Genomic DNA, 122,626 nt, shown 5'->3' on the forward strand with positions numbered 1-122,626 from the left:
CACCCAGATATGCGAGACAGATACATTTCCTTTCCTAAAAACCAATTTACCGACGAGCAAGGCGTACAACCGAACGGGCGATGGCGTTCTGTGGACTCCCTGGCAGCGTTTCAAGACGCTGTCGTGTTTCGCTCTTAGAGGCGAAGCTTAACGTCTTAACAACACATCAATGACACAAGCAGCAACACGGCGCATAAGGCTTTCGCCTCACCGCACTTTAGGTCAACAAGGTGCCCCTGAATTTTTTGTCGAGACTGGGTGTCGAACCAGCGGTGGCGCGTGCATATTAGCTTCGCTGGCCACTGCGTGAGGGAAGTGTGCCATCGCCGCAACCGATCACGCCTCGTGTTTATCTGCCACACACGCGCGCTGCGCACCGCACGTCGTCGTCTTCACCAACTTCCATCTGTGCGCAAAAAAAAATATAACCAGTCCTTAAACGCATGTCCGACGCGCGAAAGTGCGGTGACACAAATGGCGACGCCACGAGCTACACCATAGCAAAGAGAAGGCGCAAATCTCAAAATTGTGAACTGCTTTTCTCAGGTTGGCCCGGGGCCAGAAAATATTGGAAATGACCTGGACAAGTTTGGATGTTACCATCAGGCCGGGCGCTGTCAGTTAGAGTTGGAATTAGAGTTTGGTTCAAATCGGCTAAGGTGAAATTTTTGGAAATGACCCGGGGCAAAGACCTGCGCGGTGGCTAAATGATTAAGGCGTTCGTCTACTTAGCCGGAGTATACCCGGGTTCGAACCCGACCGCGCCGGCCGCGTTTCGACAGAAGCAAGGTGCCGTAGCGCAGGGCTCCAGAGTAATTTCGACCACTTGGGGATCTTTAACGTGCACTGACATCGCACAACACAGGGGCGCCTTTTGCGTTTCGCCTCCACCGAAACGCTGCCGTCGCGGTTGGGTTCGAACCCGGGTACTCCGGCTCAGTAGCTGAGCGCCCTAACAAGTGAGCCACCACGGCGGGCGTTTTTTCTTTTTGTCTTGCATTTCTGTGTTAATTTGTTAATTATTTTTTTTTTTGGGGGGGGGGGGGTGCAGTATCTGTCTCACATATATTTTTTAGACCCGCCGCGGTGGTTCAGTGGTTAGAGTGCTCGGCTACAAAGCCGAAGCACCCGGGTTCGAACCGGACCGCGGCGGCACCGTTTCGATGGAGGCGAAACGCAGAAGGCGCCCGTGTGCTGCGCGATGTCAGTGCACGTTAAGATCCCCAGGTGGTCGAAATTATTCCGGAGCCCTCCACTACGGCACCTATTCCTTTCTTATGCCAGTCCCGCCTAATCGGGGAACCCCACAAGGGGCGGTTCTATCACCTTTACTCTTTAACATTGCCCTAGCGCCACTGGCAAAGGCCCTAGCTTGCTGCTATCCCAGGGCTCCACACAGCCATATACGCAGATGATATAACCCTCTGGACAACGGGAGGATCCCTTGGAACAGCCCAGGGTATCCTGAAATCTGCCATAGACATCACCACCACCCATTTAGCAAACACAGGCCTACGTTGCTCTCCAAACAAATCGGAACTCCTGCAGCTGAAACCCCTTTCCAGTGACCCCCCGATTGAACTGCACATGTACGGGAATCCAGTGCCCATTGTGCCTCAGGTGAAGATTCTCGGCCTTCTCATTAACAACACACTCGATGCAACCGCCGCCCTTCACCTCTTGCAGAGACAGACCAAACAGGTCGCTGCACTTATCAGGCGGGTGGCAGCACGCAATCATGGGCTGTCTGAACGCGAGACCCTCAATATGACAAATGCACTAATCATTAGCAGCATTACATACCACCTCCCATACCACATACTCACTCAGCGGCAAAGACAACAGGCAGACATCCTAATACGCACGGCTGTCACCTCCGCCCTACGTCTTCCACGGACGGTTAGCACGAACCGTCTCCTGGCCACTGGTACCCACAATACAGTGATCGAATTAATAGAGGCTCAACGCACCAACCAATTAGTCCGCCTCAGTCGCACGGAAAAAGGACAATGCCTACTGCGACAGCTACGTCTCAATCCACCAATTCCCATCCGAACAAGTCCTACACCTTACATGATTTCTCTGCGCACGCAGGATCACATATATCAGAAGCCCCTACCGCGCAATATGAGTGCTAGTCTCCATCACGGTAGGCGGCAGGCACGAGCGAGCTATTATACCAAAACATACAGCAACCGCTCCGATATCCTTTATGTCGACGCAGCACAAAATTCTAAAGCAGGATATTTCACGGCAGTCGCAGCCTATGAAGACGGCACAGTGGTGGCCGCCGCCACTATCCGATCTAATTCGCCTGCAGAGGCGGAAGGAGCCGCCATCGCACTTGCTCTGGCCCACTCCACCTTTGACAAAAACATAACCGAAATTTGCACAGATTCCCAGGCCGCGTACCGCCACTACCTAAAGGGCGTGGCGACGCCGGCAACACACCATATTCTTACCGCGGCCACCTCTCTCGACCGAACGGTTACTCTGTCGTGGGTCCCTGGGCAAGCCTCGATCCCCGGTAATGAGCGCGTTCATGCGCTGGCCCGAGAACTCTCCTCCCGGACCCCGGATGATCAGGCACCCAACCCTGCGAAAGAGGCTACATCGGTCCTGTCTGCATATCATGAAAGCACAACATTCTACAAACTCAGCCGCATGACACTGCCACCACCCCACAGTACCTTGTCGCCCTTATCCAGCGCCACGTGGCGACAATTACAGACAGGCTGCTTTATTTCACCCCACCGCCTCTCATGCTTTCACCCCACCTTTCCTCTTGATTGTAACACCTGTGGCGTGCCCAGGTCCACACTTTTCCACTACCTTTGGGAATGTTCTTCCCCAAAGGCAGTACCCCCCATCCCCAATCCCACTCATTCTTCCTGGGAGGCTGCTTTACGGACCGCTCAGCCCGCCGGCCTAAATGGCTGGTGGATCGGGCTTTACGTGAAGCACAAGCCCGTGGACTCCTGGACCAGTCGGGGACCACCCTGGAAGATTTTTTTTTGTGTGTGTAATAAAGTTTTTTCCATCCATCCATCTTTTATCCTTTCCGTTAGGGCAGAGTTCAGGTGTCCACCGAGATATGCGAGACAGTTACTGCGCCATTTCCTTACCCAGAAAACCAATTTACCAAATGCAAAAGGCGCCCGTGTGCTGTGCAATGTCAGTGCACATTAAAGATCTCCAGGTGGTCGAAATTATTAATCCGAGTCCTCCACCACGGCACCTCTTCCTTCCTTTTTTTCCTTAACTCCCTCCTTTATCCCTTCGCTTACGGCGCGGTCTCCACCGAGATATGTGAGAGCGTTACTGCCTAATTTCCTTTCGTCAAAACCAAATTTCAATTTACCCGGGAGAAATTTGGAAGTCGTGATCGTGTCGGGCACGTTCAGTCATGGTTGGACACCTTTTTTTGTTCAAATCAACCAAGGTGAAATTTCGGGGGTGGTTCGGACCAAATTCTTGCCGCTTGGCATTACAGTTGCTACCGAAGAGCGGTGTACACGCAAGATGCTCAAGCAAGTTTTTTGCTCGACTCTGACGATTGCGCGAGATTGATTGTAAAACATTTTATTCGCCGGGAAGAGCTTGGCAAGAGGTCGCGTTAAGTGGTCGAGAGTACATAGCCCTCGACGACTTTGTCAGCCCACTCCACCGCCAAAACTTGCGTTCTGGGGTCAGAGCTAGCCAGCACGGTCTCCCACCGCTCGAGAGAAGGAGCTGTAACTAGATCACCCGGAGGTGGCTCTATTGTGCAGTCCCACAGGATGTGATCGTAGGTAGCACGTTGGCCACAGTGTTTGCAGTTTGGATTGTAAAGATCTGGATAAATGTGCGCGAGGAGTGATGGGGTGCGTATCGATCTCGTCTGTAGACGACGCCACGTAACCTCTTGTTCTTTAGTAAGTCTTTTGTCTGGAGGGGGGAAAATTCTGCTCTCTAATTTAAAATGATTGGTGAGATCATGATATGTGATCATTGAGTCCTTCGTGAAATTCAGGGACCCAGACTCATCCACTGCCCGGTCGACAAATCCTCGGGGTTTATTGTGGGCTGCCTCGTTCCCCGGATTCCCCAAATGGGCTTGGACCCATATCAGTTAGGAATTATTTGGTGGGAATTTGGATGCGCTAAGGATTCTAAGGGAGGTGTTTGTAATTCGCCTTTTTGCGAAATTACGATGGCCATTTTGGAGTCGCTGAGGATGATGCTCCCTTGGGTATGTGCTAGGGCGAGGGCTATAGCCGCCTCTTCTGCCGTTTCAGAGGATTTCGTTTTGAATGTTGCCAGGACGATGAGGTCACCATTCTCGTTCACAACCACAATTGCAAAGGCATTGGTATTTTTGTATTCTGCCGCATCTACATAAAGTGTTGCAGCGCACTCTCTGTATTTCTTATGTAAGGCTTTGGCTCGTGCTTGTCTTCTACCCTCATGGTGTAAGGGGTGCATGTTTTTGGGGAGTGGCTTGATTAGTAGGGCCGTCCTATAGTCGCGGGGTAAGTCTACTTTAGCATCGTTATTCGTAGGTTGAAAGTTAATTCCGAGCCTGGTAAGAATACTCCTGCCAGTTCTGGAATTGGCTAATCGCGCTGTTTGAGCCATTAAATGGGCTTCTTTCAGTTCATTGTAGGTGTTATGTATTCCTAACCTCATAAGCCTTTCGGTTGAGGCATTTAGTGGGAGTCCTAACGCAGCCTTATAGGCCTGCCGTATCATGCTATCCAATTTGTCCTTTTCTGCTTTCGAAAATTTGAGATAAGGGGTGGCATAGAGTATCCTGCTTAGCGCAAAGGCCTGCACTAGTCGGCAAAAATCTCTTTCCCTCACCCCTTGTCTGCGGTTAGCTATGCGGCGGATTAATCGCGCCGTCGCTTCTACCGTGCGTTTTAGCTTAGTGAGTGTGTCAGTATTCTTTCCATTTGTTTGTAAATACAACCCCAGTATTCTCATGGTCTGTACCTCTTTGACAGATCGTCCATTAACATAGACGTTTATTTGCGGGGGGATGTCGTGGTACGCCTACCTCTTTGTTTACGACGGATCACGAAGAGCTCAGATTTTTGCTCAGAACAAGTGAGGCCGGATTCCCATGCGCATGCCTCAATGATGTCCACTGCTGCTTGGAGTGTGTCTTCTATGTAGCCTTCGCATCCTTTGGGTACCCAAAGTGTGATGTCATCTGCATAGAACGTGTGATGTAGGTCTGGTATTTGTGCCAGTTTGGGGGGAATTTTGATGAGGGAGAGGTTAAAAAGGAAAGGGGACAGGACGGAGCCCTGTGGCGTTCCTTTACTTCCTAGTGTGATTGGGGCAGACTCTATTGTTCCGACCGTTATCACTGCTGTTCTGTTAGTGAGGAAGGATCGGATGTAGTTGTACGTCCTTTCTCCGGGGTTGATTTCTGACAAGCTTGTCAAAATGGCTTTGTGGGTGACGTTGTCGAAAGCTTTAACAAGGTCTAAACCCAATATTGCTTTCGTTCCTGTTCCCTGGTCAGCTTCAATTATGCCCTTGTTAAGCTGCAAGAGTATGTCCTGGGTAGATAGTTGGGCCCTGAATCCTAACATTGTTTCAGGTAGGAGGTTCATGTCCTCCGCATAGTTTTGGAGCCTATTGAGGATGACATGCTCCATGAGTTTGCCTAGGCATGATGTTAATTAAATTGGGCGTAGATTCTCAGTGCTGAGTTTCTTACCCGCTTTAGGTATAAAAGTGATTTTCGCGTGTTTCCACTCTGGTGGTATGTTGCCTGCATGCCAGTATTTGTTCATAAGGTCTGTAACCGCCGCGATCGACGTTGCGTCTAAGTTCCTGAGAGTCTTATTTGTTACTTTGTCTGGTCCTGCCGCAGATGTTGTCCGCAGTTTTCCAATTGCGTACCAGACCTCTGCGTCTGTGATGTCTGCGTCTAAATTTTGATTAGGAGTCCCCCGGTAGTCTGGTTGTGTGGTACCATCATCCGTGTTTAGATAACGTTCTGCTAGCTCTTTGATTAGGTCTTCAGTTGTACCCTCATATTTATGTATGAGTCTGTACAGTTGACTTTGTTGCACGGGACGTGTTTGTTCTGGGTCGAGCAGGTGTCTTAGAAGATGCCATGTCTTCTTATTTCCGAGCTGTCCATTGACGCTTTCACATATTTGGTTCCATTGTTGTGTTTGGAGAGTAAGTGTATGTTCCTCAATTCGCCTCTAGATTTCAGCGATCTTTTTGCGTAGTCGCTTGTTGTGTTTTTGCTTCTTCCAGCGTTTTTGGAGGCCTTTTTGTGCCTGCCACAGGTGTAACAGCTTTGAGTCTGCAATCTGCTCCTCCTTCTCAACTGGATTGCGCGAGAGCTTTCGCACAAAAAGCACTCTTCAAATTTCGCGGGTGGACGTGAAGCATCAGAGCTAGAAACGAAAGTTCCCTGATCAGTGGACGACTCAATCAAGCTTTGAGCTACGTGAGCTACGTGAGAGAGGTGTGCGCTGCATGCGTTGACAACGTTGGAGCATAAACACGGCACTGGTGCTGTGCGATGTCAATGCAGGTTAAAGAACACCGGGGGGTCGAAATTACTAATGCGAAAGCATTACTGGGCTTGTCGGCGGGTTTGTGTCCACAAAAGGTGTCGTGTCGGCAGCAGTTGCGGGAACTATAAAGAGATATCGTTTAAAAAGTGGTTGTAATCGAAAGGGCATCATGTGAGGATGCGGTGCAAAGAATTTGGTTCCGATTGAATCATTAGTTAATTAATTAGAGCCAAAAAAACGGCAAAAAGAGGGCTTGGTCAGGGCGGTGTGGCGCGAAATTTCAATCGCCGGAAGTGGCATACCACTAGACGCCTCCACGTGACCTACCACGTGATTGGCCCACGTGACCAGAAAAGTTAGCGGAGCCAATGCACGGCGCGAAATTTGAATGTCCGAAATGAATACCGAGGTGAAACGATGGGGGATTTGGTGTTAATACGTAATCAATAATAACTAATTATGGTAACGCCAGTAGTAAATGAAGATAAATTAAGATGCATTAGAGTGAATTAATGCGAATTAGTTATAAATTAAGGTGGATTAATGTGGGTATAATGCGACTTAATGATACATTGGAATGAATTAAAGGTGAATTGCTGTAAACCGTTTTAATTGTAAATTAAGTGTGAATTAAATGAATCAATTCACAATTAAGGAAGCAATTGCGATTTAAATATATAATTGTGGATTGATGATGTCAGAATTGTGAATTAGGTGAATGAAGTGCGAATGAAATGAAGTAATTGTGAATTAGATGCGAATTAATTATAGAGTAAGGTCCATTCAGTGTGGTTTAAAGTGAATTGTATGATTCGATTGTCAGACGCGACGTCACAATCGAGATAAAGGCAAAGAAGAGCAACTAGAGGCAAAGAGGTGCAATTAGATGCGGCGAGGAAGGGTCGTTTTCGCATTACTCCAATGCGGTTTCCGCAGTGCTCTCTAACGTTTTTCCGCCGACCTCCACTATGGTACCTCTTCTCACTCTTTCCTTTATCCCTTCTCTAACGGCGCGGTTCAGGTGTCCACCGAGATGTGTGAGACAGATACTGCGCCATATCCTTTCCTCAAAACCAAATTTTTCAGTAGGCCGTCGGCGTTCATTGGGAAAGCTAGCAATGTTCTAGACTCCATCGATTTTGAGGAAAGGAAAGGCGCATAACTGGCTTCCTGGGTCAGTGGACACCTCAGTCGCCCTTTCGGGTATGTGGCGGTGGTTTCCACCTGCAAAAAAAAAATTGGCAGTGGCTTAGCTCTGGTTAAGCCTGGATATACAAGCGAAAAGCTTCAGTTATGCTTTGTTTGACGTCATGGCTGCCGCAGTTCGCGCCCTATGTCCTGGGAGCACCACGATAACGGTGTAGGCAAGCGCGTTATATAGCCCTTCTTCCGCATGCGTAGTAACTGTTAAACACGCGGCTGTAACGAAAGGTTAAGCAGTGGCGAGGAGGCGAGCGCGCAGTAGTAGCGGCGGTGACAAGGCGGCGCACATGCGCAGTAGCGCGGGCTGCGCCAAAAGGTCAGGCGGCGGAATCGCGGCAGTGATTGCGGCGGCGGCCGCTCCGACCACCTGCGCCTCTTCTGTGACGTCACTCAGTTCTGCTCATGCGCAGCTGTGGCTAATTCTGGTCACGGAGCATACGCCAGACCCGGTGTTGACTAGCCTAGGGAAGATTTTCGCTTCAAAAATGAGCTGTGGTTCAACCCGACTGAACCTAGTAAGACGAGTGAAAGCTCTAAGGCAAGCACACGAAGGTAAGCACACGCCATCATCATCATAATCCTGACTACGCCCACTGCAGGGCAAAGACCTCTCCCATGTCTCTCCAATAACTCGGTCCTTTGCCAGTTGCGGCCACCGTATCACAGCAAACTTCTTTATCTCATCCGCCCACTTAACATTCGGCCATGCTCTGCTACGCTTGCCTTCTCTTGGAATCCACTCCGTTACCCTTAAGGGCCAGCGGTTATCTTGCCTTTGCAATGCATGCCCTGCCCGACCACATTTATTCTTCTTGATTTAGACTGTCTTTACCCCGCGTTTATCCTCTCACACACACTGCCCGCTTCCGGTCTGTTAACGTTACACCTATCATTTTTCCATACGTCGCGAATTGAGTGATACGTCCCCGACTGCCGAAAGGGAACGCTTTCGCGTGCAGGTTCGTGCAAGGAAACAAACAAATCAAACAAAACAAAAGGAAGCCGTGTTTATTTATCCCCTTCAGACACATGTGTGTGCGCGATTTTATGAATTTTTTTTCCGCTCTTGGAGTTTAAATTTCCCGCGCGAATGACGTTTGTGTAGGTTTGTACGGGCACTGGGCATAACTGGGAAAACTGTTGGTATATTAGCTCTATGACTGGGAAAGATTACCAGCGCCATCTGTCATTGCAATACAGAAATGAAGTCGTAAACAGCCACTTTCAAGCATAGAGCTAATATAACCAAGATATAATATAATCAAGATGTACGCCGCCACAATCTGAGGAGGGAGCGTCTGGCGAGAACCTTGAAGGCGAATCATAAAAAGTAAAAATCATGCAAAAAGAAGAGAGTCGGAAGAGAGTGCCAGGACGCGTGGACTGACGCACTGCAACGTTCGGATAATTGGTTACCGACGAAGTGTAGCGTTGTATGCTCCCTGCATTTTCGTGCGGACTTCAAGGCTGCGACAGGCCATCTTCGTCGACTGACAGAGTGTGCTGGGTCATCGCTTTCGCTTACTTCAGTAAGCATGCGTGTATATCATTATAAATTAACAGCAGGAGTTTTTAGAGATTATCTGACTGTCTGCATAACTGCATGACGGCATCTTTGCGTGCTTAGTCACCCTAATATTTCAGTGAGAGTGAATGCTCCTATAACGTGCACGACTGCAATAGCACTTTCGGAACTATTGCAACAGAACTTGACACCAGCCTGGAAAAGGTCTGCCGACCACCGTTCGTGGCTATATATATATATATGTCATGACAAAGTAAAGCTCATCGCACACTACTAGCTGTCATGCCAAGCTTAAAATCTATACAGCATTATCGATCTGCTCTGTCATTGCACGAATATGCTAGTTCCCATATACTGGTTTACAATGAAAGGACATGGTAATATCTGAGTGAAACCAGTTACATCTATCATAATCATTTTGCTAAACTGAACTTGATTGGTTGGTTTGGTTTGGTAACTGAGATAGTTACTATACTGCAATTTCCTCCTAACCAGTTTTCAATTTTTTGCAGGCTCCCGCGCGATCGTTTGCGGCACTCAAAGATCCTTTGCTCTTAAAGCGACTCAGGCTATGAGAGACGCCGTGTAGCGAAGGGCCCAGGAAATTTCGACCACCTGGGGTTCTTTAACCTGCACTGATATCGCACAGTACGCGGGCCTCTAGAATTTGGCCTCCATCGAAATTCGACCACCGCGGCCGGGATATCGAATACGCGGGTCAGCCATGGGGTCAGCAGCCGAGCACCTGAGCCACCGCGGCGAGCAACCTTTGTCAAAAGTTTGGAGCCCAGGGGGTTTGCTTCTGAAGCACACTGTCTGGTTCGTAATGCATCTCCAGCGCTCTAAATTTCCTGAAGGTAAGAAGATTTCTGGTCCTGCCTCCTCCGATGGGTAGGACAACCACGAATGTTATAGGAGTCCCACTGCGAGGCTTAGAAGCAAACCCCCTGGGCTCTAAACTTTTGACAAAGACTGTACATCTCCCTCCTCTGCCTGCATGCCTGTCGGCAACTGCACTGCATCATATGAAAACCTCCAAGCTCTCAAACGTTCTTTCCTGTGCTGCTGTGAAACCCTCCTTTAGCGTTGTTTCCGCAGAGCGCCGATCGTCGCTTTGGATAATTTCGAAGGCCAATGGGCCAATAAAGCGTCCGGGTTCAGAAAACCGCCCGGTTCAGAAATTTCTATAACCGCAGTGAACTAACTGTTGAGCTGCTCTCAAGTCGAACTACGGTTTTGGGCCTCACTGCATGCCCATGCCTCTACATTTTTGCTGGACAACACAGCCGCCAAGAATATGTTATGCCTCTGATTAAAAAGCGACCCTTGAGTCAGACTCCCGCTACACTATTTCAACAGCAGCTAACTGAAAACTCCCGACACTAAATGGGAAACTTCTGAACCAAAAAAAGTTATTTTTGATATCAAGTTAGTCATTCACAAAGTGATGTACTTCTTTCAGTTTCTAAAAGCAAGATGCTTGAAGGCAACATAACCAGTCTTGTTTCTATGATCCAGAACTTGACTGCTTTTTGACGAGCAGTGCCAAGTACTCAGTTACCATGTCATTCAGTAGCTAAATTCGAATAACCTCCTCTATCGAGGGATCCCAACACGCAGCTAATACTTAATGCTGCTATCTGTCTTAAAGGGACTATGAAATAAATTTATTGAGATTACGTAAAGATAGGCAATCCATCACTCGTCACCCCAGCGCAAGAATTTTTGAGCTAGCATGAATAACAACGAAGTTATAGACGATTAAAAATCACGTTCCTCCTCTCTCCCCTCAACTCGTACGCGCGGGGCACCATAAAAAAATAAAGAAAACAGCTCCGGGACTGGGCTCCGCCCATGAATACGTCATTCGCTGACGTTCGGTTTACGACTTCCAGTTGTCGCACTCCCGAGGAGCAGCGTGCGTCGGCAGCGTCTCTCCGGTCTCTGCGCTTTCTTGGCTCCCGAACTCGCGACAGAAAGAGGCGGCAGAGGTAAATTGAAACCATACGCGCGAAGGCAATGCCTAGCTGGGTCGCGTTTGCCCGAGGGGTCGCGCGGCGGCTCGATCAGACGATTTTCACCGCTACCAGAAGTGTGCCCGTGACGTCGTAGCTGCCGCGGCTCGAGCGAATGACGGCGTGTGGTGGCCTGCCGACGTCATGGGACTAGTGACGTCTGTTTTCCCGATTTTGGTTCCAAAATGGCTCCCTACGAAGACACCAAACGGCGCGCGAATTTTAAAAAACACGATTTTTAAAAATTCATAATTGCCGGCTCAGTTCCGAAGACTCATACTTGGTGTCAATGCTTCTGAGCATCACTTCTAACATTTACAAGCGGCTTTTAATTCTTTGCATGGTCCCTTTAAAGGAAATAACACGTAAGTGCCATGCAAGACACAGTGGCTGGCTCATATTTAAACAATTGGTAAGTGCCAGAATATGTGTTCAGGCACCTGTCCTGTTCTTATGGCCATGGCCCTTTAATCTACAATGACAAAACACTGAATGATGTGGCCATCCCTCTGAGCAGCTGCGCTGCCCTTTTTGTGTTTCAGTCTTAGGCGTATAGAAGTCTCTCCATAACGGGGCGGGGGCAAAGTTCATGGTAGCGCCTGTTCATATCTTCTGGGTAGCAGGGAACAATATGATAAAAAATTTCCGCCCCCTTCCCCATGTCTCCCAGGAAGGCCACTATTGCACCCTTGTCTTGCCTCTACGCACGCCTGTAGTTCTAACATGACAGAAGTAGAGAAGATTCCTTTGAAATGGGTTCATAATTGTGTAGTGTTTTATTTCTCAAACAATTAACACCTTGAAAAAACGTGATATGTGCACAATGATTCAGCCCCAGAGGTGGACTTGTTCACAGCAGTCCTCGTGACGCCAATGAACGGCTTTATCAGACATATCAGCTGCCACACAGCACAGCCCATCAATCTTGTCAAATGTGCGCCTGCTCAAATGTCAGGATTTCTCCTTTGGTAGAGTGCCCTTGTTTCTCAACTACAGGCCAAAACATGCTGCTTGAGCATTAAAAGCTGTGCCTGCCCCTTATAAAGCAGTATCAAAAACACTTATAGTTTATGCTTCCCAGAAACAACCTGTCACATCCACCTAACCACTTCTCTGGAATGCCATAATAGCTGATATCAAAACAGTAGCCTAATCAAGTTTATACTCCCTCCCAGCCACATTAAAAATAAGGATCCTCGACTAATTTTGACTTCAGAAGAAAAGAAAAAATTGATTTTTATGAGCAAGACAAATAGAAATATCGAAATTCATGTCAGTTTTGCTTCCAAACAAGACTTGGGTTTTTAAGAGAAAAAAGCATTGGGGTCAACATCTCGATTATTTTCAAAGTACCAACCCAAAGATCATATGCCATTTTATCTATTAACCATCACGTCAGTCAGCAAAGTATTAAGATGAAGCTCTGAGGTCTTTGCCTGGCTAAGGTCAATTTTATTATATTCAGAATAACTACCATTACTGGGCAGGTCAGCCAACAATTATCCATCTGTAGACATTTTTTTCCCTCTCTTTTTCTTGCTTTGAACACCACTTAAAAGCTATGACACAGGGCAAAAGAGACATGATCGAAAGGCTGTGGATCCATGACACATGCACTGACACTGACACTTTTTTCATCAATTATGAAGAAATTTGCCACATGGCCTAACATCCCTTCTTTCAAAGAAAGCCCAAAAAGCAAGACAGAAAATAGCTATACATAGTGGAATGAATTATATATTCTGCACTTATGCCTTAGGAACTTGCTCTTCCCGCATTTTTGCGATACGCTCACGCAGTGGTCACATCATCTGCGGTCACTTGTTTCAGACAGGGATATGTCTACCGCAATGTAAATGCTTACTAACATAGGTAACTACAGGGTACTTTGGACATTGAACTGCTACAAATAATAGATTACATTAAGCATTTCATACATCTCGCACCTTGCTGGTTAGCAGCTTAAATTAAAGAAAAGTGAACGGGTTATACAAATGTGATGAAGCTGAAGTTCATCACATTCCTTCTGATGCATCGTATGAGACTATATAGATCGTCTTCAGCAATGCCTGTTACATCGCATTTATGCCAGGAAAGGGCATTTGTGAGCATGAGTTGAGTGCACAATAAAAATAAACATGATGATAAAAGCTTACACCCAACACATGTGGAAGCAAACTAACAGATCCTAGCCACCAACAGCAGTAGAAACAGTACCAAGATGATAAAATGCACATGATCACATGACTCGAGATACTAAACACATATATCAATGTCGAATGCGAATCAATACTTTGGGCATTCAAAACATATAACGACCTTTACAAAAAGCTCTCAGCATGAGTTTCTTTATGGCCTCAAGGCAACATTCAAGTGATTTCCTAATTTTTGCCATGTATGGACCTTCGCAGTGCCTCAGTCAAATGAAAGCTAAACGGACCTTACCATTACATGAGACAACCAAGCTATGACATATGAGCCAAGCACTTAGCAGTGTGCTAAGACAAGTGCGCACCACTCAGTTGGATTCAGCTCTGATATCACGTGATGTTTTACAACGGGGAAACAAGGTCACTTTCAATAACTTGGTAAAAATTTTGCTCTATATATTTTTCTTTTCCACATTGGCAACTTGTCAAAGTTAGTTCTTTCTATTTTTTCGCAATTATTTATTTATTCCTTAAATGCCCCTTGCTGGAGGTTTTACATGAGGCGTGGGCGGTTTCGGAGAAAAACGTGTTCAATGGCGGTCCTGAACTTCCCCAAGTGCTTGTATGGCTGTCAAATATAGCCCGACAATACCTATGACAATAAGTGAATGATGCTTTAGGTATTAGTAAAAGGTGACATCCTGCACAAACTTCCCATGAAGAAACGTCAGCGCAAGCAAAAGCAAGCTGTGCAGTTTCTTTAGTAGCAAACTGGTCTATATAAGGTAAAAACATTAACAGTTGACCCCAAAATCCTATCCACCTCTGAAAGCAGGGCTCCGAATAAATATACACATTTGGAGGAACCATTATTCACATATGTGCTCACCCCACCAACCCTGTACCTCTCCGAGATAGACAGCGGCTGTCTACACAAAAGACCTGTAGTGACAGAAAGTTGACACCGCATGCATTACTGTACAGCCAACTCTCCTGAACGTGTCCAGACCAGTAATAATGACCACAGTATATCCCACTGCTTTTCCAACAAACACACACCCATGAAATTTGACTGAGCAAACATAAGCAAATGCTGGTAAAATTTAACTTCTATATGGCCATACCCTCACTTGGGTGTTTAAGAAACAGAGAAGTGTCTCAACAGGCCACAATTTTGACAAGAATAAGGGAGAACCTGAAGCATGCTCTAGCATGATGACAAAGAACCCAGCACTAAACTAACTTCACACGTTTGGCTATCACTTGTCGGTCAGTTGAGTAGCTTACCTACTAAATGCTGGAAGTCATATCATATTTCATCAAATTCAACACAGAAGCAAGTACATCTGGGCTTTTCAATGAGTGTTTCCTGCCATAATGAAATGCACCGCACTCTCAGTGCAATCACTCATGAACAGGAAACACTGCTTAACAAAGGCAAGGCTTGTTAAGGTACTTCGCTGTGATCAAACTAGGCAGATTAGTACCCTTCCCTCAATAAACTATTTTAGTGTTCGCCAATATTCTGATGGCTATAATCTTTCTTGTGACTAACGCAATAATGACAACATAACCACTTTACAATCTGGCCTCATCACTCTCAAGAATTTATGTCATTAAAACGCAATGAAGTTGAATAACATCAAATGCACACGGCACATGTATTTCACAGTACAGCAGCCTGTCACTGAATAACATAAATGTTTCTTCACTAGTAATCAGTCTGTGCAAATGCCAAAGGTGTCACCATAACCTCAACACCAACCTGGAACATTCATGATCGTACAACAGACACTGCTCAATTTAAAATAGGTTTTTGGTGGAGTTACTTACATGACGCACCTTTCTGCGAATTGCTTTACAGAATCCTTTTACATTAAAAACCATCCACTGCTGCTCCGGATCCAAGACAGAAGAATAGCAGTTCAACTGAACATACTCAGTACACTAAGTTAGCACACTAGCAGCATGTGACATCACACAGACTGTTTTTACAGGCATGGAGGAAAGCAACCTCAGTGCAAGGGGACGACCTTTCCTCCTCTTGCTGGCTTGTGCGGCAGACAAGCAGTGGGCACAGTGTGCACTGTACTGTGCACACAAACCAGTAATTTTCTCATGTTTTCAGCACAAAAGCATAATATTTTCAATAGAACAGATAGGCTCCAGTTCAGATTTCAGCAACACTCCGCAATCAGCAACAATCCACCTACTCGGATGTGAGATAATAAAAAAACGAAAATCACTAGGTGCCCCGGCTTTAATGCTTTACTTAAGACTACCAGATATGCCACGCACAGACACGCTGCGGCTGCTTTATTCGGGCACTGCTGCAGAGTCGCGTATTAAAGAAAGGCATACCGGGCTTCATCATAATGTTTGCAATTAAAAACAATTAGCACGCTGCATGCTTTAATTTCAGATGTGCCAAAAAATTTACGTGCCACCTTTGTACAGAATATGTCCTTTCTGATGAAGTGCAAAGATATTCTGAGGAAAACTACCCATATACTCGCCGACATTTGAAACATAAAAGAAATACGTTTTGTGCTTTGCAATGCTCATTCCTCGCCATACAATATTCTGTCAAACTCTGGATTACAAATACTGATTCTGCATGTGGGCATGGCGAGTCCGAGCGGTACATGTCTTCAGCAGAGAAGTGCAAACAAGTAATATCCAAATTTGAACCTTGCAAACCAGCAGTACTTGCCAGAAGGTGATTCAGTCATATCTTTCCCACGTACAGGGTCAGTCAAAAGTTCCCAGGCCACATGGTCCGCTTTTCATCGGTATAACCTGGCACTTAAGATTCCAATAGAGCTATCGAGGTTCTCAGACGCTAGAACAATCCTTCTTCTATTCTTTGCAGATATTTTGAGCTTCGAGGGTATCTCAACAGCCCGACTATGCTGCTCAAAAGCAAACCCTGTGGCCTTGGAACTTTTGACTGACCCTGTACATCAGTAGAAGAAGCGTTAGACAGCAAAAATGCAAACCATGTTAAGAACCAGCCGAGTACAAATTACACACTGCAATGAAACATTAGGCATGAGCATATTCAAGTATGTGTGAAAGTATTTTGCATGTAGTCGAAATTGCTAATTCTTTACTCTGATAAACTGTATTAAAAAATAAATAAAGGAGAAATAAAAATATTTCCAGTGTGCTGGATTCAAAGCTGTCAAAGTACAACAATTTCAACATAGCATGACAATTTCTGCCCTTACTGCCCTCCGAACAACAGCCCACTCTCCAGCCGCACTGTTAATTTACACGGAGCACACTCTGGTTGTCCAGCGCGCGCACAGCACGCTGCGCCAGCGACAACAGTGTGAGATAAGGATTAGTTCAGCTGCGAGACCCAGGTCAGATCAACAATCTCCTTAGGAACACTGCCACCAAGGAAAGAAACACTAAGAAAAAAATATCACACAGCACAGCTAGCGACTGCTACTCCTACTGCTATGCCGCACAAGCCAGCATGGCAGTCATGACCGGACCGGTAACAAGACTGTGCTGCTTCTCCAATACGGTGGCACCCGTGAGAAAATGGCCTATATCACAGCACAGTGACAGTGCACATAAGCCTGGTACAAAATAAGCTTTGTTATACTCAATGTTCTGTTCAGTCATTTGCGCCTCAAATGAATCAAAGATTTTTGTGACTTCTGTAAAATGAGGCCACCTCACAGCAAAACACTGTCACAGTTAGCAATTTCCATGCCTAAGCCAATACTGCTTAAACTGTAGTATTCCAATCACTTAAAAGAAAGCACTGATTTTGGTTTCACTCCGTGTACCTTTACCGTTTATACGTTTTACAGATTTTTCATTCGCACAACCATTCTTTCCCCCTCCTTAGTGCGGCAAGGACACAAATGAGTGCAGGGATTTAAGGTGCGCAGGTCTACATGAAAAGTTCCTGATGCAGACAGGGACTGCAGCAGGGCCGCAAGACATCCACTGCACACTCTGTGCTAATCCACCGCAATATATTTTAAGCCTAGGAAAAGTTTGAGCTCACTGTCATCCATATAAGCAGAGCATAATTTCATGAGGGGTGCAGTTGGGAAACCAGTCACAGAGTTATTATTACGAATATGAGTAGTAACATCCCGCAAAGTTAGTAACGATCAGTGCAACAACACAGCAAGCATCACGAGCAAAGAATGACACTGCACTCAAAGTCGGAAGGAATAAGCACCTCACCACGTACAGGGTCAATCACACTTAGAGGGAACACGGCTCCGCATGGCTGCTCAAACGCGGAGCACTATTGTGACCAAGCCGGTAGCAAACCCGTGCAAAGGGGCATATAACATGAAGAACCACGTCAAGGTCCGTCTTCTTGAGCACCACTGTGCATTGATTCATGAACAGGTTTGATGCAATGACACTCCGCAGGTACGAGGCCAAGCAGAGCCGTGTTCCCTTTAAGCGTGATTGACCCTGTATATAGTGGCCTCGATACAGGTGCAGGCGAAAGATAAGGCTTTAAACAGGTGCCTCGTGTGTGTGTCTTATCTGTTATTAGAGGTTATGAGATTCAAGCCCTGTCGCGTGAGCGATCCCTTCTCGGTGCTTCCCAACCCAAAGCAGCCCAGACAAGAGCCGCACAGCACTGCCGTGGTGCAGTCGTCCAAGTTAGAGCCGACCCATCGCACGCATGTGTGACTTCTCGTGTGTCTTGCAATTGTCGGAGCGGGCAAAGCGCTTGCCGCAAAAGCGGCACTTGAACGGCTGCTGGCCCGTGTGGCTCAGGCAGTGGCGGTTCAGGTGGCTGCTCTGGGTGAAGGACCGGGGGCAGAGGCGACACTTGAACGGCCGCTCGGCAGCGTGATTCCGCAGGCGCGTGCGCAGAAGCATCCGCCACTCGGGCTCCTTGCCGCCGCTGCTGCCGGTGCTGTTCGGATCCATGGCGACGTCCGTCACAGCTCCGCCACTGACAGCGTCTGAATAGCACGGGGGAGGGTAGCTCGGCACCCTCTGTCCGTGCCAAGGGCTCATTCGATGGCCGCCGGTAGCCTCGGTGAGGGCCGATGGCGGCCACTGACTGCCGCAACCTGCAAAGCACCAAACGCCACTGGAGAAGAAGCCTTATGGTAAAGCACAATTCTGGTCTAGAGGCTGTGAAGTGTTGCTCTCAGGTGGCTTTGTCTTTCTGTCACCTTCCAGTTCAACTTTTGCCAGGACACAAGTAAATCTGAATTTCTGCACTCAAGCATTTAAACAAGCAAACAATATGTCTCAGCAAAAGCACTATTCTACACCACTATTCAGGGCAAGCCTAATAAAATTCTGACATGTCTAGGAATATTTGTAATTGTTTTCCTGTTGTACTGGGTATCAAGTAGATACTGCTTGCTTAGAAATGCTTGAGTTGCTGGTCCCTTTTTAAAGAACCAACCTCTCCTTTGTTTTTTCTTTTTGCTTCTGAGAATATATCTCTCTCTCTCTTGCTCAGTAAAAAAGAAATTGAGGTTAATTTTTATCTGCCACAACTGCACTTCAGCTGTAAGGCAGTGTAATGGAAGGTTCCAAACAAATTTCACCTACCCTAGGTTTCGTTTAATATGCACTAGAGTCTCAGTACCTGGTCATTTTTCATGAATTCTAGGCGGGCCAACAGAAAACATTAAGTTTACAGAGCACAAGCCACAAAACGCGTGCTTAATTAAATCCATTTTAGGAAATAAGAACAGCCCCAAAAATCATTTCAGTTCATTTGCCAAATTTTTCAATGGAATTCCACAGTGAAGAACGCAGTGCACAAGGAATCTTAGGTTGCAAATTACCAGACAGAAATTTCCACAGAAAAACTTGTATAGTGAGACAGAGTAGTGAGAATGATTGAAAAATGACAAGTGTAACGTTAAGAGGCCAGAAGAGGGCATGGTGGGTGAGGGAACAAACGTGGGTTAATGACATCCTAGTCAAAATAAAGAGGAAGAAATGGGCTTTGGCAAGGCATGTAATGTGAAGGCAAGATAACCGCTGGTCCTTAAGGGTAACGGAGTGGATTTCAAGAGACGGCAAGTGTAGCAGGCGGCGGCAGAAAGTTAGGTGGGCGGATGAAGTTAAGAAGTTTGCGGGGATACGGCGGCTGCAACTGGCAAAGGACAGGGTTAATTGGAGAGACATGGGAGAGGCCTTTGGCCTACAGTGGGCATAGTCAGGCTGATGAAGATGAGTAACATGAGATGCCCTCATTTATGTGTTACTTTTTCTTCCATTCTTCCACTGTTTGGAGCAGCCTGAAAGGATAAGCCTGCCCTCATGACTACACATGCTGAGCGTTGAAGCACATGAAGCCTTCAGGCTTCGTCAGATACCAACACATCACCAACTCCATTTGTAATCCATTCCTAAGCCTCACCAAAGCAGCACGATTCTTTGACAGCTCCAAAATAACTATGGATGTTATTGGGTACATTCACACCCAAAAGTTTGTTACCCTGTATTTTGCTCGTTGTTTGGGAAATTCTTTGGAAATGGGTCTTTGACCCCACCTTGAGGAGAAGAAGCAACCTTGTGCCATGGTGGTCTTTGGCCAAAGATGCCGTTGCGCTATAAAAATTTGTCATCGTCGTCATCATCTCTTTTTTATGTTGGGTAAACAGATCTCTGGGTGCCTGAAGGTGGAGATCTTTCAATGAACAGATAATTATATGCTCCATCAAAACTCAGGAGTGCAGCTTCTTACTCATTACCATCCTCCTAGTGCTAATCTGAAAAACATGGACCACGACGTACTGCAAAGCATAGATGAAGTGACAGTCAAATTGGCTTTCCCAGCACATAAGACCAATTGCCATTGCTGGTTACAGCAGAGGACAGAATCAGTAAGTTGCAGAATAGTAACACCAAAGCGGAAAAGCTCATAGCATAGGGACCCCAAAGTGGAAAAACTCATAGCACAGGAACCTCAAAGTGGAAAAACTCACGAAGAATGAAATTTTTCACTGTGAAATAGACCAGTACTAAATGTTACCATTCCACAACAGTGCAGTACGAGTTAAAAGCTAGATGCAAGAGCTGCCATGACACTCAGAGTGAACACTCATAATGCTTTGCTGATGGACTGATACAAAAGGCAGCCTATAAAAGACGTGCGAGAAATTTTAAGAAGAATAATCTAGCAAGTACTTGCACAGCACTATAACTGGAAAGCTTGAACTTTGTGAGCTGTAAACCAAGGAGGCCTCTAATGCACTAGCTTTCATGTTAAGCAGCAGAGATAACTTAAGCGAGGTGCTGACGCAGTCAACTTTGCTATGTTGGCCTCTTAAGTGAACATAATTGTTATAGCAGTATTCGTGATGGGTACATCTCTCTTTGATGATGAATGATGAAAAGCACCACTGACTACTTTGCAGACTAGTATTAGTAGCTTCAGCATATGGTGCGGTGAAATGTTGGTTGTTGGCATGAAATCGAGAATCCAAACATTCGAAACACGAAACAACATGCAGATATGCTTGTATGAATTGGCACTCTTTCACACAATCACAGCAGCCTAGCCTCACAGATCCATTGACATCTACCAACTTCCTCCACATTCATAACTCTAGCAACATTTAACAAAATAATTAAGCAGAGAAACCTGACTTCAACATAAAGTCAGCGACAGACTATCACCAGAATGGACACCTTCTATATATGAGGCATCACATAAGCCAAAAGGTGACAGAGGTGACAGAAGAAACCCAGTAAATTACATAGAGAGCACAGTTCATGTAAAAATGTGTAGCAGAATAGAAATGACCACTGCATAAACTAATGCATTTGCAGCGAACAATCACGTAATGCAAATGCAGTATGTAAAAAAGTGTAGCAGAATAGAAATGACTATTGCATAAACTTGTGCATTTGCAGTGAACAATCACATATTGCAAATGCAGTGTAAAGTAAAACTCCAAGTTGTGACCTCTTGTGTGCTAAAACTTTCATTCCACCTCATACCAAAAGGCTATGTGCTTGTATTTGTGATACCTTCATGGCATCAAAGCAGTCATGACAATAAACCACAACAAATGTTCACCAGAGGAACATTTTATATAAACCAGCACAGGTGCGAGGTGAAAGCCGTACAGGTAACCGACGTGGAGTAAAACAAGTGTGTACATATACATAGGGCTCACAATTACAAAGAACAACACATCAACTAAAGTTAGCAATTAAGACCGATACTTCATTAGAACTTTTTCAATGCATAGTGGCATATAAAAACTGTCTTGCCTTGCTTAGCTGAGCTCAACATGCAATGCCCAACTACACAGGAACAGGTAACTTCATAAAAACCTTCACAGCATCACTACAGTGTAAAATTTCACACCATTAGTTTGCATGTTTAGGGCACAGCTTAGTTCCTCCACTAACACTTCACTGCAAGTTATGACCTAAACACAATATCATTTGACTGACAGCATCACAGAACAATCATATCAAAACATATTCAGCACTTTAAATCAGTAAACACACATATCCTTCTGTTGCAGAATAGTAAAAGTATCACCGGGAGAAACACAACACCTTGTATTCACGGGTAGCCATTCAAGAATGGTGCTTTCTAAGAAGTGGCATGACTTGTTCTAGTATGCTGATGCAGAACGAATGCAAAATGCCCAAACACATGGTTTTAGCAAGCCAGAATAAAACAAAGATACTTACACCAAACCTGAGCAGGAATGTGAAGTAAAAACTGGGTGCACTGGTGATAGAAAACTTGGACGACGCTTAACCTACCTTTCAAAGTACAATGCGATAGAATTAGAGATCCCACCCATGCAAGTACTCCTTTTAGATTCATAGATCACAGGGCATCCTCAAACCACTACCAGTGCAGTGGTGTAGCGGTTAAGCAGTAATGAACGCCGGCTTTTTTCGAGAACGGGACCTCTAAAACTGTCACATTAAAACAATAAAAGCATGCCTAGGATTCCATCTACCCTTCTGCCACTTAATGACGGCGCAGACTGTGCTCCTGTTTAGCATATGCTTACTGCAGCATTACAATTGTCTTTGCCTCCAGAAAGGGTGGTCTGGATGGTTAGCAAAGCAAGCTTGTAGACCATCACAACACTTTTGTCCCCTGGCACGGGCAGTTAGTAAGATAAAATGTAGTTTCAGCCCTACTACATAACAGTTAAGCCATTCAAAATCCTCACTGCAGTTTGAAGGAAGAATGAAAATTCTGCTCAGGCACAAGTTTGGGGTAAAGGCACAAACACCAAATTTTTTAGTAGCATGTTTTTTTTTTTTTGTAATGATGCGCAAGACATTAATAAACATAAATCACGAGATAGAATTAGCCGTCGCTCAGTAAACAATTTACAAATCATTTTTTTTTTCATGTTACTTAGGTTTCAGCTTCATATCCTTTTTAATGCTGCAGTGCAGCTAATCAAGCTTTTTTTATGAATTTATTTCATTTTTGGGTTTTACGCTAATGACAGGCTGTATCTGTTGCTGCAGTGATCATAAAACGGCAGGAAAATGACTTCGCAAATCATACTACGAAGTCTCACTCTATGACCCGACTAGAAAGGAACAGAGACTACATAGGGAGTAAAAATACTACAAAAGATATGAATTTACCAATTAACTAACAGTTTCATGAAAGGCATACAATCAGCACACTGTTTTCAGAACAATGCCATCAACTGATGCTACGTGCTACCCACGTGTAATGATACAATTCAACAGAACAACAGAGACTTATAAACTAAAAACACAGCGTTTAAAAAGCATATGTACATGTGAATATCATGGGAAACAGCGAGTCAACCTTTCACATAGTTGCATTTTCGACTCTTCTTTTTTTTTTTCTTTTTTTCCTAAATACAAGAATTATATGCACTGCTGCTTCAAACATTTTCTCACTTATGATTATACGAAAAACAAGCACAAAATCAGGTGAACAAGAAAGTCAATATGAGGAGTATTAGCCTTGTAGTCATTTTTCTCTGCATCTTTCCATGCTTATTTTTCATCCATTAATGAGAATGTACCTACTTGCCAAAGAATGCGCTTTGTTGGCAACCCCTAACTTGCTCTATAAGTTAATTTCACAATAAACCGCAGAACTTGCGGGAGCAGGATTGTACACAGAATAGAAATAAATACAGTTTAAACAGCGTGCTTGCACCACAAGCTCGCACCTACACACGGTCATGACTGTTACCATACACAAAATTAGACACACCATTTTCAAGAATGCAAAATTTGCCTCACAGTTGCAAAAAAAAAAAAAGAAGCATTTTAAAGCCAACCACAGCAGCATGAAGTGATGGCCATACCATGCTGACATACTTCCAACATTTGCATGTATTTTTCCAGATGCTCACACTCAGAATAAACTTAATTAAAACCCCTGATCCGTTGCATAGCTCAGTGCTTGATATTCACATTTCTTGCGAAGCACATCAACGTAAGAATGAAAACTAAACATTTCAACTGAGGTAAGATATCAGATGCCTTATTTCCCAACTTTTGGTATCGTTTGCAGTCCACTTGGTTGCGATGTCAGCCACAACAAATTCGGCCAAGTCACAGAAACCATACTCCACCAATATGTCGCACGACCACTACACCTATTCTTTCATGACATGGGATTAGTGCCAGTAAAGCTAACAGGCATGTCAAATGTGTCTTCATGCTTCGTCATTCGTCAGTGCCTCTGCCAATGCGGTCATGCAGTGTGGTTATACAACTAAGTGGCATCAGCACGTTTCTCCCACGACAAGTGCGACATTATCCCCCACTACCTACATCACCGGGAGCTGCGACCAGTGGTGGCAAACCAAATGAAACGTCAGAAAATATAGCGCCAGGATGCAGCAGGCAGCTTTTGTAAACATAACAAATGCAAATGAGGACTGGCGAATACTTTCCATTTCAAGTTCACAACTGCATGGTGTTGTTGGCTGTGGTCATTCTCGCACCAATTCTCCAATAATTACTAGTGTACAACATGAACAAAGGATTTTGGTGCTTTCCGGTGCTGCCTTCACAAGCTATTGATGTCATCCTGCAACTGGGAACAGCACTTTACACAAAAAGAAAAAACACATGTCAATATCGAAGGCGGAGATACGAGTTGTGTTATAGTGAAAGTGAATGAGAGAGACATTCAATGCACGTGTACAGTTGCTGGCATGCACTAATACACATAAAACAGATTTAGCAATAGTGGAACTCAAGCAGCAATAGACCTGAGCATGGCATAAAGTCTAATGCTTGAGACTGTGTCTACGCAAGTGAATAAAAAGAGAAAACATATCTCAAGAAATTCCCCTTGCTTCTTGTTTTACAGCTGCATAGAATAACTTGAACGCTTTGATGTTGGCCTACATGCGAGAAGCAGATGTTGAGAAGATGCCAGACCTCCCTTGAGGACTGTCTCGTTTTGCTCCTCTGGTTAATCTTGTTTACAATGCGTCCTGTACTGTCGTAATTCCTATGGCTTTCTCTAAATGAGTGCATGTAAGACTGTTCTTAATTTGATTTCTCACAGTGAAGGCAACTCTGCTGGCAACCGCTGCCTGACCACGAAAAGAAATGCCGGAAACTATCACAAGGTGCAGATGCTACTCCACTTTGCAACAAACAAAAAGATGCTATTTACTGTAACGTATGTGCAGTATATGTACATTCGGGTTTTCATTTTGCTGGAATTCAGAGGTCAAATCTAGTGCTATTCTTAGGTAGAAAATTAAGTTAAAAAAAGAAAAGAAGGGGCTCAACGTGGTTTGAGCCTAGTTATACGAGCAAAAGCTCTGTTAAAGGTGCACTGAAGAGGAATCTGAACTTGTCTTTTTGCCGCGGGAACTCGATCTACACGTTCTTAGCATTCTTAGAAACTGTGACTTATTGCCCTCTATGGCCGATTTCCCAAATTAAATCGAATTAACGGCCGGCTCCCGCCCTTTTTTTTTTAATTCTGCCTCGTACGGTGGGCGGAGTCGACCAACGCGTGAAGTGCCTTTCACCCAGTTTCGTGGCGGCTTGCCGCTCTGCCATCGGCGGAGTAATACGTAGTAGTCCGTAGTAGCAAATAGTCCGCGTATATTTTTATTTCTGCGGGCTTATTTTGCGGCTATGTTATCTGCGAATGAAACTATTTATTCATGGAAACCTAAAAAACAAAATAAAGTGAAAGCAAAGCCTCCACGGAGCTGGCTAAAAGGAACTTCACGCGTTGGTCGACTCCGCCCATCGTACGAGGCAGAATTAAAAAAAAAAGGGCGGGAGCCGGACGTTAATTCGATTTAATTAGGGAAATCGGCCATACAGGGCAATAAGTCGCAGTTTCTAAGAATGCTAGGAACTTGTAGATCGAGCTGCCGCGGCAAAAAGACAAGTTCAGAATCCTCTTCAGTGCACCTTTAAGCATGGTCTCCACTGTCTGAAATCAAACGTCAAGGTCAAAGGTCAAGTCATATGGTCATAGTCATATCATCATGTGGTCATACTGCCATAGCATGGGCCATACCACCACGCAGTCAAGTTCGGTTTGACCTTGTGAGGCATTGAAGATCATTGTCTCATCCACATCGAAATCGGAAGTTGTACTGCGAGGAATAGAGCTCTCAAGGGTTTTTCAGGGAATTGTTTCATGTTTTGATTTTTCGGACTATTAGCGCCAACAACAATAACTACCTATACGAATGCTGCTTTAGTTGTAGAGCATGAAATCCTCCTATCTTGTTTATTATTTCTATGAACAATTTATAAACGGAAGATTGCACCAGGAAAGTGTTCATCAACTCATATATTTATGCATTCACTAAAATTCTTTCACTGCTTAGATCATTACCGTCATCATCAGAAATGTACAGCAGTGTTTGAGCACAGCATCATTAACGCAGCTGGTGTTTGACAAAATGATGCTGATAAAGTGTTACTTTGTCACGTCTCCTCATGGACCGCTTGTGAAACGCAATTTTCAAAGTTACCCTAACTTAAAGGGACAGTCTACTTTCGGAGGCGAGCATAAAAATATTGCCATATTCTGGCATATCTCACCATATGGTGGCAGTAACTAAAACAAAACTCACAGTTTAGGCAGGAATTTATACTCCAAATTGGCAAAAAAAAGTCGGGTCTAAGCAGATGGTAGTGTCACACCATGTTCTCCCTTTGCGGCTGACATGGCAGACACCAGAAAAGGACTGAACACATTGGCTTTCGTGACTATGCCCCAGTGTCATGCGTTTCTGCTCATATCAACTTAAGACAGCTTATTTTTCTCTCTTTAAATAAATTACAGCTGCTTTAGTCGTTCAGCGTTGCTTCATTGTCTTCTAAAATGTTTTTGAAAAAGGAATCACTACTTGCTGCAGTGCTGTCAGCAAAAACGGTTGTTGGCATTTGTGATAGATATCACCTGTATTATTAAGTTGACAGTATTTTCAAAACCACCTTAGTGCTCTCAACTATAGTTTTAATAAAGCCTGTGCATCTGGGTTACTATTATTATTGCTATTTCACACTGCCTAGGCAACGCGGCAGTTGTCGTGTTTATACGGTCAGAGAGCGTTACCATACTGCCTATATTTCGTGCCCCATTGTCAGGGTTTGCAGATGCCATCTGCTATGAGCAAGCGAGGCTGCCTTATGAAAAAAATTTTATTTTAAATTTTTCTGCTGTGTTTCTCAGCACCACAGTCAGGCATTTGTTTATCTGGTAAACGAACTTTCGATTGGCACCAAAAAATTTTGTCAATAAAAGCCAGTAGACTGTCCCTTTAAGCCACACTGTGAATGACAAGCGTTAAAGAGTGTTTACAACCAGCAATTAACTGCAAGCACTGAATAATAAAACAGGTTCAAGATCTCCACTTCTCTTCATTTGGTATTTTTACTTGCTACTTTAACAAGCCACAATCGCTTGTCGGTGCCATTTTGGGCAGGAATCTGGTTTAACCCAAATTTTACCAAAGCTCACTGCAGTGGGAGAATGGTTAGTGTTGGTTTCTACCCAAAAACGAAGAGCCCCAGGTATGTACTAGTGCATATGAGTTCATGAAAGCTCCGAATGAACAGTATGTTTCAAAACAGTATGGACCAGCTTAGTAGCATATGCAGTAGCTACAGCTTCCAACCCTGAGCTTCTTTCAACTTTTATGGCCTTTGCCCCCACGCACGGAGCCCTCTACTCTGGAAGTTCGAACATCCACATCACTTCACCCTAACTTAGCCAACTGCTAACGCAATCGGCAAAAAGAACACGTGTGACCACAGCAATAGACGAGGTAACTGCTACCAGAGTACTCCTCCAACCCCAAGCCAGGCCAGATTAAAAGCTGCTTTCTCCTCTCCTAAGCCAGCTGTAAGCATGGCCAAAGTGAATATTCAGACAAAAACACACCTCGGCAACTGTGCTATCTCTACTCCACATTTCACGCATTATTAAGTGTGGATGATGTGTTGTCTTGCTTTCGATAAAATAAGCCTTCACGAACCACACTTCAATATAACCACTGGTGCTTATGTTTTTCAACTGGCCAATTTACTAGAGAGAATAGAATGCAGCCATTGCCTACTTTTCCAAGAATGTCACGACTCGGCTGCACTGAGACAGAACAGCTATAAGTATCGAGAATTTGCACTAGTATAGTAATAAATTAAAGTACTTTCAAATTTCACAGAGCCCTGAAAAGAGGTATGTAAAATAAGGTTTTTATGTGAATGGAGTCACACGAACACAAGAAAAGCCACCAAGTAAAATTGTGTCGTTATTACTGATGTCACTGAACAGTACTTTGTTGGTTATTCATTACCACAGGATAAAACTGCTGCACAGTCATGCCATTTAGTAACCTTCGAATGGTACTTGAAAAGAATCAATTCCAAACATTAGCACTCCACACGATTCTTTTTTTCGAGGGGTTGCAAATTCCTACTCTTGCTGCTGTGTACCAATATGTAGATAACCTTCCTGCTTCCGTCATCTTTTGTAGCCCATTTAACCATTAGTAGTCACATAGCAAGCAAAAACTACAGCGAGTTCTGAGTGTGTTTTGTATTTAATAAGGCCAAGCAAAATATGTCTGCTTAGAATGTCAATATTTACATTAGTGAACCATACGGTTGGAAGAACGCCCAAGAAATATATCAGCAGTTTCATCAAATGTGACCAAGTGTTAACACGGCAAACTAAATACAATGCTTTCTAAACCCTCTTCTGAGTTATTTGCATTCTAAATGCTATAAGCTTTATATCATGCTTATAAATTTCCCTTGCAATATAATGTATGATCAAAAAAATCTGGCAGACACACATAAGACTGCTACCACGTGGGAATATGAAAGCATTACTGTCTCTGGGTGCACTGACATCCACCTACACATGTGTGCGTATGACACCGCCCAGAACACTGCACAACGAATGGTTGCATCACAATTTTGAAACAAAAATTGCTCTTTGCGGAAAGAAATAGCGCAGTAATTGTCTCACATCTTGGTTGATAAACACCTCAACCGCGCCTCAAGGGAAGGGGTAAAGAGTCTGGGAACGCATACAAATGAAGGAGCACGTCATCGGTTCGAATCCCTGTCGCAAGGTTGACTAGCACACGTAAGATATGCAACGAAAGATCATGTGACACCACCAGAAACAAACAGTTACATGACAGTTTTGATACGAATGCTGTCGGGAAAGCTGGCACCACATTTAGGTTGGTCAGTGGGGAGTGTGTATAGATGCCGAACATGTATAGGATTGTCTGAAATGGCGATTCTCGGCTTGCTGTGTGCGGCATATGGCTTCTTGATGACGCCACACTATTTTTTTTGCCATCACTGGGATTTTCTGTACTATCTGTGAGTACACATACATACACAAATGCCACCGGCTTTTCTCGTAATAGGACTAGTAATGCTTTCGCATTAGAAACAAGCCTGTTATTTCAGCAACATTTGTTTCAGGGCTGGTTGGTTCATGTTTTCAATGTTGAATACTTTTTAGTGCAAAGCATAAAGCAGACAGGAAAGGCATTTATCGTTATGTGTTGTGCTAAAAAGTATTCAGCCTGTTATTGCTCTAATACAGGTGAACAGGCAGAAAGAAGCACTGTCGAAGCTGGAAGAGTGGCAAACAGGGTCAGATGCTGGAACCGCCAGAGATAGAAAAGGAGTGCTTTCGGATCCACATCAAGAGCTATAAACAAACTTTTGGCCCTGATCTTAAATATAAGGTCAGAGATACAAGAATGGCCAGAGAAAGGCCATTCAAACTTGCCATACTTAAGGCAAGAGGAGCAAGTTCAACTCAGCTTTGACAGAACAGCGAGGACTCTGGTTCTCATCGCCCATGCTTTCCTCCTTGTGTAATGGGCCCTAAGGTGGAATAATACTGGCACAAGAGGGACTGCACTAGCATAAGACAGACACATCATTTTCAAAGTCATCAAGCCAATGTGGGAGACACCACACAGTACATGGCCCTGAGAACAAAGCTACCATCCAGAGCGACCAATTACAATTAGAGAGTGCCATAATATGGTCAGGTAGTACATTGAGTAACTTCATTTAAGTTATCTGGAAGCAGCAAACCTTTAGAGCAAAAATAAGAGCTACTTTTCTCAACCCTGAAACACTGATATATCATCTTTCTATCAACTGTAATACCAGAGCATCAATATGCTGCCATCATATGAGACCTCCAAGCAAGAAGGGAATGCAGCTGCAGCACACTGATAATTTAAATATGGAAGAGTGGTAATTGGTCACCTTTTACTGACCTGGAGTAATTATGCCAACTTGGACATTTAATATGACCCAGTTGCTCTATTTTGCTGAAAAACTGTCTTTGAACAAAGCTTAATCAAACTTAAATTGTTTTTGAAACATTGTATCACATAAATAACACTATCTACTGCTTCGCTACCTTCGCTGTCATTGCTTGCTACCGATGGTCAGTTCATTTCAATATTGTCCAGCTGTATATGATTAATGTGTGACTTTCCTGTTTTCATTTCCTAATATTCCTGAACATAGCAGAGAAAGGGGACGGAATTTTTTGCAGCACAGAATGGACAATGCTTGGGAGGGGAATTCTCAATCCACTGGCCAGCATATCGACAAGAGGACGGACATGAACAAAGACAAATCCCTTGCCAAAACTTTGGCCAAAGGACTGAGACTTCCATCTATTCATCACTTCATGCTCTTTTTCTGATTAGGCAAACAAAGCCTCAGAAATATTAAGAACTGCAAAACAACTGTTAACAGGTAAGTACTTAACAACAAAGTGCAGTAAAAGCTTCATAAAGGTTGTATACAAAAAAAGAAAACAAAAGCAGGGACCTGCAACAACAGTAAATATGTGCACCTTTGCCATTCTTGTACTTCACTTTGTTAATTCTGTTATCCTCAAAGCTCGAGTCCATGAAATGCAATTCATAACATGCCTTTGGCAGCTGCGCAAAATAAAATGGCATCCTCACGAACCTGTATTGACAACTTTTTAAAGCACCTTGTCCAGGTACTGTAGAGGCTGCATATATCCTAAGAGCAGGAATCTTAATCTCAAGGTAGGGCAGCAACAAACCATAAAGTTGCCGCACATATGGACTGGTTCAAACAAGTGCCACTCCTCAAGCTTTCAGAATGCTGCTCTGTCCCGTCTTGTCGTCATGCCTTCGTCCCGTTTGGTTTCACTTAGACTTCCCAGTCATCAATGCACCATTCAACACAAGAATCTCTGCTTCTCACTTATGCAGGGGCAATGTGCCCGTATTTTGAGCAAGAAACGGTTCCAGATGCACCACACATCTCTTTCACCTCAAAACTTTTCCCAGACACCCCGTCTTAAAATCTGGCGTGCTTATTGGTCCAGATATTAGTGAACTCTTGTGAGGTCAGTTAAGGCAGCTGAATAATTAGGAGCTCAAAAGCGTTAAATTTTTCAGGACACCACCAACAGCTGATGTGAAGGCTCCTAGCTGGTGCCTCCATTCAATAACCACTGGAAATTGCCAGCAGTAAATTCCCAATTTTGAACTAGAGTTTCACAAAAGTACAATCAGCAACTTCAGGCAGCACCAGACCAGACAACTCACAGCCATCACCCACCATGCAAAGTAAACGTCAAAGGAAGCTAGTGCCATGAATTTGGTAGAGGCATGATTCACCTGGTGCAGAGGAGGTACTGCACAGAAGGATCATGGGGCTCTTTGTGATGTAGTGAGAAAAAGTACTTCCAGCTTTTATATTAGCGAGTAATAAGCAACTGGTTAACAGTCATGAATACAATCGCCAACACATGCTGCCTACTAGTTGGTGTAACTGGCTTTTCTAAGCCAGTTACTTTTCTAAGGATTTTCTAAGGATTTTCTAAGCTGGTTTCTGAAAAATTTGCATGCAAAGATGCAAAGAAAATTCAAAGCACCAGGTCAAGCTTCCCTACTTTTCTAAATCAAATACAATTCCTACGCCATCCCTTGCACCTCAGAGCTGATTGCTATATTTATAGTACGAATGATACACAACACATCAGATGGCGCCACATATTGACACACTATCACGCAACGCCATCATAGTTACAATGAGTCAAAACATTGCTCGAGGTTCATCAAGCTTCATGCTGGGAGCATGTCCATTCTCCGCATAGTCACAACCCAGCAGCCTGACACTGACGCAATATAGCACTGACCACAAGTGCCTATCCCTGCCTCTAGAGGACTTCAGACACATATCACCAGACACTCTCTCATTAAAAACCTGCTGCACAAACACTTCTACTCTTAAAATAGGGGAAACAAAAAACAAATGAGGGCACCAGCAATGAGTGACAACCGGTCCTGAAGACGGGGCTCTGCTGCCTAGGGACACCCTGTCCCTAGGAAGGCGGATCGTCGCTGTGCACGTGCATGTGTCGCGCGAGGCCACTGCTCTGGGTGAAGCGCATGGGGCAGCGGGTGCAGCGGTAGGGCCGCTCAGTCGAGTGACATCGCAGGTGCCCCGTCAGGTGGCTGCGGATGCGGAAGGAGCGGCCGCACAGGGAACACGGGAAGGGCTTCTCGCCCGTGTGAGTGCGCAGGTGACGCTTGAGGTCCACCTTCCAGTTGAAGGCCTTGGGGCAGACGGGGCACGGGAAGGGACGCTCGCCCGTGTGCGTCCGCTCGTGGTGCGCCAGGTAGCTGGCATTGCTTGACACATAGCCGCAGTACCGACACACCAGACGGGCTCTGCTCTCCTTGCCCTTGGAGCCTGGAGGGAAAGGAGCAAGACGGCTGGTCACGTGGAGAACAGTATCTTCCACAATTACATTTTGCTGAGAGCAATGAGCTGATAAGGTTGAGTAAAAAGAGCTCTAATTAGAGGCTGACATATGCCTATAACTGTACGACATGTGATGATCTTGCCTGCGCAGCTCTGTGCAGCTTTTGCCATTCAAAGGGCACAGTTTGGTACAGGTTTAAAGAACAGTGCGGATGTCTTCAGCCTTGTGCAAGCTTCCTATAGTTTGTTCCTGCCCTGCAAGTGCACCAAAGCTCTTCCCAATCTGTAAAATAAACTTGAGTCCCTGCTTTCTTAAAGGAAGATAAGTACCTCAAGAATGTTGTCGTTCATGGTTTCCCTCTGAAGCTTTTTAACTCTTGGGGCAGATCAAAAAAGGTTCCCTAGTGTCACTCTGGCTCTTTTAATTTTTGTAAGGCTATCAATAACAGTCACTCTTATGGCTTCACTTTTGTCTTGAACTACTTCACTGTTTGGATTGCATCATAGCTTATCAGGTGGAGCAAGGGACAACTGCACAGCTCATGCCAAATTAATCTCTTAGTTAAGGGCCTATAAATAGGGCCTATATATATTTAAGGGCCTATAAATATAGTTAAGCAACCACTCCAGTGTTGTTACCAAGGCATAGATTCTGGGAAATCTATGAATAATGTTATTTGATTGGTTCACTCGCTGCTTTTGTTTATGTCATGATTTCAGCTCAACTTTCTTAACAGAATGCAAGTGCCAAGGATGCAGTGCCATCAAGTACCTAAATTCCATCCATCCAAGTACCATCAAGTATAGTACCTAAATTAAATTTTGTGAAACCATCAGCTACTCTAACCAAAAACTGCTCAGACCGGAATGCCTGCTCTGATACCTGCACATTACGGGGGTGTATAAAGCCAAAGGCCTGATATTCATTCCATTTTACTCATATCAGGTAAAACAATACACTGCAAACAGGAAGCATTGTTACAAGTGACTTCAAGAGGAGGAATTTTTTTTTTGCGTCAATGTACTCTGCAATATAAATTTTATCTTTTTTGACGTGTAATCTTCATGACGCTCTGCCCATGAAATAGAGGGTCCTAGCTGGCACAGGGACACATTCCTAGTGGAACCTACTCGAATCAGTGCAGCCTGCTAGTTATATTGGGTTTTATGGCACATACACAGCTAAGGTTATCATGCGTCAAACACATCAGCCTGTTAGTGCTCTGAGATTTTCTTCTGTCATATGTACGTAGCTTTTTGCAATACTTCCCCTTTCAACAAACACATTTCAGCTGAACTATTATTGCCACTGAGATACACAAGCTATTACTGCACAGAGGAAACCTCAATGTAAATAAAAAGCTATAATACATGGACACTTAATGGTGCAGAATTAGAATGCGGGAAGAATCAAGTCATAAAGCCACAAAACTTCCGGGTCCTGATTCATTGATACCATCATCTGTAACTTTGCAAGAACATCTACGATCAGAAACCACAAAAATATTTCTGCAAGCATGCCAAGCCCAAAAGCTGGTCCACCCTATCTTTCAGCATCTTTGCAAAGCAGGAACACACAGTAAGAAACTAACAGTCCTCACTTTTTTCCGCTGTGTCACCAATATTAATCAATACCCGCCTTCTGACAGAATGTATGCATATTAAGTGCAGATGTTACACAAAGATGGCTTCTTCCCTTTCTTCACAGTCTGCACAAAGATCATGATAGGTTTAGGCTGTAGCTCAGAACAAGTCTGTCTTGCACAGTAGCTGAAGAACACAATATTGATGCACTGATCCCTCTGATATTAAGATGGTTTTAAAGGGATTTGGCACACTGTAAATTAAGCAACAAATGCAATTCTCAAATAGCCAAGTTTACAAACAAAAATGCACTGGTCTGACGATTCTGTATACAAGCAAAATTATCTAATCAGTATTTCTTGTTCCACACAGTTTTTATAACCCTGGGCTCCAATACTGTTACTTTTATCTTCCTGGGTTCCAATTATTTGCAATTAACACTAAAATACGATGTTTCAGTTATCTGGCTACAAGACGTTTTTGCATCAAAAAACACAAGCATCCGTATCTACTTCAGATGAAAAAAATATGCACAACAGTTGATTGCTGAACAGTACTTCAAAGGGGTTACCATTCCTCATTTTGGTAAACATGAAAAAACATGTTAGGCCTAACTTTTTAGAATATGAAGGCAGATGAAACCTTCTTGACGTCACAGAAAACTATGAAGTTTGCTTATATCATAATTCCTTGGGATAATTTTTTCATTACACCTTAACAAAGCAATAAGCCACAGCAAAGTGCAGGGTGGCTTAAAATCAAAGTTTAGCACTGTAACTTAGAAATGAGAGTAAGCACTAGGTCAGAAATAAGAATGTGTCACCCCCTAAGAAGATGCAAAATAGTGAAGGCCAAAGAGAAATCTAATGCAGCACACATCTAATCTATCTAAAGAGACTGAGACAAAAGCTTTCACTCCACCTTAGCCAAATTCGATAGTAGCACAGCATAAGGCATAAAGAAAACTCAAATGCAATATAACGTACAGCGGTGCAAATAACACACAAATGGTAAAAATTAAATGTCCGTGGAAAAGGTAGGCAAGCAAAGCAGTCAGAAAAACTTTTTGCACAATGACCAACAAAAGAATAACTATTCATGACACACAGAACTATCCCTTGTAGTGAACATCACGTTGTTCAAGTGACAGTCTGTGTAGAAGAAACAATAAAGCAAGACACTGACAAGGTTTTCATGAACAGCTATGGATCAACAAATATTTCACAAGCAACAACAGTGCGTACAACTTAACAGTGAATATCAAACATGATATACACTGTCACTGACAACCTAGTAGATAAGCATTCTTCCCAAGATCCCACACATGACTGCAAGGCCAGCAAAATACACAACAAAGAATAGTACACAGATAAAGCAACTAATAAATCAAATTCAACACTATTAACTTTGCAACACTGGCAACTGGTACCCACAAACCATGGTTCTTTGAACAGCTTAGCGGCAACAGTGAACACTCATTTCATTTTCATTTATTAATGCTGTCAACCCCAAAACAGGCTTTAACAAGCAATGCCTGATGAAAATGGAATGTCCGAGAAATAAAAGCCAATGTGCAGCTACAGTACAATGCATTCTGCAACCATCTGCATTGTTGGCTTTTGTGGCAGTTGTCTGTTCAGTGCTTCTCCAGTAGTTTCAGCTGAATGCTGATAAAAAGAATGGCTTACAGATATGTGTAAAAAAACGTATTGCTCAGTTGTGCAAAAGGATGTGCTCCAGCCATATTTTTACTCTTTTGAGGACTGCTTCACTGCCATCAATCAGCCCAGTGAGCGTGAGTTCATGGAATAATTATTGGAGAGACCAGCCACAAGACATGGCAATATTTTCAGCATTCTGCAAGCCTTTAGAGCAAAATACACCAGTCCATCCAGCGTCTATATTAGTCCCTCCAACTACTAATGCTACAAAACTCCCAAAACAAGCATCTCAAACAGTTTAATCCAATCCAAAAAATCAATGTCAAACATGCTAAAGCAACTGGCATGTGAATCCAATTAAGGGTGCCGAAGCTTTAGGTGGTGCTCTGTCAGTCTAGTTATCTAAAGAACAGACTTCACCAAAAACAGACCGAAGCTGCAAGCACACTCACTTTCCCGCCAATTCCATGCATCAGCACACTTCTACCTGAATTGTTTCATGTTTACATCATTTCCCTTATGTTTATAAATGCCGCAGGTCATAACTGGATAAACAGCTGATAGTGCAAGCTTTATTCAGTGTCTGCATGCCATTTCTCACATTCTGGTTGTACCACGTAACCACTTAACGATTTTAATTCCATAGCATCCATTAGCCCTATTTATACCTTTGCTCAGGGTTTAACAACTTGCAAGGGCAGCTGCACCAAAAGAATCCTAAATGGAAAGCAGCAAATGCATTTGCAGTACTAGTACTTCTTCATTTACAGCAGCATTCCTGTAGGAAGTCAAATAGAACAGCATGCTTAATCAACATGTCATCATCATCATCATCAGCCTGACTAGGCCCAATGCCGGGCAAAGGCCTCTCTCATGTCTCTCCAATTAGCTCTGTCCTTTGCCAGTTGCGGCCACCGTATCCCTGCAAACTTCTTAATCTCATCCGCCCACCTAACTTTCTGCCGCCCCCTGCTACATTTGCCTTCACTTGGAATCCACTCCATTACCCTTAAAAACCACCGCTTATCTTGCCTTCGCATTACATGCCCTGCCGAAGCCCATTTCTTCCTCTTGATTTCTACTAGGATACCATTAACTCGAGTTTGTTCCCTCACCCACTCTGCCCACTAAAGTGACACCTACCGCTTTTCTTTCCATAGCTCACGGCGTTGTCCTTAATTAAAGCTGAACCCTCTTTGTTAGCCTCCAAGTTTCTGCCCCATAGGCGAGTACCAGTAAGATACAGCTGTTGTATGCTTTTCTCTTTAGGGATATTGGTAAGCTGCCATTTGTGATCTGAGAGAACCGGCCATATGCGCTCCACCCGATTCTTATCCTTCTAGTCATTTCCCTTTCATGATCCGGATCAGCGGTCACTAGCTGCCCTGAATAGACATATTCTCTTACTGCTTCCAGCCCCTTGCTACCAACTGCAAACTATTCTTCCCTTGCTAGACTGTTGGACATTACTTTGGCTTTCTGCACGTTAATATTTAGACCCAGTGTTCTGCTCTGCCTGTCTGACTGATTAATCATGCTTTGCAGTTCATATCTTGAGTGACTTAGCAAGGCAATGTCATCAGCAAATCATAGATTACTTCAGTATTCTCCATTAACTTTTATCCCCAACTGTCCCAATTTCAGGCCCCGGAATACCTCCTGCAAACAGGCGGTGAATAGCATTGGCGAGATCGTGTCTCCCTGCCCGACACCCTTTCTTATTGGAATTTTTTTGCTGGCTTTATGGAGGACTGCGGCAGCTGTGCAGTTGTCATAGATATCTTCCAATATTTGCACATAGCTCTTTTCCACATCCCAATTCCACAATGCCTGCATGACAGCTCAGGTTTACACTGAGTCAAATGGTTTCGCGTAATCAATGAAGGCTATATTTTTGGGGGCTGGTTATATTCTGCGCATTCTCTATCACCTGATTGATAGCGTGAATATGGTCTGTTGTTGAGTATCCTTTACAAAAGCCAGCCTGATTATTTGGTTGATTGAAGTCTAAGGTTGTCCTGACTCTATTAGCGATTACCTAAGTAAATACCTTATAGGCAACGGACAATAAGCTGATTGGTCTGTAATTTTTCAAGTCCTTAACGTCTCCTTTCTCATGAATGAAGATAATGCTAGCATTCCTCCAAGCTCCTGGTACGCTCGAGCTCAAAAGGCATAGCGTATACAGGGTGGCTAGTCTTTCTAGCACAATCTCTCCTCCGTCCTTCAACAAATCTGCTGTTACCTGATCCTCACCAGCTGCTTTCCTCCTTTCCATTGCTCCTAAGACTTTCTTTGCTTCCTCTTTCATTACTGGCAGGATGTTCCATTTCTGTCCCATTTCTGTACGCTGCTGTCTCTCTCATTAACGCTCGGACTGCACTGGCTACTGCATAGATTTGTGTAGAACCCTTCGGCTGTTTGAACTATCTTATCAACATGTGAGCGGGTTACAAAACTGACAAACCGCTTCCCCGCATCCCGGCCTTTCACATACATCAGGCTATTTGGAATTATCTGAAACAGGATACACAGTTAATGGACAGATATGAACAACAAAGAAATATGTATTACTTTCCTGCGCCTTGTATCAGACAAAGCCTGCCTACCCAGTAAATAAATTACTTTCAAGTGCTGCTGACTGGATAAGATTACGTGAATGACCGCATCCAGTTACAAGGACTCCAGCACCCGGAAATTCAGAAAGGAAAGCAAGCAACTAGGCTTGATATCACTCTTTTAGGTGCGTGTCAACTCTTCTCTGGAGGTGAAAATTTTAGCACAATGCATCCTTTGTCACTGTGCACACACCAGTGAACAGATAGAGGGATGCAAATCTTTGCTAGCACAAACTGATGTACAAGGCACAAATGAATTACCTCTTCATATACACAGTAAACTGTGCAAAAGGCAACTTAAGCACAAGTCACATCCTTGTCCCTGTTTGATGTTCCAAAGCTAATAAGACTAAACTGAAAGGTTTGGTTTGGTTTGGTTTATTGGGGTTTAACGTCCCAAAGCAACTGAGGCTATGAGAGACGCCGCAGTGAAGGGCTCTGGAAATTTTGACCACCTGGGGTTCTTTAACGTGCACTGACATCACACAGCACACGGGCCTCTAGAATTTCGCCTTCAAGAAATTCAGCCGCCGCGGCCGGGATCGAACCCGCGTCTTTCGGGTCAGCAGCCGAGCGCCGTAACCACTGAGCCACCGCGGCGGGGTAAACTGAAAGGGGTGAAGAGTAAGTGATAACAGGCTGTCGACTGGAGCAAGGCTACATAGAAGACAACACTCCTTATTGAAAACTCGGCTTTCTGAATTCAATATTATCAGTTTAAGAGTATACGAGCAAATTTTCACTGCTGCCGCAACTGTGAACTTCAAGTTTTGCTACCAGTTTCATGTTTCTTTGCTAGGAATATATTATTAAAGTATCAAGAGACAATACTTGAAGATGATAAAAGTAATGAAAATCATGCCAGAGGTATGGCTTGAAACAACTACCTTTCAAGTTCAGAATTTTTTAAAGCAATTGTTAGCATATTCAATACTAGTCTTCCTGAAATTTAATGGTAACCCAACAGGCATGAAAATAATAAGAGTCAATATGACCATTCTTATCCAAAGCTGCGCAAGCTGTGTAAGTATCTGTTATTGAAATAAGTGGGTGCTTAATTAATGCAGACAGAGGTCTGACAAATGCACAGCTTCTAACTTCATTGACGACCCACGAAGCCAGACAAGCTTTCTTGCTCACCTGCTCCATGTGTCATTAGAGCTGGAAACTGCACCTCTCCAGTCCTTAGTCATTTCTGTCTATACGAAAGATCATAAACCAGCTAGCTCGTGAAGAAGTTTTCCTTAAGTATTTGTATTCTATGACAGAGTTAACTATTCCATGCACTGTTACAAGCAGTCCAGTCTTAATAAATTATTCTCATTATAAGCACGTAACAACTGCACACAAATAAGATTCTAGAAGCGAAGTCGGCAGCCAGAGTAAAAAAAAATTTTCTCATAAGCTCTAGGCTCATAAGCGCATCAGTCTAGGTGAGAGGGCTCAAGCCCTCCCTGTATGTTCTGTACAATAAAGCTATTCCATCCATAAGCTCACTACAGTTCCATGACAGCATGATATTGCCATCATTGCACTGTAGCGAGCTCATGACTAAGCAGTGATAGTGAGCGACAAAGTAACTACTCATTCAAGAAAGAAAAAGGATAACCTGTTTCTAGACACTTAGAGAGCCTTCCTCAACAATGACAGTTTCATGATAAGTTTGACGCACGAGGATCTGCCCTAAATCATAAAAGATGACTTTGGTAGCACAAATACTGCATGAAAATATTACAAGGCGTACAGCATCCAATTTACAACAGTAAAAAGCAAGACAAAGAACTCATCCCTCATGACAAAATTATGTCATACCATTATGGGATGTAAAAGTCACTTCACATTTTACCTTTAGGATTCTAGAACTTAAGCCACAAACATAACGGCATAAGGAGCTTATGGATTTTAAGTTAGCCCACATCATATTCAAGCAGATGGCAAAATTTCTTAAAGCAGTAAACCTGGCTCATAGGCTTTTAATATTAAGAATCAATCTTCATGTCCGCAATTATCACGAACCCTTCCTGGGTGTAGTAATAAGCAGCATAAAAACTGTCAGCACTGGAACCTGCTAATTAAAATACAGCACTCAGAGACCACTGACATATTGTATCAGCTTTTCTGAATATCACCAGTCAGTGTGTTTATGTCCCAAGTTTAACAGCATCAAGTGCATGTCGTGCAACAAACATGCTGCAACAGTTCTGCTTTTGGCTTTGCATTCCTTCTAAAAATTGTTGTCTCCTAAAACTACAAATATGTAAAGTATGTTAAAACAGAATGGCAGTATGTTACTATCCACAAGATGAAGCGAGGATATAGCTTGAAAATTACTTTTAAAAAATGCTACTCCAGCATCTCACCGTTAACTGGCATGACAGGCAATGAGTAAAAAATAACGGCAACATTGAAGAATACATTACCAAAGAATGCTCTTAAGCTACTCCTGCTAAGCACTCTAAAAATGCCCGAAAGGTAACTGAGAATTCCAGTACGTTCAGGTGCGACAGCCGGCGTGACGTCAAGCAACACCTACACTCTCTTGTTTTGTATGCGGGTAAACGATACTTGCTTTGACGTGTGAGGCAAAGGCGTGCTGTCAAGGCAGAGTGTATGCTAGGAGTATGTTGTTCTAACCCATCCAAATCACGTGCAGTTGTCAGTGCATACAAAAGTAGGGCATGATGTATGCTCCCGTAGTTAAAATAAAATTTTTGAAGTACCGGCAGAAACTAGCATCCTCGGCCTGAATTACAAGGGAAAATACGGTAGAACACCTAACAATGATCCTTTCCCATAAGTCTATTAATTCATACGAGGAAAGAGGGCCACTGTGACATGCCACATCTAAACTTTTAACAGCTAATCATATTTTCTTAGCTTTTTTTTTCTAAACCTTTCAAAAAACTAATTTTTTAAGATCTCGACAAGCAGGGTTCAACACCTAGCTCTGGCAGTGCAAATCTATAATTTATTCATTACAAAGAAAAACTGCCATTATGTATACTCCACTCAATGTTTGAACAGTTAATTGTTTTTAAGTTGTTTTTTTTGGTAATCATTAAAATCTTGGTAAAGTAGCAGTTTCCAGATTTTAATGTAGTGAACACACAGTTCACTGCACTAAAATCTCATATTAGAGCAGCATTTCTATCCTATTTTGTCCATCGTCACCCTTGTGTTTTTAATGCCCACTCATGTACATGCTTCATACAGGCTAATTAAGAAACTATATGAGATTCCTCACCTAAAGAATATCAAAAATGCCAAGTTCTGCATGCATAAAATGTTATCGCTACCTTTAACAGCAGTACTGACAATGTAAAAATAAAAACAATGCTGCAAAATATACTGTGCTGCACTGACAACACACATCATCATGCTTTCACCTTTCTCTGGTTTGGTTTAAGAATTACTACTGTCAACAGGGCGCCTTACAATGCACTCCATAATGTGCTGTCTCTCCCCTAAGTTGAGCACAAAACTCGCAGTGAAAGAAAAGCCAAATCCTAAATTTACATGTGCTTACAGCAAGACATCAGCTAAACTGCAGTGTATGTCTATAAAGGATCTGTGATAATAGATCCAGTTCCTTATTTTCTTTTGATTTTGAACCCCCTTGCGACTAATTTGTAGATACCTTATTTTGCAGTGTTGAAAAGACATCAAAGGAGTGGCCAATGAGTTTTGTTACTAGTTCCCAATTTGTGCACTTCAAACAAATAAGGTAATCCAGCGACTGTCAGCCTTAAAGCATTTAGTCAGATTACTTCTGCTAGCGACTGCAAGAAAAGGTTCGGAAACATGCTTTAGTGGCAAAGCACTGAGCAGAAATGCAAAGTTTGGAGACTGCACACAAAACTGAATCATGGTAGTGCTTTCCCTCACACCACAAGTCTTTTTTAGCATTCATTAAAACGCTTTTTAAAAGCCTGGAGCCTCTCTTTGTGGATTTTCAAGTTACCACAACAGAACTGCCTTCACCATCAGTGTCATTAATCGAAATAAACAAAAGCACCACCAAGGGATACACCACAGAGGCGATTTCTAGCTACTGCCACTATACGATGCGCAACTTTCAATTTGTTATATGTGTTATGCATGCCATGATGCGTCGGCCTGGCAGAGCTATTCAACGACCAAACTTCTCTTCGTCCTTGCTGACCTAGTGCCGTATGTAAACACGAATGTCAGAATATGTAAACAGCCTACCCTCGTGATGTGGCACACTGCAGGAGATAGTGACGCACGCAGGAAATATAGCACAGCAATCAAGATAACGCTGCATACGCTCCTGATTACCTGACGGAGTGCGTTAATCGGGGTAACGCGATCCGCACTAAGCGACGACAGCAAATACACAATCAAACGGCTCTGTGCTGCAAGGCGGAAAACTGTGATAACTGCGTCAACCTCGCGACAAAACAGGGTCAACTCTGCGGAAAATGAAATTTTGAGTTGCACAGCTTCGCACTGAACAAAAGGCTACACTGCTCGAGTGAAACGGTTAAACACAAAGCAATAGACATCAAACAAGCCATGATACTCGTCCCTTCGTCAATCCGATGTCACTGTCCCTTCGTCAATCCGATGACTGTTGCTGTTTTGTCCTTTGGCCGCCTACACCAACGACGCATGGAATGATTGCAGCTTTCACTGAACGGGCACTTCACGGTGGTGAACTTCCGTATAATCCAGCCCCGGATGCAACTCCAACGGTGGAGGCGACGGGAATGACGGAAATGAGGGTGGTTTCCGATAAGCCGTCGCTGCCAACCTGCCACCGACGTTGTGAAAAAGTGAAGTGGTTTTCCCACAAACGCGCACCACGAATTAGAAGCATCGAATCTGGCATCACTGCACATGCGGGATGGGCAACAGCGCTAGTGATAAAAAGAACGAAGGCACTGAAACTGAGTTTACTTCCGCATTTTTCTGATCGCGCAAGGGGTACATTTCTTGACCAGACAGCCGCCATGACGGAGAAGCGGTGATGTCGATTGCGGTTTACCTGGCGTAACGTATGTGAGCACTACTAAGCCAGTGTGGGCGGAACGGGCGGTTTTTCTTGTTTTGCATAGGATAAGTGAACTTAAGAGTTCTAGACGGGTAGTTGAGGAGAATAAGCCTGGTCGAGAGAAACTGCAGTATATAGTGCAGTGTATGTAGGAAACAGTCGTGAATAACAAGAAAATCTGCGCGTCTTTTGGCAACATGTTTGACAAGCACCTGAACGTACGCAGAAGGTTTCTGTTTCTGTTCAGCTTTACCGTGTGCGCATGTTTGGCGCTTGCAGCAATGTAAAACCCGATTCCTTGCTTTGAAATCGTTTCCACGTAAAGTAATAAACTTTCCTTGTCGAAGTGAAATATACGTTGCTTCTCATTCATGCGGACCGCATAAAAATATTATTCTGTGTTATCTGATTACTGCCGGCGTCCTCAGGTCCGAGAGATCGATTGGTCTGAAAAATCCCACTTTCCAGCAAGGTCATTTTGCGGGGAAGCGAGCCGCGCGCAAGCGAGAATTCCCTTCACACGCAAAGGGAATTCCTGAGAAAAAAGAAAAAATGCTACGGACGTCAGTTTGTAAGCTATAACCAACATCTCGAAGTCAGCATCATTATCGAAGGTTGTAATATACGCATTAGCTGCGGCCGGTGCCAAGTTGCAGGAGCGCTGCCGCAGCTCGCGGGCAGCGGGCCAGCTGCGTTGCCATGGCAATGACGCACCTCGACGTCACCACCACGCCATGTTATCTCCGCCAATGAGGGAAGCCTGAAGGGGAGGCACACCTTCGCGTCCGGAGTATTTTTTTCTGTTTGTTCGCTTGCTGTTTTTTCGGTGCTGCGCTGTTCGTAAACTGTCAATCTGCAGCAGTCGCTGCCGCGTAGGGCAAATCCGCTCGCTGCTCCCGACACTGCTGCGACACGGGCACAGCAAGCCAAGCCCGCAGTAGACGACAGCTGACGCTCGCTGCGTTGTGAGCGCGAGAGCCAGCCTTCGAGTCGCGCGCTTTCTGCGGGGAAACACCCAAACAAATGTGACGCCTCTCCGGATGAGGAGGAGGGTGGATCGCCGGCTCTCGTGACTTGGGCGATGGCGGTGGCAGAGCTGTCGAACGATCGGTGCGGACTGGATGCGTAACTACGCTGTTTCCTGCTGTGCTTCGAATCGACTCGACGAACAACCTGCGCGCCTACGACACCGCACTTATTTGCGAAATACAACGAGTGCGGAGGCCAAGCTAAACGTTTTCTTTTGCAAAACTGCAAATAGTGCAGAGTTTGTGCGCGGTGACTAGGAAGAGGCGAAAAAGCGAACGTAGAAAGGAAAACGGATCTGCACTTCCACCTTTCGGACGACGTTGGAGAGTAGAAAGGAAGCGGCATTTCTGAGTGTAGCGCCATGAATCTTTCGTTCTCCGGATGCGGTTTCTTGGGCATCTACCACATCGGAGTGGCCAGCGCCTTCCGCGAGTACGCACCACAGATCTGCCTGAACAAAATCGCCGGTGCGTCAGCTGGATCTCTTGCCGCAGCTGCTCTCGCCTGCGAAGTGCCTCTGGGTGAGTGTTTTTTTTTTTTCGTTTTACTTTCAATGCACATTGTATTTGCGACGTGCTCTTGTCGGCGGTTGCGCTCGATCGTTGTCGAAGCCAGCGGCATTGCGCATGGACGTTTAATTGCGGCTGACCTTGGCGCATATACCTACATGTGCGGGCGCGTACATTTCTCGGCTTTCGGGCGCATGCTGCTTGCTCCGCGAAGTTCAAGTTCACAGCGTTGTCTCGTGTAGCAGCGCGCTTCTAGTCTCGTAATGATTACGCAGATAGACTTTCCAGATCATTCTCGTCAATCGCCCTCCACGGTGATGATCCCACGATAAGTGTCCATCCAGATCTGCTTCTAATCTTGATTCTCGTATTCGTATTCTTGATACTCATATTCAAAATAGTAGTTTAGCTTTTTGCCTAGAGTAGTACCCAAAAGAAAATATTTTCTGCTCTACTGCTGCCCTCCGTGCCGTCCTTAGGTTCTTTCTACCTGTACGCAACCTTCTTTCTGTCCGTTGACTTCACCGAACGGGCTGCATGTATATGTCGGGCTTAATTTCTGCTAGGACGCCGTAGAAGCAGTTGGTCCTCCTTCGGGTGCCCAAGTGGCACTACCAGGTGCTCGAGGTCGAGTAAAAAGAGAAGCCGTGGGCGTCCTTATGGGCGGTCGGTCTGTAGCTGTGTCATGCGGGCGAGTCTGCGTGCGTTGGCGGCATTGACTGCAGTATGTGGAGCAAGGCAATGCGCGCTGGGAGGCGGCCCAGTACGCCTCCGTTGTTATAATTAGCGGAATGTCCCTGGTGTCTCGCGGGACAAGGTAGGGTCGCGTCTGACGCACCCTTCGGCTCATGGCCAAGGTCCGCGACAGCTCGAAATGGAAGTTGCACAGCGCGAGATAAAAAAAAAAACAAGGGATGGACACAAAAGTCTCCCGCGTTCTGTAGTCTCACAGAGAGGCGAGCGCACTTTTCTAGTGCGCTCGAGCGGTGTTCTGCGGAAGAAAAGTGTTTAAATTTTAAAGCATTCACAGAGTTTCAGGGATAATAATTGCGCTCGATCGCAGCTGGATTGACTTGCAAATCGTGCAGGCACAATCACGTACCCTGCTCTAAAATTTCACTTCCTTTGCTCCGCAGCACATCTATCCGGCGTTCTAGATAAGCTTGCCCACCCCTGTGCATTTATCTTGCGCCACAGTGTTTCTCTAACTAGCCCAAGCTGCTACCCTAGATCGAATCTCTAGGCGAAAATGGCTAGCAGTCGGGGTCATCTCGCGTCGAAAGGGCAGTTGGTCGGCGTGCAGCGATCCGCAGGGATATTTGATTACAACGCGGCTCGCGCGCCTCTGAAGAGATACGACTTTACCAGCGCGCCCACACCCATATCTCAGAAGAGCGTGATGTCGGGCTAGTTGGTGACGCGCTATTCAAAGAAATTAGCGCGAAAAGCCAGAGACGAAGGACAAAGGAGGACCATGTCTCCTCCGTAGTTCTTCGTTTTTCGCGCTATTTTCTTTACATAACCCAGATCTTACCGGGGCGCAATCGACGGCTCTTAGAAGAGCTCAGACAAAAACTCTTATGTGCCCTTATCGATTGGCTAAATTTACAAAATGCGAGGTTAATCCTATTTGCCAAATTTTTGGCAAAAAAACCATCGCATGATGATGACTATATTATGGGTGTGCGAGGGAAATCCTCCCCCCAGAAAGCTCCTGCCAGATCCCTCTTGGCTGACAGCTGGAAAAAGATAACAATGAGAACGAAGAAGTACTGTAGTAGTATCGCAGACTGGATCCTCGAAGTCGCCCCCCCCCCCCCCTAGTGGAGGCCACCTGGGTTGACAGACGGCTGCTACTACTCGTTTTCGGGATCGGCCGCTATGGCTATCCGTCGCAAGGTCGCACGCGCATTTGTACCGCTTTTCCTTTGCAGTCGTTGACATATGGCTGGGTCGGCGACTGATCCCGTCGTTCTGACGGCGGAGGATTGGTGGGAGGAGGAGGGAGGTGGGAGGTGGTTTTCAGTTTAATGGGAGGAGGAGACTCAGCGGCGCGTCTCGTGACATTCATCGCGCCACCCGGTCGGCCTTGCGCGAGGCGGACGAACCCGCGGCTCCACGCCAGCTGTGGCCGTCGCGGGCGTGCTCTCGACAGATATGTAAGGACGCTGCCGGCGGCTATGGGAAAGGTTGCGCGATGTGGCATGTCATTCCTGCGGCCAGGGAAGAGTGCCCTGCAGTGGGTGTAGTCAGGCTGATGATGATGATGGTAAACGGAGGACACTTGGGACTACATACGTGTTGTGACTGCGAAAGCATGCACGCAAGGTGTACGGCTGCAGTGATGGCGTAGTACTCTATAGTGCAGCCGGAATAAATTTTATTTTTCTTTCTTTCCTGATGATGTAGGCACCAAAGCGGGGGCAGGCACTGCCAGTGACGTCATGAGGTCACGTGGGGGTTTCGGTTCGTTTTTCGTGGACGGTCTCGGTCAGCGCCAGATTTTTCTGACTGATGAGCCATTTAAGGCTTTCGCATTAAATGGTGGTATCTAATCTCACTATGTCTGCCCGCAGGTTTCCACAAAATGCCGTATTGCGTCGCTTCAAGCCATTAAGAAAGTTTTTGTGTTTCGGAGTCTTCTAGCTGTTGCAGGTCGCGGCTGCAAAATATTAACCAGCGCATATCGGTTACACGGCTACAGCTATATAGTATAGTGTATGTCGATCAGACGGCTTTCCCTCTTGGCACCGAGGCCACCAGGGAAGTCAGACATATCTGCAGAGCTCTCGGTACTGGGAAGCAATGAACTCACAGGCAGCAATGAAAAAGGGCTCAACCGTCGGAGCCTAGTGGAGGATACCAAAAATCAGTCACGTTTGTTCAATAGGCTAGTGGCTAGCCGATACTAGCGAGAGAGCCGCTTACAAATGTGATAACCCTCAGTCGAATCAGAAAGGCACTTATACGGGTTGTATTTTTGTGGGACGAGACCTGCTGAGCCTTGACATCGATGCGAACGGGACATGGAAGCGAAACGCTGACCAGCTAGCAGCCAATCTGACATTCGAATTGGTACATGTGGGACTGCAGTTTCGTCGTCGTTAGAATGGAATCTTCGGTTACAGGCGCGAAACACACACAGACACAAGGAAGGCAGACGGGACTGAGACGAGACCTTCCTTGCGTCTGTGCGTGTTTCGCGCCTGTAACCAAAGATGAACAGTTACCAAGTTGGCCATCAGGATGTTCTTTTTATGTTAAAAGTAGTAGTAGTGGCTTTTATTTGCATTGAACATGGAAGGTAAAAGAATTTTTTTTTATCCCGGCATCTGCTATCGCTGCTGAAAGCACCTGAGCTGGGACAGCGGAAATAAAGGATAGCAGGCAGTGTGTAGGAGTGAAAAGAAAGGAGTGAGGGAATAGCAGAAAGGACAGGGGGAGGGGTACACTGACAATAAATCTATTTACATATATACATGATGTACATAAACGCGCAGTTTTCTTTTTATAATAAATGCGTATGAGTATTGCGAAGAAACCCGCGTCAGAAGTTTTGATCCGCGCTTAACATCCAGCAGTAGAAAGCCAAAAGCATGAGAACAAAAGAAGGTTTTGTATCATTGGCCGTTCGGTTGTCGCCACTGGGGCTCGCATTGCAGTTACACGAAAATATTAACGGGGAGCAATTGTAAACGGTAATTTTTGTCGGCACTGTGCCTTACATCTCTCGGTTAATCCTCACGCGGTCACCGCTTCAAGTCGTATAAACCCTTCCCGGAGCACTTTCAGGTCACGCGCTGAATTGGCCGCAGCTGCATGTGCAGCTGTGTCGACGTAGAACGTCTCGCGCAGCTGCCGGAGCGTACAAGTAGGCCGCCGGAAGAGTCGGCCTTTGGAGGACACCGGCGGCGCGCCATTGTAATGGACGGGCACTGTGAAGGTCGGCGCGGCCGCGTTCGCCGTATCGGCCACGGGCACACGTTTCCGCGACCGGCGGGGACTGGAGAAGCAAGGCGCACTACGAGGCCGCCGCAGTAGGGGGTTCTGCAGGATGCCCGTGTCGGCACAGTTTCCAACTCTTGATTAGTGCGTAAATGGTAGAAGTTGTGTAGTCGGTATACTGCTGGCACAACCATATCTACCGGATATATGCATACAGCCTGACCTAGATATGGCTCTTCTGGATCTAGAACCTCGTGCAGTCAAGTTACCCCTGTGTTGCCCCAGACACTAAAAACGTCGGATGAAAGCTAACTTCCAGAATTTCATCACTGCTTCTCTGTTCATTGAAGAAATGAAAAAGAAAAGCAAGAAAAAAAAACGGGAGATTTATGAAGGCACACATTATAATATAAGTCATTTCAGTTAATATCTAAGACATCTCATTGTCTGAGAGTCAAAACTGCTCGATCACCTGCCAATCACCGCAGTAATTTTAGGCTGTCTCGCCGTTAGGGTTAGCTTTTGCACGAGTTTGTCTTTCAGCGGTCATCTTGCGTTTCCGGTGTAGCTCACGCTATGGCTTTCTTTGCTGAATATGCTGCTGAAGACAGTTTGTGCACTTTTGCTAGCGCGTAGTTCTGCGAGAAGAGATGAAATGCATTCACATTCTTACACTGTGCATCACAGGCGATACGACGAGAATTGCAGGATTAATTTGGGAATCCCTAGACATTCAGGGGATGCTGGAAATGATCTGCGCAATCAGGCCGGACGTAAAGCTCTTGGCTCGGCTCCAGCGATGCACTGGTCCGGACCATCACTACGCGACGAGGGCCCTCGGTTCAAAATTACGGGGGGCACTTAAGACAGATGCGAATGCGAAGACGCGCACGGCTGCGGCGATGGCGTACTACCCTCCAGCAAAGCCGATCTGATCGCGCCGCCCAAGTGGAAGTTGATGAAGACGACGATATACCCCGAGCCCAGCGCGAAAGACTGGCAGGTTAGCGCGTGGATTGTTGCGCTGCGGTGGTGGCGTATAGTCCTCTACTGCAGTGACCAGCGAAGCTGATCTGTTCCCACCGGCTTGGGTTTGAAACCCACCTCGAAATATATTTTATTTTCCTCTCTTTCCTGATGATGTAGGCACTGCCGATGACGTCGTGAGGTCACGTGGGGCTTTCGTTCCGTTTCTCGTGGGCGGTAGATAAACGCCGGATTTTCTAATGGATGAGCCGTTTAATGCTTTCGCGTTGATAAAGCTCGCTAAGTTCGCCACACCGCCTGCCCCACATCCCTGTATCTCCGTTCAGCTCCTCCTCCCCTATCCATTGTCATCTCCTGACATACCTGATGATGAAGAGGGACATGTGAAGCACATTATTGAGCACATGATTTGTGTTCTGAAATGAGCAGGCGCGGTACGAGTGACGGGATCGAACTGTCAATTGCTCTACGCCACGTGCCATTATGGATTGGCCATGTTGAAAGGATGACATCCACTGCGTTTAGTGAAGTTCACCCCTTCCTCATGCGTTCTTATCGTGGATGAGGTCTGCTAATGCAGGGATGATTCGATTCGCTTTATGAGCTATTCGTAAAGTGTCTTCAGCGCGGCTTAGTTTTTGTCTGCATCAATTCTAAGTGATGGAGCCCGTCGATTCACCTGTAGACCTGGCCCTGTCCCGGACGAAATGTGCCCGACTTGTTTGTTATCGCTCATTCAGCGAGGCGACATTCTGGTCACGACGGAATGTCGGGGCGTCTTGCTCCTCGGGTTGCAAACGTCGTTTCCTCTATGGAGCAAACTATAAGGCGGGTCGTGGCCCCAATTATTGGGAAATCGTTATGCCGGGCGACACGCGGTCAGCGTCGTCACATGCTGCTGCGGTGGTGGTGTGTCGTGCCACGCATGAGGAATGTTTCATTGACGTCATTGAATCCCGTCACTGAGTCGCTTATTCGTTTAACGATGGATGCAAGTAATTCAGCGGCGGAAGCTCAAGTTTTCCCCTGCCGCAGGAAAGTTGCGAGAAAAGACAAAAAAGTAAATAAGAGCCAACACCTTACGACGTCCACAGTGTGTCCAGTAAAAAAAAAAAAAGAAAAGAACGCCAAATCAGCTTTATTCACCGGAAACGGCGGCCTTCAAGGGGGAATTGTTTTAAGTGTGTTGCGAAATGTCGCCCGTCGGTTTGTACTTGTCGCTTCCCAGAAAAGAGGTTTAATGTAAAGCATGACGCTTCCCCAATCTTCTTATTAATGCTGTTACTAAGTTCATATGGTTTCGGCTCCTCAGCGGACATACGTATGTACAACCGCCGCCTCAAGTATAATGAAACGCGACTACGACGAAGAAATTTCGTTCGCATGCCTTCAGGATACTGCTCGAGATTTAATTGCGCGATATGTAATTCGCGCGCACTCAATTGGACAGCATATATCTGTTCCAGGCAGCGCGCAAAGGAGGCGGTGAAATTGAGTTTTTTTTTCTTTTTTTCATCTGATATTGCGTCTTACGACTGCGGGCATATATGCATTGCGCGATCCCTGGCGATTCGCGCACACATTCCCACCTATTGCGTTTCTGCCTTCGTCGCCGCGGGTTGCTCGAGTTCGGTCCGCGGCGGTGCGCGCCGAAAATGGTGATTAATTGATTAATTGTCTCTATTATGGGCTTCACACGTGCCCGACCTGTGCATATGTTATAGTGTAAATAGAATACTTGTATACTATATACCTTTTTAATTTCTCCAGTCTGCCGGCATGTTACCCCTTTATTTCCGCAGCTCAGATGGTTCCCGTAGCGATGGCAGATGCCGGAGCTTGCAAAAATATTTTCCTTTCTTTTAATATGACTTTAAATTACTACTACTACTACTACTACTACCATTACTACTACCATTACTACTACCATTACTACTACTACTACTACTACTACTACTTTTTTTTGTTCGCGACAAACTAACAGTGCGGGCCCGCCGTATGTATCAGAGCTGGATTGAAAATATGGCGCCAGGGATTCTTGTCATCACACGGCACGCGTAAGGACGCGCGGTTTTGAATTCCGTCTCCGTCGAAATGCGGCCGAGGTCGCGAACCTGCGCTCACCCGGGCATCGCGGCAGGTTTGATCGCCGAATCGATGCCGGCGCTCGCAAGAGCAGAGGTGAACATCCTCACCAGTCGGCCTTGTCTCGCTGGAGACCCTCCAAGCCCCTCTGCCTTCCTCGCGTGAGCCTAGGTCACGCCACTCTGCATGGGCAAATACCAAGGCCACGCGGTAAGGTGAGACGGAACCAAACAGACAAGCAAACAGACAAACAAACAAGGGAGCGGGAAAGTATCCATAAATCTTTATCGGGTAGAAACCCAGGGAACCTGCCTGGTCGTTTCCGTGCCTCTGCATTGCCTTGTACTTGATCAGTTTTCGATTAGAAGAGGGGCATCGTGTCCACAAAACCTGCCGCACGCTTGTCGCTTAATTCTGTGAAGACGTGATCGTCTAGAGGCTCTCTTTTCGACTCGACGATCTCTGCCCATGGAGACAGTGGAAACGGATGGTGTTGGAGGCTGTTCATTAATTTGTCAATTTGAAAACATTTATGACCATGCCATTGCGCATCGCGCTGCGTCGAGCTGGGCAAGTGTTCTCCCAAGGTCTACATCTGCCGTAGGCCGCTCCACGGACGTTTTACGGAAGTGAATTCATTCGGATATTTGAACTATTATTAGGTAACAGCCGTCATTGGGAAGGCTTTTTTTGTTACATTTTTATGATTTTTTAAGCGGTGCCGTTTTTGAATTCTCCGGCATTAAGTTTATTTTGCTGATCGGAAGTCACTTTTTTATTACTTTCTTTTAAAACGCCAAGGACTTACGTCGTTACATAAGTCAAAATGCATTCTGTACTCCGGGCGCTATTTATTCTGGCTACTATAGGCTGCTCCGGGGAAGAAAAGAAAAAGTTGGACAGTCTGTTTCGTTGCTGTTCGTAGAACGAAAAGTTTTTTTTTTTTTTCTCCTCTATCCGCAGGTGTGCTAGTTGTCTCGAAGTCGGAATTTCCTACGAACTTCATTAACTCGTCGAAGAGAAGATTAATGTTACAAAATTTCCGGAGATTGCGTTCCACATGTGTGGTTTCGCCTAGCTGTGCGAAGCAACTTTCAGTCTGGGTGTGTATGCGGGTGGCATCCCATTCTGTGGCATGTTGTTTATTTTAAACGATGACAAGAAGTGATTGGCCTCAACAAACATTCCCGGCTTACGTCGCACGTGAGTACGACCCACACTCTTTATCGGAAGACTCCATTCAGACGCAGTTTCGATCACACCTCGACACCGCTCGTGCTTTCTAGCAGAAGGGGCATGTTGCTCTGGGTCGAACATACAAAACAACGATGTGAACTTCGTGGCAAGTTTCGTCGACTGCTCGACTCCACGAAGACGGCCTGTTCGTGTGTCGTGACACAGAGCGCACACCCTCCTCTACCGCTGTTCCAGCGAGCGGTGATGAGGAGAAAGCCGTCCCGAAGTGGAGAACAGTCGAGCGTGGAGCAGCGATAAAAACTCGCGGAAGCCGGGTAGTGTGAGTAACAATTCGCCGCTCGGGCGAATGTCGGTTATTCCCCGGCCGTCGACCTAGAGGGTTACGGCGAACGAACACGAACGAGTTGGTTCCTGGGGTTATGCGTGTCGCGAAGCGCGGCTCATCGCGGGAGTGTGATTGCCGCGGAAGCCGTCGTCGGGTGGAACGTAATCATCTGCGGCGGTACGCTGGTGGGGGAAGCTGGGTGAAAGGCGCGTCGTTTCTAAGAATAGCTACAACCGCCTGTTGCATCGCCCTCCGAAATCGGCAGTCGGGCGACAGGTGATAGCCCCGGACAGGGAGCTGTAGGAGTTCAATAAAATTTATTGCCTCTCTCCTGACTGATAATGACCTGGTACGCGGCACGACGCACAGATTCGGATAGGAGGGACTTAAAAGAATAAAGGATTGCCCCCCAACACCGACAAAAAAGAAACAAGAAAAAGAGAAAAGATAAGGAGGTACAAGAACGAGAAATGCGCTGGCTGTTAGAATACTCTAATATTTGAGTACTCTAATATATTCTAAAATATTAGAGTACTCTAATATTTGGCATACAGGAAACAGCTGAAGCGAAGAAACAGAGTGTTTTCATATGCGTGGCTAGTGGATGCTTAAAAACGCTAGAAATTGTCTTCAGAACGACGCGCAATGTGCCTCATACGCATTTCTATGAGGAGTGTAGCTCAAAAATGAACTTACCGGAGTAGAAATTGCGGTAAGGAAACCAACGTGGAAGCAGTCAGTAGAGTCTTTTAGAATATAGGAGTCGTATTAGTGTTTCGTATTGGCGGTAAACTGGTGTATGTTCATGCTATATAATACATCTCTTGTATGCTAAAGGCCTCTAATATGCCAAAATACTTCGCGTGCGTGGCTCTGTGTCGCCTGGCGAAATATTCAAAAATTTTCGCGTTCTTTGTACCTGAAAATCGCGTCCAACGATGCTCTGATAAATCCGATTGCACTCGCTTGCGCACACTTATTTTTGTGTCGTCTTACCTAATTGTGCCTTAGTCCAGCGGAGTCCATAGAATCGTGATGACGCCTACAGGAAACCGGCTACTTGAGGTCTTTTTTTTTTTCTTGTATAACTACGATGATCTTAGTATAGCGGTTCTTCGGGTCAGGTGTTCTCGGAACACCGCGGAGTAGCCTGGACTTTCCGTTTGCGTAAAAAATCATTATACATATCGAAAAACATTTACTGGAAAAGCGACGTTTCCCCGGCAGAGAGAAAAAAGGCAGCGTTAATCACTCGCGACCTTCGCGGCAATAAATAATGGGCGTCAATAAAACGAACATGGAACACGCCACTCCGTCTTACGTATGTGGCTAACCCCGGCGGGCTGGTGACTTGATCAACAAACACGCCGCTGAGCATTTCAAAATTGGGTTTTCAAAAGGCTATGGGCGCTCACTGTCGGCGAGACGTGTTACGAGATAATTGCTCTGGACTAGTATTAGTTCCTTTTTTTTTCTTTCCGATCACCGCGGTCATGGGGAAAGTCCAGCTCCGCACGAGCTATCCTTCGGAAAGCTTGGCGTCGTGCGTCTCGCTGACGTCATAGCATCGCGCCACCTCCGTGCTCCGTTCTTTGAACTGCTTCCAGCGGTTCGGCCGTCTGTTTTCTTTATTTTTTTTCACTCTCCTCTCGGCGTGCATAATCAGTCTGGCGGGGTTCGCATTCGATCGACGATATAACAGCAAGGAGTGGTGAACAGCGCGGCTAGCTCAGCTCTGCTCCCACTCATATGCATACGCTCATTACTTTGTAAAACCCGGTGTTTTTCCGTGTTGCGCGCAGCGTGGGGACAGATAAATGTGAACGGGCCAATTCGCCCGTGTACTTACCGTAAATTATACTATATATTTAACGTCACGCTTGCTTTCTCTGCAGCCCACGGTCAAATGGTCTGTTGGCGCTTATTGCGAAGGTCACTCGAGGTTGACTTGTTATATACTGCCGTCGGCCCGCCCTTATCGTGGAAGTTTCCTTGTTTTTGACCCTCGCTTTTTTTTCTGTTTGACTCATTCCCATGAGTCGTGTGATTCGAGCCCTTTGACAATTATCCGGGCGAGCGCCGTTGCTGCGCGTTCGCTAGATATGTTTACGCTTTCTCTTGTGGGATCTCACTTTGGCCTCGTTTGTGCACAGTTTTGCCGTCACCACCTATAGGAGCTGGCTCTGTCTAGGCTATACTGGCAAAGCCACACACTGTCTGGGTGGTACTGGCAAAGCATTACACTGTCTAGGTGATATTGGCAAAAGCATTGCACTGTCTAGGTGGTACTGGCAAAGCATTGCACTGTCTAGGTGATATTGGCAAAAGCACTGCACTGTCTAGGTGGTACTGGCAAAAGAATTGCACTGTCTAGGTGATATTGGCTAAAGCCGCACACTGTCTAGGTGGTACTGGCAAAGCATTGCACTGTCTAGGTGATATTGGCAAAAGCCGCACACTGTTTAGGTGGTACTGGCAAAGCATTTCACTGTCTAGGTGGTACTGGCAAAGCATTGCTCTGTCTAGGTGATAATGGCTAAAGCCGCACACTGTCTAGGTGATAATGGCTAAAGCCGCACACTGTCTAGGTGATAATGGCTAAAGCCGCACACTGTCTAGGTGATATTGGCTAAAGCCGCACACTGTCTAGGTGGTACTGGCAAAGCATTGCACTGTCTAGGTGATAATGACTAAAACCGCACACTGTCTAGGTGGTACTGGCAAAGCCACACACTGTCTAGGCGTTGTTTGCAAGAACCGCACACTGTCTAGGTGGTATACTAGCAAAGCCGCACACTGTCTAGGTGATTTTGGCTAAAGCCGCACACTGTCTAGGTGATATTGGCTAAAGCCGCACACTGTCTGGGTGGTACTGGCAAAGCATTGCACTGTCTAGGTGGTACTGGCAAAGCATTGCACTGTCTAGGTGGTACTGGCAAAGCATTGCACTGTCTAGGTGGTACTGGCAAAGCATTGCACTGTCTAGGTGATATTGCCAAAAGCCGCACACTGTTTAGGTGGTACTGGCAAAGCATTGCACTGTCTAGGTGATATTGGCTAAAGCCGCACACTGTCTAGGTGGTACTGGCAAAACATTATACTGTCTAGGTGATATTGGCTAAAGTCGCACACTGTCTAGGTGATATCGGCTAAAGCCGCACACTGTCTAGGTGATATTGGCTAAAGCCGCACACTGTCTGGGTGGTACTGGCAAAGCATTGCACTGTCTAGGTGGTACTGGCAAAGCATTGCACTGTCTAGGTGGTACTGGCAAAGCATTGCACTGTCTAGGTGGTACTGGCAAAGCATTGCACTGTCTAGGTGATATTGCCAAAAGCCGCACACTGTTTAGGTGGTACTGGCAAAGCATTGCACTGTCTAGGTGATATTGGCTAAAGCCGCACACTGTCTAGGTGGTACTGGCAAAGCATTACACTGTCTAGGTGATATTGGCTAAAGTCGCACACTGTCTAGGTGATATCGGCTAAAGCCGCACACTGTCTAGGTGATATCGGCTAAAGCCGCACACTGTCTAGGTGATGTTGGCTAAAGCTGCACACTGTCTAGGTGATATTGGCTAAAGCCGCACACTGTCTAGGTGGTACTGGCAAAGCATTGCACTGTCTAGGTGGTACTGGCAAAGCATTGCACTGTCTAGGTGATATTGGCTAAAGCCGCACACTGTCTAGGTGGTACTGGCAAAGCCACACACTGTCTAGGCGTTATTGGCAAAACCGTGCACATATGAGGCCAAAGTGACAGTGTACCGCATGAGAACTTGCGACCACCACTTCCAGCTGGTACGGCTTTGCGATCACCACGCCACCGAGACCGAGCGGCCTTGCTGGTGTTGGCAAAGACGTGCACGGATGAGGCCGAAGTAGCGGAGGCAGTGCCACCTAGACAGCGTCCGTATTCGGGGTCAAGTTTCTGCGGCGTTGCAGTAGAAGCTACGAGCGCGAAGTGACTGCTTTTACAAGCGCGCTGTTCTCATGCACTCATGAGCCAACTGCGCAATTATGGAAGCTGACGGTTTGCCTATTTGTAGCTTCTACTTTCGTGCCACGCAGAGTTGGGCCCGATTATGGACATCATCGTGGGAGGGAACAGCGCGAAACAGCGCGTGGGAGGGAACAGCCGATTATGGACGCCTGCTATAGGCGGTGTTGGCATTTTCTGTCCGTGCGCCCGCTATAACAATGCACACAACTGGTTCACCTTTAATACCCTCCCCATCGAACGCGGACCCGGACTTGGGTTGTTTAGAATAACTGTTTGTTGTCTCTCTCTCCCAGAACTACGTTGGCGCAAGGCACGTCTGTGTACAGGGCTCCGACCTTATGTGCGAGCAGCTAAATAATAGCGGTCGCGCGGCTGTCATATCCGCGGTACGCGGAAAACGAAACTTTGTTTTTCGATACGCCGGTCAAAGCTGTCACACTTGCGCGGCGGGGGCTTCGTATACCTGCAATAACCCTCGCGTGCCAGCGTTTCTTTTTTTCTTTTTTGCCTGTCTTGAAGCGAGCGAGGGCCGTAAACGGCCTTGTTTTGTCGCACGTTGTCTCCTAAATTTTGTTCACGTCCTCCCTCTTATAACTGCTGTGGGCGTCGACTGCCCAAACGTCTAGTTATTTCCTTCAACATAGGAGTGGCTACTAGGGGTGTGCGAATATCAAATTTTTCGAATACGAATCGAATACGAATACTTGGTTCTGAATATCGAATCGAATATCGAATAATCAAGGACAGATGCATTTAACCACTACAAAACATTTATTTGAGCACCCAAGAACTATCAGTGATGAAAATAGCACAAAAGGTGTGTGTGGCTGCACAAAAAGTGTCAAAGTCTCGAACATTGTTCATAGAAGAGTGGAAATATCAGAGAAGATGGGTAGTACACATCATTGATCAAGGCTAGCTTGCCATAAGCACAAAAGCGCGTTGCTGTGATGAACATAAAAGGTTGTCATGAAGGAAAACCGGCTGCCCCACATGGTCAGGCAGAATTAGTTCCCTTCTAGCTGAAACGACTTCTCCAGCCACAGAAAATGCCCTCGCAATTGGCACTGAATTGGCTCGTATTGCGAGGTATTTCGTGCACAGCTCTGACTATACCAGCTTCGCAGGTATAGCCACAAAGAAGCTCACCAGTGCAGTCATCTACTGCATGGCCCAACGCATTGCTCTGGGCGCCGCCGTGTTGTTATGTCTCTGTCGATAGGACTTGCGGACTGAAATGAACGCCGGTGCTCGCAATAGAATATTCGGCTAGATACGAATATTCGCGTCGTGTCGAATATTCGAAACAACACGAATACCTGGATTTCGAATCGAATACGAATACTAAAAATATAATATTTGAATTGTGTTCGAAAATTTCGAATATTCGCACACCCCTGTAAGCTTGAGCTCCCCGCTGCATCTCATTGAAATGTGGTCGCTCCCGTGCCAACTGCAGCCGGACTTTGCGGTTGTGCGGTTGCGGTTGGGCGGTTGTGCGAATGATAACGCATTTCAAATATATCTAGTTGCTTAAACAGCCTCTTTCGACTGGAGCTTTGGAGTAAAGAGTGAGCGAGACACTGCGCAGCATTTTGGGCAGCCTCGTATACCTTCGCAGTGTATTTCGTTGGCACGCATTATTTACAAGGAAGTCTGCTATTAAAAGCAATCCATTCACATTCATTATCTCCCATGTCTCTGCAATTAACCCTGTCCTTTGCCAGCTGCGCCCACCGTGTTCCCGCAAACTTCGTAATCTCATCCGCCCACCTAATTTTCTGCCGTCCCCTGCTACGCTTGCCTTCTCTTGGAATCCACTCCGTTACCCTTAAGGACCAGCGGTTATCTTGTGTTCACATTACATGTCCTGCCCAAACCCACTTCTTCCTCTTGATTTCGAGTAGGATGCCATTAACCCGCGTTTGTTCCCTCACCCACTCTGCCCGTTTCCGGTCTCTTAACGTTACACCTATCATTTTCCTTTCCATAGCTCGCTTTAAGCTGAACCCGTTCCGTTAGCCTCCAAGTTTCTTCCCCGTAAGGTGAGTACCGTAAGGTGAGTACCGGTAAGGTACAGCTGTTGTATACTTTTCTCTTGAGGGATATTAGTAAACTGCCATTCAAGATCTGAGAGAACCTGCCATATGCGCTCCACCCTCTCATGATCCGGATCAGCGGTCACTACCTGCCCTAAGTAGGCGTATTCCCTTGCCGCTTCCATTTCAGGGAATAATTATGAGGCCTACAACCGCCATGCAATTTTCGCTGTATAAGAGTATACAATTTAAGAACGAAGCCGCGTTTCCCCTCCAAATGACCCCCTTCCAGCCAATGGCGTCGGCCGATTCTCGTGACGCCACTAGCGTGACAATGCAGTAAGCGGCACGACAGTGCAGGTAGGGGACTATCCCCAACCAGGGAGGGAGGATCCCTCCACTTTCCCTTTTCGCCGCCGCGGTGGCTCAGTGGTTATGGTGCTTGGCTACTGACCCGAAAGACGCGGGTTCGATGCCGGCCGCGGCGGCTGGAATTTCTTTGGAGGAGAAATTCTAGAGGCCCGTGTACTGTGCGGTGTCAGTGCACGTTAAAGAACCCCAGGTGGTCGAAATTTCCAGAGCCCTCCACTACGGCGTCTCTCATAGCCTCAGTCGCTTTGGGACGTTAAACCCCATAAACCAAACCAAACCAAACTTTCCCTTTTCATCTGCCACTCCCTGCATTATTATCTCGCTAGCAGGCTCATCAGAATCAGCCGACGCCATTGGCTTGAAGGGGTCCTTCGATGGGGGAAAAGCCGCTTCTTTCTTGACTTGTATCCGACTATTGTTAAGTGGCCATCAGACTAACCTAAACAACGATCTCATCTCGCGAAAGAATGTATTCACGTGGTATGCGATTTGTTGCACCACTGTGGCTTACAACCATGCTTGGTGCCTTATTTTGAGACCACAGTCGAAATCCGTTATCAGCACAGTGTGTTGTTAAAGCTGTCTCACACAGTTTCTCTCCACCCAAGACAGCGGCCATCGAAAATCGTCGTCATCGCATCAAGACCCTTTCCGACAGGAGATTATTTGCTTCGTAATGGGATCACGATCAAAAGTGGTCTCTATACGAATTTATAGGTTTGGTCTAAACGTCCAAAAAAGAAAACGTTGCTGTCAGATCTGTTTAGAAACCATTTTTTTTTTTTAATGAAAAGTTGTTATTCGCACATGACGGTAGGACCACGGGGCAAATGCACTCCATACCCCCCCCTCCCCCTCTTGTACGCCCCACGGAAGAAAACCTCTCGAGTCACTTGACGCCAGCGACCTTACCCTTGTGGCATTTCGCTCGATTTCTCCGCGGCGGTTGTTTATACGCGTATCTGGCCCGGCCCTGGTTCCCGTTTCTCGCGCGCGCCCAGCCCAGCCCATATCTCCGCGAGAACAAGGCGCGATAAAACAGCTGCTCTCCGGCCACGCGCACCGCGATAGCGAGGGAAAAACAAACAAAAACAAAACGCGGTGCACTCTAACGCGCATTCCTCCCGCGTGCACTCATCCGCGCTTCCAAGTGGGCCGAGCTCGATTCTCGTTGCCCGCGGTCATCATCTACCGAATGCGTAATTGCATCGACCGGTCGCGCGTGTAACTGCGTGCTCGCTTTTCCTTCGGTGTGCTTTGATTGGCGTCTTGATTCGCTTATGAGTCCAACGACGAGAGATGATCCGTGGCACGTCACACACGCGCACGACATTCATTCGTATACATGAGCCTTTTGCCGTCTAAACGAGAAAGTCGGGCTAGCTGGTGCTGGGAAACTGACTGCGATGATGTCAGCTAGCGCGAACAAAACAGCGTGGACAGAGACAGAAACAGACGGGACACACGCTAGACATCAACAGAAGTTTAATCACATTCAAGAAAAGATTATCAGTTCGCCACATCACGTCTGCGCATGCGCAAGAAACTCTACTTTGTAAAGATTACGCTATCGCGTCGTACCCGTAAGGCGGAACTTCAGCGCCCCCTCCAGTTTCTTTTTTCTTCCTGCTCGAGTGCGTAACAATTTTCATTGGGGCTGAACGAATCGCGGCCGTATTGTCGAAGTTCCCTGTGTTTTATCGCTAGGCCTATTATGGAACGAAACTGGCGTCCAATGCCGAATCACTTAGACAAAAAATCTAGATAAATCATTATCGCGGTCAGCCAAGCGTGTGTGGATGTAAACAGTCAACCGAACGGACGTGCAGATTTCATGCGCGCTCGAAGACCTTGGCCCGTGTGTTGATTCGGTGGAGGGAGTGAGAGACGAAGACAACTTGACATTTTCGCGGGCCCGCCTATAGCCGCTCGGCAGCAAGCGGAAGGCGCTTGACGAAAACAACAACTGCCGGGGTTTCCCCAGCGTGGAACTACTAACATACGGGAGCGGGGACACCGCCGCCGCCACAACCTTCGCCGTTGACGTTCGCCGCGCGGCGCTCGGATCGTTAGAGCGCGCGTGGCTGACATTTGTGGCTCGTTAAACTCGACAAACGCCGGTACTGAGTGCGCAAACGTCGCAATGATGGGCGACTAATCGTTGGTAAAGTTTTCCTCTGGGTCTGAGGAAAGTGGTGTTCTTTTTTTTTCCCCGACCCAAATAGTGCGCGTAGCAGCCGTTCTGGCGCTCTTGCGCTCATTGCGCGCATTCATGCACTGACTGTTATTGCCTGTTTTCTCGTGTGACGCAGTTCTCGTGTGTTGTGCGTCCGCGAGTAGGGTAAAAAAAAAAGTATGAATAAATTAAGGGGCCTCCGGAGTGTCTGCGTCGCGAGACACGATATAAATAAAGGGCTATGGGCACTGGAAAGACTATATTTGTGAAGGTCGCTCCGGTAAAAATGATACCCTTCACTGACTGAGCACTGTTTTATGTGGTCAGGCTGCATTAGTAAAGTGGCGTGCTTTGTTGGCGAGCAGTGCACTGTTTCACTGACGCAAAAAGGAACGAGGAAGCAACACAAAGTAATAACTCCTGGCTGTCAACTTAAGCCTATGCAGCGTTATCCAGAGAGGTCGGGGTTTGCTCTCCGCATGCACAATATGTCATGGCTTATCAGGTGTTCTCAGCTCGGCCAGGTGTTTCCTGCTCAGGGATGGTACTTCTGGCATGCCTCTCCCCACCACCCCCCTTCTTTCTCCTCCTCGCCATCTTCTGCCTCTCCACTTGCAGGGGAGAGATGTCTCATAGCTCATATGAAATTGACAAAGACTGACGCAGCAAAAATTAATAACAAGAAGTGATGAGAATTGGAGTAGAATCAAGAGTGGAATAGAATTGAAATAGACTAAGGATTGGAATAGAATGGAAAGTGAAAGAAAAATGTGGTCGTATTTTCCTCGCATCAATCCAGTTTATCGCCCCTATATCCTTATGGCTGATATGCCGACGGGTCGAGCTGTCGTAAAAGCAAACCATTCGGTCAATGCAGACACTAAGATGCTGTCATTGTCCGGTATATCAGTGAAAACGGTGGTTTCAAGGGGAAGGCTCTTCCAAGCACCTGCGTCCCATTGACGTTATCTTTGCGCTCCAAAATGTATTCTTTTATAATCAGAAAATCTTTACGCATTTCGCCATCGCCGGTCTCTGCATTGCGTACATACACTGTACAAAGAAACTGACTGACTTGCTGGCAAAGTTAATATTGCCTCGTGATTGAAATGCGGACATTGCGATGATTTCTGAACGTCTAAGAACGATTTAAAGCTGCGCGCACGTATATATTTAGTTGCGTACAATAAACCGGTAGCAAATCAAAATCACCACCTGCCAATGGCGCATCACTCGAATTGAAATCTCTTGCAGCTAACTGACGCTGACTTTTTGGCAATGTTTCTGTGAATGCGAACTTTTACTTTTGGGAGCAACAGTGAAAACTTCACATTCTTACAGTGATGTATCGGTCGTGACACGCTGGGCAACGCTGAGATAATGGCTTGGTACACTGGATCTGCGCGGTTCAGGACGCAGGTCATCACAAAAAAAAAAAAATACCTGGCCACTGGCAACTAAAGTGTTGAGAGGCGAAAGCCGAGGACACTATGCCATGACGACTTCCGGTGGATGTAACGTCACACCGTTCCCGTGGCTCTATCGATACCCAAATTGTACACCTATCGGGGATCTTAAGGGTTAATTACGCTTAATTACACATTTCTCCATATAATTGGACACAAATCCGACGTTTTTCCGACCATTCTGTGACACTGTGCCGTGACGTCACACCGTTTCCGTGGCTATATCGACGCCCGCGCTCTTTCAACGCAATTTCGACATTCCTGCCTATAATTCATGAACTATTTAATCTACAGTGATCAAACATGGCTGCTAGGTTCATTTTTTCCTCCTCTATCTGATGCAGCCATTGGTTTTGTTCTATATTTTTTAATTCCCAAGTTAAACGCGTGTGACACGCTTTGTTAACGGACGACAGTATGAGCCATTAAAGGCTTTTAAAAGAGCGTGCTGGCACGTGGTTCGCCATTACCTGAGTTGAATGGGGGAAGGCGTAGGTTGTGCTCTGACCGAGGAAGTCGCCGTCATTGAGTTTCCGTCACAGCGCCGAACTCAGGCGTATGTGACGCGTGCAGTCCCCGGCTCTCTTGCAGAATTGCGCTGAACTGGACGGAAACGCCGAGAGTGCCGAAAGGACAGTCGTGTGCAACGACCAGGCGTGATCGAGCGACGTTTACGGATCGCCGACCGCGCGCCGCAGCGTTCACCGAACCCCCGCTGCCGCCCCCTGCCGGAAGCGTTGTTTGCCGCAAGCGGAAGGCCGCTTACGAAATCGCTTTTCTAACGCGAAAGCGTTACTATATGCCCGTGTCGGAAAAAAATGTCCGGCGTTGGCGTAGGCGACATTTTGAAGCCTCGCAACCGGCCGCTCCGGCAACCTAGGTCACGTGACCTTGTGGCGTCATCAGAACCTGCCCACCGGATTGTGAGCAAGGTGGCAGCACCTACCATCGCAGGGCAGTGGCGCATCGCTTCACCGCTGCGCCAGGAGTGGTACGAGGACTGCTTACTTTTTGTTTTCGAGAATTACCAATTCCGTATATATGGGCATTAATTAACCCATCTTCCAGTTTTTTTAGTCTTGTTATTGCTGGTGTATTTTAATGAACGTTTTTGTCGCGGCAGCAGTGCCATGTGCCCGCTTCCCGAAAACCTTACCTCTTCCTCTCTCTCTTTCTTCTTTCACTCCCACCTTCCTCCCTTCCCTTACGGCGCGGTTCAGGTGTCCTCCGAGATATGCGAGTCAGATACTGCGCCGTTTCCTTTCATCAAAAAAAAATTATGAGTGAGAAGTGACTGCTTTCTGCCGATTGGGAGAAAGCGGAAGGGTTTTTTTCTTTAATTTTCTGTGCAGTGTGATAAAACAGCTGTTCTCTCCATGCCGTTCCTATCCTGTGCCTGTCGCAACCGCTTTAATATTGAAAGCGCGTTTATCGAAGGTGGCTGCAAGCATCGGTACACATGCTGATACGTACTACGTCTGCGATTAAAAAGCGCTTACTCCGTATTGTTCTCGGAAAATATGTGCATAAAGTGGTCCAGCAACATGCGGATACTGCATGCGTAGAATTTCCTGCTGTCGTTGCAACGGAGACCGCCTTTTTTAGCTTCGGAAGTTCCGAGCGGCAGTTTTTCTGCGCACTGAGAATGGCGCAGTAACTGTCTCCCTCCTCGGTGCACACCTCAACCGCGTCGTGAGGGAAGGGAGGAAGGAGGGAGTGAAGTAAGGAGGAGAGAAAGAGGTGCCGCAGTGGAGTTCTCCGGAGAGAGAGAAAACTTTATTTACAGAGGAATTCGGGGCGCGCCCCAGGGTCCCCGCACGACCCCACTGCACTCAAGTGTTTATGTTCCTGAGGTCCATAACACTGGCAGCACGGCCGGTGGCGATGGTCTGCACGGCCGGGTCCTCCGAGCGCAGCAGGGTCTCCCAGTCCTCCCAGGTCTTGAGGTTCTCTAGGTCCCGCGGGGGAGGGTCCGCCGGGCAGAGGGAAAGGATGTGGATAACTTCGACCGCCTGGTGATCTTTAACGTGCACTGACAGAGCAGACCACATGAGCGTCTTTGCGTTTCGGTGTGGCCGCCCCTGGCCGGGATTGAACCCGTCTTTGTGGACATCTCAACCAAGCTGAGAGAGTGGCTGAAAAAAATTACCGACGATTACGTTACTTCCTAATGCGAAATTTGAGCGCAGCAAATAAGCTGTTTCACCTTTTCGATAGATTGAGGCAAAGAAATCGAGCAACACATGTATGCGCTATCACAGAAATTTTTTTTTATTTTTCACACGTATTCCTTTAACAAAGACGCCACTAACAGTTCTTGACAGTAATGAAGGAAGCTTTGTGGTCGGAGAAATAGTGATATATGTTCGAATTGGTACAACAATGCTTGATTCTCAAAGACGAGATCTATACAAGTGCCTCGCGAGGTTGTCACAGCCGTGGGACGCGTTACGAGCGAGAGGAACGGGATGTTCTCCCGCATAAGTGTTAGGAAATTGCTGTTTGTCTTTATGTCAACATTAAAGTCCCCCACTACTAACATCGGTGTGGATCGATGGACGGTTAATGCGAGTTGCAGGAAGTGCACGAGGTCTTTCGTGAGTGCGGTAGGGGCGAAGTAGGCAGCTACTACCAGCAAGCCGTTGGGCAACTTTGCGGCGCACAGTTCGCCAACTTCATGTGACGTGCCAAACATTTCGACTGGTATTGCAGAGAGACCTGTGCGCAAGTAGATAGCGACTCCCGCCGCTCTGTTGTGGTCTCTGCGAGCACCACAGCAGTATAGGAAATGTATGATTTCGAGAGGCTCTTCGGGATCCATCCAGGTTTCAGCAAAGCAAAGTACAGAGGAATGGCGCAGAATGTGATCGTGGTGTACGTCCTTGGCATGTGCGGCAAGGGAGCGTACGTTAAGAATGTGGTTGTGAATAATGAATCAAGTGCTGCCAGCGAATGACGCGTCCATTGGCTGTCTGCGTGTGTTACTGATGTGTGGTTAACATGTTAAGCTTCGCCTGTAAGAGTGGAACGCGACAGCGTCTTGCAACGCTGCCAGGGAGTCCACAGAACGCCATCGCCAATTCGGCTGTACGCCTTGCTGGACGGTAAATTTATTTTTTGAGGAAAGGAAATGTATCTCTCTCGCATATCTGGGTGGACACCTGCACCTTGCCGTAAGGGAAAGGGGGAAGATGGGAGTGAACGAAGACGCCGTATTAGCTAGACGCGCCTTTGTTCATTCTAAACCATTCAGCTGGCATTACGGAGGGGCTAGCGTGCTCGTATCGCACTCCTGAGACCCTGGTTCGATTCCCCAACTCGACCAATTTCGTTCTCGGTTTTATTGATTTATGCGGTCTAACTAGAAAGGTTAATTAGGCTATCTCATATTTATATTCTTGTATTTCTATCCATCGTGTTCTGTCATTAACCTGTCAATTGTTGGAACTGTCTAGGATGTTCGACACAACGTATATGAAACGAGCAACGTCTTACTGAGTGGGGAAGTGCGTGGTGGTGGAGGGAACGCGGCTTCGTACTTATCTGTTTTTTTTTTCAGCAGCGTCTCCTTCCGCGGACGCTGTTGTCGCTGCGGCGCGCGTCTTTCTTTTCTTTTCTTCTGACCTCTTCATTCTCCTCTATATTAATTAGGCTAATAGATTAATTAAGCAATTAACTAAACTCAGTCCAACTTAGTTGCAGCATCACTATACGATCCCTTTGATTGGTTGCATGGTTACTAGCCAAAGTACAATTGGCCCCATTTGAAATTCGCGCACTGTGACGTCACGAGCATTTCGACCAATTGAAAAGCGTGACATTGGGGGCGGAGCTGGTTACGAGGCCGACGACGACGCGAAACCCAGGAACGGACGCCAAAGAGCTGCGCTCTAAAAGACGGAAACAGCGCTGCGTCGTCTGCAGGCATGTCATGGTGACCTGCGACACCTTGGTTCCAAGCACAACAGTACCAAACCCATGTCGTCCTAAACGCCGCTCTCCGCGCAAGCGCCAGCATGAACGAGGCGGAGCAGCTTCTTTTTTAGAGCGCAGCTCTTTGGCGTCCGTTCCTGGGTTTCGCGTCGTCGTCGGCGTTGTCGTCGGCCTCGTAACCAGCTCCGCCCCCCTTTCATCCCCCCAGCGCTAGCAGCGACCGACTGATACCGCTGGATGCCGCTGACGCCGCTAGAGAGTCAAGATAACGTGACTGCATAGAACACCGTCGCCGCCATGCAGAAAGAGGAGGAAAGGGTCCCCCCCCCCCCTGTTCTTGTGTGGCGGATAGGGTGCTCTTCAGTTGCCGACGCGCCGGTTATTTCACGTAGGCCCCGGCACGTGGACGAATACGTGACCACCTTCCCACGGCTAGACCTGGTTCTTAGCGCTGCGGAAGCGAGGGTATCATATTGTTTGTGTCGGCATCGGCGGCGTTGTCCCTGAAACCAACTCCGCAGCTGGGGTTGACTCACTATCGAAAAGGTGAAACAGCTTATTTGCTGCGCTCAAATTTCGCATTAGGAAGTAACGTAATCGTCGGTAATTTTTTTGTCTGGTTTGTTGTCATAGCGAGTGCAATTTCAGATTGTGGTGCGCAGCCGTCAGGTTAACTTCGCACGCGCAGTCGACAGGTTTATCTCGGTTGTTTGCAGCATTCATTAGTAAATAACATGTCCGGAATTAGATTTTAGGCTCTCAGTATTATAGCACAGGTTCTGTCCGATGGCAGCGTCATGTGGCCGTAATATCGGCGAACATACTATAAAGGGACATTGTCCCATTGTCTTTCGGGCTTGCTCGGGCAGGTGCCTGTGTTTGTACGCGTACGCGGAGGACGCGATATGCTTCGAGTGAGTGCCATATCGCGGCCGCTGTCACGCGGTCACGGAACGGGTCAGCGCGGCGAGTCAATGCGGCCGAACAGGCCAAGTGGATGCCTGTCCAGTGATCGCGGTGACTGCCCACAACAGACGTACAGTGGTGAGCAGCCTTGTCTAGAGCGCTTGAGCAGTGCACACTTGGTAACAAAAACCGAAATTAGAGAGCAGCCCCTCATTACAGGGCAAAGTTTTCGTGCCTGCTTTGTTTACGAGGCTATCTGGCGCTACTTCCGTGCAAGCGTTGCAGCTGGACCCTAGAGGCTGCCACAAAATCTGGATTTGTTTGCAAAGGAAGTGCAGCGCCCGAGCGGTCTAGACAAGGCTGCTCACCACTGTACGCGCGGTTCTACCTTCCGTGTCCTCCGGCCACGGTATGGGTGACTGCGCACTGCGTTCCTGTCGTACATCAAACGAAGCGCTTCTCCGGATGGTCGCGCCGCAGGGCACATTAATTGGAGATGCATACACTACCTGCATTTGCGTGCTGCTGACTTAATTGTGGTAGCTTGATTTCCTGTAGGAAATGGGCTTGTCCCTCTAATGGACTGTCTCAAAAAAAGAAATCCATTAGTGTCAGCGTTATCGTAACGGAGCGGATTTCAAGGGAAACGCAGTCAGTCACGTGGGGAGGTTAAACTGGGGAGAGTTGCGGGTTGCCATTAAGTGTGGTTCACATGCAAAGGACTGAACGTACTGAGCGGTTGAACGGCGCATCGCAGCGAAAAATCTCGCCGCTCGAGCCGCCGCCACGACTCAAAATGGTTTTTTTTTTTTGCGCCGCGGCGGCAGGATTCGCTAGCGTTTTCGCTTGCGTGTGAAGCAGGCTTTAGTCTCGGGCGGGCGCTTTCGAAACTGTGGACGCGTAGGTGTCCTGTGTTCGAGGCGCATTTCTGCGTCCATGCACCAGAGTTTCGAACTATATACCTGCCGGTGGCACACACAACAAAATTAAATATGAGTAAGAAGGCCTCAGCAAAATTGAAGATGACTGACAGTGACTCAGCTAAATTAAAGATCACTAAGAATGACTCAGCAAGAGGTGAGTTGCCGAAGTGGAGCTTGTGTGTGCGTGAATATTTGATGCTTCAACTACGGTGCAAGTTTAGCCTGGACTGCTTTTGCACGGTACCACAAACAGTGCAGCGTTACAATGTTTTTGAGCGTTTCATTCGCCTGTAGCACTTCGATGAGCGACTCCCGCACCGACCTCGGGGGGGTCCATTTGTGTTTTTGCGTGCGTATATGTGCGTGTGTGTGGAAAACTTTCCTTTCCAGCCGGGCACTACCGCGTAGCGGGACGGAGCCGGTGGCGTGACTCTCGCTCGTAGGTGCCTCCGTCGTCTCACTGGTCCCGGCCCAAGACGGCAGTGACGTAACACGCGCGTCATTTCGCGGCTTTACCCACGCGTATATACACTACGCGCGGTATCGGCGAACCTATCGATAGAATTAAGAGAACAGCAGAGCGGGTAAGGAAGAGGGGGGGAGGGGGAGAGAAACGAGGAAGGCGAAGGCAGCTGCGCCTCCTGTTCTGTCTCTCCTCTTGTGTGCGTCCGGAAATGCTTTGACGGCGGGAGTCCATTTATTCGCTGACGTCGGTGGTCGCGCCCGCTCGTGCGTAGCCTGCTTACTTGCGCACGCCGCCTGGGCACCTTGCGTTGTCGTCGGCGATGATGGTGGGTTGGAAAGTTTCGGGCGTTTAAAGCCTCCTTGATTTATTTGTTGCTCATGGGAGAAGCCCAGTGGACCACGCCTGCTAAACAACCTCATGCGCAATAACACTGATGCGTCTTCTTGTCCCGTTTCACGATGGTGTCAATATTTCTGCGATATTTGAATATCACCTAAGTTGTTGCTTCATTTTGTTTGTGTATCATTATGCCTGCTTTCGTGGCAGATTGCTGTTGATAGATGATATTTCTGTTCTCTGTAAATTGTGTAATCATTCATCCTTTATTGCTCAGGGTTTATCTCGTAAATCTTTCTACTGCTGTTTTTGTTGCCAATGTGTAAACTGTATTTCCTAGTTTCAGCGATTTTTTTCTTCTGTTGAATTTATGTTTGATGGCTTGAAGTTATAGGCAGCTAAGCGTTTTTCTTGATGTATTAATGTTGTACCTGCCGCTGCTGCCCTCGCACATGGTTTAAGGCCCATCAAATTGCTCTGAGCAACTTTTTCCTTAAATCCCCCATAAATTTTGTATTTATGAAAATGAAAGGTAATTGAATTCAATTCAATGTTGCTAACTTTCTCAGAGCCGGTTAGGCAGCTTTCGGTGCGGTTATTTGAACGAGGCGCGAGGCGTGGTGTCGTTTACCGATTAGCGTGAACGGCCTTGTTTAGGTTTAATGTATTCCGTAATGAAACTGCAGAAACAAGTCAGTATTGGCAAACACTGGCGGCTAACGGCGTGCCGTTGGCGCAATATTAGCGTCAGCGTGTCTGCACTTGTATAACCGGATCGGACGTGGCGCAGAACCTTGTCTCACTTACACGGAGTATGTACATGGGCTCTTCTCGATGTCGCTGTTTCGTGTCACCTGCTTAGATCTTCTTTAGACCGTTTCGTCAACACTTCGGTTTTAAACTTTGCGAAGGGAGCCTTATACGATTAGGCGCTTACCTCTACAGATGCATCGGGATCTGTTCAGTGCGCGCCACAGTATCGGCGTATGCACTTCGTTGGCTGTCGCGAGCGCCGGGCATCCGGTAGTCCAATCAGCCTATTGTGACAGCTTCAACTTCCGCCAAAATCTCGCTTATTCCGAAGACGCTTTATAGTTAAGCATCAAGGAGCGAATGTAGTATACATATTCACACGACATTCGTTGTTCGTTGAAAGCGCTATGATCAGCTTGTCGCTTATACTGCGCACTCGCCCATTCATGCACGGGCAAAGCCATGGACTCTGTACGTACAGCTCGTCATTAAAAGTACGGAGAGTTGAGCTAGTTGGTGCATAGCAGGACTGAACAGCGCACACAGGACGAGGACACAGAAAAGAAGCGACAAGACACCAGCGCTGACTATCAACTGAATTATTTATTGGAGTAACATGTGTATGTGCAAAATAACAATCTGGCAACTAAGTGTGCATGTTCGCAGATAAGATCAGTGACATCAGGTATAGCTTTGTCCAGATATGCGATTTCGCGGGAATGATTGATGACCGAAGGGATGCTTACGCACATATCAGGATTAACTAGAGAATTAAAAGAAGCGTATACCTCATTCACAAAAATACTGATACGTGCGTTAGCACCCCTTCGGTCATCATTCATTCCGCGAAATCGCATATCTGGACAAAGCAATACCTGATTCAGAAGAGCAAGTTGTTGGGCTAGTTGGTGCTGTTGCATCGTGGTGGAGCAGCGCAAAGGACGGGACACAAAAAACAAGGAAGGACGTACACAGGCGCTGACTATCAACTCTTGATATCAACTCTTGATAGTCTTGATAGTTGATAGTCAGCGCCTGTGTACGTCCTTCCTTGTTTCTTGTGTCCCGTCCTTTGCGCTGCTCCACCACGATGCTATACCTGATGACAGTGATCCTATCTGCGAACCATGCGCACTTGCTTGTCAGATTGTTATTTTGCACATATACATGTTACTCCAATAAATCATTCAATTGATAGTCAGCGCTCGTGTCTTGCTGCTTCTTTTCTCTGTCCTCGTCCTGTGTGCGCTGTTCAATCCTGTCTTGTCATTATCATCACCATCAGCTCCGCTGCCGCCATTGCAGGGCCAAGGCTGATCTTCAATTAGCCCTGTCCTCTGGCACACGTGACCACCCTGCGCCCGCAATTTTTTTTCATCTCATCTCTCCATCTGGCTTCTTTCTCCTTTAGGAAATCACTCCGCTGCCTGAGGAATAAATTCCAACGAAGCTTTAACCCAGGCCCGCAGAACGAACTCCACGTACGGATGGTCCAACGACTGCATGCGTTCGTTTCGAAAGCCCTTTTCGTGTCGGCTTACTCGGGAAAAGGAATGCGCCGGCTTCCCGCGCGAGCTCTGGGCCGCGTGCTTCGGAAATTGGACACCCATACAGCGCGCGTCTCTTGACGTCCTCCGGAGGCCCTCCCTTTATCGCCTAACAGCAGGGTTAACTCGACGGCGGACCCTGACAGGCGCCTTTTGCAACTTTGTAGCACCCGCTCGCGTGTCTGCCCGCATCTGCGCCGATAAGGCGCGTGGGACGAGAGCCACGCAGACTTCGCCACTGAGCTTCGGTATTCTGTGACGTATCCACATGCCGGCCGCGGAGAGCGCAGACGGAGTCTCAGAGACGTCCGCCTGACCTAACGCTGACCTCACACGTCGAGAGGGATCGAACAGCCTTTGTCAAAAGTACAGAGACCGATGAGTTTACTTGTTGGTTTGTTTATGGGGTTTAACGTCCCAAAGCGACTCAGGCTATGAGGGACGCCGTAGTGGAGGGCTCCGGAAATTTCGACCACCTGGGGTTCTTTAACGTGCACTGACATCGCACAGTACACGGGCCTCTAAAACTTCGCCTCCATCGAAATTCGACCGCCGCGGCCGGGATTGAACCCGCGTCTTTCGGGTCAGCAGCCGAGCACCGTAACCACTGAGCCACCGCGGCGGCATAGAGTTTACTTGTAAGCGTGGGAGTACGTTGATAGAGATTTGGAACGTTGGCGATGCACATTGAATAAGTCGCAGACAGCATAACCCAGAAGAGAACACCTTGGGCTCTTCTGTGCACCCGATGTGAGACGTTTACGGATGGGCCACGCGAATCGTCAGAAAATTTTACAAAAAGCAGGAAATTTAGCCACGTTATTTGCATATGACTTCACACAAAAATGTTCAGCCGGCGCCTTATAGTGAAAACGACACACACACACACGCACGCGCACACACACGCGCACACACACGCACACACACACACACACGCACACACACACGCACACACACACACGCGCGCGCGCGCGCGCGCGCGCGCGCACTCACACATACACCTTGATTAGCCCCGACTGGCTCGTGTGGCGTTCAGCACCGCTGTAAAGTAGGGTGCCTCGTTGCCAGCGCCGCCGTTCATCGAGGCACCCTACTCTAAAGAACAGTGCTCGAAGGAAAGAAATCCGCTAGGGGTATTATCGCGAGTGAGGCGTGCAACCCGTGTCTACGTCACTTTGACGTCGCGTGAACGGTTGTCAAGCACGCTGTCAGGGATTGACGTGTTATGGCAGCCTCACCCGGCGTTCCTGTCGAAACAAACAGCCACTCGGACGCCTGTTCCCTTCGAGAACAATGCAGGTAGCCAGGTGCTGGGTGGCCATGCCGGCGCGAGAACAACGTTCGTCCCCGACACTGCGGCGCGCTCGTTCCTCGGCACTCGCGGGACAAGCGTTGCGGCACCGACTTCGTGGAACATTGGCTAATCTCACTCGCTCGCTGGAGAAGAGCTCGCGCGCGGAGACACGACGCGTGAACCGTCCCGCAAGACCCCCGGGATTCGAGGTCGCTTGGAGGTCGCGAACAGACGGTCACCCATTGTGTCCTATAGTCGTGTTGGCTCTAATTTCAGTTGAACAGTGGCTACTCGGGCCGGTTAGTAGTCTGTTACAAAAGTTTGCAGTTCACCGCGTGCTCAGCTCTGATCGCTGTAAAAACTTTTTCAGCAGACGATAATAGTTTTCAGAGGAAGCGCGCGATACAAACAGGACGTTGACCGAAGAAACGCAACACGCGCGCTTCGTTTCCGGTGGCGTCACGCCGCATCCTTCATAAGATGCCCGCGTCGGCGTCCCCGTATTTGAATGCTAGCGCGCGCTCATTTAGTGTTCTTCCAGTTGCCTGTTTTTGTCGCGCTCTTCGTGTGAAAAACTTCTGTTGATGTCTTCTGCCCCCCCCCCCCCCCCCTCCCCCTTCCTATTTCTTTTTCCCCCCGAAGGCACTGAACGTGTGGAATAGCTTGCCCGTCGCTGTATCGGGCAGAACACATTTGAAGAATGTCATCCAAGAAGCACTAGCTTTTTGTTGCTTCGTTGTTTCGCGTTTAACTTTTTTGCGTCTCAACCCGCTGAAACGTCCTCAAACCTGGAAATTGTGTGGAAATGAATGAATGAATGAAGAATGAATGAATGAAGAATGATTGAATGAATGACAAGCTGGCAGAGCAAGCTTTAAATTTTGGGGTAAACAAGTTCATTATTACAGCAGTGGCAGTTTTTTGGCGCTTAAGTTTCATGAGCAGGTCCATTATAAGCTCGCCCGCAGTGCTAATAGGCGCCACGTACACTGGGACCTCTGATTTGCTGGCCCGGTCTGCAACTTGCACCACCTCTGCAGCACCAGGCATTAGCGGATAGCAAAAAGATCGCGGGATCGAATTCCAGCCGTGGTGGCGGCGTTTAGATGGAGCGCAGATGCGAAATTAACATATGAGTTGTGCAATATATCACTACGCAAGAAGCCGCAGGTGGTCGAAATTAATCCGGAGCCCTCCACTACATCGCCTCTTCCCCTCTCCTTTCTTTCACTGCCTTCAACATCGCTTCCCACACGGCGCAGTTCAGGTGTCCGTTGAGTGTTAAAGGTGCACTAAAGGGGAATCTGAACTCCTTCTTATCGCGGGAACTCGATCTACATGTTTCGAGCATTATTAGAAACTTGGAATTATTGTCCTCTGCGGCCGATCTCCCCAATTTAAATCGGATTCAACGTCCCGGCTCCCGCCTTTTTTGAACTCACCGCAGACACTAGGAGGAGTCAACAAACGCGTGGAGTGCCTCTCAGGCAGTCGCTTGGCGGCTTCACTTTCGCTTTTATTTTGTTTGTTAGGTTTTCGTGAATAAATAGATCCGGTCAGAGACTACATAGCTGCAAATTAGGCCCACGGAAATGAAAATACGCTTGGACTCTTTGCTTTCGCCGATCGCTACGTATCACTCCGCCGATGGCAGGGCGGCAAGCCGCCACCGGACTGGCTGAAGGGTTGGTTGACTCCTCCCACCGTCTGCGGGGAATTGAAGAAAAAAAAAAGGCAGGAGCCTGGACGTTTTATCGGATTTAAGTTAGGGAAATCCGCCGCGCAGGACAATATAATTCGAAGTCTCTTAGGATGCTCGGAACGTGTAGCTCGAGTTCCCGCAGTAAAAAGAAGAGTTCATATTCCTCTTTAGTGCACCTTTAAGACAGTTACTGTGTCTGCACTTTCCTGCTAACCGATTTGCTGCTATTAGAGGAGCGGAGAGAGTATGGGGGCGAACCTCAGCGCGTATGCGTCGCGCGACGTCCGCCGCCTCGCGCGATCCGTTGCGGCCTTGCTCGTCTGGCTTGCGGCGACGCTGACGCATCATCACGGGTCACGCGTTCCTGCCGGGTTGCGCAAGCCGTTCGCGCCTCTCTACGTGTGCACTGCGCAGCTACGATGAAGCTGCCAGAGGAGGAATCTCTCGCGCTGAGCAGTTTTAACAGATAGCAGCTGTTAGCCGTGCATGTTTCCGAGTGTGTGCATCTTGATACGACGTAGCGCTGACGTCCCCGGTGCTTAATACTGGGCAGAGAATAAGGTGATTTTCCCTCTCTCGCCCCCCAGCGCTTTCCCCGTTTAGTCAAGAGATGGATCACGACGCACTGTGCCGTCCTTGGCGTGCACTATATGCTCTCCCATTACTCTGGCCTTGAGGAAGGCCATTCTATGGAAGAGGGCCTGAATGGTCACGAGAAACGATCCGTGTTGTGTATCGATTGCTGGACGTTCATTTGCTTCGTTCTCGGCGACCTCTGTCCCGAACAGTAGCCTCACAAGGGTTCGACCTCTTTCTAAGGACAGCTGCAAGGTCTGACAGCTGTATGAACCTTTCCAGTGAGCGCTCCCTGGGCGTAATGCTAGCTGGTCTGTTGCGCACACCTGGTGCAAACAGTGCTAGCACGGTGGAAGCTGCAGCGGAACCGGTTTGTTTGCAACACTCCAGTGAGGTGTTGCGAGAACCTGCGACATTGAATGCACACAACTGAAGGATCTATAGTATTTGCATGGGTAATGTGTCGACACTGTACCATGCCTATTGCTGAGCGCGTGGGGTTCTGAGTGTCAAGTCAGACCAGGGTGCGGCATGCAGTTGCCGCACCCTGAGATATATAAATCCTTGAGTATCCAGATCTGGCCGCACCTTGCTGCCGCCTCGTGGCGTTGATTTAGCACTGGCGGGTCCAGCGGCCGCGTATACACTGCGGGAGGAACCCATGCGGGCGTTTCAGGTGTATAAATCCTTGAATATCCAGATCTTGCCGCACCCTGCAGTCGCCTAGTGGCGCTGATAAGACCAGTGCTTCGCCAGCGTTAGCACTGGCGAGTCCAGCGGGGAGTACACTGCGGGAGGAACCCGTGCAGGCTGAAACACCACGTGCTCTTCGCCAACGGGCCTGCTGCTGTGCTGGCGGGCTGCTTGGTTTCTATCTACGATGCGTTCAAACCCCATGCAGTGTCAGCGCGCCGTGACGCAACTAGCAACGCTGCGCAATCGTCCATGCTTATCCGCGCTATCTCTGCTCACGGAGGGAGGATTGAAGAGAAAGGCTAACTGGGTAGAGAGCAGCCGATTGTGTTCCCTGGAGGCCGCGTGCCTGCGTATATATGGGCGGCGTATAAGCCATCAACACCGCCTTATCTGCCGCGCAGATAAGAGCGATGACCGCGAGAGCGCACCGGCTGTTGCTTCGCTGCCGCCGTCAGCGTGTGCAGTTATCTTTATCCTGACGCCGGTTTGCCGCGGTTCTCTGTGTTTCGGACGAGTCAGCATGTAGATGAGGGTGACCGTATACTGCGCTGACTCGCTGAAGTCGGCTTGTATGGACTTGCCAAGGCCCGCTTTTCCGATCGGGGCAAGAACGGAACAGACCTCTGTACTACACAATCTGCAGTGGGAGAAGACTGGCCTTGGGTTAGTGAGCCGCGGATCTGATTGGCTTGTGAGCGCATTTGGGACGAGCAGTGGCTTGCCGGTCGGCGGTGCCGCTGGCGCCAGTCCGCCCGAGGTATCTTCCGCTGGGCACCTGGTCTGGTGGCTCAGTGGTTAGTGCGCTCGGCTACTGAGAGGGAGTATCCGGGTTCGAACTCGACCGCGGCGGCAGTGTTTCGATGGCGGCGAAACGCAAAATGCGCCCGTGTGCTGTGCGATGTCAGTGCACGTTAAAGATCTCCAGGTGGTGGAAATTATTCCGGAACCATCCACTACGGCACCTCTTTCTCCTCTCACCGCCTCCTTTATCCCTTTCCTTTCCACCGAGATATGCGAGACAGATATACTGCGCCATTTACTTTCGTCTAAAAACCAATTTGCCAGGGCATGTGACGCGAAGGTAAGGTTACCGCTTGTCCGCTGGTTAACAGAGTGGATTCCAATAGAAGGCAAGCGCAGTAGAGGGCGGCAGAAAGTTAGATGGGCGGATGAGATCAAGAAGTTTGTGGGGATACGGTCGGCCCAGCTAGCAATGACAGGGTTAACTGGCGAGACATGGGAGAGGCCTTTGCCCTGCAGTGGGCGTAGTTAGCCTGATGATGATGACCACCGAGTGTGAAACGGCTACTGCGCCGTTAAACATACGCATTTGCATTTACATGCGAACGCCTCCACCAGATGGCAAAAAGCAGTGAACGGTGAACCGCCCTGTTTCGTAGGGTATTCGGATTTAAAAAAATGGCTGAGGCTTAGCTAAGGTTAAGCCTAGTCAGAAGCGAAGCATATTGATGGCTAGGCTTGGTAATTCATGGCTTTCCTTGGTTGAATACTTGGCCATTTTAATACAACAACTAGAAGTGTAGCAAGGATTGCCGTGGCAGCTATATACGGGGTCATCGGTGAATTCAATGCAGAGTGTACAACCGCTGCCCCAGCACCGGCTACAATAGCATTCTTGGCACCCATGGAAAGTACATTGGAAACATCCTTAGTTATTCCACCACCGCCACCATTCCCTATAGACTGTATTGATGTACCCCCAGCAGCAGCAGGCAGCGCCTCTGATGTGGAGCCTCCACCGCCGCGGCCGACCGCGCGAGCCGGCAGCCCATCTCTCCTCTGCTGTGACGTCATGTTGTCACGTGGTGTCACGGTGGTAGCTCCACCGCATAGTGAACTAGTATTCTAGTTCACTATACTCCACCGCCGCGCTCGACGGGCTGTAGTGTAGCTCTAGTAATATGCTTCGCATAAAAAAAAAAGTGGTATGGTTTTAACCTAGTTAAACCGAGTAGATGTGCGGAAGCGTTTGCTTAGCCTGGTTGGCTCATGGTTTTGCTTTTCTGGGTCGTCGGCACATCTGGCGACGATATTAGACTCAGGTTAAGTTTTGATAGAAGTTAAGCTGATTCGATCTGTTTGCTGTGCGATGCGCAGCGCGATAGTGTATTGCAGTTTATAACGCGAGGCGTGATTGGCAGCGGCGATAGCTTATAGTGATCTCGTGAGCGGCCTGCGAAGCCGATCTGTTATCGGAGTTCGAAACGAAGTTGCGGCAATATTCATTTTTCTGCACCTTCAAGGTCACGCGGGTCACGCGAGCCAAAAGGTTCCTGGCTGGGTTTCACAGTCCGTAAAATAGTAGTGTTTTCGCTTTGAAACCACTCAGTTTATCCATCCATCCAGAGGATGGTTGCATTCAGGGAGCGTGCGACCTGTACCCAACTTCGCCGTCCACTCGCTCTAGTGCGGCGTCCCCGCGTCCTTTGTTCGCCGGCCGATTAGATAACGCGGGGCAGCAGCACGCGCGAGGGCGATACGACCGGCGTTCGCCCCGCTCCGGCTGGAGTCGGAGCGCGCGCGCTTCCTTGTTGTCTCGGCCGCCGAGGGGCTTTCCCCGCGTTACGACGGGGGCGCCGCCGCCGCTGCTTGTGGTCTTCTTGCGCAACGCTGTTTTCTCCGCCGCCCCCGGCTGTCACGAGGAGGAGGCGCCTGGCCTTTGTCGCCGCTCGAGTGGGGAGCGCGTACTACGTACTTGATCGCGTCGTCGGTCGCGCGCTCTGTCGGTCGCCCTATCGCCATCTCATCTTCGGCGAGCTCCGATAGAGCGGAGTGCTCTCCTCTCTAACCCTTTGACGGTCAGCCTATCGCGATGCGCTGCACTGACAATTACGTATGACGCGACTTTTTTCTTCAAGTGCGGAAGACGGTCGCTATCAGGGGCGCCACCCAGCGCGCCCTCGGTTCTTAAGCGGCGATAGGCGGCTTGCCGTCGGGCTGCTCTCTGAGTCACACGTTGGTGTAGGACGCCTGAATGGGTTACACCTCGGGCTGCGGAAATCAGAGCCAGGCTTAGTGTAACTTACATGGAAGGTTAATTGGTTTGTTCATAGAAGGACGTGGTCAAGTACTGCACTGGGGTGGACAAATCCTGTTGTGGTGAGGGAATACCCGCCGCGGTGGCTCAGTGGAAAGGCGCTCGTCTACCTAGCCGGAGTAACCGGGTTCTAACCCAACCGCGGCGGCCTCGTTTCGATGGAGGCGAAACGCAAGAGGCGCCCGTGTGCTGTGCGATGTCGGTCGAAGTTATTCCGGAGACCTCCACTACGGCACCTCTTTCTCTCTGTCTTCTTTCACTCCCACCTTCTTCCCTTCCCTTACGGCGCGGTTCAGGTGTCCGCCGAGATATGTGAGACAGATACTGCGCCATTTCCTTTCCTCAAAAACCAATTTTATTTATTTAGGGAGTGCGTTGTCCCTTTTGGTCACCGATATCAGGCCGCACCCACGCCTGGTTATGCAATTCAGTCGACGCGTAGATTTTTTTTTATTTTTTTTTCCGCTGGAGAATTGCGCGGCACCGGGATTCGAACCCCGGTTCTCTTGCACGCGAGGCGGATACGCCGTCGCTGCAACCTCGCATCGCATCGCTGTAACTTGCATTGGTGTAACTCTAGTGTAAGGCAAGGTTCGTCGGTACTCATCCAATTGTCACTATGACCGCAATTTCGAGCCATTTAGTATATTGGAGCATTCAAGGCCAAGATCACGTCCCTTTTAGTATACACACCTGAGATCGTTGTAGTCTTTCTCAGTTGCGTGAGCTTGTAGCGCATCCGTGATATTTGATTTATATGTTATCCACGTTATATGTTATCCAACATTCACATATATATGGGCTCTGAGGGACGCCCTTAACGGAGAGCTTCGAATTTCGTTTTTTCCTTTTTTTAATTTCGCCTCCATCGAAGCGGTGCCTGTGTTGTCGCGGGTGTTGCATGTGCTTTCTGAGCACAGACGAGGCGTTCCATAAGCCGACAACGAGATATGAGAGTCACAGTGCATTGAGGTAGGACTTGAGCTGTTAAGCGTATCAAGGAAAAGAATGGAGGATAGAGAACACGAACTAAGCAGCTGCAGTTCGTACCTTCACCGCTGTCACTATGCTTATAATGACTGAACAGACACGCTTAGGGCTCCGGACAGCTGACACTTCTCAGTGCTGTCAAAATCAGTGCGATAAGCAGGGCATGTGTGAGCAGATGTGGACTACGTCCTTCAGCTACTGTACGTTGTGACACTGATGTGTGTACGCACAGGCTTTGCATATAGGTATATTGGCTTTGCCCTTAGCGCCCGGACCTTCACGTTATCTCGTGGGAGCTTATGTAGTTCCCCCTTGGACAGTGGTTTTTGGCACGTGCCTCTAGATAACAGTGTGCGCGCCCAAAATATGTGGTCGGGCCGGAAACGCGCATGCGCTTTTGTTTGCTCTTGCCGCCGCACCGTGTAAGTTCGGGCAGAAATGAAATCGAGCGTTTTCCGTGTTAGCAAACAACAGTGGCCTTTTCTGAGAACAAATTCCTTCGTCGCTCTCTCTCTCGTTTGGCTCTGTCAGTCTGCCCATCTCTGTTTTTCCCGTGCCCTGACTTCCGGGTCGAAGTCAGCTGCCATATTCGCTCGCTAGAATTTCTCTTCTTATCGCAGATGCCGAGCAGTGGTATATAGGCTTGCCGTCGAGCCTCTCACATGCAGCTCATGCAATGCCCCCATCTAAGCGTTGACAGCGTGGCCTGTGTAAAAACCTCCAGTTATCCTCTAGTTCGTCGATATAGAATCGGACTGCGAAAAGACGGCTGGCCTGAAGCGAGGTTCAGCTGTAGCTATCACGTAAACTGTCAGCGCCTTTTATTTCCTTTGTTTTGTGATAGAGCGACCGCCCACGTGACCGGCATGTTGAGCGAAGGCCTTTATTATTGTTATTTTTTTCCTTGAGTGGCAGCGCTTTGGACTGGAAGAAATCTTTCAGCGAGGCAATTCGCTTGCTCGCTGTCGTGTCCGGTCGCTGTGTTGAATGCAGCGAAAGACGCACACGGTACTTTTAGACTTCGTTTATTTAAAGCCGATGAGGGTGCGACCAGCGTCGACCGAGGCAGGAGCCGAACTGGCCGCCCGAAGAAAGGAGGGAGTGGAGAAGCGTCCACGGCAGGGAGTGGCTTCCCAGAACAGGAGGAGGGTGCGGGGGCGCACCGTGGGGGGGGGGGGGGGGGCATCCGGCGACAGCGTGCGACGAGGGGCAACTGTCGTGGTCGTTAGGAGGAGGATGAGTGGTCGTTAGGAGGAGGATGCGAACTGTCGTTAGGAGGGGAATGCGAGTGGTCGTTAGGAGGGGGCGCACACGCACAAAAGCGATAAGGGGACACAACACTTCCTTCCCCCTTAGAAAGTTGCCTGGTATCGTGCAGGGGGTCGGCGCTCACGCGTGGAGGCGCGCTGGCTTTGTGCGCTCGGGGGAGAAACACTTGTAGGCTGGCTGTTGTTCGCTGTGTCTCCTAGGTCTGTCCTGGGCGAAGTCTCTTCTTCCGGGAAGAGGTGCCAGGCTATGTGGGAAAATGGTGCACGTGTTCTCTCCGCTGGCGGACAGCTCTCAGACGGCGTCGTAAATCTACGCAGCTGGTTGAGATGTCGGCGTGCTACTGTGCCATGTATGTTGACGAGCCAAGAGCGCAGGCCTATGCGTCTGACAATTGTAGCTTCCTCCCAGCGTGGCTTTTTCAGAAACTGTCGGGCGAGGACGCGCTGCCCCTCATTAAGCGTGCCGCAGCGCGGAATTGCTTTTTCCTCCCGGAACGTCTCTGCCTTTGGCTCGGGGAGGATGGCTGTGAGCTGGGTTCGCATTTCACGCTCGTACATCATTTTCGAGGGGGTCTCGCCTGTTGTGCTCTGAACCGTCGTGTGCTGCTTGAAGAGAAAGCGCGCAAGGCGGCGCTGCAGCGAGCCTGTCTGATCTCTTTCAAGGGCGCGTTTTAGCTCGGCTACGTAGCGCTCGGCTTGTCCGTTTGTCGCTGGGTGGTAGGGGGCCGATGTAACTGATGAGATCCCGTTGTCGCGATAAAACTTGAGGATCTCCGCAGACACAAACGGTGTTCCGTTGTCCGACACTACCTTGCGCGGCAGGCCGAACGTTGCAAATAGTGATCGGAGGTTGTCAATGACTGCTGCCGAAGTCGTCTGTCCCATTTGCCTTATCTCAAGCCACTTTGTGTAGGCATCTACGACCACAAGGAAAGTGCAGCCCTCAATTGGTCCTGCAAAATCAATGTGCAGTGTGTGCCATGGTGTGTCTGGCTTTTCCCATTCTGGGACAGGAGCTTTCGGCGGGGCGCTCCGGCTGCTCTGGCAAGGCTTGCATTCTCGCACCACTGTTTCGATGTCGTTGTCAATGCCAGGCCACCACATGTAGCTTCTGGCACACTTTTTCATTGCAACGATGCCCCGATGTCCGGCGTGGATGAGAGACATAGCTTGTGCGCGTAGTTCTCTCGGCATCACAACTCGGGACCCAAATATGATGCAGCCGCGATGGGTGCTCAACTCTGTAGCTCGCCTGCGGTAAGCGTCGAAGTTGTCCCCTTTGAGTTTATGCACGTTGCCTTGTTGAACAGCTGTGTAAACTAGCCGGAGAGCTGCGCAGTTCTGCGTAGATGCTGCAACTGTGCCTGCTGTAAGCGGAGGTTCTGGCAGTGCTTCGAACATCAGAACGTCTCCTGGTGGAAATGGTTCGTCAACAGTTGCGTCTAGTGGCAGACGGCTTAGCGCATCGGCGTTTTGATGTTTACTCCCATTGCGGTAGACCAGAGCGTAGTCGTACGCTGAGAGTTTGATGCACCAACGTGTCATTCGCGGAGACAAAGTTGGTGGCATAGGCCTTTGTGGTCCCAGAATGCCCAATAGCGGTCGGTGATCGGTTATAAAGGTCACCTTCCGGCCGGCAATGTACTGGTGAAAATGTGTCGCCGCGTAGACGATGGCTAGCCCTTCTTTGTCAAGTTGCGCGTAGTTGCGTTCTGCTTGCGACAACGTACGTGAGGCGAAGGCGATGGGAGCTTCCCTTCCTTGCTCGTCAGTTTGCGATAGAACCGCGCCGACTCCGTACGGTGATGCGTCGCAAGCCAAAAGCAGAGGCTTCCTTTCGTCGTAGTGGCGGAGGACTGTACATCTTCGAATCAGGTCTTTCAGGGCATCGAATGACTGCTGATGGCGTGGCGACCATGTCCATGTCACATCTTTCCGAAGGAGTTGGTATAAGTCGTTGGCCACGGTAGCTCTTTGTTCCAAGAACCGGTCGTAGAACGTCAAGAGTCCGAGAAAAGCCTGTAGCTCCTGCTTGTTTGTTGGAGCTCGTGCTTCTGTGATCGCTCGCACTTTGTCCTCGGTAGGGTGAATGCCTTCCGCATCAATTCGGTGTCCCAGAAATTGCACCTCTGGCACCGCAAAACAGCACTTCGATTTGCTTATGCACAAATTAGCGTTTGCTAGCCTTTCGAGAACGAGCTCTAGGCGCACTGCATGCTCTTCAGTGGAAGTGCCACTGATGATGACATCGTCAAGGTAGACACAAACTCCTGGGATGCCCTGAAGCACTGTCTCCATGAATTTTTGAAATATGGCCGGGGCTGCAGCTACGCCAAAAGGCAGTCGCTTGACTTTGTACAAGCCTTTCAGTGTGTTAATTGCCAATAATTCAGCAGTTGACTCGCTCACCTTCAGCTGCTGATACGCCTGGGTGAGGTCCAATGTGCTGAAGACTCTTGCGCCACGTAGTACACTGAATACTTCTTCAGGTGTCGGTAGCGGGTAAGAGGACGCTTTAGTCGCAAGATTGACGGTGCTCCGGTAGTCTCCGCAGAGGCGTATGGTTCCGTTCTTCTTGCGAACTACGACAAGTGGTGTGGCCCATTCTGAATGCTGCGTCGGCTCGATGACACCTTGCTGCTCCAGTTTGTCCAACTCTTTTTCAACTGAATCTCGGAGAGCAAACGGCACCGGCCTGGCCTTCAGAAATTTGGGTTGCGCGTTGTCCAACAACTCCAGTGTGACCGGGGGCCCTTCGTTTCCTGGAATCTCTTCCGAGAATACTCTTTCGTATTTCTCTTGCAGTTGCTCAACCATGTTCTGGCTCGGCGTCTGGTGTATGCCGCATATCATCACGCCTAGTGGAGAAAACCAGTTTCTCCCTAGAAGGCTTGATCCTGTGCCCTTCACAACAAGCAGAGGTAGCGTATGGGTCTGGCCGTTGTAGTTAACCTGCACGTTGGCAGAGCCCAATAGTGGCAGATTCTGTCCTGACCACGTTCGCAGGTGCGTGTCGTCTTGTTGCAGGGCGGGTGCGTCAGATGGCCATGAAGTTCGGAACGTGTCCTCACTGATCAGAGTACAGGCTGCGCCGGAGTCCACCTCGAACTTAATCAGCTGGTGATGTACGCTTACTTCTGTAAAAATCTTCGGTCGTGTGCCGAGATTCATGGTGTTCAGGTCGTACAACACAGATGGTGTTGCTGATGTTGTTCCATGGAGATCAGATAGCGGCGTATTCTCTGAGGCGTTGACGCTGTGATTAGGCTGGGAAGGTGACTTTATCTTGGCAAGTCTCCGTTTCGTAATGCATGCTCTTTCGATATGCCCTCGCTTGTGGCAAAAATTACACGTGGCTGACTGGAATCGGCATCCCTGGGGGTTGTGTTGGTCGTCACACCGCCAGCAGCGTTGTGCCTTTTTGACCGATTTTACAACAACAGAAGGCTTGCGCACCTGGTTGCTTGTCTGGTGTACCGGCTCGGTGTTCCGGCGAATCCCTCTCTGCTGGTGACCGGCGCTCTCCGCTCGAACGGCGATGTCGTAAGCTTTGCTGAATGTGAGGTCCTTCTCAGCGAACAGGCGCTGCTGCAGTGACTCGTCACTCAGTCCGCACACAAATCTGTCGCGTAACATCACGTCCAAGGGAAGCATGGTGGTGTTAGCAGAAGAAGCTGCGTCTCCCTCCTGCCCGGTAGCTGTTGTCGACAGCGTTCCAAAATTGCAGTCGGCAGCGAGCTTCTTGAGCGCGGCTACGTAGGCGCTCACAGTTTCTCCTCCCAGTTGATCTCGTCGTTGGAAGCGAGCCCGGCTGTAGACCTCGGATGGCCTTGGGTCGTAGTGCTTTTGCAGCGCTTTTACGATGTCGTCGTAAGACACTGCCGCTGGTGTGCTTGGCTGAATAAGGGCGCAGACAGTATCGTAGGTCTGCTCCCCGCACAGCGTCAGCAGGTTGGCCCTCTTCAAGGCTGGGTCTGTGATGTTGTTAGCTTCAAAGTAGAACTGAAGGCGTCCAACCCACGATGACCACGATGAGCCGTTGAATTCTGGTATCTGATTGGGAAACCCTCGCGTAGCCATGGCTTGTCAATAGCGTTGCGTAGCGCGGGTCGAATCCACTTTCTCGTCGCCACTGTCGTGTCCGGTCGCTGTGTTGAATGCAGCGAAAGACGCACACGGTACTTTTAGACTTCGTTTATTTAAAGCCGATGAGGGTGCGACCAGCGTCGACCGAGGCAGGAGCCGAACTGGCCGCCCGAAGAAAGGAGGGAGTGGAGAAGCGTCCACGGCAGGGAGTGGCTTCCCAGAACAGGAGGAGGGTGCGGGGGCGCACCGTGGGGGGGGGGGGGGGGGGGGGGGGCATCCGGCGACAGCGTGCGACGAGGGGCAACTGTCGTGGTCGTTAGGAGGAGGATGAGTGGTCGTTAGGAGGAGGATGCGAACTGTCGTTAGGAGGGGAATGCGAGTGGTCGTTAGGAGGGGGCGCACACACACAAAAGCGATAAGGGGACACAACACTCGCATAAACGGAGACGCGGATAGAACTATGCGAGCGGTCGAAACGACCGTCATGCACCGACCTCTGGCTGCTTCTGCAGGCCGAGCTTATCGGAGATCCACGCAGGAGCGGCCGTGCTTGCATGAGGTCAGCTATGCGCCGACCCGGAAGCTTTCGGCTGAGAGGCGCATTCCTCGTGAGGCGAAGCGCGTGGCAACAGCGAGCGCATGGTGGAGAAATGAAGCGCGCTTCTTCTTCTTCTTCTTCACCTCTTTATAATGGCACATACCCACGTGGGGGGATTGGCCAAGGTGTAGTGGTATACATAAGAAAATTTTCATAGGATTAAACGTGAATTTTGAAAAATGTATTCATGAAAAACGACAGAAGAATATTTGAAGTGAAATAACAAAGAACATTTTGGCGAGAATAATAATAATTAAAAAAAAATACAAAAAAAAACTCCGAGACTTTTAAAGGAGTTAGCAAATCAACCTACCGGTTGCAATTATGTAATCATGTAGATTCTCACAAATTGAACTCAAAGCAAATCCTTTGGCGCTCGCTCCGAACGATAACAGCACTGGCATAGATAACGGGAGCCCTAACCTGGAGAGAGGGACCTCCAGGTAAATCTTTCTCTGAAGTGCGAACTTTGGACAGCAGAGGAGGAAATGGTCCACAGATTCAACGACCCCGCATGAATGAAGCGCGGGCTATCGTGTCTGTCTTTTTCTTCAGGCCTGGAACGTGGAGGAATGGCGATGGCGAGTTTAAGCGCTCTCCGATGCTGCTATGACCAGAAGCGCGCGGAGCGAGCACTCGGTCTAATCGCGACTAGGAAGCCTGTGCACGTCACTTTGTGCGGTTTCCAGACAGCAGAGAAAGAAAAGTGGAGGTCACCAGTCAGCTGCCCGTCTGGCCGGAGTGGAATGTTGCACGCTGCTTGCGGACCCGTCGACCCGCTCAGCCCCCTGCCGTATGGCTGGCGTTTGCGCATTTCGGTAATTCCGTCTGATATTGCCGGTTTGGTTGTCTCGGCATGTTTCATCGCTGCCTAGCAGTTCCTTGTCTTGCGACACATTCGACCGTTCCCTTTTCACCTGAGGAGTAGAATAATGGTGCATAGAAATGATGGTTGTTTCTGAGGGCAGTATTCACGGTAATGGCCATTTTTTTTTTTTTTTTTGCACGGGGTATGTCAAAGGGCAATGTCTGTAATTTATGAAACGGTACCTTGCTTGGATGCTCATATATCTCGTTTTTGTAGCTGCCTTAGTGGTTGAAGATATGTCGCGTATGTCCATTCCCAATGGTCTGTACAGTATGATAAGTGGTTTTGAACAAAATGCGAAATATAACATTCTTAACACCCTATTTTCAAAATAATTTCTTGCTTGTATAGTAGTGTACGACAGCCAGATGATAGCTTCGCGCAGACTGTGAGTTGATATGCGCTTGCTATTTCAAGTGGTTATCTATTATTATGTCAAGATATTTGAATGATCAGTCCACGTTAAAGAACCCCAGGTGGTAGAAATTCCTGGAGCCCTTCACTACGGTGTCCCTCATAGCCTGAGTCGCTTTGAGACGTTAAACCCCAATAAACCAAATCAACCCTTTCAAGTTCGCAGTTGTTCATTTTTATTTTAATATTTGAGGTGATTGAGCTACGCCGGGAGTGGATTACCATGTATTTGTATTTTTTTTCTTTCCCATTCACGGTTTATTTTGCATGAACGATCGTGACACGTTAGATAGTTCCCTTGCCTAAGTGGGAACCCGAGCCGCCCACCCTGCCGGTCTTTTCGCTTCGTATATTATTGTTCCTCCCTTCCGCAGCCATTTAGATAAGGGGTCCAACTGGTAAATACCTCGCAGGGACGATAACGGAGCGGTTGATCGGTGCGCTCTTGCCCCATAATGCGCCCTTGCGGGATAGCCGATGTTTCGAGACGCGTCCTCTGTTTATGCCCCCGCCGCGTCGACAACACGAGTGTTTTTGAGCCGAGCCCTCCTTCGAGCGTAAACTTCCACGCCAGGCAGGATTTCGCTGGCACGGACACCGCGTTTCTCAAACTCCGCCACGTCCCAAACAACGCCTCGGGGAGCTGCCGGGCAGAAAGATCGCCACTATCTTAGCAGGCGTGCGGAGACTTCTGCTCGGGGCCCGCGAATATGAAGTCACGGGTGTGCCATGCATACGGTCAGTTGCGGTGTCGGGCTCCTTGTGTGGTGCGATGAATGGTTGAAAAAGTTGCTCACTCTGCAGGTGACACAACACGCGAGAACCCGTGGCGTGGAGATTGGGTGAAATTGCGCGTGACCTATAGACAATACGCCAGCTGGGGCGACATCGACGGTCCTTTGCGGGATCGAAGACTGGTTGCGGCGACCGCATTTCTGTAGGGCAAAGAAAGCCCTACATTTACTGTGCCAGTAAGTTGTGGGTTTCTAAGTGGACACAGGCCACCACCCACCGCGGGTTCGAGCTTCGCGCGAGCCAAGGGCCCCGATCAACCGTCACCACACACCACTGGGACACCGATGCGGCGCACTCAACCTCCGCTGGGAGGAGAGCGATTCGCCGCAAAGAAATAGGCCTCCAAGTTCACAAAGGAGACGTTTATTCACGTCGTCCTTCAGCAGTACACACACACTAAATCGTCACCCCGTCCCGGGGGCGCGCGAGGAGCAAGGCTCCGCTGCGCGCACGCCGCTGCAGGAGAATGTCCCCGCGGCAGTGCTGTGATCCCTCTCTCGTGTCGACCGTTGGGCCGGTTGCGAGAGAGGGTGGGCAATCAACGCAAGGTACGCCTGTCGGAGGTCGCTGGACCCCGCTGGACAGGCTCGAGCCGCTGCAGGTCAGAGGACACGTGCGGGCGAGCTCGAGTAAGCACTGGTCCGAACGGCAAAGGCCGGCACGGACAAACAGTAGTGTACGCACCTTACGCTGTCTCGGAGGGATCTCTCTCTCTCTGGGCCCCGCTCGGACGGTCGCGCGGTGCGCGGCCGCCCAGAGCGGGTCCCGAATTCCCGCCAAAAGGCGCCAATGGCAAAGGCCCTTGGGGAGCCGGGGCGGAGCTGTGGCTAAATGACAGTGATTAGTCACCCAGCCGCCTCTCCACCGCCTGAGGCGGGAGCAAGGGAAAGAGGAGAAACAACGCGGGAGGCCGGCACAGCCGCGCAAAGGCGACGGCGGAAAGCCAGGATTCCCACAAAGTGCACGTTAAATAACCTCCAGGTGGTCTAAATTAATCAAGAGCCTTCTTGCGCCTAGCGACCTCAAGTGGATGTAATTGACCGTCGACCAGATGTACATTATTCAATGCGCTGTACCACCAACTTTCTTATGCACCCTGTCACAAGAGCTACGCGGCCGTCCATCAATCCGCTGGGTCTGAAAAATCGTTCCTGTCAAGAGAGAGATATACAGGTGTGAGGAGGTGGGGGATATCGTTCTGTAACGCCCGCCCGCACCCTTGTGCGTCTCTTTACCTTGAACCGTCTCGCTGCTTACATAACAGTACGGGTATCAGTGTGTGAATGGAGTTGTTTAACCCTGTACAGATATTCCTGCCTGCCGCGGGGGGTCGTCGCGGTCGATACAATCTTGCCGTGCGGCGGGCGCCAGATTTAATCCGGCGTGTATCCCCCCCTCCAGTCTCGACAAGCATAGCGTCACTGATAGAGCCCCTTCTGCGGCCAGGCGCCTGGAGCCAACGACCCTCATTCGTGCGTGTCTCATGGCTCCCTCAAGCTGGAAGCATTTGCGATGGGCGTATACACAACGGGCAGCGTATTTATAGCAAGCAGATACCTCCATTAAAGCGCGTGCAGATCAAACGGTCTCTCGTCCTTCGGCGCTCGCAGCTGAAAGGTTGTTTCTTTATTCGCTTTTAAAAGTGCGCTCTTGCAACTTTCGTCTGCGAGTGCCTGTGGTCTGAACAACGCGATGTTTGTGATTTCGTGTCCGCCTTGGCGAAACCTTTCTCCTATGAATTCCTGTTTGGCGAGGTAGAGTAAAGCGGCAGCACCGACTCGTAATACCGCGGGGACAATGAATAGGTTGGGGCGACCTAAAAGGATATAAAAATAATAAGCCCCTTGCCTGCACCACATACGTAAGACAGAGGGAAATGGGGCTCGCCTGTCAGAGCGGGACGTCTGCCTTCGCGCTGCTAGACGCAATGCACGCAGTTTCCAGTGGGCAGCCGCCAAATAAAGGGACGGAAGCGCTCGTCGATGTGCGTCGACGGTGGCGTTGCGTGACCAAGGAGCTCTCGATATCGAGCCCGGTGCTAGTCGGCGGCTGTTGCGAGCAGTCCATTGGGAAGACAGATGATGCGTGGCACGCGAAGTGCGACGACCTTGACGTCCTCCGTCAACATCGGTTTGTCTCGCTCTGCCTTGCAAGCTAGACAGTCTTGAAGGCAAGCGTAGCAGGGGGCGGCAGAAAGTTAGTCGGGCGGATGAGATTACGAAGTTTGCGGGGATATACGGTGGCCGCAGCTGGCAAAGGACAGGGTTAATTGGAGAGACATGGGAGAGGCCTTCGCCCTGCAGTGGACGTAGTCAAGTTGGTGATGATGATGGTGATGATGTATTGCCTGGAGGTGCCGTGTATATGTGTATGAAGACCCCTAACAACGACCCGATCAATGATTTACACTTTCCACCCGCATATAGATACGCCTTTTTTCACAGCGCCGCCGCCCCCTCGCACGCACACACACTCCGCAGTTTTCTTTTTATAAACGTCGCTCGACCCCTCCATTTTATCTGTGCGCACTTCACATTCGTAAAGCGCCGCTGTCTTATATAACAGTTTTTCTGGTCGCCGTTCATACAGGAAAGGAGTTGGTATGGAACTTCCACAGGTCACCATTTCAGCAGCCCCGTTGAGTCGAGCTGCTTGTCTCGCGGTTTATCTGTCGATATCCTCCGCATAGATCGCGCGTACCGATCAAGGTCGCTTGTTGTGGTCCGCGGCCTGCGATAAGTCATCACGGTACGGGTGCGACAAATTGCGAGGGCTACGTGATCATGAGTGTGAAGGCCTGTAGCCGTTAATATAGAAAAAGGGAGCGATTGCCATGAGTTATGGATCGGACGACGGAGGGACCGCTGGGAAGGCTGATCTAGATAAGCCCGGCTTTGAATGGGTTGCTGTATAATTCAAGCGTACAAGCTCTGTTCTATCCTTGGTGTTGGCCGCTAATTAAAATTACCCCCCCAAAGGGGTACCCATGCTTTTGTAACTTATATTGTGACCCGCTCCCATAGACAGTCTTGCATGTGTTTGTTGACGGTTCTACTCCCGACCGATGGCTGGCGCAAGTAGCGAATATAGTGACTCTCTGCTAGATCTGACGCACATTCGAGCGCGATCAGTCGCGCACTAGTGCGATGATTTCAGGGCCCACAATAGCCCCAGAAACCGCCGCCTCACCGGATGTGACAGTGATGCAAAAACAGCGCCGGGAAAACGCCTCAACAGGCTCCTCCTTATGCTATCCCACAATAAAGCCGCATGCGAAACTGCCAAGCTACGCGTGGTGTACAGTCGGGGACAAAAGTCTCCGGACCACGTGTTCCTCTAACGAAGCCGATAGCACTGCTATTAGTCGGTGGCTGGAGACCACAGTTGTGGAGGTAAAAGTTAATTTTTTGTTCTTTCATCTCCACTAGTGCGGTCTCCAGCCGCTGTCTGATAGTAGAGCTATAAGCTTCGTTTGGGGAACACGTGGTCCGGAGACTTTTGTCCCTGACTGTACGTGCGGGCGACGAAAACTTGTTGCAGAGCAAACGCTTGTTGGTATGCTGGCGTCGCGTTACCTCAGTTATATACTTTTGTATTCAAATATCTGAATCGAATAAAAGTACTGTTATTAAATACCGCGTCCGACATTTTGTGGCGTGAGATCCGACGAACGGTTTAGAATAAGTGGCGAAATACATTACTCAGGGAGCGTTAAGGTGACCGCAGTGTGAAATGGTAAAATGCGCTGCTCCGCAGCCGCGCGCAAACAAGCTTGCTGCATCAGTAACCTGTGATCCGTCGTTGTCAGCGTTTCAGTGTGTGCCTGTGTGTTTCCTGTTCTCGGCGACTGGGAACTGTTGGTCGGCCGCTTCGAGTCACTTCGCCTTGACCTTGCACCGTCTCGATGCATGGAGATAGAGCAGGACGATCCGCTGTGCGCCTGCCGACCGCGTTTATTTTCAGCGGCATCATTCGACCGTGACCTTGCAGCGCTCTCTTCCGGAGATATATTGCATAAGCATGCACATGGAGAGGCCTTATCCGCCTCAAAGTGCTGCCAAGCTTGGCCTGCGCAAACTTTGGAATCCGGGAAAGGTGGAGGCCGGCTGTTTGGTCAGCAACTCGTGCTGTGCGCTCCTCGGGTGACGACAGGCAGCTCGTGCAGGGGCTGTCTGATTACGGGACGGGATTCTTGGAACGCCCCTTGGAACTCGCCGCAGTGGCAGAGGTAGGGTGCTTGAGAGGAATCGTCCGCCGTTTTGGTATCTGAGCGCCGTCGGGAGCTTGCATATGTGGGCTTTGTGGAAATCATGCTTGATCGAGAAGGACGCTCATGGCGTATCGAGTGACCTGGAATACTTCTTGCCCCATTTAGAGCGGACGTACCGTTATCTGCAGGGACGGACCCGCGGGCATTCATTAATTGGCTGCGCGGAGTCGATAAGTGTCCACGGTCATGGGCGCTGCCGCCGCACGTGCCCTTCCCGACGCCTTGCTGACGCGGCTCGCATTTTAAATTTTTAAATTCGCACCAGGTGGAAATGAAGCCTTGTATTACTCTGCCTGATGGCAAGTTCGCCCAGTTTATGGAGCACCTTTACGCGCTCATTTTAAGGCGAAATCCTTTAATGGCGCATACTGTCGTCCGTTAACAAAGCGTGTCACAGGCGTTTAACTCGGGAACTTTTTTAAAAAGAAAGAAGTAAACCAATGGCTGCATCAGATAGAGGAGGAAAAAATGAACCTATAAGCCAGGTTTGTTGACTGTAGATTACTTAGTTAATTAATTATAGGCTAAAATGTCGAAATAGCGCGACGGTGTGACATCACATCCACCGGAAGTCGTCACGGCATAATGAAAATTGTCACACAGTGGTCGGAAAAACGTCAGATTTGTGTCAAATTAGATGGAAAAATGTGCAATTAAGCGTAATTAACACTTAAGATCCCCGAAATATGTATAGTTTGGATATCGATATAGCCACGGGAACGATGTGACATCACATCCACCGGAAGTCGTCACGGCATAGCGTCCTCGGCTTTCTCCTCTCAACACTTTAGTTGCCAAAGTGTCCGCAATTTTTTACGGTCTCTTGGCCGACAAGAATTAGCCGCTGCCGATTAACTGAGCTGGCGGTGGTTAGACGCGTCGCCGTGCGCCCCTGGTTCACTGAATTGCATGCATAGGAAACGCATTGGTACAATCTGGTGTGTAGCCTCTTGTGCAAAACCAGGCAACGCGCTACTTTGTTTCTCTCTCTCCTTCCTTCATTTCGTCTGGCGCTGCCCTTGCCATTTGCGTCTGGACGCAGGCTAAACGCGAGAGGCGCCCCTGCGCTATGTGATGTCAGTGCACGTTAAAAGACCCCCCACGTGGGCGAATTTTAATTGGAAAGCATTGAGATGAATAATCGACAAGAAAACCCGCCGTCGTCCAAAAAGCAGTGACGTTACAAAACTCACGATTAGTCGAAACGGTGTGACGTCATCAAATGCTGGAAAGTACCAAGTGTTAAGTACTAGTACTTACAACTGCATCAATTTCAAATAAATATAATTAGAATGGAGTTGGAATAGTATTTGAATAGAATGAGAATAGATGCAGTCCCTTTGCATTGCGCTAAGTCATTGGCTAAGTGCCCCCGGTAATTTTAAGTCGAAAGCCTTTAATGCCTCATCGTTGTCGACAGAAGGTTGTCAGCAGAGGTGTCACGCTTTTCTGGTCAGACCAGAAAAAAATCTGGGCACGATGGGATTCGAACCACGCATATGTAGTTCTTGTCCACGACGCTGGAGAGTGTTTGCAGAAAGGCGTCGAATCAGACGGATGCCTCCCAAACGCAAAGGCTTTCGCCTCACCGCACTTTAGGTCAACTGAGTGCCCCCCTGAATTTTGTTTATTCCGGAGCGCTACGCTACGGCACCTCTTTCTTTCTTCTTTCACTCCCGCCTTCATTACTTCTCTTACAGTGCGGTTGAGGTGTCCATCGAGAAGTGTGCCAACTTTCAGTCTGCGCGCGTACCTGCTTCGCTTACCCTTGTCGCGCCAAGGCTGTATCAATAAGGGGAGCACCGAGGCTGTCCCCATGCCGCCTGCGTCAGACTTGCGGCTTGCGCGGCTGAACACGTGACCGCGTGACGGCGCATGGCTGCCCGCTGCGCTGTCTCGCTGACAGCCCGCGTGTGCTGCGCGCGACGGTGTGGCGCCGCTACCGTTGTTTGTGTGTGTGTACGTACGTAGTAGCGTAGCGGTGACTCGTGTTGACGCTGCGAGAGGCGGGCATGTGAGCGCACGTCAAGGCGCTTGTTTGTGAACCGCGGATGTCGGTCGACTTGCCCTTCTCGATCCGCCCCCGCCTGGAGGATTCAGCCTCCGCGCACAGAATTCCTCCACGACAAAAAAGTAGTCCGCGGCTTAAACGTTTCTTGTTACCTACACAAGAAGCTTAGCACAAGAAAAAGATGATGAGCTCTAGAATTTTGATACGGGAATTGTTTGATATAGTCAAACATTGAAAAGTTGATTTCGTTTACTGTTGCGATTGGCCAGCGGAGTAATACAGAACGCCGCGGCCCAGCGCTAGCAACTGCTGTTTTTTTTTTACGTTGTATCCTACTATAGGCGCATTAATCCAGTTTACATGAGTGCGGTGCTCTACTGTCGCATTCATGTAAACGCGGCTAAGGAAAGGGCTTGACTTTCGAGGTATTTCCGCCCTGCGCCCCCTCCCTTATAAGCGTCCGCCCGCGTATACTGCATTGTCGTGCTTGACTGCAGGCGCTGTTATGGCGATTACTTTTCACGCGTTCTTGTGGCACCCTTCGTCAAGGATGCTAATCTCACCCTTTCACTGTTCGTCAGTAGTTGTGACAAATATATTAACTGTATGAACACGTCTGTCACCAGTAGATCCTTTCTACGGGGTAAGGTCGTTTCTTTATTTTTATTTTTTCTTTCAAATCGCGGTTTATTGGTTCCACTATTATTACAACTAAAATATACAGGTGGCGGTCCCGAAGTCACGCGACTGTATACCGTGACCCTTTCGTAACAAAAAAAAAATGCATTTAGGCATCAATTTTATTTTTTTTTTTTACACTGTGGTCCAATTCGGTGCCGACTCTCCTATCAGCCTCGCGCCCTTTTTCCAGCGCGAACCAGTGGTAGCGACAGGGTGACGCGGACCGACCGGCCGACAGACCCTTGCGAGTGGCGTGATTGCATTACGAAGAGACTAAATATAGGGAAACCCGTTTATAGCGCTGGGCGCGGAAATCGCGGCAGCCGAGACATCTCTTTGAGACAGTGCGGTTCACGGTCACTCCTACTTCTACTTGGATCTGTGCCACTGACGGGCAGAGAGCGATTGAGAAACCGGCATTGTTTCTTCTGCTTATTCCGCATTCGTCTGGCCTTGGCGGTAGGAGATCGATGCAGATATGTATGTGGGCGTGGTCTCGGCGGCTGTGCGCGACTACCGGATTCCGGCGCCATCTTGATTTCGATGAGTGAAGCACGAAGGCGTCGACAGTCGGGAGTTTGTCGGTCCGTGACAGTTGCATAAGTTATGTGCATGCACGGCCGCGTAGTTTCCTTCACAGATTCGCAGAAAAGCACTTGAGCGACTTGGTCTAACCGTCTAGCGCGTTCCCTTTAATATCTTCAGGCCATACATTATTGCGATTTTAATTTGACCGGACAAAGACTGGAACGACACAAACCCTTTTAATATTTTCAGGGTTTGTGCGACGCGATGCGTTCAACGAGAGGTCGGCCACCTTCTAGTGAACAAGGCTAAGCAGTCGTTGCTGGGCTATCCAAGCTGCTTCAACTCACCCCCCCCCCCCCCCCCCCCCCCCTTCGGACAGCGCAGCCCTCAGCGGTGCGAGCACATTGAGAGATTTAGCATAGCGCGATCCGTGACTGCTTCCGCAGGGACCCAGTTGGAGGCGTGCGAATCTCGGAGCCTCCTGCGCATGCGCAGAAAGAGCCTGCAGAAACCGGTTCGCGGTGGCGGATTGAGGACCGTGCTATGCTAAATCTCTCACAGACAACGCGTCCGTGCTGTCCATGGTTTATGGAAACCAGCGAGCAAAGGTGGGCAAGTGCCCTCGAGTCCCGAACGCGCTGTTTGAGAAAGTGTATCATTGGGTTTAAATTGCGGAACGCTGAAACAGCTGTGTCCGCGGAGAGGGCATGCAGGTTCAGTACTCCCTTGATTAAAAAGACTAGCGCAATAGACTGTAACAAAGGGGTGGAAACAGACGGGACCCCTCTGTCATAGTCTATTTTGTGAAAAAGTTAGCGCAAAAAACGGACAAGGGACAGAAAGAAAAGACACATAAGACATTCATGAGCGCCCATGTGTCCTTTCTTCTGTCCCTTGTCCGTTTTTTTATGCTAACTTCTTCGCAAAATGCATCACCAACTAGTCCGGCAGATTGCTCTCTCAATTGCCCTAGTGCTTTTAATCAATCATGACCCACCAACTAGCCCTGCTTTCTGCCTTGACAGGTTCAGTACTTCCTTCCTCGCCTTCACCTCACCGCGTGATGCTGAATTAAAGCAGATGAGGGTGCGGACGGCCTCGTCAGCGTTCTTTAAAGTCAAGGTTACTTCGGGGACCGGCTGTAGTTACACAATACAGCCCGCGACACGTCGTCCCGCAGCCGCACCGATCACTCCCTCCAGGCACGAAGGCGAGCCCTCGTGCTGCTGACCACGTCTGCCGCGGAGGCACAGAATTCTAGGGGAAATAAAGGCATCTGTAATCCACTTATTTCTTTTTTGTGCGGAGTACGTGAGCATGACAAAGGGGGCGGTATCGTGCCGTTGACTCCTCTGCACGACCGCCCGCGCGGTAGACAGCGCTCACGGGGCAGCGCAACTGCAGGAAAGGCGCTGGAGGCCGGCGCCTGCCAGTCTCGCGCGACGCTCCCGCTAGCGATAAGTGGAGCGGTGACGCGCGCGTGCCACAACACTGGGAGACAGATAGGTGCAATGCGAGCGAGAACAGATAGCGGAGGGGACCCGCGAGCGCCAAGGAAGCGATAGCGCCCGCGTATTGCGGTTACGCCACCGTCACTTCGGGCGTCATTTCCCCGCGCACTGCCCGTCGCTGCGGCGCGGGCGGCACTGGGAGCGTGGAGTGGGTGTTTAACCGACGAGTGGCCTCTCGAAAAGGCTGGCACGTGCGAGGAGGGAGGAAGAAAGGGAGAGGGCGGAGTGTCACCGTGTCACTCGCGATCCTCTCGTCGTGTCCTTCGCGGGTTTCTGGCTGTAGTTGCTTGGGGCTTCTCGCAGTATCTGCTGCGGTTAATGATGCTGGGCCAAGCAGAGCTCGCTTGCGCAGGCGGCCGGGTTCCGCGAATGCGGCGGATTGACTCCCGAGTGCAATCTGAATGCTGCATCCAAGCTTACGGGCGAAGTTCAGTGGAACATTTTTCTTATTTCGTTCAGTCGCTAAGTCGGTGTCAAATGGTGGTGGCGTTACGGGGTGAGCTGCGGCCTCTTTTCACTTCCCGTGCCCTCTCTCCGAGAGTTGTCGGGCGTTTCAGCCAGTTTTTACCCGGGAGACTTTCGTGTTCCATGAGCAATCCATCTGCCAATCTGGCGAAAGCGCTGCCACATTAGCGAGCAGTCACAGCGCCTCGCCTACAGTGAAGCGCGTGTGCGCTATATAATCAGCCGTGCGAGGAGGACACAGTTTGACATAAGTGACATAACGTATCATAACCTCGTCGGTATCGCCCAGTTCTGTCCCATACAGCTATAAAGCACCCACTTGCAGTGTATACCGAAGACGATGGGCCTCACGCCGCCCTAACGAGATAGAGGCTCTCGTTATAACGAAACGGTTTATAACGAAGTAATGTATGTAACGAAGGAAAGACGATTTTCCTTGTAAGCTCGGTCAACACTGGCTATAACGAAGTAATCGTCGGGCCACTTCGTTATATAACGAGGTTATACTATGCATAAAAAGGTCGGTATTGAAGGTGGAGCGCAACGCGGTGTCATTCGCCGATAAATCTGTGCACTCGGTCCGTTGGGCTCCAGTTCTTTCTCCGTTATTCCTACGCTGTTTCCTTCCTTTCCAATCACTGCTAGCACTGCAGATATGCGTCACGCGACTACGACTGTGACACAACTCCTTTCTCCGTATCAGCCCTGGCTCTTCAGCGGAGCACGCGACTCCTTACGTAACTCCCCACGGCGGCTCCGCCCACTTCGGCGATTACGTGTGCTGTAGTACTCCCCGTTAGGCTGTAGTGACTCGATTGGCTGACCACGCTGTCAGCACTGCTGACCCCGCGCCAACGCGCGCCGCGGGTTCGTTCCGAGCGCGGAAGTTCACCGCGGCGCCTCCGGGAACGCACGGAGCAGCCCCTCCGCGTCTATCGGATTCGGGTCACGCCACCTAATTGGCTTTTCCCAGAGCTCGGGCTGAGAGCACGTGGCGCGCTCTGTCGCGACGCTTCGTGTGAATCGCATATGCTCAGCGGTGCCGGTGTGTATCAGTGGGGCGGCTTCCGCGTAGAGGTGTGCGTGTGATAAGGGCCCGTGGTGTACTCAGGAGCTGAGCGCGTAACAGGTGTTTTGAAAAGGACTGAGGTACAGTCAGGCCGCAATGAAACGCGAACACGCATATGTGATACATTTATTCTTTGCAGCGAAATATTCCTTTACAACCTATTTACGATTATGTCCTTCGGCAGACCCTTTATCCATACGCATGAATCAGGCTGGCTGCACACTACAGCTGAAAGTAGGCAGGCAAAATATTTTGCTTTCATGACATGCGCTGTTCGCGTTTCATTCCGGCCTGACTGTACACCTACGCTCCGGTATGGAATGACAGTAGCGGAAATAAACGTTGCACGTATAGGCGATGTTTTTGTCTGGTCTGTTTTGCGCCGTCTACGTCAGGTCAGGGTTGTGAGGGTTCAGCCCCCCCCCCCCCCCCCCCCCCCCCCCCCCCCCCGGAGAAGCTACCTATCGGTGGGCAAGCTTGGTCACGTGACCTTGTGGGGTCTTATACCCACCGGTGGCAGCACCTCCTATCTCAGGGCAGTGGCGCATCCCTTAATAACCGCTGCAGCATTGCGCAATGAGTGGTATGAGAACTCCCAGGGACATGCGACTGTAAAGTTGAGAATGACCAATTTGCGCAGAGTGTATGTGGGCATTAACTCATTAACGCTGTCGCGTGATATCCTTAAGGCGGAGCTGAGGTGTCCTTTTTTGTTGTTGTTTCCTTATACCCTTATATAGTTTCGTTTTCGTTTCCCGATAGCAAGTTATTCGTTTAGTTGTCCACGGTTAGGCTGTCCCTTGAAAAAGCTCCTCTTCCTTCCTTCCCTGTACAGGCGAGACGACCACGTACGTTCTCCGCGTGGCGGTTCGAGCCCGTCAGCGTGCCCTGGGTCCCCTGCACCCGGGCTTCGACATCAACGGCATCATCCATGACGGCCTGTGCAAGCTGCTGCCGGACAACGCGCACAAGCTGGCCAGCGGCCGACTCCACGTGTCCCTCACGCGCGTCTCCGACGGCAAGAACGTGCTCCTCTCGCAGTTCGAGACGCGGGAGCACCTCGTCGAGGTGGGTGTATAGTGCATGTATACGGCCTGCCTTTTGCGCTACCTGCCTTTTGCGCTACCTGCCTTCCTTCTGCGCTACCTGCCTTCCTTCTGCGCGACCTGCCTTCCTTGTGCGCGACCTGCCTTCTGCGCGACCACTCTGGACATGCGCAGTGCCCTAGCGGTGTTCGACGGAAACAGACTGGTTGAATCCGCTCTCTACGGCTGCCACAATCAATCAATCAGTCACTCGATCAATCAATCAGTCAATCAATCAATCACAGTAGTAATAATAATTATAATAATAGCTACATAAGCTTTAATTAGGCCATTAAGTGAGGGAGTGCTGGAATAAAAGCTGACAATTTTGGTTACCAGTTCTCCGGAATACGAACTACTTTTTAAAAAACCTTGTCATAGCAATCAAACAATCTTTATTATTATAATAATTACAATAAGCTTTAGTTCATTCATGAAGTGAGGAAGTGCGGTAAAAAGCTGACAATTTAGCTTGACTGGTTGCAAGCTCCCCGGAGTACAAATTAGTTTAAAAAAAAAATCTTGGCATAGCAACATAAAGCACAAAAAACGCAATTATAATGCGGAAATAACTAGTTTATAAAGCTCTGAATAACTGATTCTGGAAAAGCGTATACTCAAATGCATGAAAACGTCAATGATAACGTAAGTACATATCTGAAAAACTTGCTGACACCAAGCGATATATGTAAGTTGAAAAATTGAGAAGTTGAAGTATCTAAAGGGCCGGGAGTGGTGGTGCGAAACTTTGCTAATTGTTGCATGGAAGAAAAGGGGAAACATTAGTGATAAGCTATACCTACCGCAAAAAAAAGGGGAAAAAAAGCATGCAGCCCTTAGCGGTTGACCTTGTGGTATACAGTATACGTTGACCAACAATAAGCATCTGCAAGCGCTGCCGATAGCAGTTACAGCCACGCGAAATATATTGTACAACGTGAGAGTGCCTGCACTAAGCCCGATAGCGGATAGTGCATTGTGATCGGGGCGCTCGGAAAATGGGTCGATCGCGGAAATCGGTGACAGGAATGCGCCCAGCCTTTGGTGACAAAAACGCAGCGTGCTATCTGACCTCCCGTCGCCATCGGTGATATTGCGCGATAAAGCATGAGAGCAGCTTACGAGATAAGGCTGCCGGGGAACGCCGTTATGAGGAGCATAATACGGCGTATCCCGTAGGGCACCGTATAATCTCTCTGCGTGCCTGAAGGATACGGTCTGTGGCCCGTACGCGAACAATGCGGTTCTAGCTTTGGTCGTGAGGGCTTGCATATGTGCTTCGTTGACACAAGCTTACGCAGCGTATTTCTTATCACTTGAAGGCTGCTACTGCCCTGACAATTCGACCGCTCTGGCATTATATTAGCGTGCCCTTTTGTGAACAAAGTCAAGACGAAAGTTTACTTTCGAAGGCCCGACTGCGATTGAAATCTCGCTTAGTAACGGTGCCCGTGCCCTAGTCGAGTACGAACATGCGGACGAGAACTTTTTCTTTCGTACGGAACACCCATAAACGCTGAAGACAACTTTTCGCTGCACGTCACGTCAACGCTGGCGCGAAATATTATATATATATATATATATATATATATATATATATATATATATATATATATATATATATATATATATATATATGAAGGAGGGGTCCTAGAGCGCAACCGGTCATAGTCCCACTCGAAATACAGGACCCAAGGTGGGCCAGACCACCTATTTGTATAGTGAGGAGGAGGAAAAACATTTATTGAGAGCTTAGAAGCTGGTTTGTCTGAGTTCGTGAGCCCAATGGCCTGCAGCGCTGCTCGTCCCCTTTCCGCCAGGTTCTCGTGGACAGCGGGGTCCTTACTTGGTGCTCAGGGTGGCTTGCCAACGCTCGTCGGTTGTGTCAAGTGTTTCTTCTTGGTTCAACTTTCTTTGGCAAAGCCATGTCGTGTAAAACGTTGCGCCCGGTTCCCTGCATAAGGGGCAGGCCGGATCATGTATTTTGGGGCCACCATTTGTTCAGAACGACTGGATTGGGCAGCCATTTTGTGTTCTAATCATCTCTTCCCTCTTATTGATATTCTTGCTAGGCATAGGAAAAACTCTTCAGCGCACCATATCGTTAAACCTGTTAATATAACAAAGCTCATTAGCGAGAAGGCGGATGCGGAAATTTTAGATTGGGACATATACGACGCCGGAGAAACCCCCTACTAGATGCAGTCATCCCTAAGGAAGAAAGCGTTCCAGTTCATGAGCGGACAGGTCTGGCGCCGGCGTCCCGCGCGCTTACGCAACGCCTTAACTGCGCGTCGCTATCATTCGACTCGAGCACCCTCAGCTTCGTTCCTCGAATCGGCCTGCTCGTCCTCCAGACGACTGCCTCCGCTCGCATAGATCGAGCAGCCACTACCCGTTGAGTGTGTATGCCATCACGATCAGGAAAGGATGCGTACGTATGGCAATCGCGAATGTGCCGCGGGCGTGGAACATTGCGCAAGACACTTATTTTCTTCTTGTTGAGCCACGAAGGCCGGCCTTCATATTCTTGTCTCTCTGTTGCCAGCTGCCCACCCCGCGGACCGCATGTGCATTGAAAAGGAATTCCGTGTTTGAGGTGCGTCGTTGGGACGCGTGGCGATCGTACTACCGGAAGTGGTATGATAGGGCGCGGCCATAAGCGATAAATTCGCGACGTTGGTGCATTTCCCTCGTGGCAGGTCTGCCGCCATACTGCACGGCATTGACGAAGAAAGGCATTGTTTTTCGATTTCCTCGCTTCAAGTTGCGGACGGTGATTGGAACTTTATAGTTGTAATCCAGGGTTTGAGTTTGACGGAACGCCGTCTGGTCTAACGCCGGAACGCCGTCTGGTAACTAACTGTCTTTTGACAATTGGTCAGTGACCCAAGACTTGTTCGAACTTGATAGTTACATGTAGCCCTCATCACCGAGCCAAACAAAGTGTGGAGGGAAGCGTTAAATATTCATAACCCTTGTTTACTGTCCCATCAGTGTTGCGGAGTCAGCTAGCTCTCCCCTGCTTTGCCAGGCCGATGTAGTCAGTGTCAAACGAGCACATTAGTAGAACTTCAGAGCTGGTGGTTGACTCATAAGAGGGCAGCGCAAAAAGGCACAGAACTCAGAACAAACACAGGACAGGGACGGATGGGCACAAACGTTTGAAGCGACGAAACACGTGGCGCAGTGGTGAATCCTGTGAACAGACTAAAAAATGATGTAACCCCCGCCTCTCTGCGCCGTCGTCGCTTCCCGTTGGAGGGTATGGAGCGAGCTAGCTGTCGCCGTCATCGCTGCACGAAATCAAAAAACAGAGATCACAAAAAAGCGCACCTCTCGGCGCGCAGCGGAGAAAGAGAAGATTGTAGGAAGTTATAGGACTTTAGTTGCCTTTGTTTTCATGGGCTAATGGTAATGGGGTATTGTTGCGCCGTTGACGTCATTTGCGTTACGCCGGCGGTTGTCTCCACCTCCTAATTAATGGCGAACACGGGACGAATGCCATGCAGCGACGACAGAAAGAGGACATTGTAGTGGCGCTAAATATCAGGGGCGATGGGAGAGAAGACGGCGCAAACGCTATTGTGTTGCATTGTCTTCTCTCCCTTCGTCTCTGTTATTTAGCGCTACTACTATGTCCTCTCTAAGCACCAGCTAGCCCAGCTTTCCTTTCCGCCTTAAAAGCGACGGCGAAGACTGCGTTCGTTCCGACAGAGCTTGTGCTACAAGTGTGTCGCTGTTGTGGTTATTTTTTTTTTCGCACTTTTTAGGTTTGGTTTATTGGGGTTTCACGTCACAAAGCGTCTCAGGCTATGAGGGACGCCGTAGAGAAGGGCTCCGGAAGTTTCGACCACGTGCGGTACTTCAACGTGCACTGACATCGCACAGTACATAGGCCTCCAGAATTTCGCCTTCATCGAAATTCGACCGCCGCGGCCGGGATCGAACCCGCGTCTTTCGTGTCAGCAGCCGAGCGCCATAACCATGAGTCACCGCGGTGGGTTAGGGTATTTCGCTCTTTTTAGCCACTTAGGTGCTCTTCGATGCTATATTCTTTCTTAATGTCATGCATGCCTTATGGAAGCCTAGCTTCCGCTGTGACAGTGGCCGCTATCGCCCCGTGCATGCGTCATGGGCGGTAATCGCAAAGGGATTCAGCTGCGCATGCGCGAATGACTCCGACAGGGCGCGCACCAGCAACTGGGTGTCTCCGAAAGCAAATCACGGTAGCGCATTGCGCTGAGCTAAATATCTCCACGTCTTGCTACACCGTCGCTTGATCTCGGAGGCCACGTATTAAGCGCCTCGGTTTAAACGCGCCGACGCCCAAGTTTTCGCACGAGCAGTCACAGGAATCGCGCGGGCACTTTTCTTCCAGCCCATGGAATCTTGTTCAAAGCTCGCAAACACAAGAGAAGACGCTTGTTAGACCGAAAAGCGCCGTTTCGGAAATTTCGCTGCCAGGCGTTTCATATGGCGCTCTGCAACGAATTAGGTGGCTTTCATTCTTCGATTTTGGTGTGTAGTAATTGGAAATGGGCTTCAGTAACTTCGACGAACTATTGGATTTTTGCAGTAGAAAACTTCGCCTTGACCAATTAATGCGACCTGCCCACCAGTGCTGCCCCGTAAATGTAACTTGAGCTGAACGGGTGTAAAGAGTGGAGCATTGTACGAGCGTTGTCTTAATGTGTTCTTGCCCGATTGACTACAGGTCGTTAGCTATGAAAGAAAGTACTACCTGCTTGCGCCAGGCGGCCGCTCTCTTCTTTGGCGTGCCGCCTGATATAGAGCATTTTATAAAGATGTATCAAGTGTTGGATTTCCTTACAGGGGGCTCCCTATATAGCTACTGTAAAGATATCAGTGTTGTGTGCCAGCGATGTTTAAAGCAACCTCCATTCTGTTCTCGCTTTTGCAGGCGCTGAAGTGCAGCTGTTTCATACCCTTCTACTCCGGACTGAGGCCTCCAAAAATTAATGGAGTGGTGAGTAGCAGCATCTGTGCTTTTGCGAACAGTAATTTGCTGCGAGCGCACGCTGCCAGGATGCCTGGTCTTCCTGTCTTCCGCTGTGCGCCGCCTTTTTTTTCCCCGCCTCAGAGACAGAAGAGTAGGCGTAACACTGCCACTCCTGTGCAGCTCCGCCTCGAGCATTGCTTCCTCCATGGCCTCGAGGGCCCAGTGTTGCCACTGCGTTGTCTCGAACAGATTTGGGAATTCCCGCCAAAATCGGTCAGTGGCGACGGTCGGTGCGGAGCTGTACAGGAGTGGCAGTGTTTGACAGCCCGTCGGTCCTTATGTCTCTGGAGGAAAAAAAAAACGGAGGAGGGGGGGGGGGGGGTGCGGCGGAAGACTGACGGAACGGCGCGTGAGGGCAACGGTGGCTGCTGGCATTCCCACACGCTTCGCCACGACGCCGTAGAATGTACCAAAGGCCACGTGCTTGAGTTCTCGTTCAGTGACCACCGTACACCCGGCCTAATCTTGAACTGACTCGGGTGTTGCATCGCTAAATGCACCTTGTAAAAGGCTCTTTTCTGCTACACAGCTTCCATATTCATGCTGTAAATCGACGCGTGAGATGGCATTTCGTGGTTCCTTTTTGTTCATATAACGTTTGAGTGGAGTACTTGAGTGTTTAGATCACAGCTATCAGAAATATTCATCGTCTGCCACTACGAAGAGCCGAAACAAACGGAATAATACGCAGCAATGGTTCTGGTGGCGCATTTGCGCGTACTCTGGGTAAACGACTTGTCCTCCACGAAAGGAGTGCTATAGTTAAAGATTTGCCGAGCCAGTTAAAGATTTGGTCGGGTGTACATGTAGCAAGCGTTGGCATACTTGCATTCGCCACCACGTATAGTTGCATAAGAATGTGCGTACTTCGTCATTCGTCCCTCAGTATTGTTCGCGCTGTGAATATTCAAGTTGCACGAGCACTTCCTTGTTACTTTTTCATTTCATTCCACAATATCCCCCCTGTGTTGCTCAGGTGGTACAGCTATCCCGTGCCACATTGCACAGGCGGACTGCAATTAAGCGCTCCCCCACCAGTGATGTTTTCCAATGGTTCTTAATCAGGGGTGTGCAGACATTGAAATTTTTGAATACGAATCAATATGAATGTGAAATGAAAAAAAAATATGCCTTCGAATATCGTATATCTGTTCCATATAAAAAAAAAATTCCGGAAATAGAGCAGATGCTCTGGGGTTTCGGCATCACCAAATCTAGAGCAATGAAAGAAGGTCCCCTGGACGAATAATGGTAATCGAAGAGCAAGGAAGCCCGTTAAGGCGCGGAGGTGCTTCTAGGAGCCATCGCGGGCTCAGGTTTGCTGTCCATGAAGGATGAGGAGCGACAGACGTGGCGGGAGAGATGCCGGAGTTGAGGGCGCGCGAGCGACACGCGGCTGCTCAGTCTGCTTGTACAACGGTGCCCGATGGCGGCCGCGACGCGCGCAACTGCGATGCGCGCCACTCTCTCATTGGCTGCAGCTGTGCTGTCGCTCCACCTCCTCAGTGCGCCACGTGACTCGCTCGTCGCCACCTCCTCTTTCGCGCTCCAAGTTCATGCAAAGAGAGAGAGAACGGCCTCGGACAGGCATCGGCGAAATCTGTGCTTGCGGCTAGAAGAGCTGCGCACTAAAAGAAATGACCAGTGATGCGCCATTCGGTGTGTCAGAGCGGCGCGCGGTTTGGTGCGGACGGCTAGCGAATGCGGATCCAAGATGGCAGCCGCCGTCCACATGGACTGGCGGCGAAGCTCAGAAAGCGAAACTATGCGGTCAGGCTGTTTTCTGGCCTTGCGGAAAGGGTTCTCGTATCCTGTCGTCGTCACGCTTGCCGTCACGCCCGCCAGGGATAGATGGGCTACAATGCACCATTCAGTAGGCAGTTTTACGGTATCGCTTGCTCTGGTAGGGAAACCACGACTCAGCCGCTTTTCAAGAGCCCCGCGCGAAATTCCGCGAGTTGACTTTCTCGCATATTACAGTTGACCAAAACTACATGACGTAGGTCACGCTAGAAAGGTTGTGCCACAAGTGCCACGAATGTGGGTGTTACATATAAGACACATTATGAAAGGATAAAAGAAACTGCGCGCTTTCGCGCTGTGATTGCTGTAAGCTGGTGGTCGGCCATCTTGTTTTCTTCAGGTGTGGTACATGGGAAGCCCACCTGCGGTCCAAGCCTCGTACTGTCCGAATGTGACCGTCAACACGATAAACGACGGAAAAGAAAGTGAAGAGGGCGTTTTTGTACTGCTCTCCTGACACTTTAAATTCGATGTGCGGATAATTTGCCCATATATTGCGATTTTTCCACGTTCGGATGTTTTGAAATTCGACGGCATTCCGTCGCTGCTGAATATTGGGTGACTTCTGGTTATCCATCTTTCGAATCCTGTATGAATCGTAAAACAAACATATTTGAATCATATTGGAATATTCGCACACACCTATCCTAATACTTCCTTGCTTCCGCTGCTGCTAAGCTGTTCGATCGAGTGACTGTTCTGCTTCCCTCCTCTTTTTACCCTTCTCAGTGCCCACAGTGTGACAGTGATAGATTTTCGTATACGCCGTCGCATGGCTTGTATGTTTTATCTTCTCGTTGCAGTCGTACATGGACGGCGGCTTCAGCGACAACCAGCCATCGTTGGATGAGAACACGGTGACTGTGTCCCCGTTCGCTGGCGACAGCGACATCTGTCCCATTGATGACAACTACAACCTCACACAGATCAACTTCAGCAACACTAGCATCTCGGTAAGTGCTTTGACCCAGAGCTTAACGCTCACTTCATGACTGCCCGTAGCATATATTTTCCAAATGGTGTAGCAGCTGTATATCAAGGCATTCAGAATGGTGTGCCTCAAGGTTCGACTTTTTTGAGCTGAGAACTAGAAACATTTTTGTTCTGGGTCGTGCCAGATATCCAGTGCCGAAATTCATCTCTGCTTTTCTTCTTTCTTTTATAGATTTGCCCTGGAAACTTGTACAGAGCAGCTCGCATCTTCTTCCCCCCTGACCCTGAGATCCTCAGCCGGATGTGTCAGCAGGGCTTTGATGACGCTGTTCGCTTCCTCCAGAAGCACAGTAAGGCCACTGAAATCATTATGTGGGTCTGGGCTGGTTGTTTGCATGTGGTTGCAGACTCGGAAACACCTTCTGCACACAATAGGAAGCACCTTTAGTGTTTCTCACTTGTGAAATGCTTAATGCCAGTGCACTGTGATAATACTTACAAGAGGCTCTGAAAGGGGCTCTCAAATGAAGTTGCGGGATACCTGGGATGTTAAATGCGTTTGTTATAGGCCGAGTTAGCTGTAGTCAGAATTTGAATTTCAGCAATTACGTGCCTTTCTCTCACCTCTTGTCGCTTTTTGCTCGCTGAGAAAGGTCAGCACTCCTCCGCCGGCCGCGGGAATTTCCCGGCGGGGGCTGAGCTTCCTGATCTGCCGGAACGAGACAGTTGACTGGCTGCGGCCGTGTTAGCTGCGTTACGTCGGAAAGAATATGACCAATAGCCATCTATTGACAGAAATACGCAAAACGCGTAAGGCGGAGGAGGGCGTGAGCACGAAAAACTCGCCGGAAAGGACTCGTCAATTTTTGCGCGCGGTTTAGGGTTCCCTGCTGCATTTAGAACTGTCTTCAGGTGTTCATGACACGTTGTGATTGAGTGCGTTTATGCACTCTCCTCAGGTCTTTCAGAGCCCCTTGTGGGGTTTTAATTGGGGGGATAAATGCGTTCTCCCAGCTTAACAGCGGCTGACAATTCAATACCGCCGGACCCCACCCCGTGATCGCGCACGCTACAGAGCGCACGCCGACCACGCTGGGCCTTGATGTGAGGGAACAAACGAACGACATTTTGGCTGACACAAATAAGCATTTATTGGTACAACAACAATAACTCCAACTAGTCACAAAATACGGTAAGGAATCGAGGTCGTCCGACTAACTTGCAAGGTTACGAGCGAATGTTCGGCCACGCTAGGGCAGGGGATACTCCGCGACCGGACGGGACGAGATGCGGGAAAACGTTCCTCCTCACGAGGCCTCGCCCCGCCGGCGGAGGGCGGAGCTTCGCGCCTGAACGTCAGCGCGCGTCGAAGTTCCCCGAACCGAAGAGAGCCCTCTCCCCCGCGCGCGCAACAATCACGCCGTCCATGGCGCTCGTGTCTCTGCGACGCCGGCACCCTCCCTTGTTAGTTAAAGTAACTATGTTAGGGAGGGTGCATAGCGGGGAAGCCAACCACTGGGGCCGAATAGGGGCGCGTCCCCACATCCTTCAATCTGAAAAAAAAAAGCTTTTGAGATATGGTGCTGAAAGAATTATGAACACATAGTAGTTGCGGTGACCGCCATTCAGATATTTGATGCTAAGGCCTGCAGAAATGCGCGATCTTTCCCATTTCCATTTTAAAGTGTGGTTGCATTGACTAAGCAATCAGGCTAACACAGTTAAATTAAGGTGTAACTGCTTCCTGATGGTGGCCATAGGCGACATGTGCAGTATGCTTGATGTGCAATGCAACATGGGCTTACCATGCAGTTGAGCTCTATTAACTTACCTATGATTCTGCTGTGTTTTGCTTTTTAATGCCAACAGCCAGCACTTGGATGCATTTGCAACCAGGTAAACATGTGCTTCGTCATTTTGTGATGGTGCTGGTCAGCGGGCTTGCACCACATTTTTTCTTTGCTCTCTAAGTACTAGCAGCTTAACAATGGCTCCCTAGAAATGAAATCCAGTGAACAGAGAAACATAGTAGCCCCATTTGGTGCAGTTGTATTTACTTTTTTGTGTTGTCTTTCATTTCCAATGTAGTGCTAAATGTGAAGCGACACAGGCACATGCGTAGTGCAAGAAATCTTTGAAACTAATTGATCTAAAGACTGTTGTAAAGCCAAGTTGTACATGGTAGCACCTTGGCAAGAAGTTAGGAATGACTCACAGTTTTGCGATATATATACACAAAGGATACTGGCTGCTTGAACATAAACATTCGTAGATCGAGCTCACAGAGTGTATTGTGAAGGTGACAAGCTTTGGCTACACAGAAAAAGTATGCTGTGCTTTTAGCAAGCTCCAACAGCAACATAACATGCAAGTGTCTTGAGCTTTGATGTGTGTTTTTTCAGACATGATCTCATGCACGAGCTGCCTGGCAGTGCAGTCCAGCTTTGTGATGGCTGCTCCTGAAGCGAGTCCCGAGCTGAGTGCAGACTCGGATGCTGAGCATCCATATGATAACTGCTCCAGATGCAAGCAGCGACAGGAGCTGGCTCTTACAGACAGACTACCAGAAACAGTCGTCAGAGGTGAGAATAGTAGCAGTTTTTTAAACCTGACATACCTCTGGGTGGTGGCACCACACCATCCATGATGCACTTTCTGTGTGTTCCACCTACTCTCCTAACTCAACTTCTGTTACAATGGCATACACTAAGCAAGTGTACGCGTCTACAATTTTATAAGCAGTGGTGCAAAAAGAACTTGGGTCAAGATCTGATTCATAATGACGAGAATTGTCACAGAGCAATTTGAGAAGGTACTGTATTCCAGTTTTTTACCATCAAGTGTGTGTTTTAAGTAAACTGCTACAGGTCCTCACATCACCCTGCCTATGTTTGTACACATAGTAAAGACTAGTAGATCTTTTGTTGCTGCTTTTTCATTGATTTAGATAAGTTCTCAAGTGCCCTGGTGCCTGCAGTACTAATTAGACATTGCTGGTAACTATAGTGCTCTAGTAGTGTGAACCTTACAAGTAAACAAACAACTTGTGAACAAAACTGCAGGAATATGAGTACTAGTGTTACAACAGTGGAACATTCTTAGCATTGTAATCAATAAAATGTTCATATTTTTCTCAGGACAGAATAGACATCATGCTGTTTTCAAAGTGTTAATACTGTACAGGGTACTGCAATTTCAGTGCACACTAAAAATTCAGGCTGTGGTTGAAATTATTGCATGGCTTCACCGCATATTTAATTCTTACCTCATGTTAGTACTGTCTATGACAAAGGTATTTAGTGTTGCATGTTATACTCACACAGGGCGATTTTTGTCAAATAAAAGCTGGTTTTCTATCATTGTGCACCTGCATTTTTTTTGTTCAATGCATGGAACAATGCCTCTTTACAACTGCATTGATTACTTTTCAAGGCAGTGTACGACTGCTTCAAATTACAGTGCAAATGCCAAAGGCAAAGGCAACCATTTGCAATAATCTCTGTCTTGCCTGTATGCAGCCATCCAGGAGGCGAATGACCAGCTGAACAAAGGGGTTATCAACTGGCTCTTCAGACACCGTCCTATGAAGCTGCTTTCCATACTGACTATTCCATATGTGCTGCCCATTGACATCACCGTTGTTGTCATCTGCAAGTGAGTGCCATTTCTTTGTGTACATGAAGGCTGTTTGTTGCATCCCTTCCTAATTTTTGTCCCTTAAGCATTAACCTTTTTTGGCATTTTCTTTTATGAACCTATAGTCCTTATGTCTGTAATTTCCTTGCCACTTTATATTTTTGTTTGAAAAATAATAATTGGTTTTGAGGAAAGGAAATGAGGCAGCAACTGTCTGGTATATCTCGGTGGACACCCGAACCGCGCTGTAAGGTAAGGGATAATACAGAAGGAAGTGAAAGAAGAAAGGAAGAAATAGGTGTCCTAGTGGAGGTCTCTGGAAAAATTGGCAGTGGCTTAGCGCGGCTATGCCAGGATATACATAGCGAAAGGCCTCAACTGTGGTTGCGGCGCACGCGAGCTCTCCTCTGCAATCCTCCGACATGTTATCAGGCATCGATACAGCTGGCGAAGCGAGCGGAGGCGAACGCAACGACGAGGCAAGCGGTGTGACGTCATACCAAACGGCGGCGGCCGCGAGTCGCGCGGTGTGGTGTCATGCCAGATGGTGCGGCGAGCGCGCGGCGTCCGCCAGCTGCGGCGGTTGCTAGGCAACAGCTCAAGGTCGGTCTCAGTGCCTCCTCAGAGAACCGCCACAGCGAAATCGCTAGCTCATGGCCAGTGTAGCTTTCGCTAAAAAATTTCAACCACCTGAGAATCTTTAACGTGCACCGTCTTCGCACAGCACATGGGCGCCTTTTGCGTTTCGTCTCCATCGAAATGCAGCCGCCGCGGTCGGGTTCGAACCCGGGTACTCTGCTTCAGTCGACGAGAACTTAAAAAAAATTGACGATTGGTAATACTCACGGGATGCCATGTAGTGCGCTAAACTCGGCAAAAAGCTGTACAGCATGTGTCCGCTCTCTAGCTTTTCGTGGTTTTGCGTCACATTTTCGAATGTCATCTCTGTTGGAATCAGTGCTACATGACCTTGCCCTCTTCTCCCAGATTGCATCGTGCTTTCCCTTCCCTGCTCCCTGCTAGGAGAGTCGAGCGCGCCGGCGTTGTGAGTTCCCCTCCCTTCCCAGCCTCCACCCTTGCCCTCAACCGCGCGGAACCGTGTTACGCGATGTCAGTTACGGAAGGTGTCCGATGACAGCTCTCGCTGTAAAATATTGGCATCACGAGTAAATATAAATTTTATGGCAGCTTTTTTGGATTTCGAGTTGCCAGTGACCACTGTAAGTGGGGGTTTGTTCATGGCATGCCAACGAGTCATAAACAAACATAGTCATACGAGTTCATGCCAACAAGTCATAAACATGCTGTTGTTTGTTTAAGGTGCAAATGCTATTAGTGCAGTTTATCTCTGTAACTGACACGCTGACACCCACAAGTAGAAGTGAAGCTGTGGTCGCTGATTGGCAGTTTAAAAATGGCGACATGCTAAAGTCAATAGCTAAAAGAATTTGCCTTGGCTCTAGCATGTCGCCATTTTTAAACTGCCAATCTAGCGGCCACAGTTTAGCTTTTTCTACTTGTTGGTGGGTACATTTCAAGAAGTTTAGGGTGACCTTGCCGCACAGCTTTATTGCAATAAATATGGTGGCACAATGTATCTTTGAAGTAATGCCTGTTTTATGTTTTTGTAGGAAAGTGCGTAAGCACCATACGTCTACCAGATCTAAGATCTGTGTCTTTCTGGAATGACACCCTACATGTCATGACAAGTTTAGGGCCATAGAGGGCCAGCAGCATCACATGTGATTCTAAAATTCTTGTAAAGAACTGTGCGGGGGTTGGTTGAGTATTAAGCCCACCCTCCTGTTCCTTGTGTGCAGGATGTGGCAACTACTTCCCAAACTTCGTCGGGAGATTCGGCGGCGGCTGTTGCGCACCCTCGGTGTGGCGCGTGACTTCACCTCCAAGCTGCAGAGCAAGCACCCACTGTACAGCGCACGCTTCTCTTGCCAGCTGAACATCACAGAGTTCAATTACACTCCAGACGAGCCAGAGCTGCGACCCAAGACTCCTACGGGCCCGGGACAGCTGCCACGCCGTGTGCACGCGCCCATGCTTCGGCACGACCTGCGCAGCCGAAGCCTCGAAGACCTGGTACGTGGAAACCCAAGGCTGCAACAACGCCAACGTGCGCAGCAGCGTAAGTCGTCGTACGCGGGACTGGCGATGGGACCTCGCCGTACTGAAAGTGAGGACACCACTGTGGTCAGCTCGCTGAACTTCGGTTTCACCATGAACCTGTCGGGAAGCGCCACAGGGTCGCAGGGTGTGGCCGGAGGACCCGTGGAACGCTGCCGCAAGCAGAGTGTCGTGGAGGCCCTGCGCACCCTGAGCGAAGATCGCGACGAAGAGGCCTCGGTGGACGCCATTGCACTGACCAACCAGGCGCTGAGTTGGGAGAAGGAGTGCATAGAGCGCTGCCAGCGCAAGGAGGACGCCGACAAGCTTGAGCACATCCTGGATGTGACGCAGCAGAAGGACGCACTCATGGCCTTCTACTATACGGACGCGACCACGCATCGGGTCCGCGTCACAGAGCTGTTCAACGTCAGTGATGGGACACCCACCTCGAGGCGTGCGTCTCTCACAGCTGGCGACGGAACACACAAAAAGCGACTCACGGTAGACACATCTGGTCCTGGAACCTCTCGCCAAACCCCTCCTCTTTTGAGAATGGCACCGGTGGACGAGGGAACGCCAACTGCTATTGGAGAGCCGCCGCAGTTTGAAGAGGCCTCATCAACTGCATCATCGCCGTCAACCACCGAGAACGCATGGCATTCGTCATCAGAGTTCGGTGACCTTTCGTCGTCGCCTTCCACGTCTGGGCAGTCTTCCAGCTGCGAACGCAAGACTCCACGAAGGAAGAACTCAGTGGCGTTTGTCAACTGTGGAACTCGTTGAGGACAAAGGAACACCTGTGGATCCTGTATTACAAGCTGTATCATACATAGCATGGTGTCTCACGTGTGGGGCAGTGCACCGCGGTGTTTGAGACTTGCTATATACTCTTGAAGGACCAAAAGAATCTTATATGCATTTTTATTTATGCAGTGGTGCCCCAGCAAGAGCTCATTGTTGGAACCCCTGCCCTTGTACAGTAGAAAACCTCAGTACCATACTGTAAACTGTGTAGCTGTGTGTGTGTGCCAACAAATGATGCAAAGATGTGCATTGTTACTTCAGGTGATCAAAGGTGTGATAGCTATTGCTCAACTTTCTGCAGCTGACTTCCTGTAATTAAGCTGTCTAATGGTCATTTCACGCTCATGTTCCTTGTACCAGGAGGATGCCTTACAAAGGCTGTCTGGATGAAAGATCTCATTTTATTTATTGTCATGTGTAGTATTATGACAATGGATAAAAAGCTCGACATTAAAATGCTTTTGTCTTCATTTTTCAGTTTCCTTCAGTGCCCAAAATGGTATATTCACACGTGTTAAGTGGTGGATGGGGGAGGAATTTGAATGACGTGGTGACTGGCGGCATGCCCTAGTTCCGTCCTCCGGGCATTGGAGAGCCGAAAGGGCTGTTTCCCGAATCACCAGCTAAAAGCAATGAGGTAATTTTGATGTTGCCGCTGCCTGTCATCCCACAGAGCGAGACCTGTAAAGGTGACAGGCACGCAATGAAAACATAGCTAACACTGTTGCGAGCGAACATCTTGCCAAGGCGAGGAAGGTTGTGCTGGTCGAGCAAACTGTCCTCCCCTCCGCCGAAACTTAAGTAACCACGCCTCCTCTCGAAGGCGCAACATATTTACGTCACGTGCGCTCGCCACCACACAGGGAGGCATATCATCACCTGTGTGAATCCCCCTGTTTGAAGTGACGCTAACACGGGGGATGTGTGCCTGAGCAGTATTTACACGGGCGATGTATCTGCCCCTGGCGAGGTCGAGAGTGCGTCATGTGACGGCGCCGTGACGTGCGCTTCGGCAGCAGAGAAGGTACCGTTTGCTCGGCGGGCACTAATGATCCCACCTTCCGGGGGGGGGGGGGGGGGGGGGGGGCAAGGTTAGTCGGGTCTTTTTGTAGCGAGAGCTACACTACGCCAGCCGCTTCGCCTCTTCAGCATGGTCGCACTTTCGTCGTGGTCACACCGACCTTGAGCCGTTACCTAGCAGTCGCCGCTCGGCGCGCCTTCTGGCATGACGTCACTCCGCCGTTGCGGCCGTCGTGGGGCACACGCCGCTCGCCTCGCCATTTGTGCGCATGCGTAGTAGAGGGAGTGTCGCAGGGAGGCGAGCTGTTCTGTTATGGAGAGCGATGAGTCAGCTAGGCTGAAAGAAGCCAGACTTCGGCGTCGAAACAAAACGAGGAGGAGACAGCGTGCCGAAGAAGAGCGACGCATGGGATTTCACATTCACCGCAGACCAGAACACACACGCACGCACACACAGAGATAACCACGGTGCAGATTTGTACACTAGGAGGCAACCAGCGTGGAGTGAAAAACATGAAAAAAAATTTACTCTCAGAAGGGGCTTTGCACTTATATCCACGTAACATATGTTCTGCCTGTCCGTTCGCATACCCCATATATACATGTATATGTACGTGACCCTCCCGTCACAGCCAGTGACGCTTATTAGCTGACCGATACCGATGGCATTAGTGGCCACTGGTAAATGCGCTCCCCAGGCTGCAATCATCTTTTGTAAAACAGCTCCAAACTCGAGCTCCGCCGTCCTCCGCGCGAAGTGGCAGCTGTAGCTGTACTGGCGGTAAAGCAGCACACGAAAGCATACAGAAATGCAGCGAGGGCATGTCACGTGACAAAAAAACATGGTTTGCGGGGGAGTACTTAAGGTCCTTACGCGCTAAAGGTATTTGACCTAAAGGCCGGAAGGCATTTACCTTGAAGGCCTTCACCCGGGTTACACACACCTTGCAGGTTGCCCACAATCCGGTGGACAGGTGGGCTGCCTGCCACAAAGCAGGCTTCAGGGACGTAGACTTTATCAAAAATATACAGTCCAAGAGACTTGTTTCCAAACCGTGTAGCGGGGATATATCCTAAGCTTGGGAAGGTTGAGGACGCAAGTTCCTCCTGCCTTCGTGAGATTACATAGGTCCCTGAGTATGCAAAAGGAGCCGCGTTGCAGGGCTCACAAGCAGACCCCGTGGGCTGTATACTTTTGACAAAGACTGTGCGTATACGTATGTGGCGAAAAGCCGACGTGAGGGCATCAGGTGTCAGACTGGGTCGACGCGTGTACAGCGCGGTAGCATGGGTGCCGCCGGCCGTAGTTGGTCACGTGACCACTCCGCCAACTCTAGCGTTCGGGCCATCTCACATCGACGGCTGCTGGCGTGCTAGTGCCCGGCTGCAAGACGCTTTTTTCCGGCTCTCACTATGGATAACGAGCTGTTGGACGGCACAAAAACTTCGTGCGAGGGCGCATATATATGTGTTGGTGCTGGTTCAACCACCTCATTCACTCAACTCCTTCCGACTGCCCACATCGGTTCGAATGTGTCAACAAACCGCGGTCAGTCGTCTGCGCGTTCTAAGAAGATATATCATATCATGTCTTCTTGTTCTAGCATTCCCGCAGCTACTGCCGGACCTGAAATAAACTGGCGCGTGGGGTTTGTGATATGTTTATTAATTTTGTACAAGACATTAACGTTCTGTTCTCCCAGAAAGCAGCATGAAATCGCGAGACGGCTCCTCGAAAAATGGCGGCTTGTCCCTCGAAGTGCCTCATATGTAGTATGCGCGTCTATTCTTCCGATACCGCAGGAACATTAGCTCTACATATTAATTCAACAAAACGCATGACATCCGTATACCACAGCAGGGTTTAAGAGTCACTTGACATTAGTAAACCCCGCCGCGGTGACTCAGTGGTTATGGCGCTCGGCTGCTGACCCGAAAGACGCGGGTTCGATCCCGGCCGCGGCGGCCGAATTTCGATGAAGGCTAAATTCTAGAGGCCCATTTGCATGTGCGATGTCAGTGCACGTTAAAAAACTCCAGGTGGTCGAAATTTCCGGAGCCCTTCACTACGGCCTCTCTCATCGCCCGAGTTGCTTTGGGACGTTAAACCCCAATAAACCAAACCAAACATTAATAAACAAGCTACGCAACAGCGGTTCGCACTGCGCGTCGATGCTCCTAATGACGGCTCCAAAGGCCAGGAATGGCAGTCATCCTAGTGGCGCCACCTATTGTGGACAGAGCGAATTGCTCTTTGTAAACGGTCGTGTCTGTGGTAAAGTTATAGTTTTGGTTTTATAGGGTTTAATGTTCCAAAGCGATTCGGTCGACTCGGGCTATGGGGGACGGCGTAGTGGAGGGCTCCGATAATTTCGTTCACCTGTGGTTCTTTAACGTCCACAGACATCGCAGAGTACACGGGCAACTAGCATTTCACCTCCATCGAAATGCGTCAGGAGGAAGAGGAGTAAAAACATTTATTTATTTAGAGCATAAATATTGGGTGCGTTCAGTAGGAGAACCCATTGGTCGCCATCATAATACGGCCCCCTCTCAATCAGCGATTTCTGGACGAGGGGACTGTGGATATGAAGGGTTGCCTCCCAGCGCTCATGTCGGATCGGGATTGTTGCCCCAGTTTTCTTGACAGTCCCACAGTGTGTGAAAAGGTGCGCCAACTGGTCCACACAAGGGGCAGGATGAATCGTGTATGTCTGGATACCATTTACTCATTAAGTAGGGATTGGGCAGATTATTAGTTTGTAGTCGCCTGGTTATGTGTTCTTCAAATTTGCTAATGCTTTTGTGAGGAATGGGATGCTTCCTTCTTATGATCGTACAGTACTCCGCAATTCCTGCGTAGCTTAGTAAGGGTGAGAAGGGTGAGGGGTTGTTAATGGTGTCAGAGAGAGGCTGCTTGCCAGATGCTCGGAGGAGGAGAGGTCGAGCGCCTGTGCCGGCCGCCTCATTGCCCGTCGTTGAGAGTTGCCCTGGCTTCCAGAAAATCTGCACATTCTAGGGATTTAAATTTTCCAAAATTTGCCAACACTGAGCGCCCACGCGATCCCTGACGTGATTGCGCACCGCTGCTTGTGAGTCGGTCGTAATCTCTGCCTCGCTCTTCTTGGATATCGCTCAGTGCGATAGCTGCTTCTTCAGCCAATACGGTATCCTCCGCTCGGATGAGGCTGCTTGCGATTATATCCCCCTGCGGTGAAACTGCTGCATGCAATTACCGCGACCCCTCTAATGGGTCCAGTCGCATCGACGTAAATCGTGCCCTAGCTTCCATCCCAATGCTTAGGGAGGCGCAGCTCTGGCTAGTCTGCGTCCTGTCGCGATCCTCATCATGCGTTTCGAACAGGATGGGTCCTTATGTGCGATCTCATCTGCATAGCCATGTCGCTCTTGTCTCCGCTTCTCTTTAGCCTGGTCATGCGCGTGCTACCAAGCTAGACCGCATCCAAGGCATTGAGCACTTGTCTAGGGTCAGCAGCCGAGCCACGGGGTGACTTGCATGTTAAAGTTATGGACCACGCACGACATACGTGACAGGTCATGGCTAGTCACGCGTTAATTAACGGGTGGTGTTTAGTATAGGGGGGGGGGGGTGCCGTGATGTTTTCTGCAGCTGTTAATTCATATGCGTGGATGAGTCAGATGACCAGTCAGACTTATGACTTCACATTGGCCATTAGTGTAGGTGACTCATACGTAATTAACGAAATAATTAATTAACGATGATGATATTGCATTACGTCACACGGACATAGGTAAAGTCATGACACTTGGTATGTTGTAGCGAGGGCTTCGTCCTCGCTGCAGTATAAAAAGAGACATGCTAACAGCGAGGAGATTCCGAGCAGACTGATTTTATTAAACTAATTCGAAAGGAGAGCGCGTAGGCAACGAGAGAGGGAGCAGAGCGACTGGAGGTTTTGGTGACGCCACGCCGCGCAGGCGTGAGGCATCTCAAGTTATCGTCGAGCGGCGCGGATGCGCGGGGCTCTGCCGGCACGTCCCGTCGCCTCCTCTCTTCCTCCTCTACAACGTCATGACCGTGTTCATGACAGGTGGCGACATTGTGCGTCGCGCACAGATTGGTTGATGCGTGTGACGTCACACATGGCTTTATGTGTGGCACTCACATGCAGAAAGGAAATGGGCGCTCGCGACGAGGTTCTTTAGCTATCGCACTGTCGCAGCTAATGGAAATTACATGTCCTTCAAATTTTCGTTCTTCCTCGATGTACCAAAGCAAATGAAGTCAGTGGCCTTGAACCAGCTGCTATCCGCCGTTTTGCAGCCATCAGAGATGCGTGGTACGATACAATGCAGTCGTACTGCTCGTGCGCCACACACAAAAGGCCACAGAGAAAAAAAAAATCTGTCAATGAAACTTCTTTGTTCGATTATCACTTATAAAATACATTTAAATGCTTCAAACGTTATTCTCACGCTGTTGCCTATTTTGCCCCCATTTTGCCGTCCACAGTTTTCCCGTGCATTCACTTTATCGACGCCTGTGCTATTTCGACGTTTTCTCGATATTTTGGCTCTAATTAATTAACTGATCATCCTATCGACATAACTTTTTGCGCAGCATCCTCACATCACTCTCTTTCGATTACAACCACTCGTTTGATGCTACTTCTTCTGAGAACGTAACAACTACTGCGGACACATTTTGCGGACACGTTTTGGTGACACAACCCCACCGACATAGCCTAGTCGGATAAGTCTGCAGTGATGCTCCGCCCACATTCAGCCTCCGCGCACAAAATTTCTACGCGACAAAAAAGTAGTCCGCTGCTTAAACGCTTCTTGCTACGTAAACAAGACGCTTATCACAAGAAAAAAATTATAAACTCTAGGATTTTGACTCGTGGATTGTTTGATATAGTCAAGCATTAAAAAGCTGATTTCGTTTAGAGTTGCGGTTCGCCAGCGGAGTAATACAGGACGCCGCGGACCGCGGCCCAGTGTTAGCAACTGCTGTTTTTTTTTAAGTTGTATCCTGCTTCCGTATTAAAAAATTTGAATTTCAGCATGTTCGCGCCTTTCCTCTACTATCGTCACTTTTTGCACGCTGGAAGGTCGACGCTCCTACGCCGGCCCCACCCCCGGGGGCGGAGCTTCCTGACCCGCCGGAGCTACGCTTCTTATTGGCCGCAGCCATGTTAGCAGCCTGACGTCTGAAAGAATCAAGCCAATAGCAACCTCTCAACAGGTGCGAGCGACTGAGGAGGCTGCAAGCGTGAATAAAGGCCTCGTCAACTGTAGTGCGTCATTGTGGGTCCTCTGCTGCGTGTAGAAGTGTATTATTTGGCTCAGGTTTTCACAGCAACACAGTGCAGTGATTGAGCGAGTTGATGTGCTGTCCTCGGGAGGTGTTTCAGAGCCCATTTAAATCAACTTTCAAAATATTAGGGACAGTTGACCAATCAACTGCAGGCACTCTGTGACCAATGGCAGACAGCTTTTCAAAAATGAGCTGACCAATCGCTGTGTCACACGCAAACCCTGCATTTCCCATGAACTGTAAGCACATACCCACAGTGAAACAAACGCAAAAACACACAAAAAAAAAGAACCGAGGGGGGTTGCGAACACAATCCACGCATTTCTCTTAACCACACACCCTCTTCCGATCGTTGCCCTTGATTCGCGGAAGATGGGGCCTCGCAATCCTTTTCGAAATTAGGAGAGGAAGGGGACCCCAACTCTCGCTTGCCAGCATAAGCTATTGAACAATGGCGATCAGGCTTGCGCGCATCCCGGCTCCCGACGAGCAGGTAAAGTGCGGGGCGTGGGGGAGCTCAACGACCTAGGCGGCTTCCTTCATGTTTTCTCATGACCTTGCAACCCACCCTTCCAATGTGTCATGGCCACGAAGACAACTACAGCAAAAAGGGAATGTGGTTTTCGGTCACTGTTCCCGCGCTTTGATCTTTACTTCTGGGAAAAGCCAGCAAATGCAAATTTAACTCCAAGAACAGAAAATGACGACGGAACCCCCGCACACGTGATGCACCGGGCAATCAGCTAAGCTCTAAACATAGTTAACGACATCACCAAAATCAGCATCCTGCAATGCTAACAATCGCGGTCTCACAGCACACAGCCAGCCGCACAGTAACGCGTCCTGAAGAGGAAGGAATGAGAGAAGGTAAAGCCGCAAAAAAAAAATATATTACGTTTTTATCTACACTGAATTTCACGATTAACGCAACAGCGTAAATATTGTGAATCTTTTTTTTTTGCTTCGCGTACTTCCCTCGCACCGTCTTCTTGGTGCTTCCGCAGGAAATGCGTTTCATAAAACAAAGGCAGCACGGAGGCACAGTTTCTGCGATGGGTGGCACAACGATGGGGGCACCTATACGGGAACTATTGCGTTCTGTGAGGGGCGCAAGTAGCACCCCTTCCTTGATGAGTGGAGTGGGACAGCCCCAACCCATGGCCGTTACGGCGCACCGTGTCAGCCCTTTCCGGCAACACACTATTATGCGCCTAACTAGTTGCACTGCCGGGAAAAGGCCGCGTAGAAGTATGATGCAATGTGTTCTCTGCAGACGACAAACTATAGGCAGGTTGCGTGCAGACACTGAAAATGCTGGAATGGTCCCTGGCAGGGGGATCGTTACCGTCTGTCCCACTCATGGTGCTAGACGGGGACGTTGCGACTCTATTGCAGGACTGAGAGAAAACAATGGTTCGCGTGCATCGAGTGCTCGAGACCACTTCACCATGTTCCGGTTTACGATTTGCTCCCGGTACCAGATATGATTCGCCGGT

At 48.6% G+C, this 122,626-nt stretch overlaps 3 protein-coding genes across 3 annotated transcripts; 1 reads left to right on the forward strand and 2 right to left on the reverse strand.

The window, feature by feature from the left end:
- Positions 1-12,023: 12,023 nt before the first annotated feature.
- LOC149370642 (uncharacterized) lies at positions 12,024-25,214 on the reverse strand. Its single transcript, XM_089562472.1, has one exon. It carries the CDS (start codon positions 18,428-18,430, stop codon positions 18,068-18,070), a length of 363 nt encoding a protein of 120 aa, XP_089418598.1. The 5' UTR covers positions 18,431-25,214; the 3' UTR covers positions 12,024-18,067.
- Positions 25,215-25,772: 558 nt separating this feature from the next.
- LOC149370643 (zinc finger protein 784-like) lies at positions 25,773-33,001 on the reverse strand. The gene is made up of 2 exons (XM_089578284.1): positions 32,981-33,001; positions 25,773-32,741 (listed from the first exon to the last, which is right to left on the reverse strand). The coding sequence occupies exons 1-2, from the start codon at positions 32,999-33,001 to the stop codon at positions 32,268-32,270; spliced, it is 495 nt and encodes a 164-aa protein (XP_089434410.1). The 3' UTR covers positions 25,773-32,267.
- An 11,328-nt stretch (positions 33,002-44,329) lies between these two features.
- On the forward strand, positions 44,330-115,280 carry LOC149370644 (uncharacterized). Its single transcript, XM_089562475.1, has 8 exons — positions 44,330-45,077; positions 100,239-100,471; positions 105,413-105,478; positions 108,118-108,267; positions 108,480-108,597; positions 110,650-110,829; positions 111,766-111,901; positions 113,704-115,280. Exons 1-8 carry the CDS (start codon positions 44,918-44,920, stop codon positions 114,785-114,787), a joined length of 2,127 nt encoding a protein of 708 aa, XP_089418601.1. The 5' UTR covers positions 44,330-44,917; the 3' UTR covers positions 114,788-115,280.
- The last annotated feature ends 7,346 nt before the right edge of the window (positions 115,281-122,626 follow it).

This window comes from Amblyomma mixtum, chromosome 1 (assembly GCF_055824585.1).
Source record: "Amblyomma mixtum isolate Tamu chromosome 1, ASM5582458v1, whole genome shotgun sequence".
Taxonomy (NCBI): Eukaryota; Metazoa; Arthropoda; class Arachnida; order Ixodida; family Ixodidae; genus Amblyomma; species Amblyomma mixtum.

What these genes read in the sequence shown, in the direction of transcription:
- LOC149370643 (XM_089578284.1), bottom strand. Translation starts at nt 33,001, where the DNA reads ATGAACGACAACATTCTTGAG. An exon ending in TGAACGACAACATTCTTGAG is followed by an intron (nt 32,742 to 32,980) that starts GTACTTATCTTC and finishes GCCTCTAATTAG; the next exon opens with AGCTCTTTTTACTCAACCTT.
- LOC149370644 (XM_089562475.1), top strand. Translation starts at nt 44,918, where the DNA reads ATGAATCTTTCGTTCTCCGGATGCGGTTTCTTGGGCATCTACCACATC. An exon ending in CGCGGGAGCACCTCGTCGAG is followed by an intron (nt 100,472 to 105,412) that starts GTGGGTGTATAG and finishes TCGCTTTTGCAG; the next exon opens with GCGCTGAAGTGCAGCTGTTT. An exon ending in TCGCTTCCTCCAGAAGCACA is followed by an intron (nt 108,598 to 110,649) that starts GTAAGGCCACTG and finishes GTGTTTTTTCAG; the next exon opens with ACATGATCTCATGCACGAGC.
- LOC149370642 (XM_089562472.1), bottom strand. Translation starts at nt 18,430, where the DNA reads ATGAGCCCTTGGCACGGACAGAGGGTGCCGAGCTACCCTCCCCCGTGC.